The sequence below is a fragment of the Ranitomeya imitator genome, chromosome 2 (genome assembly GCF_032444005.1).
Source record: "Ranitomeya imitator isolate aRanImi1 chromosome 2, aRanImi1.pri, whole genome shotgun sequence".
Taxonomy (NCBI): Eukaryota; Metazoa; Chordata; class Amphibia; order Anura; family Dendrobatidae; genus Ranitomeya; species Ranitomeya imitator.
Window position 1 is genome coordinate 479091786 of NC_091283.1, and position 144179 is coordinate 479235964.

The 144179-nt window shown below is 45.6% G+C and overlaps 1 protein-coding gene across 1 annotated transcript; it reads left to right on the top strand.

Annotated features, from left to right (window-relative positions):
* The first annotated feature begins 13237 nt into the window (after nucleotides 1–13237).
* NSF (N-ethylmaleimide sensitive factor, vesicle fusing ATPase) lies at nucleotides 13238–109348 on the top strand. The gene is made up of 21 exons (XM_069751330.1): nucleotides 13238–13375; nucleotides 44002–44087; nucleotides 46478–46577; nucleotides 47812–47851; nucleotides 68015–68181; nucleotides 68689–68796; nucleotides 69737–69812; nucleotides 72589–72744; nucleotides 87752–87951; nucleotides 88307–88472; nucleotides 88559–88633; nucleotides 88719–88906; nucleotides 93062–93157; nucleotides 93467–93623; nucleotides 93730–93863; nucleotides 103348–103414; nucleotides 103487–103566; nucleotides 103726–103860; nucleotides 103952–104065; nucleotides 107914–107969; nucleotides 108369–109348. The coding sequence occupies exons 1-21, from the start codon at nucleotides 13364–13366 to the stop codon at nucleotides 108394–108396; spliced, it is 2241 nt and encodes a 746-aa protein (XP_069607431.1). The 5' UTR covers nucleotides 13238–13363; the 3' UTR covers nucleotides 108397–109348.
* The last annotated feature ends 34831 nt before the right edge of the window (nucleotides 109349–144179 follow it).

The window sequence follows — 144179 nt, forward strand, 5'->3', positions numbered from 1 at the left end:
AAAATCCCACCAGTATTAAGGGAACACAGCTATAGTAGGAATTAAAATATAACCTTTATTAGGTACAAGATAAAAGTACTCAAAAACAACAACAAATAGTGTCACCCCAAAAACAAATTAAACTATAATGGTATTAAATGATGTAACCTGTCAGGTAACACATCACTTATGGGTGATACCAATATAGACTAATGGTGAGGACAGTCATAAACAAGGGTGAAATATACTGCCCCACATACTCAAGATACCTCTGGTAAATGACATAAGCACATAAGTGCAGAAAATGTTAGGCCAGGTAACCTTGCGTGTATAAGTATTGACAGGTATCAGAACAGGCAGGGAGACAATACACAAAGTGGTGGTTTTTTAGATCAAGTTTACCCCCTACGAAACCGACAAGTTCGGGGGGGGAAACAATGAACATGCCCCGCTTTAATGTTGAGATGTACTTGCTACTTGATGTCTGTGCATCATTTATGAAGATTATTATCAATGATGCTGTCAAATTGTTTTTTAAGGCTGGTAACTCTAATGAGCTTATTTTCTGCAGCGTAAGTAATTCAAGGCCTTACTTTTTGGAGATGGTCTACATGAGAGAAAATTTCATAGCAATTGATGGTTTTCCTGAGAACCATACCTTGAAGGTCAGTCAATCCAGAAAAATGCTAGAACCTTGATGTCATAAAGTAATGATGGACTGTAATTTCTCTTTACTAAGCTGAGTGCTTTGTGTCATATCACACTACACCTGCAAAATATACCTGATGGTCGCAAAAACGATCTCAAAACTCGTTATTCCACAAATGAAGCTCTTGAAGAGGTAGGTATACCTACCTGTTAGTGAGGGTATTCCAGGTGATGACCTGATGAATCTTCTTGAGAGAATACCAAAGCTGTCATCAAAGCAAAAGGGCGGTACTTTGAAGAATCTAAGTTTTAACACAAATTCTGGTTTGCTTCAAGGGTTTCTTTTCTCATGGTTGCTATATGTTTTCATTCATGATTTGGCTGACTTCGGTTTGAATGTACAATGCTCACATTTATATAAGAACAAGAAAAACCATTGCATGAACAGGGTTGTCCAAGCTTGACGAATACTGTATGTCTTTTTTTTTTTCTTTTTTCTTGGTTTTAGCCTGAGAAGTTTCAAAATATAGTGGAAAATCTGCTATATAATTTGTATTCTTGATTTATGAAATAAAAATTAAAACGACAGTTACTCTTTAAAAGACAGCAGGATACACAGACACAAGACACATATACACAGACACAAGAGGGAAAAGACCAAACTACAAAGTACTGTGCATACGCGAGTATAAGCCGAGTTTTTCAGCACATTTTTTTGTGCTGAAAACGTCCCCCCCCTTGGCTTATACTCAAGTGAGGGTCCCGGAAGATGGAGGAGGAGTGGCAGCGGGTTACAGGAGGCAGGAGCCGGCTGATGCGGCTAAAGTCTGTGCCAACTGCTAAAGAGAAATTAATATTCACTGAACTCGCAGTGAATATTCATTTCTCTGTAATAGCGGGAACACTGGTCGCAGCCGACGGCTTCCTGCAGCGGCCGGGCGATCACATGTGCCCACTATTTAAGAGAAATGAATATTCACTTTTCTCCACTCCCATAGGTGTGGAGGGCAGTGAACTTTCATTCCCTTTAGTAGCGGCAAGCGTGAAAGCCGGGCCGTTGCAGGAAGCCGACGGTTGCTGCTGACACTGTGCGCGCTTCTAAATAACACGGAATACTCACTGACCTCCTCGCACATATTTCCGGCGTAGCGAGCAGTGAGTATTCCAGCAGCTGTCCTCTGCTTGTAAGCAGTGAATGATGTCACTGCCAAGCGCTCCTTACAAGCATAAATCAGTTGCTGGCACCGGAACAAGACGCTGCGAGGGAGCACAGGGATGGTAAGTAGGATGGTTTATTTTTTATGTTTTTCTGATGGGGGCCATGCATACAAGGATAGGGAAGATGAGCTATGCATACCAAGATAGGGATGAAGAGCAATGCATACAAGGATAGGGATGAGGAGCCATGTATACCAGGATAGGGATGAGGAGCCATGCATACTAGGATAGGGATGAGGAGCCATGCAGACCAGGATGGGGATGAGGAGTCATGCAAACCAGGATAGGGATGAGGGGACAATGTATACCCGGCTTATACTCGAGTCAATAAGGATGGGGATGAAGAGCCATGCATACCAGGATAGGGAAAAGGAGCCATGCATACAAGGATAGGGATGAAGAGCCAAGCATACAAGGATAGGGAAGAGGAGCCATGCATATCATGATGGGCATGAGGTGCCGTGCATACAAGAATAGGAATGAGGAGCCATGCATACAAGAATAGGGATGAGGAGCCATGCAGACCAGGATAGGGATGAGGAGCCATGCATACCAGGATAGGGATGAGGAGCCATGCATACCAGGATAGGGATGAGGAGCCATGCAGACCAGGATAGGGATGAAGAGCCATGCATACCAGGATAGGGAAAAGGAGCCATGCATACCAGGATGGGGATGAAGAGCCATGCAGACCAGGATGGGGATGAAGAGCCATGCATACCAGGATCAGGATGAGGAGCCATGCATACAAGGATAGAGATGAAGAGCCATGCAGACCAGGATAGGGATGAGGAACCATGCATACCAGGATAGGGATGAGGTGCCACGCAGACCAGGATGGAGATGAGGGGCCATGCATACCAGGATGGGGATGAGAGGAAAATGCATACCCTGTTTATACTCGAGTCAATAAGTTTTCCCAGTTTTTTTGTGGTAAACTTAGGTGCCTCAGTTTATACTTCACACAGGCATTTCAAAGACTAGATGATTGGGGGGTGCACAGAAGGTTATAGTGGCCCACAGGTGCACCCCTGCTCTACAGCCTTTATGGTTTTATAGAATTTAGCATCACTGTCCCTACTGGGGCTCACAATCTAAATTACCCAGAGGAAATCCACACAAAACACAGGGAGAACATATAAACTCCTTGCATATTTTGTCTTAGTGGGATTTTAACCCAGGACCACAATGCTGAAAAGCTATAGTAATAAACACTGAGCCACTGTGCTGCCCATAGCATGTTGCAATGGCTGGTCCTATTGAGGATGTTGTGCAGGCAACTGGTGAGTCTTCCCGCAAGGAGTCATAAAAGGTGAATGCCAACCTCTAAGAAGTCAGATCGGGACATTCCCACCCACAAAAGCACCATTAAAGAACTACTGTAGTTACTGAGCCAATCTACAAAGATTGAGGGAGTCTGGGGATGATGACACCACTAGAAGTAATAATTCCTGGAAGCAGCAGAACATGAAAAACCTGTCTACTGTGCACCTGTCCATCCTGGAGAGCAGCAGGCAGCAAAGCATTCCGGACCATGACATCATCAAAAGCATCAATGAATCCTGCAGAGGAGGATTATGGACTTTGATGGTCGAAAGCCAAAGTGCTACCCTTATAGTACCAGGGTGCAGCTTAATAAAGAGAGCCATACAAATCCATCAATGAGGACACAGTGGACTGGCAACACAATGCAATTCAAGAATGGCAAGATCTTGGCAGTTATTAATCTTCTCCCGAATAGATGGTGATGGTTAGTCTTGACACCAAGACTATCCGGGAGCAGATTAATAACATCTATGGCAGAGTAGTCCAAGGCACCATGAAACGTGAAGTTTTTTAATGTTCATCTGCCAATAAACAACTACACTGTTATGAACGTGTACACGCTCACACACAGGTAGCACCGCATCTACACCCAACTGGTGATAGGAAAGTGTGAAGTATGATACGAACATCCAGGGTGAGATGCTAAAACAGATTCATATAGGGTAGAGAGGGAAAGCTAAGGAGAAACCATAATAAAAGGAACAAGTATAACCTACCAGAAACTCAACACTGGTAAAAGGAAAAGGTCCTGTGAGGGAAAGCAAACAGACTCACTGCAAGAATATGACTGGCGTTTACAAGCAAGGTAAACCCCTTAGCTTAAGGGCTGGGACTCCTGAACACACATTCACCAAGAGGTATAACCAGCAAGGAAGTGAAGGGTGAACATATAACACTCAAGCCAGAATGTGATATTGCAAACTAAAATGTGAAAATACCAAACAACTGATGAGGAGCAAACCAAGAAAGGAAAACAAAGACAATAGAAACCATCATTATTTGGGCAGGGAGGAAAGAACAATAACCCAGCAGAGGAATCAACCACGAAGCAACAGGTCACCAAATAGAATCCCCAAGCTAAGCCATGACAGTCCGCCCTCTTCTCCGAGGGGCCACCGGACACTCAGAAGCCCTGTCGTCACTGATGGAACTCTCTCATAAAGCGATCTGCATGAAGATCCTCCGTATTAACCCAAGAGTTATCTTCAGGACCATAACCTTTCCACTTAATGAGATACTGACATGGTGCCTAACTCACCTGGAGTCCAGAACTAGCTCTACCTAATACTCCCAATCCCCCTCAATTACAGTATATTTTAAGGACCAGGTGTCCCTCAATTTTTTTTAATGAAGAATGGAAAGAATGATTGATTTTCCAGACAATAGGAAGAGCAGTGAAGGGTAAACATATAAAACTGCACTCATAATGTTATAGGGCAGACCAAAACAGGAAAATGAGAAACACCAGGAAAGGGGCAAACCAAGAAAGGGAAATAAAGTCAATAGAAACCATCAGCATTTTGACAGGGAAGAAAGGGCAATAGCCCAGTACACAGAGGAATCCACCATGAAGCAACAGGTCACCAGATCAAAATTCCCAAACTGAGCCATGATATACAACTGTGGGGTATTCTCTATAGCACTTGCCTTTGATTCTCTGGTAGATGATGAGGAACCCACAATTGTTGACCATGACGGCATGATAAGAAATCATCTATTTTGTCTGCAAAAAAGATAATACATCAAAAATACATGTAATATCTCTGAAGGGCAAAGAGATCACCCCTATCTACTGGATATGACTCAATAAAAAAAAGACAATGATCACATACAAACCTTCTACAATGTGTGCACAAATAGTAGGCCTTTTGTATTTTTGATGATGAATTTTGTCATTGAACAACTACATCAAAATGGTTAACAAACCTAAATATTTAAAAAAGTAAAAGTGAGGTATCATCTTTCTTAGGAGCATATCCATGTGTGAATAATTATTTGGAAAACTATTAAGAGTACAGAATTAGAATGAAACTAAATGAATAACATACATTTTCCCATCTCAATTGTTTATTTTCATCTGTTAGAGTGGAATAACCAAACAATTCAAATGCAACAAACATGCATTAAAAAATGTATCAGTAACCAATATAGCCATCCTTCTTTTCAATACCAGTTACAAGCCATCCGTCCATCTATGCACTCAGTTTTTAATATGTTGATGATCAACTTTTTGGGCAGCACCAAACACATCCTCCAGACTGTGACCAAAGAGGTATATTGCTTTCCTTCACTGAAAATCTCCCATTTAAGAAGAGCCCACACATTCTCAATAGCGTTTAGGTCAGGTGAGGAAGGAGCCATGTCATTATTCCTGCATATGAATCATAGTTTTACTGACACAGACTTATTCCTCTACCACTGCTTGAAGAGAGGATCTTCTAAAAGCTTTATACAACAATATCGGCACTTGCACCTTTATATGTGCATTGGTGCTGCAATAAGCAGCAAGTTACCGGTTCTTCCCGTCCGTTTAATTATAAAAATTGCAAACTGTGCTGTAGTGCACTAGGTCTCTTTAGCATAACAATAGGAGTATGAAAATAGTAGCTTGCAAAAACTATTCTTCCTACCTATTAGGGTATATTTCCACGGTCAGGAAACTTTGCGGATTGGACGCTGCGTACAGCCGCAGCGTCCAATCCGCAGCGGCCAGATGTTACAGCATAGTGGAGGGGATTTTATGAAATCCCATCTCCACTATGCGTTCAAAGATGTTGTTGTATACTGTTTTTTGGGTGTATGCTATTCTCTGTGTCATATTTGGTTTGTACATTTCTTCCCTGTATACCTCTCTGCTTTTGTATGTTAGTGGCTTTTCTGTTATCCATGTTTGTCTTATGTATTGATACACTAGTATTTCAGTCCCGGGACTCCTGGGAGAAGTGGTGGGGCAGCTCAGGTAATAACAGAACAGTAAAGCAAGAGGCCCAAACCTCCTCTTCTTCAGAAATACCTTTGTAAACATGGATAGTTAGGGTCCCAGCCCGAGTGACAGTGTAGGGCCCATTTCCCTATCTCACGTACAGTCACAGCGTGACATTAACAAAATATAACAGATCTCAGGGGTCCAGATAAAAAAAGACTGTAGATTATCCATCAGTGCTGTTCCCTACTCTGCTTGTGTGAGTTCTGAATCATCTCTGTGGGTGAATGATAGGCTAACATCTCCCTGTAGCGTTTTCGCGGATAGTGCTGCGTCCAGTTGAAAGCCTTGTGACCTAAACTGCTCTACAAGGTGTGACCTCACCCCCTCAGGAAAGTGTGTGGCACAGAAAAGAATTGCTGATCCTCTGTGTTTAGAAACGCAGTATAATCATCTTTTTCTAAATCACTCTATTAGTGAGTTTTGCTGAAAAACCGCAGTAGGGACACCCCGAAGTCTGTGCCACACGCTGTACTAAACTAGGCAGCCTCCTTCTCCTGCTGCTAGGCTGTCATTTTAGTACTGGAGTGAGTGGCATGGGATTTTACAGAGTTCGTTGCCGCACTGAAGACAATAGCTAAAAGCTTTGAGTAATAAGACGTTGCATACTTGTTATGATCTGGTGGTTTAGGAACAACATGAGACAAGCTCTGAAGGAGGTGGTATCTGTACTGACCGCAAACCCTGAACCTAGCAGCGCAACTAAAAATAGCCGTGGGGGGTATCTGACGCTCCCTAGACCCCTCGGCACAGCCTAAGATCTAACTTCCCCTAAAGATGGAAACAGGAAACCTATCATGCCTCAGAGAAAATCCCCAAAGGAAAGATAGCCCCCCACAAATATTGACGGTGAGAGGAGGGGAAAATAACATATGCAGAAATTAAATCAGATTTTAGCATAGGAGGCCAGTCTAGCTTGATAGATAGGACAGGAAAGGATACTGTGCGGTCAGTATAAAAACTACAAAACAATCCACACAGAGTTTACAAAATCTCCACACCTGACTAAAGGTGTGGAGGGTAAATCTGCTTCCCAGAGCTTCCAGCTAACAGAAATAATCCATACTGACAAGCTGGACAAATATAGAATGCACAGAACAATAAGTCCACAACATGTGGACTGAAATGAGCAAAGCCAGAACTTATCTTTCCAGAACTGGTCAGGAAATCAGGAGAATCCAAGCAGAGATGTGAATCCAGCCAGGAAACATTGAAAAGTGGCACAGGCTGAAGAAAGAGCCAGACTTAAATAGCGGAGCAGAAGAGACGATAAGTGGAGGCAGCTGATGACAGCTAACTCCAAGGAGCAGCCATACCACTAGAAACCACAAGAGGGAGCCCAAGAGCAGAACTCACAAAAGTGCCACTTACAACCACCGGAGGGAGCCCAAGAGCGGAATTCACAACAGTAATCCCCCTTGAGGAGGGGTCACCGAACCCTCACCAGAGCCCCCAGGCCAATCAGGACGAGCCAAGTGAAAAGCACGAACCAAATCAGTAGCATGGACATCGGAGGCAACGACCCAAGAATTATCCTCCTGGCCATAACCCTTCCACTTGACAAGATACTGAAGCCTCCGCCTCGAAAAACGAGAATCCAAAATCTTCTCAACCTCATATTCCAACTCTCCCTCAACCAACACCGGGACAGGAGGGTCAACCGAGGGAACAACGGGCACCACATATCTCCGCAACAAAGATCTATGGAAAACATCATGAATGGCAAAAGAGGCAGGAAGAGCCAAATGAAAAGACACCGGATTAATAATTTCAGAAATTTTATAAGGACCAATAAACCGAGGCTTAAACTTAGGAGAAGAAACCTTCATAGGAACATGACGAGAAGACAACCAAACCAAATCCCCCACACGAAGCCGGGGACCAACACGCCGACGGCGGTTAGCAAAACGTTGAGCCCTTTCCTGAGACAACGTCAAATTGTCCACCACATGAGTCCAAATCTGCTGCAGCCTGTCCACCACAGAATCAACACCAGGACAATCAGAAGGCTCAACCTGCCCAGAAGAAAAACGAGGATGAAAACCAAAATTACAAAAGAAAGGTGAAACCAAAGTAGCCGAACTAGCCCGATTATTAAGGGCAAACTCGGCCAACGGCAAGAAAGACACCCAATCATCCTGATCAGCAGACACAAAGCATTTCAAATAGGTCTCCAAGGTCTGATTAGTTCGCTCAGTTTGGCCATTAGTCTGAGGATGAAACGCCGAAGAAAAAGATAAATCAATGCCCATCCTAGCACAAAAGGCCCGCCAAAATCTAGAGACAAACTGAGAACCTCTGTCAGACACAATATTCTCTGGAATGCCATGCAAACGAACCACATGCTGAAAAAACAATGGAACCAGATCTGAGGAGAAAGGCAACTTAGGCAAAGGTACCAGATGGACCATTTTAGAGAACCGGTCACAAACAACCCAGATAACAGACATCTTCTGGGAAACAGGAAGATCCAAAATAAAATCCATGGAAATATGCGTCCAGGGCCTCTCAGGGACCGGCAAAGGCAAAAGCAACCCACTAGCGCGGGAACAGCAAGGCTTGGCCCGGGCGCAAGTCCCACAGGACTGCACAAAAGCACGCACATCGTGAGACAAGGAAGGCCACCAAAAGGACCTGGCAACCAAATCTCTGGTACCAAAAATCCCAGGATGACCAGCCAATACTGAACAATGAACCTCAGAAATTACCTTACTTGTCCATCTATCAGGAACAAACAGCTTCCCCACTGGACAGCGGTCAGACCTATCAGCCTGAAATTCCTGAAGCACCCGCCGCAAATCAGGGGAGATAGCAGAAAGAATCACCCCCTCCTTAAGAATGCCAACCGGCTCCAGGACTCCAGGAGAATCAGGCGAAAAACTCCTAGAAAGTTAACATTCTTAGATCCCGGAAGATACGAGACCACAAAATCAAAACGGGAGAAAAACAGGGACCATCGAGCCTGTCTAGGATTCAGCCGCTTGGCCGACTCGAGGTAAATCAGATTCTTATGATCGGTCAGGACCACAACACGGTGTTTAGCTCCCTCAAGCCAATGTCGCCACTCCTCAAACGCCCACTTCATAGCCAACAACTCCCGATTGCCGACATCATAATTGCGTTCCGCAGGCGAAAACTTTCTGGAAAAAAAAGCACACGGTTTCATCAAAGAACCATCAGACTCCCTCTGAGACAAAACGGCCCTTGCCCCAATCTTAGAAGCGTCGACCTCAACCTGAAAAGGAAGAGAAACATCCGGTTGACGCAACACAGGGGCAGAAGTAAATCGGCGTTTAAGCTCCTGAAAGGCCTCAACAGCCTCAGCGGACCAATTCGTCACATCAGAGCCTTTCTTCGTCAAATCAGTAAGGGGCTTAACCACACTGGAAAAGTTGGCAATGAAACGGCGATAGAAATTAGCAAAGCCCAAAAATTTTTGAAGACCATTCACAGATGTGGGCTGGATCCAGTCATGAATAGCTTGGACCTTAACAGGATCCATTTCTATAGACGAGGGAGAAAAAATAAAACCCAAAAAAGAGACCTTCTGAACTCCGAATAGGCACTTAGACCCCTTCACAAATAAAGCATTATCACGAAGGATCTGGAACACCATCCTGACCTGCTTCACATGAGACTCCCAATCATTAGAAAAAATCAAAATATCATCCAAATATACGACCATGAATTTATCAAGATAATTGCGGAAAATATCATGCATGAAAGACTGGAACACAGATGGAGCATTAGAGAGCCCAAATGGCATCACAAGGTATTCAAAATGGCCTTCGGGCGTATTAAATGCAGTTTTCCATTCGTCACCCTGTTTAATACGAACAAGATTATATGCCCCTCGGAGGTCAATCTTAGTAAACCAACTAGCCCCCTTAATCTGAGCAAACAAATCAGTAAGCAAAGGCAAGGGGTATTGGAATTTGACCGTGATCTTATTAAGAAGACGATAATCAATACAGGGTCTCAAGGAGCCATCCTTCTTAGCAACAAAAAAGAAACCCGCTCCCAATGGTGACGAAGAGGGCCGAATATGCCCTTTCTCCAAAGATTCCTTAACATAGCTCCGCATGGCGGCATGCTCTGGCACAGACAGATTGAAAAGTCGACCCTTAGGGAACTTACAACCAGGAATCAAGTTAATAGCACAATCACAGTCCCTATGTGGAGGAAGGGAACTGGACTTGGGCTCATCAAAAACATCCTGGAAATCCGACAAAAACTCAGGGACCTCAGAATAGGGGGAAGAGGAAATTGACATCAAAGGCACGTCACTATGTACTCCTCGACAACCCCAACTAGTCACCGACATAGTTTTCCAATCCAGCACCGGATTATGTTCCTGTAACCATGGAAATCCCAGTACAACAACATCATGCAGGTTATGCAACACCAGAAAACGGCAATCTTCCTGAGGTGCAGGAGCCATGTACATAGTCATCTGTGTCCAGTACTGAGGTTTATCCTTGGCCAAGGGTGTAGCATCAATGCCCCTCAAAGGAATAGGGCTCTGCAAAGGCTGCAAGGAAAAACCACAGCGCCTGGCGAATTCTAAGTCCATTAAGTTCAGGGCAGCGCCTGAATCCACAAATGCCATGACAGAAAAGGACAACTATGAGCAAATCAGGGTCACTGATAAGAGAAATTTAGGCTGTATAGTACTAATGGTAACAGACCTAGCGACTCTCTTAATACGCTTAGGGCAATCAGAGATAACATGAGCCGAATCACCACAGTAAAAACACAGCCTATTCTGACGTCTGAATTCCTGCCGTTCTATTCTAGTCAAAATCCTATCACATTGCATAGGTTCAGGACTATGCTCAGAGGATACTGCCATATGGTGCACAGCTTTGCGCTCGCGCAGACGCCGATCAATCTGAATGGCTAGAGACATAGATTTGCTCAAACCGGCAGGCGTAGGAAAACCCACCATAACATCTTTAAGGGTTTCAGAAAGACCTTTTCTGAAAATAGCAGCCAGAGCCTCTTCATTCCATTTAGTGAGTACAGACCATTTTCTAAATTTCTGGCAGTATAACTCTGCCACTTCCTGACCTTGACACAAGGCCAACAGGGTTTTTTTCTGCATCATCCACAGAATTAGGTTCGTCATACAATAATCCGAGCGCTTGAAAAAATGCATCTACATTCAATAATGCCGGATCCCCTGTTTCAAGAGAAAAAGCCCAGTCTTGAGGGTCACCACGCAGCAAGGATATGATGATTTTTACCTGCTGAATGGGATCACCAGAAGAACGGGGTTTCAAAGTAAAAAAACAATTTGCAGTTATTTTTAAAGTTCAAAAACTTGGATCTGTCCCCAAAAAACAAATCAGAAGTAGGAATTCTGGGCTCTAAAGCCGGATTCTGGACAACATAGTCCTGGATACTCTGCACTCTTGCAGCAAGTTGATCCACACGAGAAAACAAACCCTGAACATCCATGCCAAAACATATATCCTGAACCACCCAGATATCAAGAGGAAAAAAAAAAGACAAACCAAAGCACAGAAAAAAAAATGGTTCAAAACTTTCTTTTCCTTCTTTTGAGATACATTTAATTCATTTTTGGCCACTTGTACTGTTATGATCTGGTGGTTTAGGAACAACATGAGACAAGCTCTGAAGGAGGTGGTATCTGTACTGACCGCAAACCCTGAACCTAGCAGCGCAACTAAAAATAGCCGTGGGGGGTACCTGACGCTCCCTAGACCCCTCGGCACAGCCTAAGATCTAACTTCCCCTAAAGATGGAAACAGGAAACCTATCTTGCCTCAGAGAAAATCCCCAAAGGAAAGATAGCCCCCAACAAATATTGACGGTGAGAGGAGGGGAAAATAACATACGCAGAAATGAAATCAGATTTTAGCATAGGAGGCCACTTGATAGATAGGACAAGAAAGGATACTGTGCGGTCAGTATAAAAACTGCAAAACAATCCACACAGAGTTTACAAAATCTCCACACCTGACTAAAGGTGTGGAGGGTAAATCTGCTTCCCAGAGCTTCCAGCTAACAGAAATAGTCCATACTGACAAGCTGGACAAATATAGAATGCACAGAACAATAAGTCCACAACATGTGGACTGAAATGAGCAAAGCCAGAACTTATCTTTGCAGAACTGGTCAGGAAACCAGGAGAATCCAAGCAGAGATGTGAATCCAGCCAGGAAACATTGACAAGAGGAGACGATAAGTGGAGGCAGCTGATGACAGCTAACTCCAAGGAGCAGCCATACCACTAGAAACCACAAGAGGGAGCCCAAGTGCAGAACTCACAAAAGTGCCACTTACAACCACCGGAGGGAGCCCAAGAGCGGAATTCACAACAATACTTCAGTGTAGTCAGTAGCACAGACTTCAGGATGTTCGTGTTGTGGGTCAAAGTTTCAGGCCGGCTCCTGACAAGGAGATTCTTAGGAGTCTCAGGCTGGCTCCTGAAGAGGAGATTCTTAGGAGTCTCAGGCCAGCTCCTGACAAGGAGATTCTTAGGAGTCTCAGGCCGGCTCCTGATGAGGAGATTCTTAGAAGTTTCAGGCCGGCTCCTGACACGATTTTTAAGAGTCTCAGGGTGGCTCATGACAAGATTCTTAGAAGTCTCAGGCCGTCTCCCAACGAGTCTTCTAATATTGTAGAGGGGCTTCTGGATCCCACAGGCACCAGATTCCATGTGTGATTGCTACATGTGCTCTACTTCCCAAGTTTCCACTGCTAGATGGACACGGCGCCCACGGCACTCGGATATTGTCACTTATGCCACCTCCATGGAGGAAGCCTCATAAGAACAGTGCTCTATTTCAGGGTTTCGTGTGTGGGAGATTTGCCAACTCTTCTCCTCCACCTACAGCCCTGCTCTGTGAAAGACCCCAGAACACAGCTTTTCCTTGTTTCCAGAACAAACCAGTGGAAAAACACTGTACACTTCTATAAATTAGACGAAATCCCACTCATATACAGCCATGTGTTGTGGGGACCCATCAAAACCACCATAAACATGTCCTCCCCAGGTCCTTTACGTCGCTGCCATGAGGCAATCGCCACTTCCGGGTTTGCGTCCTTACGTCCTACGGCCTTGACAGCAGTCATGTGACCTGACAAGCCCCTCCTATCTCTGAGCTCTTGTGCTGAGCTGGTTCTGCTCCCTGTGTAGCCGGCGGCACTCGGTGCGAGGGGACAGCAGCGGCACCAGCAACAATGGCGGCTCGGGTAAGTGGCACTTGTCCTGGTGACGACCTCCACACTGCGGTAACTTCCCTCCTCCGGGATGTAGATGGTTAATACACGTCCGTGTCCCTGTGCGCTCAGTCTGAATGGATGCCGGAGCCCGGTGGTGTCACTGCCCCTGGCCGCAGTGACGGGAGGATGCGCCGCTCTGTGGGGATAGTGGGAGTCACGTGTCACTGCCCGTGTCATGTACGTGTGTGCAGTGCAGCTCCAGCAGATAGATATACAGGGTGTGTACAATAAATACACGGTGTGTATATACATAGTATGCATAATATATAATAATACCGTGCTATACATAAAATATATATACGGTATATATGTGGAGTGTGTGTATATATACGTAATATGCATACTATATACATATACCTAATACAGACATATATACATGATGTACGTGTTGTGTGTATACATAGTATGCGTAATATAGACATACATAATATATAATACGTGGTATACATAAAATATATATATACTGTATATATGTGGTGTGTGTGTATATATGCATAATATGCATACTATAGACATATACCTAATACAGACATATATACATGGTGTGTGTGTATTCATAGTATGCATAATATAGACATACATAATATATACTCTGTATATACATTGTATATATAATACAGACATATATAGATGGTATACATAATATATACACGGTATATGCATGGTGTAAGTGGTGTGTGTATATATGCATAGTATTTATAATATAGACATACATAATATATGCCTGGTATATTATTATTATTATTATTATTATTTATTGTTATAGCGCCATTTATTCCATGGCGCTCTACATGTGAGGAGGGGTATACATAATAAAAACAAGTACAATAATCTTAAACAATACAAGTCATAACTGGTACAGGAGGAGAGAGGACCCTGCCCGCGAGGGATCACAATCTACAAGGGATGGGTGAGAATACAGTAGGTGAGGGTAGAGCTGGTCATGCAGCGGTTTGGTCGATCGGTGGTTACTGCAGGTTGTAGGCTTGTCTGAAGAGGTGGGTCTTCAGGTTTTATACATAATATATAATAATACTGACATACATACATGGTGTACATAATATATACGGTATATACATGGTGTGTGTGATATATATATATATATATATATATATATATATATATATCACATAGTATGCATAATATAGACATATACATATTAATCCTGACATATATGGGTGGTATACATAATATATAATCGGTGTATACGTGGTGAACATGGTGTGTGTGTGTGTGTATATATATATACACACATATTATACATACTATAGACCAGTGTTCCTCAACTCCGGTCCTCAAGAGCCACCAACAGGTCATGTTTTCAGGATTTCCTTAGTATTGCACAGGTCATTGAATGCTTGCCTGTCCAGTTGATGCAGTTATCACCTGGGCAATACAATACTAATCTTGAAAACATGACCTGTTGGTGGCTCTTGAGGACCGGAGTTGGGGAACACTGCTATAGACATACATAATATATGCTCGGTATATACATTGTATACATAATACAGGCATATATACATGGTATACATAATATATATACGGTATATACATGGTGTACGTGGTGTGTGTATGTTTGTATGTATATATATAATACATAATACATATATACATGGTATAGATAATATATATGGAATATGCATGGTATACATAATTATTATTTTTATAGCACCATTGATCCCATGGTGCTGTACATGAGAAAGGGTTACAGCAAAATACAAATATCACTTACAGTACATAATACAGAAATAATATACATAAAGTATACATGGTATACATAATGCAGGCCTATATACATGGCATATATCATATACATAATCTATACAGACACATCAGATACATAGTGTATAGCTAGCCAATATACAGACATATATAAATACTATATACAGAGTACACGGGACATAGACCCTATAAATACTATACACACGTGTACATAATATAGAGATTATATACAGTCATGGCCGAAAGTGTTGGCTCCCTTGAAATTGTTCCAAAAAAATGAAATATTTCTCCCAGAAAATTATTGCAATTACAGATGTTTTGTGATATACATGCTTATTTTCTTTGTGTGTATTGGAACAACACAAAAAAGGCAAATTGGACATAATTTCACACTAAACCCCGAAATGGACTGGTCAAAATTGTTGATGCTTTTCCAAAATAGTGGGTAAACAACTTTGTTTCAAGCATGTTACGCTCGTTCCAACTCACCTGTGGCAAGTAACAGGAGTGGGCAATGTAAAATCACACCTGAAACCTGATAAAAAGGGGAGAAGTTGACTCAATCTTTGCATTGTGTCTGTGTGTTTCACACTAAGAATGGAAAACAAAAAGAGGAGATGAGAACTGTCTGAGGACTTGGGAGCCAAAATTGTTGAATAATATTAACAATCTCAAGGTTACAAGTCCATCTCCAGAGATCTTGATGTTCCATTGTCCATGGTGCGCCGCATAATCAAGAAGTTTACAACCCATGGCACTATGGCTAATCTCCCTGGATGTGGACTGCAGAGAAAAATTGATGAAAGGTTACAACGCACGATAGTCCAGATGGTGGATAAGCCCCAATCAAGTTCCAAAGAAATTCAAGCTGTCCTGCAGGTTCAGGGTGCATCAGTGGAAGTGCAAACTATCCGTCGACATTTGAATGAAATTAAATGCTATGATAGGAGACCCAGCAGGACCCCACTCACTGCTGACACAGAGACATAAAAAGCTAAACTGCAGTTTGCCAAAATCCTACAGGAAAAGTGTGTAGTGGACAGATCAGACCAAGATAGAGCTTTTTGGTAAAGCACATCATTCTACTGCTTACTGAAAACAGAATGATACCTACAAAGAAAAGATCACAGTACCTACAGTCAAATATGGTGGCGGTTCAAAGATGTTTGGGGGTTGTCTTGCTGCCTCTGGCACTGGGTGCCTTTATTATGTGCTTGCATCCTGAAATTCTGGTAGATTACCAAAGGATTTTGGGTCACAATGTAGAGTTCAGTGTCAGAAAGCTGGGTTTGTGTCCTAGGTCATGGGTTTTCCAGCAGGACAATGACCCTAAACATATTTCAAGAAGCACCCAGAAGAGGATGGAATCTAAGTGATGGAGAGTTCTGAAGTGGCCAGCAAAGAGTCCGGATCTAAATCCCTTTGAAAACCAGTGGAGAGTTCTTGACATTGCTTATGGGAGAAGGCGCCTTCAAATACTAGAGACCTGGAGCAGTTTTCAAAAGAAGAGTGGTCCAAAATTCAAGTAGAGGTGCAAGAAGCTTCTTGATGGTTATAAGAATCGATTGATTGCAGTTAAGGTATTTATTCCAAAGGGCGTGCAACCAAATAGAAAGTTGAGGGTGCCAACAATTTTGTCTTACCCACTTTTGGGGTTTTGTTTGACATTATGTCCAATGTGCCTTTTTTTTCTGTTTTTTTTGTGTTGATCCAATATGCATGAAGGAAATAAACATGTCTATAACAAAACATGTGTATCGCAATACTTTTCTGTTCGAAATACTTCGTTTCTGGAACAGTTTCAAGGGTGCCAACACTTTTGGCCATGACTATAGATGGTATACATAGATATGTGTTTACATAGTATATACTTGTATACCGACATACATGATATATAGGCAGTGTCCATACTATATTCAATGTCCTGTTGTAACATCACCTAAATGTTGAGCTTTTGAAGGGTTTGTCCACTGAGCACCCCTCGTGAATCTTAATGTTTGTGCCTATTAAAATAAAAACATGTATTCTCTACCCCCCCCCCCCCCCCTTCCCGTGTCGGGCCACTCCAGAGGTGTCGCAGATGTTGGCACCAATGTCTCTTCTTGAGGCAAAGACTAATATAGAACCAGACCCCAATGAGAGGACAATAAAACATTCACACTCCTTATCTATTAACTGTTCCAATATTTATGGACATAACTCTTTATCACTCAAATAATGGTAATTCTGCTTAACGTCACCTGTCTTATCTATGACATTCTTCTGTGCTGTGTTGTGCATAAATATCTGATTCTTCAGAATTTCTATTAGTCTATGCCTGAAGAAGAGACCTGAGTAGTCTTGAAAGCTTGCAATTTGTTACCATCTTTTCAGTTGGCCATTAAAAGGTATCAACCACTGAGGACTCTCAATTCTAAATATTTTTCTATCCACTGGCTAACACAGGACCAAGATATATATCTTTCCTGTATTTTCGTGGGAGCATTCTGAGTGAAAAGGGTTTGTTAACTCATTCATTTGTGAACCTACCTGAAGAAGACGCCTCTGTGCTCTAAAAGCTGCAGATATATTTTTTCTGGTTAGCCAATACTCCTAGAAAACGTTTGTCTCTTTTGGGCATAAAAGTATCGACAGATTTTTCTGGCTAACACGGTACCACAATATATATATTTTTTATAGCATATCATACTGTATGCAGATTTACGTGTACATTGTATATGCTATATACATACAGGCAGGAAACATAATATATGCAGGGTTATATGATATAAAACCATGCTATGTAATCACATGTTAAGATTATGTACTGACATATTTAGCCATGATTGCTAAACTTAAAACCAAGGTTTGAAATGTAACAGTTATCGTACGTGTAGAGTATCTTGTATTTTTTTTGTACTGTTGCTTTTCATCTTTCCTAATAAATTGTGGTATTTGACCTGCTTTTGGAAGAGTGCTGGATAATTCTTCCTTTGCTCATTATTAGTGATGAGTGATCATGCATGGATAAGGTGTTATCTGAGCATGCTCGTGTGCTAATAGCGTATGTTCAGCGTGGTTGAATACTATGCTCGAGTCCCCGCTGCTGCATATCTCGCGGCTGTTCGACAGCTGCAGCATATACAGGGATTACCTGTTTTAGGCTGTCTAAGGGTACCGTCACACTATACGATTTACCTACGATCACGACCAGTGATACGACCTGGCCGTGATCGTAGGTAAATCGTAGTGTGGTCGCTGGGGAGCTGTCACACAGACAGCTCTTCAACGACCAACGATGCCGAGGTCCCCGGGTAACCAGGGTAAACATCGGGTTACTAAGTGCAGGGCCACGCTTAGTAACCCGATGTTTACCCTGGTTACCAGCGTAAAAAAAAACAAACAGTACATACTTACATTTCGGTGTCTGTCCCTTGCCGTCTGCTTCCCGCACTCACTGACTGCCGGCCGTAAAGTGAAAGCACAGCAGAGCGGTGACGTCACCGCTGTGCTCTGCTTTCACTTTACGGCCGGCAGTCAGTGAGTGCGGGAAGCAGACGGCAAGGGACCTGACTGACACCGGAATGTAAGTATGTGCTGTTTGTTTTTTTATACATTTATGCTGGTAACCAGGGTAAACATCGGGTTACTAAGCGCGGCCCTGCGCTTAGTAACCCGATGTTTACCCTGGTTACAAGCGAACGCATCGCTAGATCGGTGTCACACACACCGATCTAGCGATGCCAGCGGGAGATCCAGCGACGAAAGAAAGTTCCAAATGATCTGCTACGACGTACGATTCTCAGCAGGGTCCCTGATCGCTGCTGCGTGTCAGACACAGCGATATCGTATGGATATCGCTGGAACGTCACGAATCGTACCGTCGTAGCGATCGAAATGGCAGTGTGTGACGGTACCCTTAGGCTGCCGTCACACTATCAGTATTTGGTCAGTATTTTACATCAGTATCTGTAAGCCAAAACCAGGAGTGGGTGATAAATACAGAAGTGGTGCATATGTTTCTATTATACTTTTCCTCTATTTGTTCCACTCCTGGTTTTGGCTTACAAATACTGATGTCAAATACTGACCAAATACTGATGGTGTGACTGTAGCCTTACAGCTTGGAGACATGCATCCGCAGGGACTCGAACATATATTTTTTGAGTACGCCCAAGATACTCTGTTAGCTCATCACTACTCGTTATATATCACATCCAGTACATATGACATATAGTATATACATGTCTAATAAAGTGTTCAGATCCCCTCTGTATGGCTGTGTTCATGGATCATATACGTGTGTTGTGTGGGTGCGGCGCTATGTATATAGGTATATTCCTGTGTATGTATATATTCATTCAGACTAGGAGGATGTAATATGATGTCAACTTGCATAAATTATCTCTTGGCTCCTCTGTATCACTTTCAATATGTCGGGGGAGGGGTAGCGGCATTTCTGATTAGCAGCTCTCCTATATACTGCACAGTCACCTGCGGTGTTCCTGCCCGGCATTTCCGTCTGGTGTCTGTCTCCTGCGATGCCCGGCTTTTGCAGTGGGTGTCTGTGATTTGCAGGGCAGGTCGTCGGGGCAGAGATTTACATTCCGCTATCATTTGTTCCCATGTGTCGCTGCTTTCCCTGTGGGATTTGTAGGCGTCTCAATCAGATCCTTTATTTTTTCTTTTCCCTGACTGCAGGATGGAATCACAGGAGACTGGCAAGGTTGTGGGTTGTGTTACCATTTGCCTTGGTCACAGCAGATGTGCAGAATGCCCGCCGTGCCATAGATTCATATACTGCCGGATTATTTATTGCTGACTGTTTTGCCACTTGTATCAATGTCTATACTGCAGAACAGATTGCTGGCCATAAAGCATAACCCTTCTATGGGCATTGATGTGCAGGGAGCGAACTGCTGGGTGCGATCGATTTATAAATATTAGTATGGAGTTAATACACAGGGCTACCATTTATACCAGGGCTATGATGTGACCATGCCAGTTCCCCCTATGGACATCTGAATGAATATTTTATTCCTCACTTTTTTAATTTAATAAAGATCACTGCTTCTTGTCAGTTGTGTAAACATTTCCTTTTACATTCAGAGGCGGGACACTTTCTCTTGGGTTTGTGTTGGTGGGTTGATGCAATGTATCGGAAATCAGCTTTGTTGTGGATACTTTTTTCTTTAGTGTTGTCCAGTAGCAGCTCTTCAGCATCCTGGGAAACGAGTTTACAGCAGTAGATCGTGTACAGAATGTCTTACTAACTTACTGGTAAATAGTTATTATAGAGTGCAGCATATGCTGCTGATTAGACCGTGCAGGCTGCTCGTATTCTATTCTGTCCAGGCCGTGCAGATAAGCATTGTCCGAGTGCAGGAACGCACCACCATGTTGTAATCGGTGTAGGACACCACGTGTTTGGCATTCAGATGAGTGACTATGTAATCCATGATTATATGGTCATCTTCAAGGGAAGGTGACGTGGACAATTCTGAATACTTCCTAGTAATAAAAAAAACAAACAACCTTTCTTACCGCTACATGAAAGTCAAGTTGTGTAAAGAGATTGCCCGGACTCGACATTAAGGCGTCGGACCAGAGCTTCCAGCCTCCATCTCTGTTGACTAGGAGGTTCAGCACAGCATCAGTTTATCAGCGTGATAGCATATCGGATCTACTGTTCTGGAAAGATGCTGTCAGGCAGGAAAAGGCATTGTGTTTACTGGTTACATGAGGTGGACACTTGAACTACAACTCCCAGAATGACACGACAACCAGAGGCCGACACTCTCAAAACCCTGTGTAAACAGCTGATTTTTGCAAAGACAAATTGCAATCAGCTGGTCATTAACCCTGCAAAGGCGACAGCAGGGGAAGGAGATTTCTGCACTGACCCAAGCTGAATGGTCTCATAGGGCATATGAGGTTTTATGGCAAGAGACCCGTGTTCAGCCCGGAAATCACAGTCCGCACTCGGATCATCATATACTGAAATCTAAATGAGGCCTATGCTACCGCTTTCCCTTTAATAGGTTTCTCCTCTCTGGCCAATGCCTTTATTATAAAGGTCTCTTGACGATGCCCTAATTCCAGCTCTTTTTGCTGCAGGGATCCCTAGTGATTGTACGATTTCCCTAGAGAAACCTCCTGGCAGAAAGTGTTCAATTCCCCTATAGTGCCCCCAAGGGAGGAATGAAACATGACATAGTTCTTATTGAAATCAATGTGCCTCCAGGCTGAGAGATGCTTGGTAGCCATTCTCCTTTGTGGCTAGTAGATGGCTAGTCCTGAATAGAAAGAAAATAGACTTGTAGCAGAAAAGTAATAACGTTACTTACCTGGTCAATCCGTCAGCTCGTGCCCCATGGTCACATGGTCCCGCTCATTACAGTGAGGAATATGCACATATTCCTCACTGTAATGAGCGGTACCATGTGACCGCTCACACAGGACCTGCTGCCAGCGGCCGCTGAGAGGAGATATCGCAGGAGCTGGGTGAGTATTTCCCTGCAAGCGGGGGGGCGCACAGGGGATGGGAGGCGGGAGGGGACACACAAACTTTTTTAAGGGAAAATTAAAAAAAAAAGATTTTACATTCCTTCTCTCCAGCGAACGCCGCTGGGGAGAAGGAATGAATGCCGGCTTCAGCACCACACGCAGGGGGGACAGCGCTTACTTTAGAGCTGTCTCTCCTGCGGGCGGTACGTGCACACAGAGGAGAGTGTACACTGTTCTCCGTGTGCACGTGTGCTGTCCGTATTGTGGTCCGTGCGGTCGGTAAAAACCGGACATGTCTACGTGTTTTGCACACGGACACACGGTCCGTGTGAAAACACGCACATATGCAGAAACACAGATCCTAATGGATCTACGTGTGTCAGTGTCTCCTACGTGTGCAGTCTATGAATTTGTTCTGAGAAATAGTATCGCCTCCATCAGATCCTCCTTCATAGATGACCTCAAACCTAACCTAATTTTTTTTTTAAGGCTAGAGAACAACCTCTCTACACTATCTTGGGGTGGCGGCAAAGCATTAAACACATGGGCAACATCTTTAACAATTTCAGGGTATAAAGGAATTGCCTCGTGCACAGTCAGTTTTGATGAACGATTGAACTCTTCTACTTCTTTGAGAGCAAGTGAAAAAGTTGCTGAAATATGGTCAGTCTGTTTTCTATGGGAGTGGAATCTTTTTCCCCTGCGGCAACGCTTTGCCGGCTCCATGTTGTTCAAATACTTGTCGAAATTAAACTCCTCATCTTATGAGGATGAAGGAACGGCAGCAGCAGCACTGGCAGGACCTGAGTCCTCTTGCTCTTGACCGTCCTGTAACCCACGCATCCTAACTGCTACCTCAATCAAAGCTTTTCCTTTAGTAAGCTGTTGATCATCCAGCAATATACGATGACTCGGGTCCACATAAACAGCTGCCAGAATAATTTTATTTTCTAATAGCAGTGTCTCTCTCCATTTCATTGAAGCACCAATGCCATCTGCGATTAAACCTCTTCTTTGGGACAAGCAAAACACCAAGTTCTTCCAATCTTTTATAATAATGCCAGGAGTTAAATCCTCAGCTTGTAACATTTTAGTCACTGTAAATGGGTGATGAAGCAATTCCTTCCATTCAGCCACCTGTGTCCATTGACCTTCATGTAATGTTACCTGACGGTTGGCCATATCTACAAGGAAGGGTTTCATTACAAGCAATCGCTCAATCATTAAATAGGTGCTGCCCCACCAAGTGGCTTGATCCACAATTGCCCCTTTTCCAGCACGTCTCTTCAATATGGAATCAATTTTAGGGGTTCTGGCTGCAATAGCCAATTTCCTCACTTTGTTAGTCAGAGTTCCACCGTGTCCCTCTTGCAGACTATCTCTTATTGCCAGCTGCAGCATGTACACAACACAGCACATGTGATGAATAGGAAAGAGGTGTGAAGCAGCTTCAACAAGATCATCTAATTGCAAAGAATCATTTTGCTGTTCTTCTGTAGTAATATCTGTTTGTTCCTCCGTTATGAGAACAGGACTGTGGCATCCCAGCTCTAACATACTGAATGTGAAATGTTCTTCTAGCTGCTGTTCACCTCCATTATTCTCATTCATCAGTTTAATTGTACTTATCATGTTTGACGCATTATCAGTTACAATAGCAAGAACCTGTTCTTTTTTGAGTTCATAATCTTGCAGAACTTTTTCCACTAAGGTCTGGAGAAACTGGCCGCTGTAATGAGCTTCAGTATCTTTTACTGCAAGCGTCTTGGTAATAATTATTTCGTTGTCACAAACATCATACGTGAATAGCAAAATAGTTCACTCTGTGACGTGTGCTGGCATCCATTTTAAGAAACACAAAGCATCTCTTGAGTCTTTTTAAGATCTTTCTTTTGATTAAGGGCTTCTTCAATCACTAATTTTCTAATACTTTCTCTTTCAAGAGAAACACCCAAGTTTGTGGGCCATTTCTCCATTACAAGCTGTAAAAGCTGGTCCTGCAAATAATGATAATGGTACACAGTCCTTCACAACAAGCTCGATGAGCTGCCTTTTAAACACATCTGCTGTCATTGTTACAACTGTCACAAAATATCTTGTAACTGATGTTTGAGATGCTCTTTCCTCCTCCTTTGCCTGGCGGGAAGTGCTCGTCTCTGGTTTCTTGGTGCTGCTGTGATCTTTTTCAATCACAGCTTTGTGAACTTCTGGGTGGCTGAGTTGTAAATATCTTCTTAGATTGGAAGCTCTTGAAGGAGCATTTTTATCACTGCCCGATTTTTGTCATCACAGCATTTGTTTTCATCTGGGTCACTTATACACTGACACACTAAGGGCTCATACTCACTTGCCTGAAATACGGCTGAGTCTCGCATGGTAACACTCGGCTCTGCCGCCGGCACTTGGGAGCAGAGCGTGCAGCTCCATGTATTGCTATGCGGTCGCACGCTCCGCTCTGGAGTGCCTGCGGCAAAGCCGAGTTTTAACATGCGAGACTCGGCCGTATTTCACGCAAGTGAGTATGAGCCCTAAATGTTTTTTTTTATCTTGAGTCACTGTAAAATGCTCTAATACAGCTGACTTCATAAGATGCTTAGACATTGTGTAATTATGTAAATTCGGTCTCAAAATAATTTTGTCCTGTAAAAAATAAGGTATATTGTAATTCTTGCAAGAATAGTGAATCATGCACTTTATAATTTAGGATATACCGTAAATAAAACAATCTTTGCATAAATCAATAGGACAGATAAGTATAAAGTTTGTAAAATATGCGAGATAGCTTTATGCTGAACTTTCAATGTCAGGCTTGTCTCACGGTACAGCTCACTAAATGCTTCACATCATATTTCTTCATAGTCTTATGAAGAGGGGAGATAATGTTTGTGCTGAATCATATTGCAGAACACACGCACAAATATACCGTATTTTCCGCTTTGTAAGAGGCACTTTATTTCCCCCAAATTTGGGGGGGAAATGGGGGTGCGTCTTACAAAGCGGATATACCACTTACCATTACAGGCTGGGATGAGGGGGTGTCCGCCGCCACTGCGGCCCGCCGCCGCGCGCCACTGCTGTCACCTCGCCCGCCACCGCTGCTGCCCCGGGTGATGCTGGAGGCTCTGGTGCTGCGGGGGGCTCTGGCAACATTTTGTGAAAGACCAGAGCCCCCCGGCACTTCGTCCATGCGTTCCTGTATGACTGACTCCGGAAAAATGGCCGCCGGAATCTCGGGAGATGAGATTTCAGCGCTGAGATCTCATCTCTCGAGATTCTGGCGGCCATTTTCCCGGAGTCAGTCATACAGGAACGCATGGACGTAGTGCCGGGGGGCTCTGGTCTTTCACAAAATGTCGCCATAGCCCCCCGCAGCATCGGGGACAGCCCTGCAGCACCGGAGCCCCCCTGCAGACCCCCTCATCCCAGCCTGCAGCACAGGAGCCCCCTGCAGACTCCCTCATCCCAGCCTGCAGCACAGGAGCCTCCTGCAGCACCGGAGCCCCCCTGCAGACCCCCTCATCCCAGCTTGCAGCACAGGAGCCCCCTGCAGCACAGAAGCCCCCCTGCAGACCCCCTCATCCCTGCCTCCAGCAGCGACCCTGGGACCCTGATCCACCGCAGCCACAACCCCTGGTAAGTAATAAGACGCATGGATTATAAGACGCCCCACCAATTTATTAAAAAAAAAAGTTTTTTCCTATTTTTCTCTTCAAAATTTGGGGTGCGTCTTATAATCCGGAGCGTCTTACAAAGCGAAAAATACGGTATATGTTCTCATGGATCCTGTTACTGTATTTCTGAATTTGAGATGTTAGAAAAGTTTTTCCCCTTTTATTCTATGTAAAGTTTAAATACCGTATATACTCGAGTATAAGCCGACCCCCCTAATTTTGCCACAAAAAACTGGGAAAACTTATTGACTCGAGTATAAGCCTAGGGTGGAAATGCAGCTTTACCGGTGAATTTCAAAAATAAAAATAGATCATTATTGCCCTATAGCTGTGCCATATAGTGCTCTGCACCGTTCATATTTCCCCATAGCTCTGCCATATAGTGCTCTGCACCGTTCATATTTCCCCATAGCTCTGCCATATAGTGCTCTGCACCGTTCATATTGCCCCATATCTGCCCCATATAGTGCTCTGCACCGTTCATATTGCCCCATATCTGCCCCATATAGTGCTCTGCACTGTTCATATTGCCCCATATCTGCCCCATATAGTGCTCTGCACTGTTCATATTGCCCCATATCTGCCCCATATAGTGCTCTGCACTGTTCATATTGCCCCATATCTGCCCCATATAGTGCTCTGCACCGTTCATACTGCCCCATAGATGCTCGGTATAAATCTGTGCCGCCGCTGCTGCTGCTGCAATAAAAAAAAAAAAAGGCCATACTCACCTTTCTTGATTGCAGCTCCCAGCATCCGGTCCCGGCGTCTCCCCACTCTGACTGATCAGGCAGAGGGCGCCACGCACACTATATGCGTCATCGCGCCCTCTGACCTGAACAGTCAGAGCGCAGATAGACGCCGGGAAGATGGAGCGGCGGCTGGAACGCGGACAGGTGAATATTACATACTTACCTGGTCCCGACGTCCGGCTCCCCCTGCCGTCACATGGTCTTCTGTGCCGCAGCCTCTTCCTCTATCAGCGGTCACCGGCACCGCTGATTAGAGAAATGAATTGGCGGCTCCACCCCTATGGGAGGTGGAGCCGCTTATTCATTTCTCTAATGAGCGGTCCCACGTGACCGCTGAAGAGGGGAAGAAGCTGCAGCACAGAAGACCGTGGGAGGGCAAGGGGAGCGCCAGGATCGCTGGGACTAGGTAAGTATACCTCAGCGCCCTCTCACCCGCCGACTCCTCCGCTACCGTGACTTCAGTATAAGCCGAGAGGGGCACTTTCAGCCCAAAAATTTGGGCTGAAAATCTCGGCTTATACTCGAGTATATACGGTAAGTAATCAGAGCAGCTAATTTCTCCAAACATGAGCTAAGAGGAAAAACAAACTAAAACATCAAGCATACAGATACAACATATCCTGGACTATTCATTTATGCAGTTTATTGAAAGTTTATATATGCTTTAAGAAGCACTTGCCTTAATTCTGCTTTCCTGTTCACTCCAGAAGTTCTGAGATAAATGCAGGCATTCCTTCCCTGTGTGTTTGTTATTTTTCCCCTTACCTGTAGAGGAGGAGCTTCACTACTTATGAACATAAACTGCAGCACAGATTCATCTCCGCTAAAAGTCTACACCTTAGATCAGGAATAGGACAGACATTTAATGGACATTTCATAACTTTACCAAATTCTTATGATAAAAATATTCCCCACAAACTGCATTGAACTACTGTACCCAATTTAGTATATATTTTAGGAATCTGAGTCGGTCCATTTTATACCATCTCCAACTCCACCAAAATGCGATCAAACTCCAATTCTGACTCCACGACTCCAACTCCACAGCCCTGCTCCTGAAGAGTTTGGACCTGTGGCATGACTGATCCGCTGACCTGTGTGCTGTAATAGGGGCAGCACGGTGGCGCAGTGGTTAGCACTACAGCCTTGCAGCGCTGGGGTCCTGGGTTCTAATCCCACCCAGGACAACATCTGCAAAGAGTTTGTATGTTCTCTCCGTGTTTGCGTGGGTTTCCTCCGGGCACTCCGGTTTCCTCCCACATTCCAAAGACATACTGATAGGAATTCTAGATTGTGAGCCCCATCGGGGACAGTGATGGTAATGTGTGCAAACTGTAAAGCGCTGCGGAATATGTTAGCGCTATATAAAAATAAAAGATTATTATTATTATTATCAGAGGAGCGCAGGGGCATTGTGGCGGCCAAGTCCAGCAATCCAGACATCCAGCTTTGAGGAAGTAAAGTGCTTTCAAGCCCTCGCTTCTTACCTAGGAAACCGGTCACCTCTGATGGAGTGCAGTAGTGGTTGGTAACCTTGGCACTGAGCAGCATAAAATAAAATTAAAAATCCCTCTGTTCATGACAGCAGATAGTATCTTAATATATACTTACCTTGTAATTTCTTCACATCGTGATCCGTCCGGATCCCAGAATTCCAAGCGGCGGAACACACCGCTGCCGGGATCAGCCGAATGATTCACTGATCGCTGCCATCTTTGTACAGGAGGAGCGCATACGCAGTTTTAATGTGACTGTCGCTATCTGTCTGCACAAATATGGCGGCGGTCTGATTTACTGCGCGAATTTCGCGCAGGCGCAGGGAATCATTCGGCTGATTCCGGTGGCAGATGCACGACGTGTCTGCTGGTCAGATTAAGGCTGTGTGCACATGTTCCAGATGTTTTGCATTTTTTTCGCTATAAAACCACAAAAAAATGCATACCTTAAGCATCCTATTATTAGAATGCAATCCGCAATTTTTTTTTTCCGGAGCGGAAACGCATTCTGGAAAAAAACGCAGCATATTCATTAATTTTGTGGAATCGCGGGAATTCCGCACACATAGGAATGCATTGATCCGCTATCTTCCTACATGGAGCTATGCCCACCATGCTGGGCACCATATCTCTGTTAAAAAAATAAAATAAAATAAAAAATAAAGAATTAAAATAAAAAACAGTGATAAACTTACCTTCCGATGGCCATCGGAGTCCTCCCGCCTCTCAGCAGTGCACGCGGCAGCTTCCGTTCCCAGGGAAGCTTTGCGCAAAGGACCTGGGATGACGTCGCGGTCACGTGACCGTGATGTCACAAAGGTCCTTCGCGCAAAGCATCCCTGGGAACGGAAGCCGCCGTGTGCACCACTAAGGAGGTCGGGGGCCATCGGAAGGTGAGAATAACCATTTTTTTTATTTTTAACGTTATATCTTTTTGCTATTAATGCTGCATAGGCAGCATCAATAGTAAAAAATTTTTAGTCACCTGGCAGGTAAATCAATAGTAAAAAGTTGGTCACACTTGTTGGAAAACGCTAGCATTCTGCATGCCAATTCCGCATGTGTATTTCTCGCTGCGGGGAGTTCCGGAATTGCCGCGGAAATTTCCGCGGCAATTCCGGACGTGTGCACATAGCCTAAAGGTGTTTTCCCACGAACAAAAGTTCATATAAAAAATTGTGTCTGACTGTGTACGGAGCATACCACATCTGCTGGGCAGGGGAGGAAGAAAAAGATAATACTGACATTACAGCAGGGGATCACATTGGATTCAATTTGTCTGGTAAAATATTTCACTGACTGTTTTTAAACAATATTTTACCTCACAGAATGTATCTTCTGCGATCTCCTGCTGTAATGCCAGTATTGGATTGGGGAGAGAGAAAGCGCACGGGGGAGACATCTCAAACGGGACAGTACATGAGGGGAGAACACCGCACAGGAAGGAGAGGGACCGCAGACAAGGGGGATGGCACATGGGGAAGACAGGTCAAAGAAGAGAGCACAGGCGGGAGAAGTCAGCACATGAGGAAAGAGAGAGTGGATAGGTGGGTGATCACATGGGGGGATAGATTCTCAACACTGCAAAGCCAGCCCCCATCGCGATATTACCGCCCTCCCAATGAGATAGCATCCAGCCTCCATCTAGTTTTTGATAAATTATACATTGCAAGGTTGTTTTCTAATACATGCAGTTAGCAATTTTACTTACAGTGGGGCAAAAAAGTATTTAGTCAGTCAGCAATAGTGCAAGTTCCACCACTTAAAAAGATGAGAGGCGTCTGTAATTTACATCATAGGTAGACCTCAACTATGGGAGACAAACTGAGAAAAAAAAATCCAGAAAATCACATTGTCTGTTTTTTTTAACATTTTATTTGCATATTATGGTGGAAAATAAGTATTTGGTCAGAAACAAAATTTCATCTCAATACTTTGTAATATATCCTTTGTTGGCAATGACAGAGGTCAAACGTTTTCTGTAAGTCTTCACAAGGTTGCCACACACTGTTGTTGGTATGTTGGCCCATTCCTCCATGCAGATCTCCTCTAGAACAGTGATGTTTTTGGCTTTTCGCTTGGCAACACGGACTTTCAACTCCCTCCAAAGGTTTTCTATAGGGTTGAGATCTGGAGACTGGCTAGGCCACTCCAGGACCTTGAAATGCTCCTTACGAAGCCACTCCTTCGTTGCCCTGGCGGTGTGCTTTGGATCATTGTCATGTTGAAAGACCCAGCCACGTTTCATCTTCAATGCCCTTGCTGATGGAAGGAGGATTGCACTCAAAATCTCACGATACATGGCCCCATTCATTCTTTCATGTACCCGGATCAGTCGTCCTGGCCCCTTTGCAGAGAAACAGCCCCAAAGCATGATGTTTCCACCACCATGCTTTACAGTAGGTATGGTGTTTGATGGATGCAACTCAGTATTCTTTTTCCTCCAAACACGACAAGTTGTGTTTCTACCAAACAGTTCCAGTTTGGTTTCATCAGACCATAGGACATTCTCCCAAAACTCCTCTGGATCATCCAAATGCTCTCTAGCAAACTTCAGACGGGCCCGGACATGTACTGGCTTAAGCAGTGGGACACGTCTGGCACTGCAGGATCTGAGTCCATGGTGGTGTAGTGTGTTACTTATGGTAGGCCTTGTTACATTGGTCCCAGCTCTCTGCAGTTCATTCACTAGGTCCCCCCGCGTGGTTCTGGGATTTTTGCTCAGCGTTCTTGTGATCATTCTGACCCCACGGGGTGGGATTTTGCGTGGAGCCCCAGATCGAGGGAGATTATCAGTGGTCTTGTATGGCTTCCATTTTCTAATTATTGCTCCCACTGTTGATTTCTTCACTCCAAGCTGGTTGGCTATTGCAGATTCAGTCTTCCCAGCCTGGTGCAGGGCTACAATTTTGTTTCTGGTGTCCTTTGACAGCTCTTTGGTCTTCATCATAGTGGAGTTTGGAGTCAGACTGTTTGAGGGTGTGCACAGGTGTCTTTTTATACTGATAACAAGTTTAAACAGGTGCCATTACTACAGGTAATGAGTGGAGGAAAGAGGAGACTCTTAAAGAAGAAGATACAGGTCTGTGAGAGCCTGAAATCTTGATTGTTTGTTTCTGACCAAATACTTATTTTCCACCATAATATGCAAATAAAATGTTAAAAAAACAGACAATGTGATTTTCTGGATTTTTTTTTCTCAGTTTGTCTCCCATAGTTGAGGTCTACCTATGATGTAAATTACAGACGCCTCTCATCTTTTTAAGTGGTGGAACTTGCACTATTGCTGACTGACTAAATACTTTTTTGCCCCACTGTATTTAACAAGATGAAGCAACCCTTTTAAATAAAGATCGCTGTAGAATTGTGGATATGAACATTTTTTGTTTTAAAAACACAAGCTAACCGCTGTAAGTTGCATGGTACTTTTATGGAGCACATTTAATATTATACAATATTAATGGCTATTCCAAAAATTCAAAGTTATTTCTTGTGATAGGGACCCCCCTACAGATCCCTTAGAACGTTGTTCTGAAGTGCCCCATCGGCTTGGCGCAGTGACCACCTATGCACACCACCTCCATTCATTTACTAGAGAACTGCAGGAGAAAGCTGGGCACTACTTGGTTATAGCTGCCACTCCCATAGAGAATGAATGGTGCTGTGGTGTGTATGAGACTAGGTATTTCAGAGCCCCTTTCTCCAGATCAGTGGTGTCCAAGCTGTCGGACCACCACCATTCAGAAATACCATATTATTATACTGTGGATAGATGATAACATTATGTTTGAAATGAACCCTAATGGCTGCTCTGGTCCTAGTAGTTGTACATCTGCTATGTGTGGCACAGGTGTAGTCTTTCCTTATCCTTTCTCCTCCTCTTACACCCTTTCATTTTGAGTGTTAAGTATTGGTGTCTGCATATTTATCATGTACATGTAAAAAGACGGTGGAGAATGGGAGAAGTCCTTGCTGCAGGAACCCATATGGATGAAGCAGAGGAGCGCCGTGTGGTGCTGATGCGGGCAGGGACCTTCCCAGGAGGGTGTGAATCCGCAGTGATTCCTGCAGGCTGAGGCCAGATTTAGCATGAGGCACCGATGTGACGGAGAAGCCCTGTGTGACCTGGATTCTGTGCGGCAGGAATCGAGGAGGGAGGGAGCTCGGGATTGGCGCTGAATGATTTCTGTTAGAGGAGAAGGAACATTCTGGGTGTGGGAGCCGTGTGCATTATTTATCTCTTGCTCTGCTGGTAAAATCTCAAGATCGCAGTACTTCTTGTAATGATAAAGGGACATCCTCCACCAGTTATTGGAGATATTGGAAAATTCTACGTAAAGGGTTTTTATTTGATTTTTTTTATAAAGGAAGTTTTTACTTTTCTTGCCCACCACCAGGACCCTTTTGATCAGCTGTGCTAATGTCACTACTGTGTGTCGCTAGGTCTGGTACTGCGGCTCAGCCCCATGTTATTTGAATGGACTGTGCTGCCTCTTTGGCCTGGTGATTAATGGGAGGTCCAGATGACAGGAAGACCCCTACTGATTAATGACACGGGTCGCACGCGTGTATTTTGTCTCTGTTCGATTATGCAAATGACACTAATTAAACTCTGATTAGACTGTGCACATCCTGTGATCCGAGTCTCTCGGATGAGGAGAGAATGGAGAAAAAATGTCTCCATCTTCCCCCAATGTGTCAGTGCGTGGAAAACGGACTGCACTCAGATGTCATCCATGTGAAGTCCGATGTTTTCCTTGCATTCATTAACTTGCATGGCCCGAATATTGGATAAAACTCAGATATGCAGCAATTATTTTTTTTTTTTCCCCCTTGGAAGTCTGTCTCAAACAAAAATCGGACATGTGCACGGCCCCATAGACTAACGTTGGACCAAGTGCGAATATTTTTCAGATCGCACTCGGACCGCAAGTAAAGTCATCTGCACAAGTCCTTAGGATAGCATATCACCCTCATGTCAACACTGCAGCCACAGGTGAATTCAGGCCCTTTTATCATATCACCTCATAATGGCAGACCTGGGCCAAGCGTGGTTTGCGGGCTGGATGGGGACGGTGCTGGGGGCTCTATAGCACTATACAGAGATACAGGTCAGATGTGCTCACTGTCGTATGCTGTGCGAGCCTGGCTGTGGAGACGTTCCTCATTACTGTGTGTGTGCCTGTTCGCTGCTTTCCGCTGCAGCACCCACAGAGAATTCACCCCTGCAGCCAATCAGTGAGTGATCAGCCGCAGTGCCATTGCCAAGACGTCAGTGCTGTGGGCAATAACGGAGACCAGGAGCAGTGGCAGAGACATAGCGCCGGACCTGGGGAGGGTGTATCAAGCACAGTTTGATTTTTTTTTTTTTTTACTAACTGCAGCCAGGAGACACCAGAAAACCCCTTCAGTTGCCCACCTCTGCTCTGGTGTTGTGATGCTGGCCATACGCCATCAGTAGCTGTCTCAGTCCCAGGGGGATTGTTATAGAGGACCACTGCTTGGCAATGTTCCTCTACAAGGAGGAAGCCTAGCTGCTATCTTTCCCCTTAACATTAGGATTGAACTTCAGCTGTTTTTTTTCCTTAGTGATAAATCTGTTCACACATTAGTGCCAAATCAGCAATTCCCCTCAGAGGCCGAAAATACAGGATTATGTCTCTGCACAGAGGAAATCTGAAAACACATGCAAATTATTCTTCTCCCAGCAATTGTGTTGAGCCATAAAAACTCCCCATAGGTATTTATTCCCCCTATTTTACATATAGAGATTACTGTAGACATACATTCTAAAACACCAGGAGCAATGCGCAGCTTGAAATGGCTGATAACAGGGAGCAATAGATCACATTGAACTGCACACTTAACCCTCTCATCAACACTGCAGAAAAGCATAGTACATGCTGACTGTGTCTGAGATGGTAAATATTGGCGGGCAGATTCTCCTAGAGAGGGTGCTGTTTATATTTACACTCTTCTTGCTTATAAAGGGGGTGCCGAGCCCAGGACCCTTTTCTATAAGGTCCTAACAGGGCATATACAATGGGTTGTGTGCGTGATATGACCCCTTTAAGCTGGATCATTTCCTTCTTATACACTGAATGGGGAGAGGGGTGTGATGGCTGCTTATCTCCACTGTGCACAAAAGGATAGAACATGTTGAAATCCAGCAACCCCATGTTTCTCTCTTCCCAGAATGTACTGTTGGGGGAATATACACTTTGCATGGTTGGCCTGTTCAGCCGATATTAATGTAATGTGTATGGCCATCTTTACCATTTGGAATTCAAGAACACAACAGAGACATTTGTGGAAGACTTCATCTGCCATGATGGATGTGATAACTGATTGGACTTTGATTTTGTTATTCAGAAACTCTGGTCTCTGTATGTCCAGAACTGTTTCTAGGACAGAGCTATATTTGTGGACCTGAACATCAGACTCTCTAGTCCAAAATCTGACCTACACCCATATATACTTTTGGAAAAAAACTTTTGCACACACACACATTGGTGTTTTGTCATCAGTATTTTGTGCTTTACATGTTTTTGTTTTTTTTGACATCGAGCATGTCACTACTCTTAGCGTTTTTCACCCATTGACTTGAATGAGTGGTGAAAAAACACACCAAATTTGTAGGCATCATATTTATCAGCTTGCACAAGAGACAAATCTAGAATGCCAAAACCACCGCAAAAAACCCAAATAAAACCCAGGAAAATCTGTTTGTTTTTTTTCCTGCAGCTTCTTTTCTACCAAGAGATTCGGTTTTGGTGCAGAAAAGAACTGCCTAGTGTGAACTTACCCTTAATGTGCAGAGCTGCGTTGCGCCATGCAGTGCGTTATATAATATTACGCATTACAAGGTTGATTTCCCTTGAATCTGTGATTCTGTTAATATATCCACTCATATAAAGTAGAAATGGGTTAAAAGGATTGTCCATTCTTCTGATAAGTCTGCAGACACTCCATGTGACTGCAGACTTCTGAATTCTTGCAGTGCACGCCGTCAAGATTCTCCGATGTCGCTGCCAAAACGCAGCAATATTCTTGCTTCCTGCCACATTCCGACTAGATGTGCTCGGCCTCTGTCAATGCACTTAATCACGTTTAGTCGACTTGTGACCTCATGTATGCAAATTACATACTAGTGGTCATGTGACCGCCCAGTCTCTGCAGCCACACCGGAGAATCCTGACAGCTTGCAGTACACGGAATGCTGTAAGGAATCTGAAGTCTGCAGACTTTTATCAGAAGACCAGACAACCCCTTTAATGTTTGTTTGTCATCTGTTATTTGCACCAAATGGAACAAGCTTTCCTGAATTTTCACTTATCAGGTCTCTTCCCATCTGTTAAGCTGTGAACTCAGTTGAAAGTGGCTCTGTCAGCAGAGAATGACTGTTCAAACCAAGCACATGCACTTTGTGCACAAAGGCAAGGCCATAAGTGTATTTCCCACCTGCTTGTTTACAGTCTATCGCCACCATTCTTTGGCTCTATAAAGCCAAAGCTGTCAAAGTGCAGGTGTGGTGGAGATGAAAGGAAAACAAGTAGATGGTAAGGCGCACTCAAATGTTTGGCCGCGCCAAGGAGGCACTGAGCGCCTGTACTTGGTTTGAACATTAAAGGGGTTGTTCACTACTAGGACAACCCCTTCTTAAACTAGATATTTGGCCCTGATAAAATAATAAAGCCTATACTCACCTCCTGTGCCGACTCCTTTCCAGCGCTGTCGGTATTTGCGGTCCTGGGGCTCTGATGAGGTTTTGTGCCCAGCACCCAATCAGGGCGGGCATTACTGTCTCCACCTTCAGACAAACTGAGCATGAAGAGGAAACCAGGGCTGCAGCTCATCCCGGACTTCCTCTTCATGTTTAATTTGTCTGAAGGCAGAGACAGTGACTCCAGCGCTGATTGGGCATCGGGCACCACATGTCACAAAACCTCATCAGAGCCCCAGGACCGCGAGTGCCGACAGCGCTGGAACCAAGGCGGCACAGGAGGCGAGTACAGGCTTTATTATTTTATCGGAGCCAAACATTTAGTTTTTAAGAAGGGGTTGTCCTAGCAGCGGATAACCCATTTAATTCTGACAATTTCTTATTTAAATCTTATTTATGGAGTGGTCATCAGAAGATAACTTATTGTTTAAGGGTATGTGCACACGTTCAGGAATTTTCGCATTTTTTGCGCGTTTTTTCCCGATTAAAAACGCATACACATGCATCCTATCATTTAGAATGCATTCCGCATTTTTTGTGCACATGCGTTTTTTTCCGCAAAAAAATGCATTCCAGAAAAAAAAGCATCATGTTCATTATTTTTGAAGATTTTTTGTGGATTTCCCATTATTTTAGAGTGTTCGGAAAAAAACGCACAAAATACGCGAAAAAAAACACATGCAGAATTCCTGTGGAAAACCTCAGGTTTATCTCAGGAAAATTTTGCATGCATTCCGGACGTGTGCACATACCTGAAGTCAGGTTTTTTGTTACATGTATTTTTTTTTTACTTTTTTTCATGTCATGAACATTATCAAAGAAACAAAATAAAAATGGAAATCTTGTAATTTTCACTCTGGCCTCTAGGACTTTAGACTCGTAGTTCCTGTCCTTTATGGGAGAGTTTTCAGCAGGCTTTTTATTATCACAGACAAAATTGTAAAGGTAGCACGTCCCCACTACTGATAACACAGGACCCACCAATTGCCATAGGCATGTCACTGCTCCTCTTCCTTTCACAATGACCTTTGCACACGCTCCTTAGATGCTATGATGCAAATAGATAGGGTCGGAGTCTGACCATTGTGGCTAATGTACAGGTGCTTGTCACAAAATTAGAATATCATCAAAAAGTTAATTTATTTCAGTTCTTCAATACAAAAAGTGAAACTCCTATATTATATAGAGTCATTACAAACAGAGTGATCTATTTCAAGTGTTTATTTCTGTTAATGTTGATGATTATGGCTTACAGCCAATGAAAACCCAAAAATCATTATCTCAGTAAATTAGAATAATTAACAAAAACACCTGCAAAAGCTTCCTAAGTGTTTGAAAAGGTCCCGTAGTCTGTTTCAGTAGGCTCCACAATCATGGGAAAGACTGCTGACTTGTCACAGATGTCCAGAAAGCAGTCATTGACACAGTCAACAAGGAGGGTAAGCCACAAAAGGTCATTGCTAAAGAACCAAAATAAATTAACGTTTTAATGATATTCTAATTTCGTGAGAAGTACCTGTATATGTTTTGTTTCCTGAAACAGAAAGTCTAAGCCCCAGTGACCTGTGTGAAATAGCAAGATTTTTGTTTTAATGCAGATTGTAATATGCAAAAAATAGTGATGAGCGAGTATGCTCATTACTCGAGTTTTCCGAGCATGCTTGGGTGGTCTCTAAGTATTTGTTAGTGCGCGGAGATTTAGTTATAGTTGACACAGCTGCATGATTTGCGGCTGCTTGACATATTGAATACATGTGGGTATTGCCTGTTTGAAACAGCAAATCTGTCAGTGAGCTTGTTCTGACAGTAGGGACTGTAAGTTACCCTTACTTCTCTTCACGAGAACGTCTTCTAAGCTTATTTTTAACTAGTTGAAAGCTGACCATTAATTACCGTATATACTCGAGTATAAGCCGAGATTTTCAGCCCATTTTTTTGGGCTGAAAGTCCCCCTCTCGGCTTATACTCGAGTCATATACCCGGGTGTCAGCAGGGGAGGGAGAGCGGGGGCCGTGTAGTCATACTTACCTGCTCCCAGCGCGGTCCCTGCAGTCCCTGGCTTCTCCGGCGCTGCAGATTCTTCCTGCACTGAGCAGTCACATGGCACCGCTCATTACAGAAATGAATAGGCAGCTCCACCTCCCATAGGGGAGGAGCCGCATATTCATTGCTGTAAATGATCGGTGCCATGTGACCGCTCAATTACAGGAAGAAGCTGCAGCGCCAGGGACTGCAGGGACCGCGCCGCAGCAGGTAAGGGGAGCGCAGCGCTATAATTACCTGCTCCTCGCTCCGGTGCGGCTCCGTCTGCAGCGTCCTCTAGCAGTGACGCTCAGGTTAGAGGGCGCTGTGACGTAGTCAGTGCGCGCCCTCTGCTGAGCGTCAGTGCTGGAGACGGAGCCGCAGAGGAGCAGGTAATTATTGAAAGCGACGGCGTCCTGAGAAGAGAGGTGAGTATGTGATTTTTTTTTTTTTTATGGCAGCACCAGCAGCATTCTAAGGAGCACCTATGGGGCCATAAAGGTGCAGAGCATATATGGGGCACAGCATTATAAGGAGCACCTATGGGGCCATAAAGGTGCAGAGCATATATGGGGCACAGCATTATAAGGAGCACCTATGGGGCCATAAAGGTGCAGAGCATATATGGGGCACAGCATTATAAGGAGCATCTATGGGGCCATAAAGGTGCAGAGCATATATGGGGCACAGCATTATAAGGAGCACCTATGGGGCCATAAAGGTGCAGAGCATATATGGGGCACAGCATTATAAGGAGCACCTATGGGGCCATAAAGGTGCAGAGCATATAAGGGGCACAGCATTATAAGGAGCACCTATGGGGCCATAAAGGTGCAGAGCATATATGGGGCACAGCATTATAAGGAGCACCTATGGGGCCATAAAGGTGCAGAGCATAAATGGGGCACAGCATTATAAGGAGCACCTATGGGGCCATAAAGGTGCAGAGCATATATGGGGCACAGCATTATAAGGAGCACCTATGGGGCCATAAAGGTGCAGAGCATATAAGGGGCACAGCATTATAAGGAGCACCTATGGGGCCATAAAGGTGCAGAGCATATATGGGGCACAGCATTATAAGGAGCACCTATGGGGCCATAAAGGTGCAGAGCATATAAGGGGCACAGCATTATAAGGAGCACCTATGGGGCCATAAAGGTGCAGAGCATATATGGGGCACAGCATTATAAGGAGCACCTATGGGGCCATAAAGGTGCAGAGCATAAATGGGGCACAGCATTATAAGGAGCACCTATGGGGCCATAAAGGTGCAGAGCATATATGGGGCACAGCATTATAAGGAGCACCTATGGGGCCATAAAGGTGCAGAGCATAAATGGGGCACAGCATTATAAGGAGCACCTATGGGGCCATAAAGGTGCAGAGCATATATGGGGCACAGCATTATAAGGAGCACCTATGGGGCCATAAAGGTGCAGAGCATAAATGGGGCACAGCATTATAAGGAGCACCTATGGGGCCATAAAGGTGCAGAGCATATATGGGGCACAGCATTATAAGGAGCACCTATGGGGCCATAAAGGTGCAGAGCATATATGGCACAGCATTATAAGGAGCATTTATGGGGCCATAATCAAAGGTGCAGAGCATATATGGGGCACAGCATTATAAGGAGCATCTATGGGGCCATAATCAAAGGTGCTGAGCATATATGGCACAGCATTCTAAGGAGCATCTATGAGGCCATAATCAAAGGTGCAGAGCATATATGGCACAGCATTATAAGGAGCATCTATGGGGCCATAATCAACGGTGCAGAGCATTCTATATAGCACAGTTGTATATGGAGCATCTATGGGGCAATAATGAACGGTATGGAGCATCTATTTTTATTTTTGAAATTCACCGGTAAATGCTGCATTTTCTACCCTAGGCTTATACTCGAGTCAATAAGTTTTCCCAGTTTTTTGTGGCAAAATTAGGGGGGTCGGCTTATACTCGGGTCGGCTTATACTCGAGTATATACGGTAAGTTATAAATGAATTTAGACAGAAGAGCGGTAAAGATTATATACTTGAGCCGTCAGAATGAGCTCCCTTATGGATACACCGTAAATTACGGTAATTCGGCAGTCTGCTATGTCACTCAAAACAATGAGTTTTCCAAAGGAAAATTGATTCTGGTAATACTCCTTTTTGGGGGAAATTTTTGGAGCAGTTTTATTTTTCTGAAGAGGTTTTGAGAGGTTGGAAGAGTTTTTTTTCCCTGACACTTTTTTTTGCAGCTTTTTAACTTGACACTACCTAGTCTACAGCAGTCTCCAATAGGATTTGCTTCAAAGAAGTGACATACGCCTTCTTTTTGCCTAGTACGTGAGGGAAGGAAGAATAAAGTGCTCTGAGGACCCCTCAAATGTTGATTTCTTAGTGAAATGAATAGGGAGAAGTCATTGTTAAAGCCATTTTTGAGGAGGACATTGGACTTCAAAAAAATCTCTGTGTAAACATAAATACTAATTTAATCGCGATTAGGTTTCCTGAAGGATGGCAGTCAATTTCCTTAGAACCCTAAATGGCAACATTGGTAGGCCTTTCATTAAGGGAGCAGTGAAGACTGGGTTGTAGCCCCTGAGGTAGCCTCAATGGCATCTACCGTATATTGGCTGTCACCTAGCTTTCGTGGAAGTGAAGCAATCCAAATTTGGGGGACGCGCAAATAAAAAGATGAGATGGGATGTTCAGCTTTTCTTCCGGTAGTGCGTGGCTGATCGCGTCCTGATCTCCTGTGGATGAGTTTCTTCTGAATTCTTCATCCATGGCACATATTCTCGACCGTCTTTCATATCTTCAATAGAGCAATGAACTTGTTGGTGAATAATCAGAGAAAAATATTGCCATGATTGGTCCTGGCAGAGCGGTGATGACAGCCGAGCACCATTTTTCATATGTCAATGGGATCTACATGATTTATGTTCTGCTAGCTGATCTAAAGACTGTTTGGTACCTGCAAAGCATCGGATTATGCTTTCAGCTCAGGAGTGGACAGTCAGAGTAGGGCCCATGTACAAAAACAATAAATGGGCCATCTTCAGGCTAGTAGCTGCACCCTATGTGTCTGTGACAGAAGTTGCTTTAAAATTGTAAGTTACTTACCTCTTGAAGGTCCTTGTGCGGCTGCTCACATTGCACTAATAATATGTCTGCCCCTGTTTGTGCCATTTGGGGTTTTTAATTGTGCCTCACTATGATACCCTATTAGCAGAGTCAAAGTAATATTATACATACATAGGTATACAGCCCCCCCAAAGAAGCCCGCAACGCGAAACGCGCGTCTGGGCTGCGACTTGTGCACGTTAGGTGCACATCATCCTCCCATATGGGTAAGCAATAATCAAGCTCGCCACTACTGCTTTGCACTATCGCACTTTTGCACTAGCACTTTTTGATGGCACTAGAGGGACCTTTTTCATGCAGGAGTGCGCAGCTGTCTACAGATATCCGGGGTTTATACCCTGTCTGTGACTTTTTTTGAAGTCTGTAGACGGGTTTGTTTGGCAGGTCTTGAGCTAATTTATAACTGAGGTAGCAATCTCATGACCTACCTTCAGGGGTGATGTCCCAGTACTTACCGTGCACTTTGTCTTATTGTTTCCTTCCCCCAATATGTTCATGCGTCCAATAATTTATTCTGAATCCAATTTTGTGTATTATATATGTGTGTGAGGCAAATAAAAGTTGTATTTTGATCTTACTTAAAAAAGGTGGTCTCACTTTGAATTATTCTATGAGTATAGAGCTCCTTTCTTCATGTAGGACATATACATAGGTTTGGGACTAATACAAGTTGGGTGCCAAGACCCACTCCCCCCCCCCCCCCCCACTGATTCACGAAATGAAGTGGCTCCAAATATAATTATTTTATTGAAGCTTTTAGTTCTCACCCACTCCTCAAATATGGCACCGTTATAAAGACATGATCCTCCAAAGTGCCATTTGTGCTGCCACATCAATAATGAAAGCACGTCAGGGATGTTAGGAGCATGCTCTGGAAATGAAGTCTACTGGCAGTCTCTGTACATTCATCGTTTCTGAACATTTGAGATTTAGTTAGTAGGATTGGGAGGGTGGTACGATGTTGTTGGTTCCCATTTTTAAGTTCGCCTATCCTAGAACTTGAGATTGAAAAGGTTGGTTTACAATATCAAATTGTACAAACTTTCCCACCCCAGATAAAGCTGTTGCGAAAGGTGCATCGAGTGTTCTGTGGGTGAGCCATTTCTATACTCTCTTATCATAGCATGTGCAGAATCAGTAAGGCTGTGTTCACATGACTAGTAATCATCAGCTAAAACGAATCCAGCAGCTATCTGTTGACAAAGTTCTGCAGACACAACTTTTGTTCAGCTAAAAAAAAAGATCTCTGCTGGATCCTTTTTTTTTTCATTGGAGTTTATGGAAAACTGATCAGTTAATTAGTCATCCATTTTGTTCCATTTGAAACTGATCCAGTAAGCAAAAAAAACCAAATCCTTTTCAAATAAGAAAAATGGATAGCTAATTAGTAGATCCGTTTTCCATATACTTCAGTGTAAAAAAACAAACAAAAGATTTCAAGTGGATCCATTTTTTTTTTGTTTTAAGTTTTAAACTAACAAACTTTTTTTGTCAACCGTTTGGTGCTGGATCCGTTTTTAGGCTGGAGTCACTAGCGATTTTAAAATTGGTCCGATTTTGATGCAGGAGAGTCGGACGAGTGTAATGCAGTTGTCATTCGTAAAATCACAATAGGAGCCAACAGGATAGAAGAGATGATTACATACAGTAAATACACATAGAATAGGTAGTTATATAGATGTCAGGGACACATACAAATAGATGTCAGGGACATACACAAATCACATACAATACAGTGTGTACAGCTTACTATGTATACATACAATATAGTGTGTACTTACTGTGTGTGCAGCTTACTGTACATGTATTTAATTAATTAATTAAAGATAATTTTTCTGAAAAAAATGGTGTGAGCTCCCACGTAATTTTCATAATCAGCAGAGGGAAAGCCGATGGCTGGGGCAGATGTTTATATCCTGGGAAGGGGGTAATACCCATGGAACTTCCCAGGCTATTACAATCCGCTCACAACTGTATACTTAGCCTTTACTGGCTATTAAAATGGGGGGCCTCAAAAAAATGACAGGTCCCACTATAATTAATAACCAGCAAAGGCTATGCAGACAGCTGTGGGCTGATATTAATAGCCTAGGAAGGGGCCATGGATTCTTACCCCCCGGCTTAAAAACATCAGCTCTCAGTGATTGGGATAAGGTGCTGTGGTCAGATGAGACAAAAATTGAGATCTTTTCGCATTAAATCAACTCACTGTGTTTGGAGAAAGAGAAATGCTGCCTATGACCCAAAAACCATTGTCCCCACTGTCAAGCATGGATATGGAAACATTATGTTTTGGGGGTGTTTCTCTGCTAAGGTCACAGGACTACTTCACCGCATCAATGTGAGAATGGATGGAGCCATGTACCATAAAAACCTGAGTGACAACCTCCTTCCCTCTGCCCGGACATTAAAAATTGGTCGTGGCTGGGTCTTCCAGCAAGGCAATGACCCAAAACATACAGCCAAGGCAACAAAGGAGTGGCTCCAAAAGAAGCACATTAAGGTCATGGAGTGGCCTAGCCAGTCTCCAGACCTTAAACCCATAGAAAACTTATGGAGGGAGTTGAAGATCCGAGTTGCCAAGTGACAGCCTCAAAATCTTAATGATTTAGAGATGATCTGCAAAGAGGAGTGGACCAAAATTCCTCCTGACATGTGCGCAAAGCTCATCATCAACTACAAAAAACGTCTGGCTGCTGTGCTTGCCAACAAGGGTTTTGCCACCAAGTATTATGTCCTGTTTGCCAGAGGGATCAAATACTTATTTATCACTGAAAAATGCAAATACATTTATATAATTTATACAATGTGATTTTCTGGATTTTATTTTTGATATTCTATCTCTCAATGTTAAAATTAACCTACCCTTACAATTATAGACTGTTCATGTCTTTCTCAGTGGGCAAACTTACAAAATCAGCAAGGAATCAGATACTTATTTCCCCCACTGTATATATGTCCATGTCTTTCTCAGTGGGCAAACTTACAAAATCAGCAAGGGATCAGATACTTATTTCCCCCACTGTATATACAACCTCTGGCAAAAATGATGGAATCACCGGCCTTGGAGGATGTTCATTCAGTTGTTTAATTTTGTAGAAAAAAAAAGCAGATCACAGACATAGCACAAAACTAAAGTCAGTTCAAATGGCAACTTTCTGGCTTTAATAAGAAACACTGAAAGAAATCAAGAACAAGAAATATGGTAGTCAGTAATGGTTACTTTTTTTAACCAAGCATAGGGGAAAAATAATGGAATCACTCAATTCTGAGGAAAAAATTATGGAATCATGAAAAACAAACAAACAAAAAAACATTCCAAAACATCACTAGTATTTAGTCGCACCACCTCTCCTCTGGCTTTTATAACAGCTTGCAGAAGCAGAGGACCTATAGTGCTATATCAGAGCTTTATGCACAAAACTAAAGGTGATTTGCAATGCTGGCATATATATGGTTGAGTTGACCCATCAACAATATTCCTTGTATTTACAGCCTTAGGTTTTCTGCCCCTTGGCGCTCTTGTATAATTATTATCATCATCTTGTTGCTGGATTATAATTAGGTTTTTGTTTTTTTTCCTGCAGACTATGCAAGCAGCGCGATGTCCCACAGATGAGCTTTCCCTCACAAACTGCGCTGTGGTGAGTGAGAAGGATTTCCAGTCTGGACAGTAAGTATAGATATGTTGGATTTTATGGTTTTCCATGTGGCAAATGACACGAAAGACTTGCAATGAAGTAACACGGCTCCGGCGCAGGCGTACTTTGCTCTGCCCTGTTGAGGGCAGAGGATAGTACTGCAGTGCGCAGGCGCCGGAAAGGTCAGAGGCCCGGCGCCTGCGCACTGCAGTACTTTGTTCTGCCCTCAACAGGGCAGAGCAAAGTACGCCTGCGCCGGAGCCGTGGCTGAAGATCAGAAGAGGACGTCTTGTAATGAAGATGGGAGGCGCCGCAGCGGGCCAGAGACGCCCGTTTGACCTGACCAGCAGCGGGACCGCCCCTAGGTGAGTATAATATAACGTCTTTTTCTCCTCTTTCAGGTAAGGGTACCGTCACACTATACCATTTCGATCGCTACGACGGTACGATTCGTGACGTTCCAGCGATATCGTTACGATATCGCTGTGTCTGACACGCAGCAGCGATCAGGGATCCTGCTGAGAATCGTACGTCGTAGCAGATCGTATGGAACTTTCTTTCATCGCTGGATCTCCCGCTGTCATCGCTAGATCGGTGTGTGTGACACCGATCTAGAGATCTAGCGATGCGATCCAGCGATGCGTTCGCTTGTAACCAGGGTAAACATCGGGTAACTAAGCGCAGGGCCGCCGATGAAAGCAGAGCACAGCGGTGACGTGCTTTCACTTTCACTTTACGGCCGGCAGTCACAGTGCGGGAAGCAGACGGCAAGGGACCTGACGGACACCAGATGTAAGTATGTGCTGTTTGTTTTTTTTTTAGTTTTACGCTTGTAACCAGGGTAAACATCGGGTTACTAAGCGCGGTCCTGCGCTTAGTTACCCGATGTTTACCCTGGTTACCCGGGTACCTCGGCATCGTTGGTCGCTGGAGAGCTGTCTGTGTGACAGCTCCCCAGCGACCACACTACGATTTACCTACGATCACGGCCAGGTCATATCGCTGGTCGTGATCGTAGGTAAATCGTATAGTGTGACGGTACCCTAACATCGGGGGCTTATCTACAGCATTACAGAATGCTGTAGATAAGCCCCTGATGCCGGTGGGCTTACCTCACCCGCGAATTTCGGGGTGACAGGTTCCCTTTAAGGGTATGTGCACACGTCAGGTTTTTTTCCTGACAAAATCAAAATTCTGCCAGAAATTCGCGTTTTTTTTCGCGCGGATTTCTCGCGGAATTTGCGCGGTTTTTTTTGCGGATTTTTTGCGTTTTTTTTTTCTTTCCTGAATGTCATTTTTGCTATGGAATCCGCAAAAAGAATGAGCATGTCCGTTCTTTTTGCGGAATGCGTTTTTTTTGCGGAAAAAAACGCTAACATATGCACAAAAAATGCGGAATGCATTCTAAAAGATAGGATGCATAATGTTAGCGTTTTTTTACCGGATTTATAGCGTTTTTATAGCGAAATTCCGCAAAAAAAACGCTAAAAATCCAGACGTGTGCACATACCCTAAAGGAGTTTTCTGATTTCAGAAAACCTCTCTCTTTCAGTTCCAGTTTATTTAAACAGCAAACTGTGCATAAATCACCCTCCCTGGGTCCAGCTCTGAGTTTTAGTACACTGCTCCTGGTGTCTATTATTGTCTGCAGCGTTGATGTCACGTCGACAGCACTGCAGTCAATAACAGACACCAGGAGCGGAGTATCAGGGTTGGACCAGGGGAGGGCGGGTAAACTTCAATTTGTTTAAAAAAAAAAAAAACTGCAGTCGAGGGATAGATATTTTTTTTTAAAAAAGGAAGACTCCTTTAAAGGTGTTTTCTCATTCACATCAATAGCGTATGACTTGACACTTCATTCAGTTGTGAACAGTGTTATTAATCATTTATGATAATTGTGGAGAATTCCTGATCATAGAAAGCCCTCCCCCATTCATTAGTTGCTTAGCATCAATTAAAACTTCTCATATTGAGGAGAACACGTGCAAAAAACTTTACACTTCATCCTAAAATTAGAAAACTGTTAAAATCTTCAAGAACAGAATTTCCCATTCTTTAGTTTATTATTTTTTTTTATTTTGTCATATTCTGGTTTTTAATGTGTCCATTCTAGAAGCTCTGCTGCAGAAACTTCCGGGGCTCTTATGGGTTTCAGTAGATCGCGTTGGTGCAGACACCTCCACCCTAGTGCTACCTCTTTGTGGAAATATGTCCTTCACCCAATGTTGGCCATGAGCAGGTGACAGGTTGTGTTCTGATGGAACCAAGGAATGTATCTGACTCCTGGTTCACCCCATGTACTGTACCAGCTCTTCTATTTATTTGCCTTATTACAAGATTGGCTGATTATCTAGTTAAACAAGCACATGGCCTACAAATGCGGTGATCTTGATGCTCATACACGCTCATCATCTTTTTCTAGACATGTTGTTGTAAGGACGTCACCAAACCATCGGTATATCTTCACCGTGAAGACCCACCACACTGTCCTGCCAGGCAATATCGCTTTCAGTCTCCCTCAGGTAAGACACTGGGGCATCTTGATCACTACACTTCTTCTCAGGTGGTACAGACTTAGACTAGACTGTCTTAAAAAGCGCAAGAAAAACAAACAATGCACTTCAAATGTCAGAGCATTCTTAGTCTTAACCAGGTACCAGCGGCTGTGCATCTGTCTTACTATACTGATTTTTGTCCTATTACACCAGCAGTCAGAATAATACTTGATGATCTTAATAGGTTGTTGTGATGTTACATATTCAGGAGTACACCGCTCCCCTGCTCCTCAGCTTCCTGTTTGCCTGGGGCAGGGTGCTCCTGAAGTTTCACATTTCAGACCAGCAGTGTTGTAGCGCCACTAGTCTAGACTGTGCAAGCTCCGGTGCTGCAAGCAGCATTATGGAAGGGCAAAAACTTTACAGTTGGACCATCCAGCCAGCTTTAGATCAGTGCTTAGACTCTATTGAAACAAGCACGTGAGTAGTGTGCATGCTCAGCTGGACTGCAGCGGTGGCTGGTAACCTAGTCGGCGAGCATTAAACAATAAACTTAAAAAGTCCCTCTATTCTTGAGAACCTAGAGGATTTTTAATACAATTAAAATTGCAAGATTTTGCAAGCACTTTGGTTAAAATTGCATTCTTAATGTTGAGACAACCCCTTAAAGTAACACCCTCTTCACTAAAATTGTCCGCAGCATATTGTATCATCTAACAAAATATGAAAGTTGTGGTCAGACTGACGAGCTTTTTTTATCCATGATTGGCTGCTATTGTTGAGGATTCTGCTGATGCCATATTATATGGCAGCTAATACAGCGTCCGAAAAATGATCATCCAGATTATTACAAAAATAATTCTTTGACTTAAAACGGTATGGAAAGATAACAACTTTTTTTTTTTTTTAAACATTGCTGTGTTCTTCGTAAGGTTTTTAACAACCCTCTCACCGTACTCTGTTTGGTCAAGCATGTATGTATTCTCTATGAGGAGAGAAAGACACCCCTAGTGACATGTTAACTCCACATCCATGGGTCGACATATTTAAGTTCCTGAACCTTCTCTCTTCTGATGTCATCTGCTGAGGTAGAGGTGGTAGGCTCTTGTACAGAATGGGTTAGGTTAAGTTTTCTTAGGTGTATCACCAATTTAGGACATTCTTTAAAGTTGTAAAATACTAGCATTCACCATCATTTATGTTGTTACTGTAGCAGTTACTGTATTTTATGGCTATTAACTTATTGGTTTTGCTTTTATAGAGAAAATGGGCTGGTCTCTCCATTGGACAGGATGTGGAAGGTAAGAAAGTTCTCCAATGTCTCCTCACAATACATGAGGGCTGTGAATCTTGGGTTGTAATGTGTGGATAATTATGGTCCTCAATAATGTGGCAAATGGAGTTGGGGCGAATCAATTTGCAGGACTGGGTCCACCGTCCGTAATCTGTTGCTGACGATCGTAGGTTGTGAGAACCCTCTCCTATCGAACTGCGTCTGCGGCTTTTCTTTTGAGTAGCAGGCCTGGATGTGACCTCACATTTGCATCATACCGCAATGATCACGTCACATCAGGCTGGCTAATCAATAGGAGCCGCAAATGCTGTTGGGTAGGAGGAGGTTTTCATGGCTCCTATTAGGCAGCCACAGACTACTGAAGTGTCCGAGGGGGTAATCTCACCATTTCTAATGAGGATGTACAGGAAGCCGGTCAGTTTATTGCAAGGATCACACTTGTATTTGACTGATGTATCGGCACATTGGTGGCATACAATGTCGAAAGAGTGTCAATCAGCTATATGAATGTTACTTATCAGTCTGCAGCTGTGATATGAAGGAAGAATTCAGAAATGGATTTTGAGTATGTTAAGTTCTTCATGTGCTCTGAATCTTAACCGTGGCGGTCTCTTACTTAGACCCCTCTAAACAAGGAGGAGGAGGTAATTTCAGTCTCTTTCACTGATGCTTTCCGTTGAAATGAATGGCAACTATAGAATCTGAAGAATTTTCTTAACTGTTTCCTTTGCTCATTCACAGCAAAAGTGTGATTGGACACCAGCATACTCCTCTTAAAGGGATTGTGGGTTGCTTCTCGTTTCCGCCTTAGGCATGTTGTGACGCTGCTGCAGGTTGAGCTTGACAGCTGCTAATGCAACTTTTGGACCCTCAGCATGTAATGTGCACGCGTCTTATTAGATTAGAATAGGAGACACTCACAATACTTGGTACCGTGACCAAGAGTAGTCTGGCCAACTATCCAGTGGCATATAGCAGCATCTCTTAGTGACTTGTATGGAAATAAGAAATACTGAACAAACTCTTAAAGAATGGAGAGTGAAACTTTAGAGAGATCCCGTCAATACATTTTTATTTAGAAAAATATAATCGTTTATGTGCTTGGCCACCAGTAGAATTTATACTTTATTTTTGTTTTTGAGATATGGTGTACCAGTCATGAGAAGTCTTATAGAATCCATATGTAAATCAGGATTTGGTGTTCCTGTACCATACCAAAAGTATTGTACCACCTGATGAAGATGCTGTTATGCTATCAAAACGCGTTGTGGAGATCAAAGGGTTAATAAAGGTTTGTTAACCAGATTGCTGTCCCTACTATTATCCCTTATCTCAGCGCTCCACAGACCGCTACAACCTTTTTCTTCCATCTATACCATACCACAAGTCATAGACAGCACATCCAACAATCATATGCTGATCTAATGTCTCCAAGCAAAATTGTTGTGAAACCTAAAATAGCAATGTTCACACATTGCGTTTTTGTGGTGGTTTTTTAATGCAAATTTTAAGCGGTGTTTTTTACAGTACCGGCAAAAACTGAGATTTCAGAGATCTCAGGCACGTATTGTTTTTCCTCCCTGAATTGTAGGAATTGCAGGTTGCAGGTGCTGGGTCTCTGACCTTTTCCGGCACCTGCGCACTGTAGTACTTTGCTCTGCCGTCAACAGGGCAGAGAATTACACCTGCGCAGGAGCGCGATGCCGGGGGGCCTGTGTGGATGACGCAGGGACGCGTCATACACATGAAGCAAGCAGGAGGACGGCATCACAAGAAGATGGGAGGTGCCGGACCAAGAAGAGTGACATCCCTCAGACAGGACTGCCCCCGCAGGTGAGTATAATAAAACTTTTATTTTTCTTCTCTTACAGGTTGGGATGGGGGCTTATCTACAGCATTATAGAATGTCGTATATCAGCCCTGAAAGGCGGTGGCCATAACTCGTATCGGACAACCCTAGAGACAGGTTCCCTTTAACAAAGCTGTGTCTACACTCATGATGGAATCTATTAATATTTTTTAATCCAATACATTTTTGGAAGCTGGATTATTTCCTCTCTTCATTTCTACAAGGGGTTCTTTGCAGATCCGTGCCTCCTGGGGCGCCTAGCCCGGGGTGAGCTGGTTAATCCTTTTCTATTTGCAATGAACTTTATCAGCATTCACATGAAGCAAAAAAAAAAACTACAGGCAGCAAAACCTGTCTTTTGTGAGCTGCTTCTTTACTGCCAAGAGAGCAGTTTTTGGCTGTAGAAAAAACACGCAGCAAAAACGCAACGTGTGAGCATAGCCTGTGAGGTTCTTATCATCAGACTGTATGAAGCCCATTGTCACGTATTGGTAAACCTTCGGTGTTTCCCTAACTTTTCATAGCCTTACAGGTGCGACACCGTGCGCTACCACCACCGCTATGACAGTGCACCAGCAGGGTGGGTGATTTTGTGCCACAGCACCCATGCTGCAAAGGCTGAGCAACCATTACTCCATGCTACGTCATCCCACAGGAACATGGTGTCACGGCGAACCCCTCAGTGGGTTGCCCGCCCTGCTGGTGCACCATCGCTGTGGCCGTGGTTGGAGCACGGCGCTGCACCATTAAGGCTAGGAAAAATTGTGGTTCCACTAAGAGGTTCACTGTGACGTGGCAGTGAGCTTCATAAATCTCATCAGAATGTTAAACTAAGAGCCTCTTGTTTGGTTTTGTCCATTTTTGCCTAACAGCATTAGATTAGTGTATGGTTTTTGGATGTGCAGTCCGTGTCTTTCTCTACAGCTATGGTGCAATTTAGTGGTCCTACCTCCGTAACTCCCGCCTATTGGATAAAAGTGGGTCCCCTTCTATACGAGTTAGTTACGGCTTCCTGGTGGCGGATAGGCATGTTTTGGTATGCTTCCTTACCATTGAATGGGAATAATGGGGACATGTGGCACTTAGACATGGTCAGGGGTCCTGATCACTTTGGTTTCCAGAGATCTGAAATGCAGATGGCAATCCCCCATGGATCCACAGAACCAAAACTTTGGCCTTTGCTAGAGTCGGATTGTGGTAAGATTTGTATGCTCATTTCTGGTTAATGGTGTTGGTGTATACCCAGGCGGGGAATGGCGTACATCTATTTACATGTCACACATATGCTTCCTATGGCTTTAATAGCGCAGAGAATTATGTCAGTCATTTGATAGCTCCCTTGCATTAAGCCTGCGTTCTTTGCCTTACTGAACCAGAAGGCAGTTTCCGGCCGTGCACTGAATAATTGAGGCGCTGGGGAATTAACTATGTCTGTGCGTACTATAAATAATCCCTCTCTGATGCCCGGCTCCCATGGCCTTATGCTGATATTTTATTAGCCTGCTAGCCAGTGGTTGGGGGGAGTGTGATCTTTATTTATGAATTAAATAGATCCTCTCCGGAGTATTGTATAGTAGCTGTATTCTCAGCTGTGTTGCGCACCATATGGTGGCACAATAAAACCCGTTCCTGAAGACTACCATTAACGTTGTGTCCGTGGAGCAGTTTTCTGGTTAGCATAAATAATGAGCGATTTAATCGCACCAGCAAAATTTATCACTGTGTCTCCATTAAAATGGAGCCTTGGTGCACATGTGTAAACTTCTCCAATAGATAAAGGGATTTTCCACCAACAAAGACATATATTTTAATCAATAGATACTTGTTATGGCTGGCAATCAGGCAACACAGCGTGCAGTAATCAGCGCACATACAGAGATCTGGCAAAAACCCAAAACAATAGGACGAGCTCTGAGACGTGGAATCTCTGTAGACTGCAGTACCTGAACTGTCCTCACACAACTGGAAGCAGCAGTGGATTGCGCCTATCACTACCTATGCAACTCGGCACTGCCTGAGGAGCTGACTAGCCTGAAGATAGAAATACAAGCCTGACTTACCTCAGAGAAATACCCCAAAGGAATAGGCAGCCCCCACATATAATGACTGTTAGCAAGATGAAAAGACAAACGTAGGAATGAAATAGATTCAGCAAAGTGAGGCCCGATATTCTAGACAGAGCGAGGATAGCAAAGAGAACTATGCAGTCTACAAAAAACCCTAAAACGAAAACCACGCAAAGGGGCAAAAAAGACCCACCGTGCCGAACTAACAGCACGGCGGTGCACCCCTTTGCTTCTCAGAGCTTCCAGCAAAAGATAATAACAAGCTGGACAGAAAAAACAGAAAACAAACTAGAAGCACTTATCTAGCAGAGCAGCAGGCCCAAGGAAAGATGCAGTAGCTCAGATCCAACACTGGAACATTGACAAGGAGCAAGGAAGACAGACTCAGGTGGAGCTAAATAGCAAGGCAGCCAACGAGCTCACCAAAACACCTGAGGGAGGACGCCCAGAGACTGCAATACCACTTGTGACCACAGAATTCACAACAGTACCCCCCCCTTGAGGAGGGGTCACCGAACCCTCACCAGAACCCCCAGGCCGACCAGGATGAGCCACATGAAAGGCACGAACAAGATCTGGGGCATGGACATCAGAGGCAAAAACCCAGGAATTATCTTCCTGAGCATAACCCTTCCATTTGACCAGATACTGGAGTTTCCGTCTAGAGACACGAGAATCCAAAATCTTCTCCACAATATACTCCAATTCCCCCTCCACCAAAACAGGGGCAGGAGGCTCCACAGATGGAACCATAGGTGCCACGTATCTCCTCAACAACGACCTATGGAATACATTATGTATGGAAAAGGAGTCTGGGAGGGTCAGACGAAAAGACACCGGATTGAGAATCTCAGAAATCCTATACGGACCAATAAAACGAGGTTTAAATTTAGGAGAGGAAACCTTCATAGGTATATGACGAGAAGATAACCAAACCAGATCCCCAACACGAAGTCGGGGTCCCACACGGCGTCTGCGATTAGCGAAAAGCTGAGCCTTCTCCTGGGACAAGGTCAAATTGTCCACTACCTGAGTCCAGATCTGCTGCAACCTGTCCACCACATAATCCACACCAGGACAGTCCGAAGACTCAACCTGTCCTGAAGAGAAACGAGGATGGAACCCAGAATTGCAGAAAAATGGAGAGACCAAGGTAGCCGAGCTGGCCCGATTATTAAGGGCGAACTCAGCCAACGGCAAAAATGACACCCAATCATCCTGGTCAGCGGAAACAAAACATCTCAGATATGTTTCCAAGGTCTGATTGGTTCGTTCGGTCTGGCCATTAGTCTGAGGATGGAAGGCCGAGGAAAAAGATAGGTCAATGCCCATCCTACCACAAAAGGCTCGCCAGAACCTTGAGACAAACTGGGAACCTCTGTCAGAAACAATATTCTCAGGAATGCCATGCAAACGAACCACATGCTGGAAGAACAAAGGCACCAAATCAGAGGAGGAAGGCAATTTAACCAAGGGCACCAGATGGACCATTTTAGAAAAGCGATCACAGACCACCCAAATGACAGACATCTTTTGAGAAACGGGAAGGTCAGAAATGACTTTACTAGTCCACCTATCAGGGACGAACAGTTTCTCGGCCGGACAACGATCAGGTTTATTAGCCTGAAATTTCTGCAACACTCTCCGCAAATCAGGGGAGATGGCAGACACAATGACTCCTTCCTTGAGGATACTCGCCGGCTCAGATAACCCCGGAGAGTCGGGCACAAAACTCCTAGACAGAGCATCCGCCTTCACATTTTTAGAGCCCGGAAGGTATGAAATCACAAAATCAAAACGAGCAAAAAATAACGACCAACGGGCCTGTCTAGGATTCAAGCGCTTGGCAGACTCAAGATAAGTAAGGTTCTTATGATCAGTCAAAACCACCACGCGATGCTTAGCACCCTCAAGCCAATGACGCCACTCCTCGAATGCCCACTTCATGGCCAGCAACTCTCGGTTGCCCACATCATAATTACGCTCAGCAGCAGAAAATTTCCTGTAAAAGAAAGCACATGGTTTGAACACTGAGCAACCAGAACCTCTCTGTGACAAAACCGCCCCTGCACCAATCTCAGAAGCATCAACCTCGACCTGGAACGGAAGAGAAACATCAGGTTGACACAACACAGGGGCACAGCAAAAACGACGCTTCAACTCCTGAAAAGCTTCCACGGCAGCAGAAGACCAATTAACCAAATCAGCACCCTTCTTGGTCAAATCGGTCAATGGTCTGGCAATGCTAGAAAAATTACAGATGAAGCGACGATAAAAATTAGCAAAGCCCAGGAATTTCTGCAAACTTTTTAGAGATGTCGGCTGAGTCCAATCCTGGATGGCCTGAACCTTAACCGGATCCATCTCGATAGTAGAAGGGGAAAAGATGAACCCCAAAAATGAAACTTTCTGCACACCGAAGAGACACTTTGATCCCTTCACAAACAAGGAATTAGCACGCAGTACCTGGAAAACCATTCTGACTTGCTTTACATGAGACTCCCAATCATCTGAGAAGATCAAAATGTCATCCAAGTAAACAATCAAGAATTTATCCAGATACTCACGAAAAATGTCATGCATAAAAGACTGAAAAACAGATGGAGCATTGGCAAGTCCGAACGGCATCACCAGATACTCAAAATGACCCTCGGGCGTATTAAATGCCGTTTTCCATTCATCTCCCTGCCTGATTCTCACCAGATTATACGCACCACGAAGATCAATCTTAGTAAACCAACTAGCCCCCTTAATCCGAGCAAACAAGTCAGAAATCAATGGCAAGGGATACTGAAACTTAACAGTGATCTTATTAAGAAGGCGGTAATCAATACACGGTCTTAGCGAACCATCCTTCTTGGCTACAAAAAAGAACCCTGCTCCCAATGGTGACGACGATGGGCGAATATGTCCCTTCTCCAGGGACTCCTTCACATAACTGCGCATAGCGGTGTGTTCAGGTACGGACAAATTAAATAAACGACCCTTAGGGAATTTACTACCAGGAATCAAATCGATAGCACAATCACAATTCCTATGCGGAGGAAGGGCATCAGACTTGGACTCTTCAAATACATCCTGAAAGTCCGACAAGAACTCTGGGATGTCAGAAGGAATGGATGACGAAATAGACAAAAATGGAACATCACCATGTACTCCCTGACAACCCCAGCTGGTTACCGACATAGAGTTCCAATCCAATACTGGATTATGGGTTTGTAGCCATGGCAACCCCAACACGACCACATCATGCAAATTATGCAGTACCAAAAAGCGAATAACTTCCTGATGTGCAGGAGCCATGCACATGGTCAGCTGGGCCCAGTACTGAGGCTTATTCTTGGCCAGAGGTGTAGCATCAATTCCTCTCAACGGAATAGGACACCGCAAAGGCTCCAAGAAAAATCCACAACGTTTAGCATAATCCAAATCCATCAGATTCAGGGCAGCGCCTGAATCCACAAACGCCATGACAGAATATGATGACAAAGAGCACATTAAGGTAATGGACAAAAGGAATTTGGACTGTACAGTACCAATAACGGCAGAGCTATCGAACCGCCTAGTGCGTTTAGGACAATTAGAAATAGCATGAGTAGAATCACCACAATAGAAACACAGTCTGTTCAGACGTCTGTGTTCGTGCCGTTCTACTTTAGTCATAGTCCTGTTGCACTGCATAGGCTCAGGCTTACTCTCAGACAATACCGCCAGATGGTGCACAGATTTACGCTCGCGCAAGCGACGACCGATCTGAATGGCCAAGGACATAGACTCATTCAAACCAGCAGGCATAGGAAATCCCACCATTACATCCTTAAGAGCTTCAGAGAGACCCTTTCTGAACAAAGCCGCTAGTGCAGATTCATTCCACAGAGTGAGTACTGACCATTTTCTAAATTTCTGACAATATAGTTCTACATCATCCTGACCCTGGCATAAAGCCAGCAGATTTTTCTCAGCTTGATCCACTGAATTAGGCTCATCGTAAAGCAATCCCAGCGCCTGGAAAAATGCATCAATATTACTCAATGCAGAATCTCCTGGTGCAAGAGAAAACGCCCAGTCCTGTGGGTCGCCGCGCAAAAAAGAAATAATAATCAAAACCTGTTGAATAGGATTACCAGAAGAATGAGGTTTCAAGGCCAAAAATAGCTTACAATTATTTCTGAAGCTCAGGAACTTAGTTCTGTCACCAAAAAACAAATCAGGAATCGGAATTCTTGGTTCTAGCATCGATTTCTGATCAATAGTATCTTGAATCTTTTGTACATTTACAACGAGATTATCCATTGAGGAGCACAGAGCCTGAATATCCATGTCCACAGCTGTGTCCTGAAGCACTCTAATGTCTAGGGGAAAAAAAAGACTGAAGACAGAGCTAAGAAAAAAAAATGATGTCAGGATTTCTTTTTTCCCTCTATTGGAAATCATTGAATTGGCTCCTTGTACTGTTATGGCTGGCAATCAGGCAACACAGCGTGCAGTAATCAGCGCACATACAGAGATCTGGCAAAAACCCAAAACAATAGGACGAGCTCTGAGACGTGGAATCTCTGTAGACTGCAGTACCTGATCTATCCTCACACAACTATAAGCAGCAGTGGATTGCGCCTATAACTACCTATGCAACTCGGCACTGCCTGAGGAGCTGACTAGCCTGAAGATAGAAATACAAGCCTGACTTACCTCAGAGAAATACCCCAAAGGAATAGGCAGCCCCCACATATAATGACTGTTAGCAAGATGAAAAGACAAACGTAGGAATGAAATAGATTCAGCAAAGTGAGGCCCGATATTCTAGACAGAGCGAGGATAGCAAAGAGAACTATGCAGTCTACAAAAAACCCTAAAACGAAAACCACGCAAAGGGGCAAAAAAGACCCACCGTGCCGAACTAACAGCACGGCGGTGCACCCCTTTGCTTCTCAGAGCTTCCAGCAAAAGATAATAACAAGCTGGACAGAAAAAACAGAAAACAAACTAGAAGCACTTATCTAGCAGAGCAGCAGGCCCAAGGAAAGATGCAGTAGCTCAGATCCAACACTGGAACATTGACAAGGAGCAAGGAAGACAGACTCAGGTGGAGCTAAATAGCAAGGCAGCCAACGAGCTCACCAAAACACCTGAGGGAGGAAGCCCAGAGACTGCAATACCACTTGTGACCACAGAATTCACAACAGATACTGTAATAATAAATTCAACAACTGAATGTTGAAAAAAATAAATAAATTCTTGTGCTGAAATAATCTTATACATATGCCCTGCTGTGTACTGTGTAATGGCTGTGTCCAGTGTCGGTCTGGAGCACCTTGGGCCCACTAGAGAAAATCATTCTTGGGGCCCACTATGTAGCTACAAAAAAATAAAGACAAGACCACCAGTTGTGTGGTAAAACACGCTAATATCAGGTTATAATATAATGTAGTACAGATCTTAATGATATAGCAGGGTTTGTTGTAGCCCCCTCACAGAATATAGTGTAGCCCCGTAATAATAATATAATGCAGCCCCCTCATAGAGCATAATGCAGCCCTCTCATAGGGTATAATGCATCCCACCATAGAATATAATGTAGCCCCCTCATAGGGTATAATGCAGCCCCCCACTTAGAATATAATTTAGCCCCCTCATAGGGTATAATGCAGCCCCCTTAGAATATAATTTAGCCCCCTCATAGGGTATAATGCATCCCCCCATAGAATATAATGTAGCCCCCTCATAGGGTATAATGCATCCCCCCATAGAATATAATGTAGCCCCCTCATAGGGTATAATGCAGACCACTCATAGGGAATAATGCAGACCCCTTAGAATATAATGTAGCCCCTTATAGGGTATTATACAGCCCTCCTCATATAGTATAATGCAGCCCCCTCAATAGGGTATAATGTAGCCCCCTTATAGGGTATAATGCAGCCTCCCCATTGAATATAGTGTAGCCCCCTCATAGGGTATAATGCAGCCCCCCACTTAGAATATAATGCAGCCCCCTCATAGGGTATAATGCAGCCCCCCACTTAGAATATAATGTAGCCCCTCATAGTCTGTAATGCAGTTCACTCAGGGAATAATGCAGCCCCCTTAGAATATAATGTAGCCCCTTTATAGGGTATAATGCGCCTCCCCATTGAATAAAGTGTAGCCCCCTCATAGGATATAATGCTAATAGGGTATAATGCAGCCCCCCCTCATATAATATAATGCAGCCTCTCCATAGAATATAGTGTAGCCCCCTCATAGGGTATAATGCAACCCCCCTCCATAGAATATAGTCTAGCCCCAAATTCCTACAATATTATGGCCATCAGTATTCACTCACTGATAGATATTAAAAAAAATAAAAAACCCTACAATACTCACTTCTCCTCCTCATTCCCCTGCTGATCCCGGCACTGCTCTGGTCTCAGCAGCTGCACTGTTATCTGCCCAGCGCACACAGCATGGTGTTTGATGAAGTGACGTCATTGCGCATTGGCTGTGTCAGAGGCAGAAGGGAATGATGGGGGAGGGAGCGTCATCTGACGCCCTCTCCTCTAGTATTGCTTTCAACTGTATTGGCATTAATGATGCTGATACAGTTGAATGTGGCGCGCTGTGGGGTAGCAGCGGTGAAGCAGTGGGTGACAGGAGGTGACTGCTGCAGCTAAAGCCTGTGCCCCCTGCTAAAGAGAAATTAAAATTCATTGCTCCCCACACCCATGGGCATGGAGAGCAGTGAATATTAATTTCTCTTTAGCAGTGGGCACAGGCTTTAGCCACAGCAGCCGGCTCCTGCCTCCTGTCACCCGCTGCTGCTCCGCTGGTGCCGAGCGAGCCCCCTGACTCATGGGCCCCATAACAGCTACGTAGTGTGCCCCTGTTTTTTGACATGCCACTGGCTGGGGGTCCCTGGGGCAGCGGGGGCCCTAGGTAGCTGCTAGCCCTGTATGCCAGCAGATGTCAGGGCCAGTGGTAGGCGAGTCCGACCCTGGCTGTGTCTGACCATACAGGAACATGGTCTGATCATACCACAGCTCCTGGGCAGCAGAGAAAGAAAAAGAAAGTATACAGACAGGACAGCAGGGGATCACAGCTCTTCTCTCTTCTTTCTGGATAGAAGTGTATCAGTAGCAGCCGCCATCTCCTATCTCCGTAATGGGGAAAGTCTGTCTTCACTGAATACAAATTTTTAACCTCAGAATTGAGAATTTTGATAATGACTGATCAAGTTTGGGCAGAGAAAGAAGCAAATTTGTCTGATAAAATATAATACAAAGTCTCTTATTTTCATGTGTACCATTGATTTGATATAAAAATGAAAATGCCAGTAGCTCTTTAAGTCTAGTCTCAGACGTGGTAACAACAACCTGGTGACAGATTCCGTTTAGGCCTAAAAAGCTAGACCATCTCTAGCTGTTTGGAAGCAGAACTGTAAAATAAAGATTAACCATTTATTCAACATGTATTTTGGGAATATTCACTACGAGACCTATGCAATGTTTCCCTTTCACATCGGTTTTCACGAGAGCTGCAGTACTCTGAGAGATTAGAACCTGTAATCCGAAGAGCTCCTCTCCGATGAGGTGACAGTGGGTGTAACACTGCGGCAAATCTCACGTGTTGCCCACTAATGCCTTCAGTCACCGACATATGGCAGTGCCCATGTGGAACTTGTGTTGAGCGGTTTGCGGGCAGCAGATGGCTCTGCAAAACTGTCAAATTCAGGAGAGGCCTGACAAGGTGATCTCATCTCCAGTTCTTGTTCCTGGATCTGTAGATTAGCTCATAAATCTGGTTTTGACATTTTCTTTGTTTTTGCTGCCCTCCATCTGCATTTATTCATGTGATCTGAACTGTCGGTGTTATTTGGAGATATTTCGCCTTTTTTAACTAAAGAGGAGGTATCATCTGTCATGACATGTCTGCTTATAAATCCTTGTGTTCCCCATAAAAACTATCCTACAATGTGGCGTTCCTCTGTTATTCTTCCATATATTTAAATAAAATGATTAAAGCACGTTTTCCTTCCCTTTTTTCTAAGGAGTGCGGTCCTTCATGTAGCTAATCCACAGGCACAACCCATGCATAAACCCTATCATCTATGCTTACATGTCACTACACATGTACCAAATAGAAAGACCAGGAGAAACCAATAGCAATGCATACTAATGGGTGTCATGTCAAATACAATTTTATTAAAGGGGTTATCCAAGACAATTTTTATTCAATAGGAAAAAAAATAATAATCAGGCGGGTAGCGGCCTCAGGTAGCGGCCTGAACTACTTGCCTGTTCTGGCTGGCACCGGCCTAGCGGTGTTACGGCTTCACATCAACAAAGCAGCTGTTCATCTTCCATTTTGCTGTGTTGACGAGGTGTGACTGCTGACGTCATGCTGATTGAGCAGATAGGCAACAGGGAGATGGCCATCAATCAGCATGACATCAGCAGTCATTCCCCATCAGCAGAGCTACAAAGAGACAGCTGATCGGTCGGCATGATGTCACCGGAAGCCACATAATCACCGGCTGGAGCAGTCCATGACCGCTCTGAGCCAGCAGAGATAGGTATCGGGCACAATAGGATTGAATAGTTCGGTATAATCCCTTTTAAAGATTTACTGCAAAAAACAAGGAAAGAGCAAATTGTTAAAAAAACATGTAATACCTTAGTGACCAAGCCCAATTTTTCAATCTGACCTGTCACTTTATGTGGTAATACTTATCCCAGTAATTCTAAAATTATTTTGTGACACTTTTTGTATTTTATGTTAGTGGTAGGTGTAGTTCAAAATGTTTTGCGTTTGTTTATCAAAATACCGGAAATCTGACAAATTTCTAGATGCCACTTGCGCTATTGACATCAGCAATTAGTGGGTGAAATGCCCACGATCGGTATACTGCCGACACCCTCTGCATTTTTACTATTCTCTGATTCCTTTCATCAGTAAAAGGTGTATTTGTGATTATTAAGGTGTTAAAAAAGCACCACTGTGCTACACACAAGTCAAAATAGACTCGCAATAAATGGCCAAAAATACACCTATCGTCTGTAAATAAAGGTCCCTGGCAATGCAAGAAAATATAGAAGGACCAACGACATAAAGTGCAATTATGTAGTGTAACACCGCATATGTTAAAGGCAATCTGCCACTAAATCTGAGCGCAGCATACTGTAGTGATAGAGACCCCAACTCTAGTGTCTCTTACTGGGCTGCTTGCTGTAGTCTTGATAAAATCACTGTTTCATCATCAGATTATGCATGTTCACCTCTGCGCCATTCAGTATGGGACTCTGCAGAGCGTCGTTCTTCTAGAACCTGATCTTGGCCTATGACCCCCAGCATTCGTCAGGTTATCCCCTATATACTTATTATTTTGGGAATATCCTTAACACAAGTGTTCCATTCCAATACAGTTTTGTTGGCCCGTATGAATGGAGTCCTAAATCAGCTCTGATCAGCTTGTGTAGAGTCAATCAGCTCTCATTTACGGGCAGGGTTTGGCCAGTATAAATGGACCTTCAGACTGTGCACTCGCCTACCGTAGCCTCTGTGTTATTCACCTGTTATTCCTTCTGGCCATGTATGAACACCACGGCATTAAGCTCTAAGAAGAGTTGTTCCATTTAATAAGAAAGGTCAGGAGAGGCGATGGGTCCTCTTTAAGAGAACTGATGTTGTAAGTCCTCCATTGACTTCTTGTCCTTCCATGGATATCTCTGAGCCATTACCTCCACCGACCTTCAATGTCTCTAATCAACGCTCAGGTTGATTTTGGTGTTTGCTCACTAGGATGGTGTATCTGTGAGAGTGACAAGTCGGACCTATCCTGAAAGTACTTGAGTCTATCCCAATGTCACAGCCGGCCATTTCTAGGAGAACGCCTAGGACAGCAGGAATTGAGCCGCAATGACTGCTGAGCTGTCCGTGGTCCTGAAGCTTCAGATGAGGCCTGTGCTGCTCCTCACGTGGTCCCTCTGGTCAAGCACAATGCATGCCCCTTATATCAGCCGTAGTGCAGAACTGCTGGCCAGCTATACAGATTGAGGGATAGTTATTACATAGGCAGCGATGGCTTATTGTCATCCAGCTAGTGTCTGTGCCTTCTCAGCGAACAATAGATGATATCCAACAAAACTGCAAAAGAAGATGTGGTAATGTGAGACTTCTGTGCCTTCACATCTGATAAATCTGGAGACCGTGACTGCTTGGCGTTTAACCCCTGCATCTCTGGAATCTTTAACATGAAGAACAGATAATTGTCAGGTGACAGTATAATGATATATGAGGGTAATAAGACATTAATGGCCGCTTTCTGCTGGGGTTTCCTCCCGGCTGCTGATGAACTGTGGAATAAGTGTTGTCTTCATTGTGAGAGGGAGACACAGGGAGGCACTTGCATGGCGTGGCCATATGCCGCTACATCCTGGCGCCAGGGACATTTCTTAACCCTTGTGATTCATTCACCTTACCTCCCTGCTTATCAATAGTCTTTGGCCCTTGCCTGAATCTTCAGTATCAATCTTGGATGCACTAACTATTATCCCTCCAAGGAGTCTTCTGTCTTGTCTTAATTTTAACCCCGTGCGTCCTTCTCAGCCTTCGTCAGTCTTACTACCAGCCTCTTGCCCACATTGCATTTTATCTTTTGTTGTTATTCAATCCTCTTTCATCTCGGATCTTGTCTTATTCCATCCGGATATGATATGTGTGTCCGTGTGCAATCTGAGCTATATCCTCCTACATCATCACTATCTTTCTTCAGTGACCACGGAAATGATCTGTTTGGTCAATGGTGGATAGCTGTGAATCATCGTATCTGTCGTCTATCTCTCTTCCTATCATCTCTATCTATCATCTCTTTATCATCTCTCTATCTATCCATCTATCTATAGATATATCTATCCCATATAATCTATCCTCTATCTGTTATCTATCTATCCATATTTATTTTGCTCCTACATTTCTTGTAACGCTCTCTCATTACTCTCTCATCATTTTCTTATATCGCTCTCTCATTGCTCTGTCTCATCACTCTTATATTGCTCTCTCCCTATCTCAAATCTTTCTCTCCACCTCTCATATTCCTTTTGTCTCTCTTATATCTGTGTTATCTTTCTTCAGTGACAATATAAGTCATCTATTGTGGTCAGTGACAGACATCCCTCCCTTCCGCTCTCCCTCTAGTATATCTCGCCTCCAGCCTGTTCTCTCTTTCTCGCTCTCGTATCTGATATATTATATATTTTATAATTTTTTCTTTTCTCATCCCTGGCTATGTTGGCATCTGTCTTTCTCATCTACCTTTGCCCCTTCTTTCTCACATGATTAGTCTTCCCAGTTATAGGAGCTAGCTTGGGTTTCTGTAGCCTTCACTAGTTTTTCATTTTTTTCCTCTGCGTCTGAAATAACCCAGGGAAGTTTCTGCTTTGCAGCCATCATCTCATTGTACAGAGATGAGAACATTCCAGTTACTATGGTGATAAAATAACTATAGACGCATCATCCAGTGAACAGCGCGGCGCTAGATTGACAGCATCGGCCTACACAGCACGGGTTCTGTATCTGGCATGTACCTGCTGCGTCTGATCTCTGACTCCTCGTTCTATAAAAATCCCATTTGCCTCCTTGTATTTCATGTACGATTGTTGTAAATCAGGATTAGTAATTATTCTTGGATGTCAGACGTCCTGTACCCATAGAGAACTGCGTAAAATAGGAATCAGGGCGGATTTAAAATGTATTACTGGACTTCAGTCTTCAGCTTCTGGTCTTGTAAGACTCAAGATTATATCTGCGTTCTCTTCTAATAAGTGAAACTGTAAGCGTGTGCAGGATGTCAGACTATAATGAAATTGCAGCCCAGTGTATTCATTAAGTGTATTTAGGAAAGCCACATTTGTAGGAAGAATCAGAGATGTATCACTTTCCATTCACTGACAGCAAGCGTTCTAACCTCGGTTAACAATTGCAAGAATTTTCATTATGCAGAGCTACATCCATTATTTGCACACTGCCCCTTGAATATTTGCTTGCGGATGCAATAGTATTAGGGGCCAAATATTGTAAAGGGTATCGGTCACCAGGATTTTGCTGCCTCATTTGAGAGCAGCATAATGTAAAGGCAGAGACCCTGATTCCAGCGATGTTTCTCTTACTGGGCTTTCTGTAGCTTTGAGAAGATGACAGTTTTATCTGCTGCAGATCCAGCAGTTCTCTGAATGCTGAGCTCTGTATAACCACACCACTGATTGGCAGCTTTTCACCTATACAAAATGTACACAAATCTAATCGGGGGGGGGGAGGTTATACAGAGCTCATGAATAAAGAGGACTACATGGCAGCAGGTTTACTGGACCTCTAGTGATAATCCCCAGCTAATAAAACAGTGGTTTTTTTTCACATCTACAGTAAGCAGCCCAGTAAGTAAGGGTATGTGTCCACGTTCAGGATTGCATCAGGATTTGGTCAGGATTTTCCATCAGTTTTTGTAAGCCAAAACCAGGAGTGGGTGATAAATGCAGAAGTGGTAGATATGTTTCTATTACACTTTTCCGCTAATTGTTTCACTCCTGGTTTTGGCTTACACATACTGATGTAAAATACTGACCAAATCCTGATGCAATCCTGAACGTGGACACATACCCCAATACATCACTGGAATTAGGGACTCTGTTGCTACATTATGCTACTTTCTGAAGAAGTGCTAAAAACCTGGTGACAAATTCTGTTTAAAGGGGTTTTCTCCAGGTTGTAAATTGTGAAAAGTTCCTGGAAATAAAATCCTCACTGCTCTCAAGAACAGATTTGACTTCTTTTTTTTTTTTTTTTTTTTTTTTAAATCTGTAGTTTACTTCTTGTTGCCTACATTACCGGCCACCTCTGCTGCAGTGGCTGATCTCTTAAACAAGGAGCACAGCGCTTACAAGCTCTGTCCAATAGAGCCAATAGAGATTGTAATCACTGCTCAGAAAATAACCGGATTGTTGGATCTGACCAGCATCGGAGGATAAGCTGCCTCTGCTTGCAGTAATGGAGATTGTCCAAACTGTGCAATCGGGGCACTCATGCTGCCGCCCTAAACTGTCAAACAATTAGGATAGCTTACCTACCATTGTTCCCTAGGTTTGCATGAAGCTTTCAGACTTGGGGCAGAATGCTCCTGAAAAACAAAGTGGTAGTGTAAAATGGCCTTTAGATGCTATTTCACTGTGTATTCTACATAGAGAGGAAGTGCTGGTTCTCCTTTAAAGACCAGCTGACTGGAGCCTTACAGGCAATGCTCTATGGGAGAAAAGTGTGCCAATTATCCTTCTCCAAGAAAGAGAAACTTGCAACCACCTCCTGCGAGAAGAAGCTACCGCATGTGTCAGTGTCCGACTAAATGCAGTGCCTGAAGCTCCTCTACACACAGCTAGTTTGGGGGTCTTTGCACCTCTTCATTGTAAAGCGAAAGTCTGGCTGGTTGAGTGCAACACCCTTGAGGCAAAATGGCGCTTGACGTTTACCGCCAAGGCTCATAAGAACTGACAGACATTGACTTATTGGGTGGCCACCTCTCTTAGATGGTACTTTTAAAGAGAAGTTTCTTTCATTCTACGAGAGCTAATTTTCAGAATGTTCTACATACAGGAAATCTAGGCATTCTTTAAATACATTACTCATATTTTGCTGGTCCTGGGTTACATCATGTATTCTGCTCCAGAGCTGTATTTGTAATTCTGCTAGAGGCAGCCAACTCTCACAATGTAGTGATCCAGTTAGGCTGGCCATACACATTAGAATTAGATGGCTCATTCGCCAAGTGCTGTTCTTCCCAACCCCCCATCTACTTGGAAATGGGTGTAAGCTACTAACACCTTTGCAATGTGCATCCCTTGAGTACGAAAGGATAGGACATGTTGAAACCCTAGTGCCTAATTCTTCTTGGCAGTGGGAGCTGTCCCCAAAATGCAAATGGCCACAGCAAGATCTGTGCAGGCACTGGCGAAGCAGTGAATGCTTGGACATCATCTTAGCTGAATTCTGAATGAAGCTCTGGAGTAGTATATATGCTGCAACTTTAGGATCAGGACAAGATACGTAATTCAAAGGTTCTCAACATTATGGAAACTGTGAAAGATTGTCACCTTCATTAATGCCTCATTCAACCTCTCCTACTGTGAAGAACCTGTTGTCGGGTCTTCATTCAGGCTAGAGCATTACAGGGTTCTCCTCACTGCAGCGTGAACACCACAAAATGACCACAAGTGGTCCCATTATTCCCATCAAGGGTTATTCTCAACATAGTATATTATCCCTGTCCACAGGATAGGAATTGAGCGGTGCCACAAATACTCATCACTGCTCCATACGTTCTCCATGGGACTGCTGGAGATGACCTCTCACAGTCCTGTAAATGATAACTGGGGGGTGGTGACCATGAGCAACTTCCAAAGGGACGGTTCACATGCCACTTCTTGGGATCAGTGGTTGTGCCCACAGTTAGACTCCTACCGGTCCGGTCAGACACTTTCAATGGTCTGAATGCCCTTTAAATATGACAGTTCCCATAGAGGGTCCCACTTTTGTTGTTCCCCCCAGATTTTCTGTTTAATTTGTCATTGAATTAAAGTTGCATCACAAATGTATTCATCGCCGGGCACGGAGCAGAAGTGTGATGTTCACGTACTGTGTGTGAGGCTCCGTGAGAAACCATCGCACTGTTAAACCATTTTGCTAATTGACTCAGTGATTCTTCGGTTTTATGGAGCATCAATAAAGAGTCCTCAGCGAGAGCGCTCGTGATGCCACAGACCGGATGAGTCCTGCATAATAAGTTATACTTTATGGAGTCATCAATTGAGAAGCATACCTTACTTGGGGCCCGATTCATTACTCTGTCTGCACTTTTTTTGGTGTAAAAATCTGTTTTTTATTTTTGTGCCAAATTTATGATGTTTTTTTTTTATGCTAGCCATTTGTCGTCTTCATTTTTTGGGTTTGCTTGACAATGTGATTTCTATTATCCAAATATTTTCAGGAGTATGAAATCTGTCTACCATAATTCTTTTTGTGCACTTGAAGAAGCAGTTTTATATCTTAATGAAAGTAATGTGCCACATTTTAGTCTAAAGAGGTGCAAGAATACCCCAATTTGCACCAAATTCATCCGTTGTTATGTGTCATTATGGTTAATTTGGCATGAAGTCCACTAGAGAAAAAAAAGACATAAAACTTTCTTTTAAGAAAGGCAATAGATAAATAATGGTCAAAAAGTGTTCCTCACATTGGTGGACCCACTGTTTTCATAAATCCATTTGCAGGCTATTAATTTCATTGTAAACGGTCAGCCGGATTTCACCCCCAAACTACGGTATATGCGCATGTAGCTGTTTCAAAGACAAGTCCAGCAATACCTCTACATGGCCAGTCTGCTCCTCCTTTTCTGAGAAATCAGCATTTTAATTGATATGCAAATAATGCTTAAAGGACTATGGTAGATCTGAACCATTTGTCACTCCAGCTCTATTTCCAGCCCAACACCGCCTCCTCCTGTTTGACGTTTCCTGAAGTCGCCTGCATAGACGCTGCCAGTCAAATAAAAGGATGTGGCACTGGGTGGGGAATAGAGCTGGAGTGACAGGGGCTTCAAATCTACAAATAGCTCTTCAGCGTCATTTGCATTTCAATTCAAACACTGATTTCTCAGTAATGGAGGAACGGACTGGCCATGTAAAGATATTTCTGGACGTGTCTTTGAAAGAGCTATATGCACATAAAAATAGTTTAGGGGTGAAATCCAGTCCCCCTACCCAACCGTTTGCGTCTCCCAAAGCGAAGCATATTTAAGCACTGTGACTCTCTCATTTCTTACACAGGCATTGCAGCTTATCCTTATGTGTAGCTCTGCTTTGTACTGCACATCCGCCCCATTCACTTGGGCTCTGAAGGCCCCCTAATCTTTTATTCTGAAGATCTGCAGGGGTCCTGGGGGGTTGGTCACCTACTGATCGAAAGCTGATGACCTATGCTTAGAATAGCACATCAATAGTTTTCTAATAGTTAACTCCTTACCATTTCAGTCCATATTTTAAATGTTAAAGTGCAAATAGATAATATGCCACAAGGTGGCACTGTCTTCTTGGTTTCCATGAACTATATCCCGGTAGTTGTTTCTATAACGGGCAGAAGACAGGTAATTGCTGTAAGTCTTGTCCCTTTTAGGCCCCTGCTTAATTATGTGTATGGAAGGAACCCACATATGCAGAACAAGTATTTTGTTTTTTCTTAGTTGTGGTGTACAACTTCGACAAGACCAAGCAGTGCATTGGAGTCATGACCATCGAGATCGACTTCCTGCAGAAGAAAAGTGTGGACTCCAACCCTTATGACACTGACAGGATGGCTGGGGAGTACATCCAGCAGTTTAATAACCAGGCTTTCTCTGTGGGACAGCAGGTAAGTGCTAACCCTTTAGGAACCTCCCCAAATTTTTAACGTGAATCTTCATCTTTCTAAAGAAGTGATGGCAGAAGGGATCAGGTGGTCCTATTGCCCACCATAAGTCTGAGCCTTATTAAGGCCTCGTATTTCCTCTCCAGCAGAACATGGCTGGCTAAATGTATTATATGCTGGCCACTAAGTTGCATGGATTGATGGCAGCCCTCCTATGGCTAATGGGAGGGATCCTGAATAGATTTTCTTTTCTTCCCCTTTCCTTTTCCCTTTTCCTTTGCCCTTTTCTCTTTTTCTTTTCCCTTTTCCTTTTCATTTCCTAAAACATGCTGCTTTTTTTTCTCCCAGAAACATCGCCACACTTGTCTATAGTATGTATCTGGTATTGCAGCTTGGCTCCGCTGAAATGACTATGACTGCGCAGCAATACCTCTCGGGGTGGCAGAAAGTAACCCTGTTTCTTTAATCCCTAACAACTCTTTTATTCCTCCTTTTTATTCTTTCCTGCAGCTGGTGTTCACCTTCAATGAGAAGCTTTTTGGACTGGTTGTGAAAGACATTGAGGCAATGGACCCCAGCATCTTGAAGGGGGAGCAGTCCAGTGCGAAGAGGCAGAAGGTATGGCTAATGTGTCTCTGATATCCCCTGTATCCTATATATGTACGGTATATAATCATCAAATCCCCGCTATGAGCTCCGTCATAAGGCACTGCCCTTTTATAATAATGCGTGCTCTTGGCACTACAGTTTTGCGCTGAGCTCGCTAATAATATAACTGGATAGAGCATTAGTTTTAGTCCTGATGCCCAGTGGTGCCCGCGTCAACCACTAGAGCAGGGGTGTCAAACTGCATTCCTCGAGGTCCGCAAACCATGCGTGTTTTCAAGATTTCCTTAGCTTTGCACAAGGTGCTCGAATCATTATGTGTGTAGGTGATTAAATTATCACCTGTGCAGTACAAGGAAATCCTGAAAACATGACCTGTTTGCAGCCCTTGAGGAATGCAGTTTGACACCCCTGCACTAGAGGGAGCGAACTGTCAAACCCTTGAGATCACTGGTAGAGAATCCCAATGTCCTGCTGCAAAAATCACAAATAATAGTGTGAATGGGGTCTCTAAGCAGCCCCCATTCACAATCATTACTTATGATGTGACTGCATGACATTGCAATATTGTGCACCCACAATTTGCTGTGAAACTGAAGCTGTAATCGGTGCAGTGAGCCCCCCCTAATAACAGTAGTCACAGTGAGAAGGGAAGCCGTGCAGTGCAATGCTGTGTCCTATGTTGGGTTTGCCACCAATCACTGTTACCATTCTAAATTTGCATTTAGCATGTGGTTCCTCTTGAATTTTGAGATTTTAAGAACCTTGTTTCCCCCCCCACAATAAGCAATGCTGGTGCTTTCTGGTTGCCGCTTTTCTCTATTTCATTTTTTGATACAATTTCTGTTTCCGAAGTCCGATCTCATGCTAAGATATACAGTAATTTGTCTATGGCCATCTTTTGACTTATGGACAACCCTTCATAGCTCATTCCACATGTTCCTTTCTGCAGATCGAGGCCGGTCTGGTGGTGGGGAACAGTCAGGTGGTGTTTGAGAAGGCCGACAACTCCTCGCTAAACCTCACTGGTGAGTGATACTTGTACTAACTGTGTTCCTAAAAGCTTACAAGCAGACTGCGGGGAAGATGGAGACTGATCGCCATGTCAGGATGATGGCTGAATATTATCAGGGGATCATATTGTGGCTTAGCAGGTGCAACCTTATATGTATATATATCTATATCGTATATACTCGAGTATAAGCCGACCCCTCCCCCCCTATTTTTGCCACAAAAAACTGGGAAAACTTAATGACTGGAGTATAAGCCTAGGGTGGGAAATGCAGCAGCTACCGGTAAATGTCAAATGTAAAAATAGATACCAATAAAAGTAAAATTAATTGAGACATCAGTAGGTTGTGTTTTTGAATATCCATATTGAATCAGGAGCCCCATATAATGCTCCGTAAAGTTTGTGATGGGCCCCATAAGATGCTCCATATTAAAATATGCCCCATATAATCCTGCATAAAGGTTAATAATGGCCCCATAAGATGCTCCATAGACAAATTTGCACAATGTAATGCAAAAATGCTGATTATGGCCCCATAAGATGCTCCATAAAAATATCTGCCGCATATAGTGCTGCACAAACGTTATGGCCCCATAAGATACTCCATACAGACATTTGCCCCCATATAATGCTGCAAACGTTAATTATGGCCCCATAAGATGCTCCATAAAGATATTTGCCCCATACAGTGCTGCACAAACCTTGATTATGGCCCCATAAGATGCTCCATACAGACACTTGCCCCATATAGTGCTGCACAAACGTTATGGCCCCATAGATGCTCCATACAAACACTTGCCCCATTTGCTGTTGCTGCGATAAAAAAAAAAAAATCACATACCTCTCCTTCGCTCAGGCCCCCGGCACTTTCAATATTCACCTGCTCCTCGTTCCGGCGCCTGCGTCTTCTGCACTGACGTTCAGGCAGAGGGCGTGCACTAACCACGTCACCGCGCCCTCTGCAGAAGATGCAGAAGACTGAGCGGCGCCGGAACGGGTAGCAGGTGAATATCACGCAGCGCTGCGCTCCCCTCCCCGTTATACTCACCTGCTCCCGGCGCAGTGCAGTCCCTGCTTCCCTGACCCTGCAGCTTCATCCTGTACTGAGCGGTTACCACTCATTACAGTATTGAATATGCGGCTCCACCTCCCATAGGGGTGGAGCTGCATATTCATTACTGAAATGAGCGGTACCATGTGACCACTCACTACAGGAAGAAGCTGTGGCGCCAGGGAGCCGGGGACCTGCAGGGACCGCGCCAGGAGCAGGTGAGTATAATTAGACCTCTCCCTCCCCTACGGACATGTCTGGATTTAACCAACCCAACTTACCTTGTTGTTTCCTCTTCTGGAGTCTAAAAAGACAGAAAAATAAGAAGGCTCATTGTTATAAAACGTGCGTAGCCAATATTAGCCAGGGAGACAAATTAATTGGTAACCAAGTTTGAACAGACTGACATCAGTCCTTGATCCCCTCCGTACAGCATATTGGGATTGACTACAGTCATCGGGTTGGAAGTCAGCTTGACTTTTTCTATTTTACTTCTGTTGACCAGTAGGCGGCAGTATGAACACATACAGCTCTGGCAAAAATTGAAACCACTGCAAAATGTTCAGTTTGTCTGATTTTTCTCTTTATATCATATCTTTGATCATTATGGCCAAAGAGTTCTATTTTAAGCTAATTCATCCAGAACACTTATTTCCAAAATGCATCAGGCTTGGTTAGATGTTCTTTTGAATACTTCTGACGCAGAATTTTATTCTGTGGACGCAGAGGAGGTTTTCTTCTGATGACTCTTCCATGCAGGCCATATTTGTGCAGGTGTCTATGAACAGTAGAACAATGTACCACAACTCCAAAGTCTGCTAAATCTTTCTGAATGTCTTTTGCAGTCAAGCTGGGGTTCTGATTTGCCTCTCTAGCAAACCTATGAGCAGCTCTCACTGAAATTTTGCTTGGTCTTCCAGACCTTATCTTGACATCCACTGTTCCTGTTAACTGCCATTTCTCAATTACATTTCGAACTGAGGAAAGGACAGCTGGAAAATACTTTGCTATCTTCCTATAGCCTTCTCCTGCTTTGTGGGCCTCTACCATTTTCGGAGTGCTACAAGAACTCATGGCTGCTGTGTTTTGGCACAAGGCTAGAGGAGGCTGGTTTTTATAAAGCTGGAAAATTTGCATCACCTGGCCTTTTCTAATGATGATTGTGAACAACTCATAACCCTAACAGGCTAATTAAGGTTTGAAACCATGGTCAAAGTTATCTGAGCACACAAATCTCCAAGGGTGCCCAATCTTTTGCATTGGCCCATTTTCCTTTTTGACATTTTTAAAATGTAAAAGATGAAAATATATATTTTTTATTTTTTTGCCTAAAATACAAAGGAAATGTGCCCACACCTTTACATGCCACTGTATCTATTACATGTTTCTAGATTAGTAGATATTTTGGATTATTGGGTTCTAGTTTGTCCTCAATATCTATAGGAACAGCTGAATTTTTTCCTCATTATTAATATGACTTTTCACTCTAATTGCATTTTGTGATCTTCAATGATTAATTGAACCTACAGACTCTAGTGCTGCGAGCAATTAGTCCAACCATTTAGTTTGTCTCGATTTTCTGTATATTCTAAGTTAAGGACCTCAACCGTGCCGGAATCATATGTAACAATGAGGATTTCTAGCAAGTCCTGGTCTTATAGGCTAACCACATAACTATTCTTCTACAGATCTCTGTATGAATGATTTTTCCTGATTTATGTCCTCAATTTTCCACATATAGGCAAAGCAAAGACCAAGCAAGACCGTCAATCCATCATCAACCCTGACTGGAACTTTGAGAAGATGGGGATCGGTGGTCTGGACAAGGAGTTCTCTGACATCTTCAGAAGAGCCTTCGCCTCAAGGGTCTTCCCACCAGAGATTGTGGAACAGATGGGTGAGTTTTTTGTAGTATGGTGACGGAATCCGCAGACACATTTTCTATAGCCACGCTGAAGTGTTTGTCACAGAGAGATGCGCTAGATACATTATTACCAGTAAGTCTGTACCTCTAAAGGAGTTTTTTCTCTTTCAGCTGCCTGTGAGCCGCAGTGAGAAAATGTACAGCAGTCACAGACTGGAATATGTTTTTGCTATAATTTACACCACTTGTGATGTAATTATAGAGAATCTGTCAGGCTGTGATGAGCCTTATGAGCTATGACCACATATTTGGAAAAGTTGTCAGAGCAGGCATAAAAGACCAACTATTTAATGCACAATGGAGATGCCTAGTTGTCGATTTATCCCATTGGTGACCACCAATACGACTTAAAATCGACCTGAGATATAAGTGAATTTCATTCCTTGACACATGGAAATCCTGCAGCTGTCGGCTGTACGCTATAGCTGGCACCCTGCTGCATCAGCCACGATCAGTGTTGGCACCGTCCATGGCCATTTAAGCAGCCCAGAGAAGCTGCTGTTACCCCTTCACGACATGCGCCGTACTAGTACTGCGCATGCCGTGTCACCCCCTTTGATGTGGGCTCCGGCGGTGAGCCCACATCAAAGTCGCGACATGTCAGCTGTTTTGTACAGCTGACATGTGCGCGCAATAGCGGCGGGTGAAATCGCTATTTCTGTTGAGGGCAGAGCTGAGTACTGCAGTGCGCAGGTGCCAGGCCTCTCTGGCCTTTCCCGGCACCTGCACACTGCAGTATTTTGCTCTGCCCTCAACAGGGCAGACAAGGTACTCCTGCACCGGATCCGCGGCAGGAAGCAAGGAAGAGGACGTCATCGTATGAAGAAGGGAAGCCCCGGACCGCGATGTCCATCGGACTGGACCGCACTTGGTCAGTAGGTCTGATCAAGAGGAACATTGAAAAGCGTTGATCTTTCCTACCAGTCTTTTATGTGTGCTAGTGCTTCACAAAGAATGAATATATAATTTAAATAACTTTAAATAGAAGATATATGTATATAGCAACTTTAACCTCTTCACTGGATCAAACCTTTTTTTCCCTTGCTTCCTGAAAAGATAAGTTATGTAAATGTCCTTGAAAAAAATGAAAAATTGCTGCTACATTTTTTAGCCTTTAACATCCTAGCAAGGTAAAGGAACATGTTACAAATGGTGCTGATGTAAAGCAGACAGGAGGGGAAATGTTATTTCTCTATCGCCTTTCATTGGGGGACACAGGAACCATGGGTGTATGCTGCTGCCACTAGGAGGTTGACACTATGCAAATAAAAAAGTTAGCTCCTCCTCTGCAGTATACACCCTACCGACAGGAAGTAGGATATTCAGTTTAGCTTAAGGTACTGTCACACTAGACGATATCGCTAGCGATCCGTGACGTTGCAGCGTCCTCGCTAGCGATATCGTCCAGTGTGACAGGCAGCAGCGATCAGGCCCCTGCTGGGAGATCGCTGGTCGGGGAAGAAAGTCCAGAACTTTATTTCGTCGCTGGACTCCCCGTAGACATCGCTGAATCGGCGTGTGTGACACCGATTCAGCGATGTCTTCGCTGGTAACCAGGGTAAACATCGGGTAACTAAGCGCAGGGCCGCGCTTAGTAACCCGATGTTTACCCTGGTTACCATCCTAAAAAGTAAAAAAACAAACAGTACATACTTACCTACAGCCGTCTGTCCTCCAGCGCTGTGCTCTGCTCTCCTCCTGCTCTGGCTGTGAGCGTCGGTCAGCCGGAAAGCAGAGCGGTGACGTCACCGCTCTGCTTTCTGGCTGCCCGGCGCTCACAGCCAGACCAGAGAAGCAGAGCGCCGAGGACAGACAGCGATAGGTAAGTATGTAGCGTTTGTTTTTTTACTTTTTAGGATGGTAACCAGGGTAAACATCGGGTTACTAAGCGCGGCCCTGCGCTTAGTTACCCGATGTTTACCCTGGTTACCGGGGACCTCGGGATCGTTGGTCGCTGGAGAGCTGTCTGTGTGACAGCTCTCCAGCGACCAAACAGCGACGCTGCAGCGATCCGGATCGTTGTCGGTATCGCTGCAGCGTCGCTATGTGTGACGGTACCTTAAGTGTCAGTAGGAGGTGGACACGGGTCTTTCATTAGACCCTTATCTACCTCAATGTGCGTCGTTTTCTTTCAGGTTTTTTCTGGAGGGATACAGGGTGAACAGTCACACCTGTAGTCCCACAATACGGACTATGAGTACGGCGTGTACTGCCACCCGTATCCTCATAGATCCCTCTCCAGGACCAAGATCCTAGCACACAAGCGTGCTCAGAAGTCCGGTCCTGGCTCCGTCCCCCACCCACTCCCCCACCAGAGCCTGTCGGTTGCGGAGACGAGGACGTCCATCAGCTCCTGGACGTCTCATTCCTCTTCAGGTTAGTACAGGCGTGGGAGGTTTGAGGTGAGTATTTTCCCCATCCCATCCCAGATCATTCAAGGGTAAGTATACAGATGAAGAAAGGTGAGTATTTTCTCCCCTGTAATCTAAGAGTGGGGCTCAGGGGTTGTTTTATGGGGAAGTCACTGTGTCCCACAGTTTGGGTCCAGGGCTCTTATCTCACCCTGGATCTCTCTTCAGCTTCCCTTGTGCGGCATATGGGTCCACCAGAGAAGGGGTTCATTGCGGCGGTAGCGCCGGCGCCTTGTAAGCTTTCCACGGCGTCTCTCCCCCACAGCGGTCACCAGGCTCTAATCCAGGCCCCGGCTTCGGTCGGGGCCTGGACCTTTTCCGCCGGCCACCGGGGGCTAATTTAGGCCCCGGCTTCTGTCGGGGCCTAGTGCGGCGTTACGGCCCCGCCCCCATCCTCTTTCCGGCGGGTCTTTCTCCCACGTATTCCCCCTTCTCTCTGGCGCTTTGCCCCGGCCACTCCTCCTGGCCTAGGCACAGACCGCGGCGCAGTGCCTCTAGCCCCCGCTCTCTCCGTCAGGTGGGCTAGCCTTGCGGGGCCTCCACGCCGCGGCTTCCATTCCCGCCGGCCACCGGGAGCTAATTTAGGCCCCGACTTCTGTCGGGGCCTAGTGCAGCGTTATGGCTCGGCCCCCATCCTCTTTCCGGCGGGCTTTTCTCCCGCGTCTTCCCCTCTCTTCTCTCCGGCGCTTAGCCCCGCCCACTTCTCTTGGCCTCAGCACAGACTGCGGCCGGCGCCATCTTTGTACTCTCAATCGTGCAGCTTCAGCGCCGGCTGCTTTCGGCGCTTCTTGGTTCGTGCTGCGGACTTCAGAGTGCGGGGCCTTACACCACTCCCGGCGTGTGGACCCAGCGGTGATTTCTTACAGGACCTGCCTTCCCTGCCGACCTCCTCTACAGCTGAAGCTATCCACAGGACATCTTCTGTGAGTAGCTCTGCACTGCAGACCGATACCCTTCCTCTGCTTTAGTTAGACACCTTTTCTGGTCTCCTGTAAGGGCAGGTTCCCGTTAGGTCAGTCCTCTCCCACCTGTCAGGACTGCAGCGATCCCACATCGTTCTGGGCTTCCCCCTCTGCCCCGAGAGAGTGAGGACCCTATCCCAGGGTGGGCTTCCTCTCTGTCTCAATCTGTGGCGGAACTCACCAGGGTATCCCAGACCCTGGTGTCCGTTCTGGATAGGTTGTCCTTGCAGACCTCCGCAGTAGCCAGCGGGTCACAAGTAGCCCCGTCTGAGCTTACCAGGATAGGCCTTAAAGAGGTCCAGAAGGGAGAGCCATTGCGACTCCTCTTCCCGTTCCATCTCGCCTCACGGCCCATTTCAGCGGTCAGTTTCTTCCCGGTCCTCTCCCCCGAGTCAGGCGAGGCGTTCTCGGACGCACCTTCAGAGGGACGTTTTGGAGCTGCATTCTGACCAAATCGCTAACATGAGGGATATGGTTCAGACCCTCATTGGAGCAATCAACCAGACCCGTGGCATCAAAGATTCCTCTACGGAACACGCGGATCAGGCGGTTTCGTTTAGACGGTCGAAGCCACCTTCCAAGGTCTTCGCTTCTCACCCTGAATTCGAGGAGGTCCTGACGAGAGAAAAAGAGAATCCGACCAGCCGCTTTCAGAGAGGAAAGCGCCTTGGCGTTTTTTTATATCCCTTTTCTCTGGAGCTCACCGTTAATTGGACTCTGTCCTCCAACATGGTCCTCCCGCTATCTGGCGGACCATCTCTGAAAGATTCTAACTATAGAGTCATAGAATCCTTTGCGAGCTCAGCTTTCGAATCGGCTGCGTCTATTTTTGCCCGGCCATTGCTTACACTTGGGTTTCAATATCCATATCCAAAGGTCACACAACTCCGTCAGAGCATTCTGGACGGGGCCCTCCTGGACAGCTGGCGGAGCTTGCCAACCAGTTTTCTCATGCGGGTGAATACTTGTCTCCGCTTCCCTGGATGCCGTGTCTTTTGCGGCTCAGGTGTCCAGCAATGCCGTTGCCATCCGTCGGTCCGTTTGGCTCAAGGCCTGACAGGCGGATTTGTCTTCAAAAAGTCCCTTACCAGCCTGCCTTTTTCAGTGTTCACGTCGCTTTGGTTCTAAGTTGGGCCAAATCATTAAGGACGCTATCGGGCGCACAAGTCTACACCTCGTCGCCCTCCTCCTAGACGGCAATTTCGGTCCTTTCGGCCTTTACGTCGCTTCGTGGCGTCAAACTCCTTTTCCCCCGCAGCAACAGAGGCCACAGGCACGTCAAGAGTAGAAGACGGTTTCCTTTAGACCCACGCCTTCCTGGCGCTCTCGCTACTCCCAGGGTAGATCTTCCAGGTTTGGGACTGGAGGATCCACCTCGGCATGACTCACAGCAAGACCCCAGCCCACTTCCCAGGATGGGTGGCTTTCTCTTCTTCAGGGATGTCTGGATCCCCTCAGCAGAGGACGCATGGGTCAGGGAAGTTGTATCCTCGGGATACAAAATAGAGTTCGTTTCACAACCCAGGGATCGCTTCTTCGGATCCCGACCCCAAGAGTCCCCGTTCTAGTTCCGGGTTTCTTCGCAGCCACCGCTTCTCTCCTCAAAGCCGGAGTAATAGTTCCCGTCCCAGAAAAAGAACGGTTCACTGGCTGCTATTCCAGTCTTTTGTAATACCAAAAGAAGAAGAAAAGAAAAAAAAAAGGCAGGTTTCGTCCCATTCTGGATCTCAAATTGCTGAACTGGAGAGTTCGTCTGAGACTCTTACGGATGGAATCCCATCGTTCAGTAATTGCTTCCATGGAGGCTCGAGAACTTTTGTGTTCCATAGAAATTCAGGACTCCTACCTTCATGTCCCGATTTTCCCGGGACATCACAGATTCCTGTGCTTTGCGGTGCTCCAGGACCATTTTCAGTTCTTCACCCTGCCGTTCGTTCTCGCAACCGCTTCCAGGGTTTGCACGAAGACCATGGCGGCGCTGATAGCCATCTTGATGGTCAGGGGCTTATTATTATTTCCGTACCTCGGCGACATCCTCTTCTAGGCTCCGTCCCCCTTTTTCTCAGGCTCACCAGAGCCTGTCCATCGTCCTCTACACCCTAGTCCGCTTTGGGTGGCTTGTCAACAAGAAGAAATCCTGTCTTGTTGCTTCCCAGCGCCTCGTTTTTCGGGGCATGCTCTTCGACACTCGTCAGACCAAAGTCTTCCTTCCCGAGGACAAGAGATCCATCCTTCGTCGGGATGTACCCTTGCTTTAGGGTCCTCGGCTTCCCTTCTTCTGATCGGCCATGAAGTTTCTGGGGAGGATGGTAGTGACGTTCGAAGCAATCCCCTTTGCCCAATTTCGCTCTCGACCTCTTTAGCAGGCCATTCTGTCACAGTGGGACAGGGCTGTCTTGTCCCTGGATCGTCCTGTCCGACTCTCTTCCTGAGTCAAGGGTCCCTCAACTGGTGGCTGACGTCACCTCTCATCTCCCAGGGCATGTCCTTCCTTCCAGTTCTTTGGCAGGTGGTGACGACGGACGCCAGCCTGTTTGGCTGGGGCGCTGTGTTTCGCCACCTGACTGTTTGAGGTCGTTGGTCGGCGCAGGAGTCTCCTCCACTGATCAACGTCCTCGAGCTTTGGGCCATCTTTCTCTTCCCTCGTCTCTAGGGAAGGATTCTCAGGGGTCTACAATGCCATGGCGGTGGCATATGTCAACCATAAAGGGGGGACTCGGAGCTCCTTGGCCGAGGTATCCAAGATCCTCCTCTGGGCAGAGGCAACGTTTCTGGTGATATCCATGGTGCATATCCCCGGCATGGACAATTGGGCCGCCGACTTCCGCAGCCGCGAGGGTCTCGCGGCAGGGTAATGGTCCTTGCATCAGGAGGTCTTCCATCAGATTTGTCTTCGATGGGGGACTCCGGATGTGGACCTCTCTGCGTCCCGAAGGAACAGGAAGGTTCCTTTGGTTCGTCTCCAGATCTCGCGACCCTCCCGCGTGGGCGTCTACGCTTTGGCCTCCAGGGTCCGATCTGCCACCCGAATTATCGGTCGCTCAGTTTAACGGCGTGGCTGTGGACTCCACAGTTCTAAGAGCGTCCAGCCTTTCGGTCCGGATGAGTCACACTATAATCCAGGCTAGGAAGCCTTCGTCGTCTTCCAGGTTCTACTATCGTACCTGGAAGACTTTCGTTCATGCGAGCCCAACCGCTTTTCACCTATGTCCTTTTCCCTGCCTTCCATTTGGTTTTTCTTCAGGCAGGACTGGATTCGGGCTTCGCTCTCTGTTCCCTAAAGGGCCAGGTTCCTGCGGTCTTCTTCCCTTTAAGAAGACGTTATCTTCTCAGCCACAGGTTAAGACCTTCCTTCAAGGAGTAGCCCACGCTGTCCCTCCGTACAGGACCTGTTGTGAATTCTGTGGCTGAATTCACTTCTGTGGTCACAAGTGGTATTGCTGTCTCTGGGCTTCCTCCCTCAGGTGTTTTGGTGAGCTCGTTGGCTGCCTTGCTATTTAGCTCCACCTGAGTCTGTCTTCCTTGCTCCTTGTCAATGTTCCAGTGTTGGATCTGAGCTACTGCATCTTTCCTTGGGCCTGCTGCTCTGCTAGATAAGTGCTTCTAGTTTGTTTTCTGTTTTTTCTGTCCAGCTTGCTATTAACTTTTGCTGGAAGCTCTGAGAAGCAAAGGGGTGCACCGCCGTGCTGTTAGTTCGGCACGGTGGGTCTTTTTGCCCCTTTGCGTGGTTTTCGTTTTAGGGTTTTTGGTAGACTGCATAGTTCTCTTTGCTATCCTCGCTCTGTCTAGAATATCGGGCCTCACTTTGCTGAATCTATTTCATTCCTACGTTTGTCTTTTCATCTTGCTAACAGTCATTATATGTGGGGGGCTGCCTATTCCTTTGGGGTATTTCTCTGAGGTAAGTCAGGCTTGTATTTCTATCTTCAGGCTAGTCAGCTCCTCAGGCAGTGTCGAGTTGCATAGGTAGTGATAGGCGCAATCCACTGCTGCTTATAGTTGTGTGAGGATAGATCAGGTACTGCAGTCTACAGAGATTCCACGTCTCAGAGCTCGTCCTATTGTTTTTGGTTATTGCTAGATCTCTGTATGTGCGCTGATTACTGCACGCTGTGTTGCCTGATTGCCAGCCATAACAGTACAAGGAGCCAAACCAATGATTCCCAATAGAGGGAAAAAAGAAATCCTGACAGCATTTTTTTTTCTTAGCTCTGTCTTCAGTCTTTTTTTTCCCCTAGACATTAGAGTGCTTCAGGACACAGCTGTGGACATGGATATTCAGGCTCTGTGCTCCTCAATGGATAATCTCGTTGTAAATGTACAAAAGATTCAAGATACTATTGATCAGAAATCGATGCTAGAACCAAGAATTCCGATTCCTGATTTGTTTTTTGGTGACAGAACTAAGTTCCTGAGCTTCAGAAATAATTGTAAGCTATTTTTGGCCTTGAAACCTCATTCTTCTGGTAATCCTATTCAACAGGTTTTGATTATTATTTCTTTTTTGCGCGGCGACCCACAGGACTGGGCGTTTTCTCTTGCACCAGGAGATTCTGCATTGAGTAATGTTGATGCATTTTTCCAGGCGCTGGGATTGCTTTACGATGAGCCTAATTCAGTGGATCAGGCTGAGAAAAATCTGCTGGCTTTATGCCAGGGTCAGGATGATGTAGAAGTATATTGTCAGAAATTTAGGAAGTGGTCAGTACTCACTCTGTGGAATGAATCTGCACTAGCGGCTTTGTTCAGAAAGGGTCTCTCTGAAGCTCTTAAGGATGTAATGGTGGGATTTCCTATGCCTCCTGGTTTGAATGAGTCTATGTCCTTGGCCATTCAGATCGGTCGTCGCTTGCGCGAGCGTAAATCTGTGCACCATCTGGCGGTATTGTCTGAGAGTAAACCTGAGCCTATGCAGTGCGACAGGACTATGACTAAAGTAGAACGGCAAGAACACAGACGTCTGAACAGACTGTGTTTCTATTGTGGTGATTCTACTCATGCTATTTCTAATTGTCCTAAACGCACTAGGCGGTTCGATAGCTCTGCCGTTATTGGTACTGTACAGTCCAAATTCCTTTTGTCCATTACCTTAATGTGCTCTTTGTCATCGTATTCTGTCATGGCGTTTGTGGATTCAGGCGCTGCCCTGAATCTGATGGATTTGGATTATGCTAAACGTTGTGGATTTTTCTTGGAGCCTTTGCGGTGTCCTATTCCGTTGAGAGGAATTGATGCTACACCTTTGGCCAAGAATAAGCCTCAGTACTGGGCCCAGCTGACCATGTGCATTGCTCCTGCACATCAGGAAGTTATTCGCTTTCTGGTACTGCATAATTTGCATGATGTGGTCGTGTTGGGGTTGCCATGGCTACAAACCCATAATCCAGTATTGGATTGGAACTCTATGTCGGTGACCAGCTGGGGTTGTCAGGGAGTACATGGTGATGTTCCATTTTTGTCTATTTCGTCATCCATTCCTTCTGACATCCCAGAGTTCTTGTCGGATTTTCAGGATGTATTTGAAGAGTCCAAGTCTGATGCCCTACCTCCGCATAGGAATTGTGATTGTGCTATCGATTTGATTCCTGGTAGTAAATTCCCTAAGGGTCGTTTATTTAATTTGTCCGTACCTGAACACACCGCTATGCGCAGTTATGTGAAGGAGTCCCTGGAGAAGGGACATATTCGCCCATCGTCGTCACCATTGGGAGCAGGGTTCTTTTTTGTAGCCAAGAAGGATGGTTCGCTAAGACCGTGTATTGATTATCGCCTTCTTAATAAGATCACTGTTAAGTTTCAGTATCCCTTGCCATTGATTTCTGACTTGTTTGCTCGGATTAAGGGGGCTAGTTGGTTTACTAAGATTGATCTTCGTGGTGCGTATAATCTGGTGAGAATCAGGCAGGGAGATGAATGGAAAACGGCATTTAATACGCCCGAGGGTCATTTTGAGTATCTGGTGATGCCGTTCGGACTTGCCAATGCTCCATCTGTTTTTCAGTCTTTTATGCATGACATTTTCCGTGAGTATCTGGATAAATTCTTGATTGTTTACTTGGATGACATTTTGATCTTCTCAGATGATTGGGAGTCTCATGTGAAGCAAGTCAGAATGGTTTTCCAGGTACTGCGTGCTAATTCCTTGTTCGTGAAGGGATCAAAGTGTCTCTTCGGTGTGCAGAAAGTTTCATTTTTGGGGTTCATCTTTTCCCCTTCTACTATCGAGATGGATCCGGTTAAGGTTCAGGCCATCCAGGATTGGACTCAGCCGACATCTCTAAAAAGTCTGCAGAAATTCCTGGGCTTTGCTAATTTTTATCGTCGCTTCATCTGTAATTTTTCTAGCATTGCCAGACCATTGACCGATTTGACCAAGAAGGGTGCTGATTTGGTTAATTGGTCTTCTGCTGCCGTGGAAGCTTTTCAGGAGTTGAAGCGTCGTTTTTGCTGTGCCCCTGTGTTGTGTCAACCTGATGTTTCTCTTCCGTTCCAGGTCGAGGTTGATGCTTCTGAGATTGGTGCAGGGGCGGTTTTGTCACAGAGAGGTTCTGGTTGCTCAGTGTTCAAACCATGTGCTTTCTTTTCCAGGAAATTTTCTGCTGCTGAGCGTAATTATGATGTGGGCAACCGAGAGTTGCTGGCCATGAAGTGGGCATTCGAGGAGTGGCGTCATTGGCTTGAGGGTGCTAAGCATCACGTGGTGGTTTTGACTGATCATAAGAACCTTACTTATCTTGAGTCTGCCAAGCGCTTGAATCCTAGACAGGCCCGTTGGTCGTTATTTTTTGCTCGTTTTGATTTTGTGATTTCATACCTTCCGGGCTCTAAAAATGTGAAGGCGGATGCTCTGTCTAGGAGTTTTGTGCCCGACTCTCCGGGGTTATCTGAGCCGGCGAGTATCCTCAAGGAAGGAGTCACTGTGTCTGCCATCTCCCCTGATTTGCGGAGAGTGTTGCAGAAATTTCAGGCTAATAAACCTGATCGTTGTCCGGCCGAGAAACTGTTCGTCCCTGATAGGTGGACTAGTAAAGTTATCTCTGAACTTCATTGTTCGGTGCTGGCCGGTCATCCAGGAATCTTTGGTACCAGGGAGTTGGTTGCTAGATCCTTCTGGTGGCCATCTCTGTCGCGGGATGTGCGTGCTTTTGTGCAGTCCTGTGGAATTTGTGCTAGGGCTAAGCCCTGCTGTTCCCGTGCCAGTGGGTTGCTTTTGCCCTTGCCGGTCCCGAAGAGGCCTTGGACACATATTTCGATGGATTTCATTTCTGACCTTCCCGTTTCTCAAAAAATGTCGGTCATTTGGGTGGTCTGTGATCGCTTTTCTAAAATGGTCCATCTGGTGCCCTTGGTTAAATTGCCTTCCTCCTCTGATTTGGTGCCTTTGTTCTTCCAGCATGTGGTTCGTTTACATGGTATTCCTGAGAATATTGTTTCTGACAGAGGTTCCCAGTTTGTCTCGAGGTTCTGGCGAGCCTTTTGTGGTAGGATGGGCATTGACCTATCTTTCTCCTCGGCCTTCCATCCTCAGACTAATGGCCAGACCGAACGAACCAATCAGACCTTGGAAACATATCTGAGATGTTTTGTTTCCGCTGACCAGGATGATTGGGTGTCATTTTTGCCGTTGGCTGAGTTCGCCCTTAATAATCGGGCCAGCTCGGCTACCTTGGTCTCTCCATTTTTCTGCAATTCTGGGTTCCATCCTCGTTTCTCTTCAGGACAGGTTGAGTCTTCGGACTGTCCTGGTGTGGATTCTGTGGTGGACAGGTTGCAGCAGATCTGGACTCAGGTAGTGGACAATTTGACCTTGTCCCAGGAGAAGGCTCAGCTTTTCGCTAATCGCAGACGCCGTGTGGGACCCCGACTTCGTGTTGGGGATCTGGTTTGGTTATCTTCTCGTCATATTCCTATGAAGGTTTCCTCTCCTAAATTTAAACCTCGTTTTATTGGTCCGTATAGGATTTCTGAGATTCTCAATCCGGTGTCTTTTCGTCTGATCCTCCCAGACTCCTTTTCCATACATAATGTATTCCATAGGTCGTTGTTGAGGAGATACGTGGCACCTATGGTTCCATCTGTGGAGCCTCCTGCCCCTGTTTTGGTGGAGGGGGAATTGGAGTATATTGTGGAGAAGATTTTGGATTCTCGTGTCTCTAGACGGAAACTCCAGTATCTGGTCAAATGGAAGGGTTATGCTCAGGAAGATAATTCCTGGGTTTTTGCCTCTGATGTCCATGCCCCAGATCTTGTTCGTGCCTTTCATGTGGCTCATCCTGGTCGGCCTGGGGGTTCTGGTGAGGGTTCGGTGACCCCTCCTCAAGGGGGGGGTACTGTTGTGAATTCTGTGGCTGAATTCACTTCTGTGGTCACAAGTGGTATTGCTGTCTCTGGGCTTCCTCCCTCAGGTGTTTTGGTGAGCTCGTTGGCTGCCTTGCTATTTAGCTCCACCTGAGTCTGTCTTCCTTGCTCCTTGTCAATGTTCCAGTGTTGGATCTGAGCTACTGCATCTTTCCTTGGGCCTGCTGCTCTGCTAGATAAGTGCTTCTAGTTTGTTTTCTGTTTTTTCTGTCCAGCTTGCTATTAACTTTTGCTGGAAGCTCTGAGAAGCAAAGGGGTGCACCGCCGTGCTGTTAGTTCGGCACGGTGGGTCTTTTTGCCCCTTTGCGTGGTTTTCGTTTTAGGGTTTTTGGTAGACTGCATAGTTCTCTTTGCTATCCTCGCTCTGTCTAGAATATCGGGCCTCACTTTGCTGAATCTATTTCATTCCTACGTTTGTCTTTTCATCTTGCTAACAGTCATTATATGTGGGGGGCTGCCTATTCCTTTGGGGTATTTCTCTGAGGTAAGTCAGGCTTGTATTTCTATCTTCAGGCTAGTCAGCTCCTCAGGCAGTGTCGAGTTGCATAGGTAGTGATAGGCGCAATCCACTGCTGCTTATAGTTGTGTGAGGATAGATCAGGTACTGCAGTCTACAGAGATTCCACGTCTCAGAGCTCGTCCTATTGTTTTTGGTTATTGCTAGATCTCTGTATGTGCGCTGATTACTGCACGCTGTGTTGCCTGATTGCCAGCCATAACAAGGACCTCTGTGGATTCATGGGATTTAAAGGTTGTGTTGGTTGTTCTTAGGGGTTCTCCCCTTTGAGCCTCTCGGGGAGTTTTCCCTGCCAGTTCTATCTCGGAAGGTGGCTTTTCTCAGGTCCATCTCTTCGATCCGCCGCGTTTTTGAGTTGCCGACCTCCTTTCTTGATTTCCACCAGGACAAGGTGGTCCCAAGCCTCTGCCTTCATTTCTTTCTCGAGGTGGTTTTCATATTTCCACCGCAACGAGGACTTCATTCTACCTTCCTCTTGTCCAGCTCCGACTCATCCTCTGGAGCGATCGTTGAACAGGCTGGACCTCGTCAGGGCAGTGAGGATCTCCCTGGCTAGCACGGCCGCTTTCCGAAAGATGGATTCTCTTTTCGCCATCCCTGATGGCGTGCGTAGAGGCCTGCCGGCTTCCAAGGCGACTATTGCTCGCTCGATCAGAACGGCAATTTTGGAAGCTTACCGGGTCAAGAACAGAGTGCCCCCTCCTGAGATAAAGGCTCACTCTACCTGGGCAGTCGGCGCTTCCAGTGCGGTACGTCACAGGGCTTTCGCCGACGGCTTTGCAAAGCGGCAACCTGGTCTTCCATCCACACGTTTCGCCGAACTACGGCAGACTCCAGCCTGGGCAGAAGGATCCTGCAGGCGGCAGTGGTGAGTCCTCGGACCTGATGGAAGTATGTTTTTCCCTCCCCAGGGACTGCTTTGGGATGTCCCATGGTTCCTGTGTCCCCCAATGAAAGGCGATAGAGAAAACAGGATTTTTGGTTGCTTACCGTAAAATCTGTTTCTCGGAGCCTTCATTGGGGGACACAGCACCCTCCCAAGTTGAACAGCTCTTTTTACTGTATACGTTTGAGTTATTTGAACACTCTTTGAGTGTTTGAAACTGTTAATCTATGGAGCGCCGTGGAATTTGTTGGCGCTATGTAGATAAAGTTTATTATATTATTATTATTATTCTTTCTCTTTTACACGTTGCTTCTCCTACTGCTTTCTCACTAACTGAATATCCTACTTCCTGTCGGTAGGGTGTATACTGCAGAGGAGGAGCTAACTTTTTTATTTGCATAGTGTCAACCTCCTAGTGGCAGCAGCATACACCCATGGTTCCTGTGTCCCCCAATGAAGGCTCCGAGAAACAGATTTTACGGTAAGCAACTAAAAATCCTGTTTTATTAACTGTTTTTTGTGGAGTGACTGTCTGGATTAAAGGCATCATTGAAAGTGTGAAAATGGATAATTTTTAGAAAAGTTCGTCAGATTTCTAATATTTTCATAAATAAATGCAAATCTTTTCAACCTAAAGTTACCATTATCATATAAATATAATGTGTCATGAAAAAACAGTCTCAAAATCAGAGATATGTTGAAACATTCCAAAATTATTGCCATATAAAGTGACACATCAGATTTGAAAAATTTGCCCGGTCAGTAAGGGGTTGTTCGTATTATCCAGGAGAAATGATCGAAAAATGCATAATGGTAGGTAAGGTATGTAGTGAAATGGCCATGTCAGGAGAGTGCAGTGATCATCTTTGCCAGGACAATATAAGCTTTTGAACTGATTAGAATACCTGGCAATGAGGGGCAGTATTCATTGCCATGCCATCCTCCTGGCAGTCAGGTGCTGTGCCCAGCAGCCCACACTTGGTTAATTATGTCTATTTTGCAAGTGACCTGGGCTCCGCTGCACCTGTTCTTTCTAATGCTGAACTCTGAGAAGTTTATGAAGTTGTAAATGTCAGAACTTTTCCAGTAAAAGCAGCTCCTTCCATCTCCCCGCTCTTCTGTCACCTCCGCGCGCCTTGTCTTGTAGACCTTATCTCCCTATAACTGTGTGTTTCTTGTACATTCTCACCTGCATCCCAGGAAAAGGTCATATTGTAATGGGATTAGGCCGGGATGACAGGTGCCCTCTTCTGCCCAAACATGGCTGTCATCACTGGCAGGTAATAGACTGGGAGGCAGCGGCTGGAATCTGCTGACACTGCGGACATCAGGGTTGATCAGTGGTTCATCCCTCCAAATTTACACATCAGATATTACTTTTAGGCCAAGGAGTAAAGATATATTATTATTACCATCTCCTGTACCTCCATATGCAGGAGCTTAACGGGCATATTAAGCAAATGACGACCAAGAATCAAGCAGCTGTTTAGCTGTCGTTTAGTGCCCCCCGATCGGCCATTGTAAACAGGCCTCAACCCTAAGCTCAATGCTTACAAATGGAAATGAAAGAAAGTCATTGGTGACCTACATTAATTGTAATCACCAGAGGGAGATGTGGAATCTAATCCGATTGATCATTCCAAAGGAAATGATACAGTTATATATACTTGCTTTGTTTTAGAATTCCTCATCTGCAGAGCTCACATCAACCCTTGCTGATTCACTGTCTGCTCACGGCTTGTTTTGCATACCAGGAAATGTTGGCAATGCATTTTTTACATTAAATGACTGTGTGCATTATGCTGAAGGACTGTACCGTAATCTAACCTCTCGTTTCAACTTGTAGGGTGCAAGCATGTGAAAGGCATTCTTCTTTTTGGTCCTCCTGGATGTGGTAAGACCCTTATGGCAAGGCAAATCGGTAAGATGCTGAATGCCCGAGAACCCAAAGTGGTCAATGGACCTGAAATCCTGAACAAGTATGTTGGAGAGTCTGAGGCCAACATCCGAAAGCTGTTTGCCGATGCAGAAGAGGAACAAAGGAGAGTGAGTCAATGAGTCTACCTCGGTACATCTCTAATAATAAAAATCATAAATGATCTTCTAATCCTGCAGTCCTATTCTCTTCCTTTATGCTAACGTGCATTGGTAGATTAACACAGAACAATATGAATGCAGGATCAGACTACACAGGGTTTGTTTGTAGTCTGTTACCATGGAGACACATGGAGCTGCATAGAAATTGCAGACAGAAAATGGGAACATCTTTTATTCTTTCTTTATAGATATATAGCATAAATTGCTAAAATGGTTGAATTTGGTGACTTTCTTTTTAAGTGGGATGTCATTCCCTGTTCAATCTATACTCATGACCACTCCGGCCATCTTTTTGTATCTCCAGCTTGGAGCCAACAGTGGGCTTCACATCATCATCTTTGATGAAATAGACGCCATTTGTAAGCAGAGAGGAAGCATGGCAGGGAGCACAGGCGTCCATGACACTGTGGTGAACCAACTGCTTTCCAAGATAGATGGTGTGGAGCAGCTCAATAACATCCTGGTCATAGGTGAGGTGGACTGGGAAACTGAGTCATTCACACTCATGATGTGAGTATGGGTTGATCTTAACCATTTTTTAACTTATTCTGTCTAGGTATGACGAACAGGCCAGATCTGATTGATGAGGCTCTTTTGAGACCTGGGAGGCTGGAAGTGAAGATGGAGATAGGTGAGTGTGAGATACACAACACATGCATATAATTTACTTGTTTTACTTCCTTTCAAGCATCATACTCATCTGCTAAATAATGTAGGTTTGCCCGATGAAAAAGGTCGTGTCCAAATTCTCCATATCCACACTGCCCGCATGAGGGAGCACAGTCTGCTGGCTGTGGATGTAGAAATACCAGAATTGGCTCAGGAGACCAAAAACTTCAGTGGAGCCGAGCTTGAGGGGCTCGTGAGGGCAGCGCAGTCCACCGCCATGAACCGACACATCAAGGTAAGTGGTAACACAGTGGGGTCAAAATGTGACCTGATCTTATACATCATTACAAAGCTCCAAAAGACTTCTGAAATACTCTCACTGAGGTCATTTATAAGTATCGTTCCTTATAGTACACCTCTGCTGCTGCACAATCTTCTTCTTTTTTTCTTCTTTTTTTTGTGTGTGTCAGCGGCAGATTTTTTTTATACCATTGATCTTGCATGCCGATATCAAGAAGATATCTACAAATGTGTATTATGAAGCTCTGCAGCAGCTGAGGTGTTCTGTAATGTTCTGCAGCAGCCAAGCCCCAGTGCTGAATAATACACATTGCAGCCAATAATGACAGCCTGCTTCTGGAGGAAGAGATGAGTTACACCTATCTCGGAATAATCATCAGGTTCTGACAGCGGATTTTATATTTCTGTGGAGATTATGTGCAGACTTATCAATGGGGAAGTTTCATTCATGAGCGATATGTAGTTTTATTGGATGGGGAGGTGTTAGATGTAATTGGGTAACGAGGGGGAAGGCGAGCTGCATCTATCAAGTTAAGTAAAGAGACTAATTTCCTATAATACCGTCCAATTTGGTGAATTTGATTCTTATGATAAATTCACATGTAAAGGATTTTGCACTATGGGAAATCTGATAAGTAGTTTTGGAAAATTCTACCACCCCAGGACACTGAATTCTTAAGAACCCTATACACAGTAGATAAACTATGGCCAAACCCGCCGGCTTCGGCCTACCATCTAATGTGTTCAGTGGTCTATTGACTGTCCCTTGACAGAATATTTCAGGGACTATAAGGATCAGGCAGGTACCCTTAAATTTTCCAATCCTTCAGCAGGAAAATAAGGCATTAATAATAATAATAATAATAATAATAATAATAATAATATTATTATATCACCTGACCTAACATAAGAACAATTACACCCCCAACGTGAGTGGAGAGGTGGCTAGAAAAGGGAAAAAAAGGACACTGTTAAAATGTCCAAACCTTTTTTCTCCTAAATCCATATGAAAGATCCAGGACTGCCTCTTTCCAGTTTTCGAATTAAACCTAGAATGATCTTTCTTGCAGCATCAAAAATGGGCAAGTGGTCTGCATCTGATTTTCGTCCATTTTTTGGCCCATGTGTGAGAGAGAGATGTGTGCAGGCACATTAGATTCTAAAGCTCTGTTCACATGACTGCAAAAAAACACAATAAAAACTATTTTATGTATCTATCCCTCGAGTTTTTTTCTTTATCTAAATCCACCATTTGATTCTTTGTTAAAGAGCATAGCAATTAGCACTAAATATAAAGACCTAGGTATCTAAAGCCGTATGGCAGATTAAAAAGCAGAAGAAAAAAAACAGAATACTCAGTAGAGCAGAAAAAAAAAGAAAGAGCAAAAACTTGCCACACTTGACTCGCTGACCGGCCCTCTTTAAGGGATGAAGAGAACTAGACTGCTATACCATATAGTGGATAGACTACGAATGTCAGGATGTTCGGACTATTCCTCCCATGCTCTGTAATAGTGTCTTAATCCCTTGTCTTTCAGCACCATACAATATGTAAGCCGCATCATAGTCTTGTCACTGCTCCCGCTCACTTTATTACCTGGAGCTGGGAAGTGACAGGTCCCCTACGCTTACATTACTTCTGGTTTTCTCAGCCTGGTGCATCTCGATCCGTACTGTAACATTCCTTGGATCCATCTGGAATAAGATCCCTTATCTAGAGCTTCGCCCTGGTGAAGATGATTACCTTGTTTAACGTGTGCTGTAAACTCTCCAATATGGAATCCACAATGTATATTTATATTCTGGAATATAGTGTATGTGATTTAATAGGTTGCCAGCACAAATAGAACCAAGGCCTCAATTCATCAGGTGAAATTTTGGGTGCAAAATTCTTCAAAATGGCTCACATGATTCAGGAATCTGTCACAAAAAGGTCTGGTTTTGTATTTTTTTGTTTGCAAATTGTATTTTACCAAAAGTCACACAGTGTGGAAAAATTGCACCAAAAAACTGCCTTATTACAAAAAAAAAAAAATTGTCAGGGGGACTGGAGTGGAGTTATGGAATGTTATGCAAATTCCCCTTGGTATAAAGGGAGTTGTACACCAGTTTTATGATGTCTAATATGATGGACACAGTCGCTGGCTCTAATGTTTGATCAATTAATGGGATGCATTAAAAGAGGCATAGATGCTCATGAGGAGAACATAATTTTACCTCTATACAAGTCACTTGTTCGACCACACTTAGAAAACTGTGCACAGTTCTGGTCTCCGGTATATAAGAAAGACATAGCTGAACTAGAGCGGGTGCAGAGAAGAGCGACCAAGGTTATTAGAGGACTGGGGGGTCTGCAATTCCAAGATAGGTTATTACACTTGGGGCTATTTAGTTAGGAAAAATGAAGACTAAGGGGTGATCTTATGTTAATGTATAAATATATGAGGGGACAGTACAAAGACCTTTCTGATGATCTTTTTTATCATAGACCTGAAACAGGGACAAGGGGGCATCCTCTACATTTGGAGGAAAGAAGGTTTAAGCATAATAACAGACGCGGATTCTTTACTGTAAGGGTATGTTTCCACGTGCAGGAAACGCTGCGCGTCTGACACTGCATAGAGCCGCAGCGTCAGACACGCAGCGTCCAGATGTTACAGCATAGTGGAGGGGATTTAATGAAATCCCGTCTCCACTATGCGTGGTAACACGCACGCGGCGGCCCTGCGACTCCGGACATGCTGCGCGTCTTTTAAGATCGCAGCATGTCCGTATATCTTGCGGCGACGCTGCGTCGCCGCAAGATATAGCACAGGGCCCTATGCGATGGGTGCGATGATGCCGGATGTGTGCTGTGAACACATCCGGCATCATCGCGTCCCAGAAGGGGGCGGGGCTTACCGCAGAGCGGCAAAGCCGCTCCGACTATACCGCCGGCCATCCTGAAAGTGGACACATACCCTAAGAGCAGTGAGACTATGGAACTCTCTGCCGTATGATGTTGTAATGAGTGATTCATTACTTAAATTTAAGAGGGGACTGGATACCTTTCTGGAAAAGTATAATGTTACAGGGTATATACACTAGATTCCTTGATAGGGCGTTGATCCAGGGAACTAGTCTGACTGCCGTATGTGGAGTCGGGAAGGAATTTTTTTCCCCAAGGTGCAGCTTACTCTTTGCCACATGGGTTTTTTTGCCTTCCTCTGGATCAACATGTTTGGCAAGTTAGGTTAGGCTATGGGTTGAACTAGATGGACTTAAAGTCTTCCTTCAACCTTAATAACTATGTAACTATGTAATTACTCGGGTTTCCCTGGTAATTTTGATAAAAACTCATTTTTATCTGCTGCAGCTCTGCTAGTCCTCTCACTGATGATTTTGCACTGTGTAGTCTTCGGTATTCATGAGCTCCTGATCTATAGCAAAAAGCTGATAATTATCATCAAGGGTGAGGCATGGCAGGACACAGCTTCAGTTGTCAGCTGGTCAGAAGTGACATGGTCACGATTTTACCACTCAGTGTTTTTTTTGACACAGTGAGTGATGGCTCTCTTGTCCTGTCTAGTGCAGGGGTGTACTGAGCTGTTGGTATTTTGATAGACAGCTCAGCCGTCCAATCTGAGACTGCGAGGTGCTGAGCTTCCTTCAGGTGCTCCCTGTTCTAAGTGATTACCCAGCTACTTAAGTAAGCTGTCAGTCCCAGATTTCTGCTAATGTATGCAAATGAGCTGGGGGTCAAAAGGAGCTCAGGGCAGTACATGAGAAAATATTGCTGCCTTTCCTACTTTTTGTTTTTTTCCTAGAGTCTGGATGGCCGAGAGCCTAGTGTGCTGGACTTGAGGGTTCAGATCCCACCTCGGTCATATCTGCACAATGTTATGAGAATCTCCTTTTCGCATGTGCTGCTTTTTTTCCCATCCTTCTAAATGTAAACTGATAACATAGAAAAAACTTTTACTTTGAACATGAAATTTCCAGACACATGACATAGGACCATCAGGTGCAGAAATCACATAGTCAAAGAGCCCAAACCCTGCTGTTATTTTGGTCAGCCAAAATCTAGTTCTCTGGTTGAAGTTCTGTGACAATGGGAATACATGAAGACTTTTGTTCATAATCATGACTGATATTTGCTCTTTCTTATTAGGCCACCACCAAAGTAGAGGTTGATATGGAGAAAGCTGAACGGCTCCAGGTGACAAGAGGAGACTTTCTCACTTCTCTGGAAAATGACATAAAGCCTGTAAGTTGTTGTCCTGCTGTCTACATAGCCACTTCTTGTAGTGCAAGTTCTTATTTAAGCACTTTAGTAGGTATGAAGCTTCATGCCCAGTGCAGAGTCATGTACAAAAGCTGCACTGAAGCACATGGAGTCCTTGATGTTCCTCTATTTGGATGTATAGGCAATCTTCCATCATATGTCTGTAGGCAGCATTTGCAAGAAGCAGACTATTGGACTTGGCCATACTCCATAGATCAGTGACAGGATCTTTTACTCATGGCTTTTATTAGGAAAGTCCCAGCTGAGGGTCTTGATGTGTTTTGTTTTTAGGCCTTTGGAACTAATCAAGAGGACTATGCAAGTTATATTATGAACGGTATCATCAAATGGGGCGACCCTGTTACTCGTGTCCTGGATGATGGGGAACTACTTGTTCAACAAACAAAGAACAGTGATCGCACACCCCTGGTCAGCGTCTTACTGGAAGGTGAGTTCTATCTGTAGTCTAATAAGGGAATGGATTAAGGAGGGAGGCCTTTTTTTTTTTTTTTTTTTTTTTTTTTTTAGAATCATGATATATGATTTTCTGTTAGGTCCACCACATAGTGGCAAAACAGCCCTAGCTGCCAAGATCTCTGAGGAATCCAATTTCCCCTTTATCAAGATCTGCTCACCAGAGAAAATGATAGGTTTCTCTGAGACTGCCAAATGCCAGGCCATTAAAAAGGTATGTCTTATTTTTTTTCCCCACTTGTTTTTGGGCTTCAGTATGTGGGTGGAGGGTGTAGATCCATCATGTGAGATATTGGCTCAAATATTAGAGGTATAACTTCCATGCAAAAAAAAACTTGGAAACCAACCAAAATACATTTCTTTATCGCCTCTCATTGGGGGACACAGGAACCATGGGTGTATGCTGCTGCCACTAGGAGGCTGACACTATGCAAATAAAAAAATTAGCTCCTCCTCTGCAGTGTACACCCCACCGACTGGCATTAAACTCTTCAGTTTAGCTTAGTGTCAGTAGGAGGTGGACACGGGTCTTTCATTAGACCCTTATCTACCTCAATGTGCGTCGTTTCTTTTCAGGTTTTCTTCCAGAGGGATACAGGGTGAGCAGTCACGCCTGTAGTCCCACAATACGGACTATGAGTACGGCGTGTACTGCCACCCCGTATCCTCATAGATCCCTCTCCAGGACCAAGATCCTAGCACAGAAGCGTGCTCAGAAGTCCGGTCCTGGCTCCGTCCCCCACCCACTCGCCTACCAGAGCCTGTCGGTCGGAGGAGACGAGGACGTCCATCACAGCTCCGTGGACGTCTCATTCCCCTCAGGTTAGTAACGGCGTGGGATGTTTAGGTGAGTATTTCCCCCTGGCGGGCTCTCCATTCCCCCGGGATCTTTTCTCCAGATGTCCCCCGGTCCTCCCTCATGGCGTTTGTTTTGGGGGGATCCCAGGGACAGCCACGGGGGCTGTGGCTCATTTTCCTCCGGGGCTCTCCTTCATTGGCGGCCGCACAGCCACGGTGTCTCCCTTGTGGAGTCTCGGCCTGGCGGGCTGCCGCGCCGCTCCCCCTTGCGGTCTCGCTTCTCGGCGGCCGCGGTGTGTCCTGTGTCTGCACGGCGTCCTTGGCAGGGTGCCGTGCCGCTTGCTTTCTGCGGCGCTCCGACGCCGCCACTCTCCAGCGGCGCTCCGGCGCCGCTATTCTCAGGCGGCGCTCCGGCGCCGCGATCCTCTGGCGACGCTCCGGCGCCGCGATTCTCCGGCGCCGCGATTTTCCGGCGGCGCCGGCCTCTAGTTTGGGTCCCGGCTTCTGCCGGGGCCTGCCTCTGGCGCCGCGGCCCCGCCGGTTCCGTTCGGGCAGCCTTGGCGGACTGCCGCTCTTCTCGGACTCTGCGGCGCGCTGCTCCGGCGCCGCGGTTCCCTTCTCCGGCGGCGCCGGTCTCTAATTTAGGTCCCGGCTTACGCCGGGGCCTACTTCCGGTTTCTCGGCTCCTCACTTCCGGTTCTGCGGGCGGGCTTCTTTCCCACCCGACATACTGCGCCCTGCCCACCGGCGCCTCTGCGTCTGGCTCCACCCCCTTCCTCGTGGGTCCCTCGGCCGGTGTGCACCGCTTCTCACAGCAGCAGCACTCGCATCTTCTGTGGCTCAGCATCGCAGAATCAGCACCTCAGGGAAGTTCTCCGCCGAGGACAAGTGGGACATCTTCCAGGACCGGGTCCGTGAGTAGCTGCACTGCAGACTGACACCCCCCTCTGCCCACTGTCCCCTAACCCACTGGCATCTTCAGGGTCCCTAAAAATGTCTACCTCTAAAGGGGGCCGCTCTCGTCCCCCTACCTCTTCATCTTCTGCCTTAGTCACGTACTTTGCATGTTCGTCCTGTAACAGCAAACTTCCCTCAGGTCAGTCCTCCCCGCTGTGTCAGTCCTGCAGCAACCCGATTGTTCCCACCGCCCAGGATCCCCCGGCTGTTCCGCCCGAGAGTGATCCCCCCATCCCAGGCTGGGCCGCTTCTCTGTCACAATCGGTGGCCGATTTAACACGGGTGTCTCAAACCCTGGTGTCCGCGCTGGATCGGTTACCCCTGCAGACCCCTGCAGTGGCCAGCGGGTCGCAGGAACCGCCGCCCGAGCCCTCCTTGATTAGCCACAAAAGGTCCAGACAGCAACGTCGGTCTGAGTCCTCTTCGCGTTCCATCTCGCCGCACGGCCCTCCCCCGCGGTTGGTGTCGCACCGTTCCTCCTCCCCTGAGTCAGGCGAGGCTTTATCTGATGCGCCCTCAGAGGAGATGTCGGAGTTGGATCCTAGCCAAATCGCCACCATGAGTGAGTCGGTCCAGAACCTCATTCGGGCTATAAACCAAACCTGCGGCATTAAGGATCCCTCTACGGAACCCGCAGATCAGGCGGTTTCGTTTAGACGGGCCAAACCACCTTCAAGATTTTTTGCCCCTCATCCTGAATTCGAGGAAATCCTGACCAGAGAGAGAGAGAATCCGACCAGACGTTTTCAGAGGGGAAAACGCCTGGGGGTGTTATATCCTTTTTCACCAGATCTTACCGCCAATTGGACGGTCTCTCCCTCGGTGGATCCACCTGTGTCCAGGCTGTCCACCAACACGGTGCTCCCACTGTCCGGCGGAGCGTCTCTGAAGGACTCTAACGACAGAGTTATAGAATCCTTCGCAAAATCTGCCTTCGAAGCGGCTTCAGCAGCGCTATGCCCGGCCTTTGCTTCCACTTGGGCCTCAAAATCCATCTCAAAATGGGCCAAGGATCTGCGGCGAGGTATCCTGGACGGGGCTCCTCCCGCGCAATTAGCGGGACTTGCCAACCAGATTTCCCACGCTGGTGAATACCTGGTTTCCGCCTCCCTGGATGTCGCGTCTTGTGCGGCTCAGGCTTCCAGCAATGCCGTTGCCATCCGCCGGACCGTTTGGCTCAAGGCCTGGCAGGCGGACTTGTCCTCCAAAAAGTCCCTCACTAGTCTGCCCTTCCAGGGCTCTCGTCTCTTTGGTTCCCAGCTGGACCAGATCATTAAGGACGCCACTGGGGGCACAAGTTCCCTTCTCCCCCAGGCTAAACCTCGTCGCCCTCCTCCTAGACGGCAGTTTCGCTCGTTCCGGCCTTTTCGTCGCTTCGCTGCGTCAAACTCCTTTTCCCAGCAGCAACAGAGGCCACAGGCACGTCAAGAGAAGAAGGCGGTGTCCTTCAGGCCCACTCCGTCCTGGCGTCCTCGCTATTCCCAGGGTAGATCGTCCAGGCCCAGGACTGGAAGATCCACTTCCGCATGACTCTCGGCAAGACTCCAGCCCAACTCCCAGGTTGGGGGGCCGTCTTCTCCGTTTCAGGGACGTCTGGATTTCCGCAGTAGAGGATGCATGGGTCAGGGAAGTTGTGTCTTCGGGATACAAAATAGAGTTCGCCTCCCGACCCAGAGATCGTTTCTTCCAATCTCGTCCTCCAAAAGATCCCGCTTTGGTTCCGGGCTTCTTCGCAGCCATCGCTTCTCTGCTCAAATCCGGGGTAATCGTTCCCGTCCCAGAAAAGGAACGGTACACGGGTTTCTACTCGAACCTCTTTGTGGTACCGAAAAAAGACGGCAAGGTTCGTCCCATTCTGGACCTCAAATTGTTGAACAGGAGGGTTCGCCTGAGACACTTCAGGATGGAATCCCTTCGTTCAGTAATTGCTTCCATGGAGGCTCAGGAATTTCTATGCTCTATAGATATCCAGGACGCCTACCTACATGTTCCAATATTTCCCGGACATCACCGTTTCCTGCGCTTCGCAGTGCAACAAGATCATTTTCAGTTCGTCGCCCTGCCGTTCGGTCTCGCAACCGCGCCAAGGGTGTTCACGAAAATCATGGCGGCGCTGATGGCCATTTTGAGAGTCAGAGGCTTGGTTCTGTTTCCATACCTCGACGACATCCTCATCAAGGCTCCGTCCTTTGCTCAGGCCCACGAAAGCTTGTCCATTGTTCTCGACACCTTATCCCGTTTCGGATGGCTGGTCAACCGGAAGAAGTCCTGCCTTATTCCTTCTCAGCGCATCATCTTTCTGGGCATGCTCTTCGACACTCGTCAGTCCAGAGTCTTCCTTCCCAAGGACAAGAGATCCACCCTTTGTCGGGACATTCTCTTGCTCCAGGGTCCTCGGCCTCCCTCCCTCCGATCGGCCATGAAGGTTCTGGGGAGGATGGTAGCTACCTTGGAAGCGATTCCCTTCGCCCAATTCCATTCTCGACCCCTTCAGCAAGCCATTCTGTCTCAGTGGGACAGGTCGGTCTTCTCCCTGGATCGGCCGATCAGACTCTCCTTTCGGGTCAAGCGGTCTCTCAACTGGTGGCTGACGTCTCCTCTCATCTCCCAGGGCAGGTCCTTCCTTCCGGTTCACTGGCAGGTGGTGACAACGGATGCCAGCCTGATCGGCTGGGGTGCGGTTTTTCGCCACCTGACGGTTCAGGGCCGTTGGTCGCTACAGGAGTCCGCGCTGCCGATCAACGTCCTCGAAATTCGGGCCATCTTTCTGTCCCTCCGCCATTGGGAAAGGATTCTCAGGGGCCTTCCAGTCCGGATCCAGACGGACAATGCCACGGCTGTGGCATATGTCAACCATCAGGGGGGGACTCTGAGCTCCTTGGCCCTTGCCGAGGTGTCCAAGATCCTCCTTTGGGCAGAGGCAACGGTTCCGGTGATATCCGCGGTGCATATCCCCGGCGTAGAAAACTGGGCCGCCGACTTCCTCAGCCGCGAGGGTCTCGCGGCGGGGGATTGGTCCCTGCATCCGGAGGTCTTCCATCAGATTTGTCTTCGATGGGGAACTCCGGATGTGGATCTCACGGCGTCTCGGATCAACAGGAAGGTTCCACAATTCGTCTCCAGGTCACGCGATCCTCTCGCAGTGGGCGTCGATGCTCTGGCCATTCCTTGGTCACAGTTCGAGATGCCCTATCTGTTCCCACCCCTTCCATTACTTCCCAAACTGTTGAAGAAGATCAAAGCGGAAGGGGTGCCGGTCATCCTGATCGCCCCGGATTGGCCCAGGAGAGCTTGGTTCGCGGAGCTCGTCAACCTTCTCGCGGACGCTCCCTGGCGCCTTCCAGACAGGCCCGATCTGCTGTCCCAGGGTCCTATCTGCCACCCGAATTCTCGGTCGCTCAGTTTAACGGCGTGGCTGTTGAGACCGCGGTTCTAAGAGCGTCCGGCCTTTCGGACCGGGTCATTCACACCATGATTCAGGCTCGGAAGCCTTCGTCTTCCAGGATCTACTACCGCACCTGGAAGGCCTACTTCCGTTGGTGCGAGTCCAACCGCGTGCCGCCTATGGTTTTTTCCCTGCCTTCTCTTTTGGCCTTCCTTCAGGCAGGACTGGATTCGGGCCTGGCTCTTAGTTCCCTGAAGGGTCAGGTCTCTGCGCTTTCCATCCTCTTTCAGAAGACCTTGGCCTCTCGGCCACAGGTTAAGACCTTCTTTCAGGGGGTAGCCCACGCCGTCCCGCCGTACAGGGCCCCTGTGGAGGCATGGGACCTAAACCTGGTACTGGACGTTCTGAAGGTTTCTCCCTTTGAACCTCTTAGGGAGATTCCTCTATCAGTTTTATCTTGGAAGGTGGCCTTTCTTGTGGCCATCACGTCCATTCGCCGCGTTTCCGAGCTGGCGGCACTGTCTTGCCGCCCTCCGTTTTTGGTCATTCACCAGGACAAGGTGGTCTTCCGACCTCCACCTTCTTTTCTTCCTAAGGTGGTTTCCACCTTCCACCTCAACGAGGACATCGTTCTACCTTCCTTTTGTCCAGCTCCGACTCATCCTCTGGAGCGATCGTTGAACAAGCTGGACCTAGTCAGGGCAGTGAGGATTTATCTGGATAGAACATCCTCTTTCCGGAAGACGGATTCATTTTTCGTCATTCCTGATGGCACGCGCAGAGGCCAGCCGGCTTCTAAAGCGACTATTGCTCGCTGGATCAGAACGGCAATTTTGGAGGCTTACCGGGTCAAGAACAGAGTGCCCCCTCCTGGGATTAAGGCTCACTCTACCCGGGCAGTCGGCGCCTCCTGGGCGGTGCACCACAGGGCTTCCGCCCTACAGCTTTGCAAAGCGGCAACTTGGTCTTCCATCCACACGTTCGCCAAATTTTACAAGGTCCATACCTACGCATCGCCGGACGCCAGCCTAGGCAGAAGGATCCTGCAGGCGGCAGTGGTGAGTCCTCTGACCTGATGGAAGTCTGTTTTTCCCGCCCTTGGGACTGCTTTGGGACGTCCCATGGTTCCTGTGTCCCCCAATGAGAGGCGATAAAGAAAACAGGATTTTTGGTTGCTTACCGTAAAATCTGTTTCTTGGAGCCTCCATTGGGGGACACAGCACCCTCCCAATGTTTTTGTTATATGTTCTCTGACTGTTCTCACGTTTACAGTTCTCAAGTTTGTGGTTATGGTTTTTCAACCTTGTTCTTTCTCCTACTGCTTTCTCACTAACTAAAGAGTTTAATGCCAGTCGGTGGGGTGTACACTGCAGAGGAGGAGCTAATTTTTTTATTTGCATAGTGTCAGCCTCCTAGTGGCAGCAGCATACACCCATGGTTCCTGTGTCCCCCAATGGAGGCTCCAAGAAACAGATTTTACGGTAAGCAACCAAAAATCCTGTTTTTTCATCTTTTAACCCCTTCATGACCTTGGGATTTTCTGTTTTTCCTTGTTTGTTTTTCTCTCCCCTCCTTCTCAGAGCCATAACTTTTTTAATTTTCCGTCAATATGGCCATGTGAGGGCTTATTTTTTGCGTGAAGAGTTTTACTTTTGAACGACTCCATTGGTTTTAGCATGTTGTGTACTAGAAAATGGGGGAAAAAATTCCAAGTGCGGTGAAATTGCAAAAAAGTGCAATCCCACACTTGTTTTTTGTTTGGATTTTTTGCTAGTTTCACTAAATGCTAAAACTGACCTGATATTATGATTCTCCAGGTCATTATGAGTTCATAGACACCAAACATGTCTAGGTTCTTTTTTATCTAAGTGGTGGAAAAAAATTCCACACTTTGCTAAAAATAAGAAAAAAATTGCGCCATTTTCCGATACCCGTAGCGTCTCCATTTGTCATGATCTGGGGTCGGGTGAGGGCTTATTTTTTGCGTGCCTAGCTCACGTTTTTAATGATGCCATTTTGGTGGAGATACGTTCTTTTGATTGCCCGTTATTGCATTTTACTGCAATGTTGCGGCGACCAAAAAAACTTTAGTTCGGGCGTTTCAAATTTTTTTCTCGCGACGCCATTTAGCGATTAGGTAAATCCTTTTTTTATTGATAGATCGGGCGATTCTGATCGCGGCGATACCAAATATGTGTATATTTGATTTTTTTTTATTGTTTCATTTTGAATGGGGCGAAAGGGGGGTGATTTAAACTTTTATATCCTTTTTTTTTTTTCATATTTTTTTAAACATTTTTTTTTTTACTTTTGCCATGCTTCAATAGCCTCCATCAGAACGCTCCTATGTAGCTGAAATACATGCTTGCTATGAGCGCTGACCACAGGGTAGCGCTCACAGCAAGCCGGCATCAACAACCATAGAGGTCTCAAGGAGACACATCGCTGACCCCCGATCATGTGACTTGGGTCGGCGATGCGCTCATTTCCAGCCCGTCGCTATTGCTGGCACATGTCAGCTGTTCAGAACAGCTGACATGTCTCGGCTTTGATGAGGGATCACCGCTGGAGCCCGCATCAAAGCGGGGGATCTGACCTCGGACGTACTATCCCGTCAGAGGTCAGAAAGAGGTTAATTTCAGAAGTTTAAAATGAATGCCCACCTGCAAGCACATATATTTTTTACTTGTTTTTAAATCGAATAAAAGTCATTTCTTATTATATCTTTGTGTGACCTGACTTTCTGACACAGAGCTTCAAATTCCCTGCATAAACAAAGCTATGTAACACAATTCTTGCTGCTCACAGCCACCACTAGAGGGAGCTGTTTATAAATTGAGCTTTATAATAGCACGGTATACAATAAGCTTTGGAGCTCCCCCTACAGGAGGTTGCAGGTTACCAGAATTGTATTATTTAAATCTATAGTTTAGCTGGGGTTGGAACCCTGTATTAGTATCATAGTTTCAAGCCTTCCTAAGAAATACCAAAAAGCTAATCCTCTTTTATAAGTTCATCCTAAAATTATATGGTGTTAAAAGGAGAAGATTCATATTAACTGCTTAAAGAGCTTGTCCACCCTTGCCAATCAACTTATCTTTCGGCGGCCGCTGGCCGGAAGTACTTACTTGTGGAGCTGGCTGTCTACTTGTAGTGGCTGGGGCTTGCTACTGCACATCCGCCTCCTATTCAAATCAATAGGAGGTGGATGTGCAGTACCCTGCGGCGGCCACTAGAAGTAGACAGCCAGCTCCACAAGTAAGTACTTCCGGCCAACACCGATAACAGATGATCAGGTGATTAACCCCAGCTGATCAGACATTTTTTTTTTTTTGCCATTCACTTATACAACTTTTTTGTTACAGTAAATGTTTTATTTTTTATTAGTCTCACTATACATCGACTTAACACTGCAACCTATTGATCACGTACATATTCCGTATTGCTACTGCTGTATTGAAGTATACTTGTCAAAGTTACACATGCTGTCAACTTATAGTCCTGTCTCTGGTATGTGGCATAGCTTGGGGGGCTTTGTTAAATCCCCCGCTGCTTTGCAACCCACAGGTATATTGTGGGGGCACAGATTTGTGCCGAGAGGAAGCTCCATCCCTCATAGTTGTCTCACATTCCGGCCATTGAAGCTGGGTGTCTACTCTGTACCAGCTTACGTTTACTGACAGTCGAATGGATATAGCTCCTGCGCCTGCACTACACCTTTATTTTATCTCTATCCTACTGTCAGGGATTATTATTGTAACTCTTGTCTTAGCAATAAATTAAAATTCATAGTTATAATGAAAGAAGTACTGGAGTCAAAATATAGGAAGCAATAAAAATCACTTTTATTGATGCATTTTTTATTTAAAAAAAAAATACCATACACTACCAGACACACACAATAGTAGGCCAAAAACATCACATGGTCCAATATTACTAATCACGATACAATTGGTAAATTCAGTACATCCAATTCTAAATATAGTGTATAATATTTCTATGATATGGAAGGAACCTTCGTCCTTAAAGGGAATCTGTCCTCCACCAATAAGAATATATTGTTCTCACTTCCTCTCACCCCTATTTAAAGGGGTTGTCTGGTGAAAATAAGTTGTCAACTGCCACGCCATTCATTCCCCCTTCAGTAAACCAGCACGGAGTTCTGCTTTTCCTGGCAGCCCCATAGAACATAGAGAATGAATGGAGTGATGGCTGAGGATCTGTTCCTCCATTTTCTAATGGGGGGGGGGGGTCAACATTCTCCATTGTACTAATTGGTGCGAATACGTAACAACGTTTTTTACTGTACAACCCCTTGAAGGACGCAGGTGTTTTCTATTGCTTAGACAGCTGGTCACTTTATATAGAATCAAAATTGAATCTACCTATTGTATGATTAGTGATATTGGATCGGGGAATCTAAGTGCACTAGTACAGTCTGCATTATAGACTAGTGGTTACTTTAGGCAAATTCAGTGCATAAGATTGTAAAGTCTGGATCTTCCAAATGACTCTTCCTTTTCTTCTCTGAATCATTCATTGTTCTGACTTTTGGCAGATCTTTGATGATGCCTACAAGTCACAGCTGAGTTGTGTTGTGGTGGATGATATCGAAAGACTTCTAGGTGAGACCACAGATCCATGCAAATCTGTGCATAAATAAATCCCATGAGATTTTAGTCTATGTTTTTTTGCAGATTATGTTCCCATTGGTCCTCGCTTCTCGAATCTGGTGCTCCAGGCTTTACTTGTTCTTTTCAAGAAAGCTCCACCACAGGTAAGAGACTAGTTTAGTGGGTTGTCCACCTATGGGCTACAACTTTCAGGAAGACGCTGCTTCCTGGAAGAAAACTTAACTGATCATATATTGTGAAGAATTGAACAAGTTGTGGTTTATTGTGCTGAACATGTCTCCGATTTTACTATTTCTCTCCAGGGTCGTAAACTGCTGATCATTGGCACCACCAGTCGTAAGGACGTCCTCCAAGAGATGGAGATGCTGGATGCCTTCAGCACTACAATACAGGTTCCGAACATCTGCACAGGCGAGCAGCTGATGGAGGCGCTGGAGGTGAGGTCATCACATGGACAAGTTGTATTGTGTGTTGTTTCCCTTGGATTTTATTTCCCGTTATACGTGTTTTATTTCTTCTGTTCTGCAGCTTTTGGGTAGTTTCAAGGACAATGAACGTGGTGTTATTGCTCAGCATGTGAAGGGCAAGAAGGTTTACATAGGCATCAAGAAGCTGCTGATGTTAATCGAGATGTCCATGCAGGTGAGGACCCACACAAAAGGGTAAATCGCCAATAGGGCAAGCGGCGTACCCTTAGGAATTATTGTAATTTGTATAGGGTGCTAGTTCCTTGGAGCCAACCACTGAGCTCCTGCAAAACTGTAGAAGATGAAAAGAAGAAACTCAGACCAAAAGACATGTTGAGATGCTTTTAATAGGATGTATGAGTATCTCATATACACTGATAACACCGCAGTAGGTACAGAAATAAGTAGCACAACATTTCGGATATAACAGTCTTCACCAGGTGTGTCAGCAAGGGTCTCTGTAGATAAGTTAGGGAGATCCAGGGTACAGGATAGGCTTTCCCAAAATGCAAACTAGGATATAATTTTATATCCCATTTGCAGTTCCTCCCTCCTATCTGCTACACACAGAAGGATGGGATTTTCTTGTTTTACTGAAGAAATGTATGCCATCCGAATTAGGGTTGTCTGTCAAGGTTCCTTCTGGATTGGTGATCCTTTCTCGTGCGTTCACCATCTATTCTAATGAATGTGCTACACAAAAATAGCTGAGTGACAACACTTGTCTATTTCCGTATCTGCTAAAGGAGCGTGATCACACTAGTGCAGTGACCTCTTTGCCAGGTATTATGGTATCAGGCACCAACATTATTCAGGAGGATTTTTCAGACTGCAGATAAGGAGCCAGCCCATCTTGCTGGTGTAGCTCTATAAACCAATTCACAAAAGGCAGATATGTGCGTACCATCACAACATAATTATATCCTATAAAAAAGAGCGGCACCACACTTGTTCAAGATTAAAATATACCTTTTATTAAATGCATATAAAATCATTAATTCATCATTGAACAGAAAATTATACACCAGCGAAATAAATAAACACATGAGCGTACATTAGATAGTGATGTATATGGGGAATGTAATTTACAGGATCAAAAATGTTTTTACATACATGATTAGGCATGGGAAAGGATTGGTAATTATTAAAAATTAAATGGATGCAGATACTGATATTAAAGTGCATGTTCTTGAAGCCGCATCTAAACCAAGTCTATAAATAAATACTAAGTATATCTATAAGTAGATACATAATCATGTGACCATAGTCATCAACATTATAAATAAGTTACCCCAAAGATTCATATGAAATGTCCATGCCCCTATTGGCGTTTCACTCTGCTTTCTCAAGGGAACTGTGTAGATCTATGTGTATCTTATGTTCTTTGTTGTTTAGTCAACAACTTTGCACAGCAGTTTCACAGTCTAGTATACATATTAAAATGCTCACTTTTCTGACTGCTCTGATTTGGTTGAAGAACTTTTGAAGTTCAAAAATGTCCTGATTCCCTCCAACTAGGCACAATGAATTGGTCTTTCTGGTCCCAGTGCCAATTACTGATAATATATCATTCTCATTGACCCCAAAAAGCTTTCTTCTGCAAATACAGTAGCTTGCAAAAATATTCACCCCTTTGTCATTTTTCGTTCAAAATAACTGTAAGGTCAGTGTGCATTAGTATTCACTCCCCTAAAGTCAGTACTTAGAGGAGCTTCCTTTTGCAGGAATTACAGCTGCAAGTCGTTTCCGACAGCTCTCTATATGAGCTTTCCCCATCTTGCCATTGCGATTTTTGCTCATTCCTCATGTAAAACTGCTCCAGCTTCTTCAAGTTAGATGGTTTCCTCTGGTGAACAGCAATCTTCAAGTCTGATCACAGATTCTCAATTGGATTAAGTTCTGGACTTTGACTAGGCCACTCCAAAACATTTTAGGTACCGTCACACTAGACGATATCGCTAGCGATCCGTGACGTTGCAGTGTCCTCGCTAGCGATATCGTCCAGTGTGACAGGCAGCAGCGATCAGGCCCCTGCTGTGCTGTCGCTGGTCGGGGAAGAAAGTCCAGAACTTTATTTTGTCGCTGGACTCCCCGCAGACATCGCTGAATCGGCGTGTGTGACACCGATTCAGCGATGTCTTCGCTGGTAACCAGGGTAAACATCGGGTAACTAAGCGCAGGGCCGCGCTTAGTAACCCGATGTTTACCCTGGTTACCATCCTAAAAGTGAAAAAAACAAACACTACATACTTACCTACCGCTGTCTGTCCTCCAGCGCTGTGCTCTGCACTCCTCCTGTACTGGCTGTGAGCGTCGGTCAGCCGGAAAGCAGAGCGGTGACGTCACCGCTCTGCTTTCCGGCCGCTGTGCTCACACAGACAGTACAGGAGGAGAGCAGAGCACAGCGCTGGAGGACAGACGGCTGTAGGTAAGTATGTAGTGTTTGTTTTTTTTTACTTTTAGGATGGTAACCAGGATAAACATCGGGTTACTAAGCGCGGCCCTGCGCTTAGTTACCCGATGTTTACCCTGGTTACCGGCATCGTTGGTCGCTGGAGAGCTGTCTGTGTGACAGCTCTCCAGCGACCAAACAGCGACGCTGCAGCGATCCGGATCGTTGTCGGTATCGCTGCAGCGTCGCTAAGTGTGACGGTACCTTTACACCTTTCCTCTTAAACCACTCGACTGTTGCTTTAGCAGTATGCCTTGGGTCATTGTCTTGTTGGAAGGCGAACCTCCGTCCCAGTCTCAAATCACTGACGGACTGAAACAGGTTTTGCTGAAGAATATCCCTGTATTTCGCACCATCCATTTTACCCTCGACTCGGACCATTTTATCTGTCTCTGCGTCTGAAAATCATTCTCACAGCATGATGCTGCCATCACTGTGTTGATGGTGTTCTTGGGATGATGAGCTGTGTTGGTTTGGCACTAGACATAGCGTTTACCTTAGTGGCCAAAATGTCTCTCACATATCTTGTGGCTCAACTCCATACAAGCCTTACAATTTTTGTGTGTAAGTAAAGGTTTTTTAGCCCACTCTTCCATAAAGACGAAACTATGTTCGAGTCCCCGCGGCTGCATGTCTCGAGGCTGCTAAACAGCCGCAATACATGCAGGGATTACCTGTTTGTTAGACAGCTGCAACTCATGCAGGGATTGCCTAACAATCGCGGAGACTCGAATATATGTTTCGAGCATGTCGAAGACAGTCGTTTAGCACACGAGCATGCTCTGATTACGCCTTATCTGAGCACAATCGCTTATCTTTACTTTTTTTTTTTTTCATCAAAACCATTTTTATTGTGACAAACACGATTTCCCAACAATACATATTGCATTCTTGTTTTACAAATCACTGCAAATCCATCTGTTTTCATGACCTCGTTATAAGCATACCTATATTGTATCATGGTATAATCTTATAATTTTGTTATAAACTAATTAACAAAACTTTCCCTCCCCCCCCAATAAGTTCTTCCTCCAAAACATCCCCCCCCCCTTCCCCTTGTTTGGTATGTCTTATTTTCCTGTGTTTGTTTCTTCAATATTCACTGCCGCATTCATTCTTCAAATTATAAAATTCCTATGCCCTTCTATATCTAGGGCAGCACGGTGGCGCAGTGGTTAGCACAGCAGCCTTGCAGGGCTGGAGTCCTGGGTTCAAATCCCACCAAGGACGACATCTGCAAGGAGTTTGTATGTTCTCCCTGTGTTTGCGTGGGTTTCCTCCGGGTTCTCCGGTTTCCTCCCACTTTCCAAAGACATACTGATAGGGAATCTAGATTGTGAGATCCATCGGGGACAGCGATGATAATGTGTGCAAAACTGTAAAGCGCTGCGGAATATGTTAGCGCTATATAAAAATAAAGATTATTATTATTACATCCTACTCTAACATAAATGTATTACCTATCAGATCTCCTGCAAGAGCCATGGGGGTGAATACTTTCGAAAGCCACTTTATATTAGGTTATGATTTATGCTTAATTTCCAATGATTGTTTCTAATTTTATATTTAAGATGGATCCAGAGTATCGTGTCAGGAAGTTCTTGGCTTTGCTGAAAGAAGAAGCTTCGTAAGTTTATAGCTTGTGAGTTGTTTGAGATGTGGGGCAGCAGAAGTACTATCCTATAAAACAAATTTTTAACAATATGCTTAGTCCAAGACCTGAGAGGTAAGGCACATGGAGTGTCGCACAAGGATGACTGTTCCGCTCCACTCCCTCAAGCGGAGCACTAGACATAACATATTGGAAATATTTACTAATGCTGTTTAATAGGCAGTGTAGCCCAGGCAGTCTGAAGATGCTCCAAGATGGACTTATCGCGTCCTACCTTGTACTATGATCAGGATATGGAGAAGACCCTTAGAACAAGAGGCCTTCTCCTCCCTCTCTGAATTCCAGGCATTGCCAATTGTTAAGATATTTTTTCCCTAGCATTCTCCAACTAAAGTCTCTCTTTTTCTCTTGTAGAGATCCAGTGCATCGTGCCTACGATTAACTGGCAGGGCAGGGGCCCTGGGGGAAGGTGTCATCATCATCATCCGAACGAGTAACATTCCACCCACCACTGGCTGTTTCTGGGAAGGTTGGATTCTAGAAGCCCACCACGGACTCCCTTATTTCTGTATCACTAGGGATGTGCATGTAATTCTATACTATGCGTTGTCTAAGCCATTCAGATCTCTTCTCCGTTCACCCTGCTTCTGATTAGTGTGAATGCACAGGATGCGGTGCCATGCTTCATTCATGATGTACCCACAATGTGACAACACTGTAATCTCCTCATTAATGCATGTTTTATTGCCACCATTCAATTTCTGGTGGAACGACTGCACAATACAGACAGGCGGTAACCGTACATCACTGAGCTGTCACATCTACCCTACATCGATGCAAATCAGAGCTGTGGTGCTTTAGCCATATTCCAGTAGCCATGTTGATTTATCTTCCCATTGGGTTGATGTCAAAAGTGTACAGCTTGTAGAGTACGGACCTATTTGATTGTCTTTCCCATGTAGTCTACTGATTTACTAGTTCTTTGTTGGGCATTTGTTGACATCACAAGTTGACTTCCCTCGCGGTAGGTAAGTAATGTTCGGGGTTCTGTTTAGTTATGACTAGTGCTATTTGTCGGGAAGACAGGTTGTGAATAAACCCATTTCTCATATCCCTATGGCTTGAATATGCTCACAGTGGATGTGAACACTCTGTGGGTTTCTTTTTCCCCCACTCTCTCGGCCTCGCCCGCCATTCAGTGTCTTTCCCGTAGTGACATGTGCTGTGGTTCTGTGGCTGCTTTACCTCTACTTATACCCCCAATCTTCAGACACATGTCATTTCCTCCGTCCCACAGTATGTGTATATTTTTATTGTGGATTTTATGTTGTAATAAATGATCTGTTGGTTATTGCAGCTAGACAACTATTGCAATAAAGAAATTATTTATCGGATATGATTTTTCCTTCTTTTTTTTTTTTAAGGAAAGTAATTGCTTCTGAGTTGAGAACTAACTGCTGATCAGATTGTGCTGGGATTTTGTGCTGTGAGTGAGGCAGAAGCAGCTGATTTATTCAGTGTCTGTCCACAGAGCTGCTGTAGAGAATTTATGGGAAACGGGAGATTTATGAAAACTAGTGCAAGGGAAATGTGGTTTGTTGTACATTATAGTAACTATTCTGGTATTTTGGGAGAGCTTTTATTTCTCATTATCTGCAGGAAGCTTTTTTCAACTGACAACTGATTTGACTCTTCTGCACTAGTTTTGATAAATATGCCACTATGAGTTAACACAGGGGGTACCCAACCTGTAGCTCGAGAGCCACATGTTGCTCACAGGCCCATGGTAACTTTTGTGTGTAGCCCTGCACAGCCACGGCAGATCTGAATGGGGGTAAGATGGGAAACCCTGGAGCTTGGCATACTACCTTGGTGTGATTTCAGTGGAAAAGCTTTGGCTGTCATTATATCGGTACTAGGGGGCTCTGGGTGTCACTACTGTGAGTGAGACAGGAGCTGGATATGGCTCTCAAGGTCAGAAATGTTGGTGACCTCGGAGTTACCATAAGCTAGATCGAGGGTGGCCATGGCTTGACAGCTGATGGATTCGGATGCACTACCAAGAGCACTTCCCACCGCTACCGCTGCAACCTCACCCCGATAGGAAGAACGTTTACAGAGAGCTCTTCAGACCGATGTCTAAACAGCCCAGACAGAACAAACGTCCGAGCATAGCTCCTCTTCTAGCACAGTCTCCTGCACCTCAACACCCTCAACAAAATCGTAATAATTCCATCCATATCAATTGTGTTACTGAATGGTCTCCCCAATATCATAGCCTGAACATCGGTTAGAGAGGCTTCATTAAAGCACCACCCCAGTGTTTTTTATTGCAGTGCTGGAATGGTACTACTAATATAAGGTTCCTGTCCCTAGTATCATACCTACCAGCCACCGTCTTCATCTTTTATCAACACCGCATCGGTTGTCTTCTGCAGATTGTGACCTGCTGGATTTCTCCAGTATTTGCTGGAGCAGCCTGGAAGTCACGACTTAATGCACGTCTATAAGAGCCAGAACGAACAAGGGTCTTATAGGCTTACACTGAGAGCTTGTGACCGTTACCTTTGACTTCGGGTCAGTCAGAAGTTGCAGTCACAAGGTGGTGTCGTGGGACCGGTGTAGCATCGGGAAGAGACAAAAACGGCGGCTGGTGCTGCAGTGAAAATAAAAAACACTGGATTAGTGCTTTAACCCTATCCTAAACATTACCTTATACCTCTATTGCCAATTTCTTATCCTACATTACATTAGTAAAGTTACACTAACCTAATGGAGCTCTATAACAGGCTTTTATTCCTTAGATTTTCTGTTATCAAATTCAGGACTAGGTGACATTACCTTACCTACAGTACAGACCAAAAGTTTCGACACACCTTCTCATTTAAAAATGTTTCTGTATTTTCATGACTATGAAAATTGTAAATTCACACTGAAGGCATCAAAACTATGAATTAACACATGTGGAATTATATACTTAAAGTGTGAAACAACTGAAATTATGTCTTATATTCTAGGTTCTTCAAAGTAGCCACCTTTTGCTTTGATGACTGCTTTGCACTCTCTTGGCATTCTCTTGATGAGCTTCAAGAGGTAGTCACCAGAAATGGTTTTCACTTCACAGGTGTGCCCTGTCAGGTTTAATAAGTGGGATTTCTTGCCTTATAAATGGGGTTGGGACCATCAGTTGTGTTGAGCAGAAGTCTGGTGGATACACAGCTGATAGTCCTACTGAATAGACTGCTAGAATTTGTATTATGGCAAGAAAAAAGCAGCTAAGTAAAGAAAAGCGAGTGGCCATCATTACTTTAAGAAATGAAGGTCAGTCAGTCTGAAAAAATGGGAAAACTTTGAAAGTGTCCCCAAGTGCAGTTGCCAAACCATCAAGCTCTACAAAGAAACTAACTCACATGAGGACCGCCCCAGGAAAGGAAGACCAAGAGTCACCTCTGCTTCTGAGGATAAGTTTATCCGAGTCACCAGCCTCAGAAACCACAGGTTAACAGCAGCTTAGATTAGAGATCAGGTCAATGCCACACAGAGTTCTAGCAGCAGACACATCTCTACCACAACTGTTAAAGGGAACCTGTCACCCCCAAAATCGAAGGTGAGCTAAGCCCACCGGCATCAGGGGCTTATCTAGAGCATTCTGTAGTGCTGTAGATAAGCCCCTGATGTATCCTGAAAGATGACAAAAAGAAGTTAGATTATACACACCCGGGGGCGGTCCCGCTGCGTTCCGGTCCGATGGGCGTCGCGGTCCGGTCCAGCGCCTCCCATCTTCTTACGATGATATCCTCTTCTTGTCTTCATGCTCTGTTGCAGACGTACTTTGTCTGCCCTGTTGAGGGCAGAGCAAAGAACTGCAGTGCGCCGGCGTGAAGACAAGAAGAGGACGTCATCCTATGAAGATGGGAGGCCCCGGACCGTATCGCGACGCCCATCGGATTGGACCGCCCGCCCAGGTGAGTATAATCTAACCTCTTTTTCTCATCTTTCAGGATACATCGGGGGCTTATCTACAGCATTACAGAATGCTGTAGATAAGCCCCTGATGCCGGTGGGCTTAGCTCACCTTCGATTTTGGGGGTGACAGGTTCATTTTAAGAGGAGACAGGCAACAAGCAGAAGAGACTTGTTTAAGCTAAAGAACACAAGGAATGGACATTAGACCAGTGGAAATCTGTGCTTTGGTCTGATGAGTCCAAATTTGAGATCTTTGGTTCCAACCACCGTGTCTTTGTGCGACGCAGAAAAGGTGAACGGATGGACTCTACATGCCTGGTTCCCACCGTGAAGCATGGAGGAGTAGGTGGGATGGTGTGGGGGTGCTTTGCTGGTGACACTGTTGGGGATTTATTCAAAATTGAAGGCATACCAAACCAGCATGGCTACCACAGCATCTTGCAGTGGCATGCTATTCCATCCGATTTGCGTTTAGTTGGACCATCATTTATTTTTCAACAGGACAATGACCCCAAACACACCTCCAGGCTGTGTAAGGGCTATTTGACCAAGAGGGAGAGTGATTGGGTGCTACACCAGATGACCTGGCCTCCACAGTCACCAGACCTGAACCCAATCGAGATGGTTTGGGGTGAGCTGGACCGCAGAGTGAAGGCAAAAGGGCCAACATGTGCTAAGCATCTCTGGGAACTCCTTCAAGATTGTTGGAAGACTATTTCCGGTGACTATCTCTTGAAGCTCATCAAGAGAATGCCAAGAGTGTGCAAAGCATTCATCAAAGCAAAAGGTGGCTACTTTGAAGAACCTAGAATATAAGACATATTTTCAGTTGTTTCACACTTTTTTGTTAAGTACCGTATATACTCGAGTATAAGCCGAGATTTTCAGCCCAAATTTTTGGGCTGAAAGTGCCCCTCTCGGCTTATACTCGAGTCAAGGTGGGTGGCAGGGTCGGCGGGTGAGGGCGTTGAGGCATACTTACCTGCTTCCAGCGATCCTGGCGCTCCCCGCCTGTCCAACGGTCTTCGGTGCTGCAGCTCTTCCACTGTTCAGCGGTCACTAGGGACCGCTCATTAGAGAAATGAATAAGCGGCTCCACCTCCCATAAGGGTGGAGCCGCCTATTCATTTCTCTAATCAGCGGTGCCGGTGACCGCTGATGGAGGAAGAAGCTGCGGCACCGAAGACAGCTGTCCGGGAGAAGGAGCCGGACGCCGGGAGCAGGTAAGTATCACATATTCACCTGTCCCTGTTCCACACGCCGGGTGCCGCTGCATCTTCCCAGCGTCTATCCGCTCTGACTGTCAGAGGTCGCGATGACGCATATAGTGTGCGCGGCGCCCTCTGCCTGATCAGTCAGAGCGGAGAGACGCCAGGACCGGACGCTGGGAGCTGCAAGCAAGAAAGGTGAGTATGGCGTTTTTGTTTTCTTTATCGCCTCTCATTGGGGGACACAGGAACCATGGGTGTATGCTGCTGCCACTAGGAGGCTGACACTATGCAAATAAAAAAGTTAGCTCCTCCTCTGCAGTATACACCCCACCGACTGGCATCATGCTCTTCAGTTTAGCTTAGTGTCAGTAGGAGGTGGACACGGGTCTTTCATTAGACCCTTATCTACCTCAATGTGCGTCGTTTCTTTTCAGGTTTTCTGGAGGGATACAGGGTGAGCAGTCACACCTGTAGTCCCACAAAACGGACTATGAGTACGGCGTGTACTGCCACCCCGTATCCTCATAGATCCCTCTCCAGGACCAAGAGCCTAGCACACAAGCGTGCTTAGAAGTCCGGTCCTGGCTCCGTCCCCCACCCACTCGCCCACCAGAGCCTGTCGGTTGCGGAGACGAGGACGTCCATCAGCTCCCTGGACGTCTCACTTTTTTCCAGGTTAGTACCGGCGTGGGATGTCTAAGGTGAGTATTTATTTTATTTATTTTTTTTTTTTTCTGCAGCTTCCCTGGATCCTCAAAAAAGGGGGTGCCTGTTAATGGGTTCATAATGCGGGTCACGTTTCTTCCCAGCCGCCGCACCTACTCCGGCTGCGGCTGCCCTCTCTTGTCTGGCGCGGCCGCCTTCTCGGACTACCGCGCCGCTTCTTTTCTGTCACCGCGCTATGCTCCCAGTAAGCGCGGCCTTGCCACACGCTTCGGGCCCCTGCGACTTCCCTGCTCCGGCGCTGTAAGCGCCCGTCTCTTTCCTCTCAGCGCGGCGGCTTTGCCAGCCGTCGCATCGCTTCGGCCCCCTGCGTTTTCCCTGCTCCGGCCGCTGTAAGCGGCCGGTCCTTTTCTCAGCGCCGCCGCCGCATCTTTCCACTGTAGCGGCCATTCCTTCTCCCTCAGCGTGGCGGCCTGCCAGGTCGCCACACCGCTTGGGCATGCAGCCGCTGTTTGCGGTCGCTTACCTACCGCGTCGCTTCCTCATGCGGCGCTCTGTGCCTACGCCGCGGCCCTTCTCCGCCGGTCTCCTATTCCTAATTTAGGCCCCGGCTTCTGCCCGGGCCTACTTCCGGTGGCAGACTCCGCCCCCTTCCCTCTTTCATCGGGCGGGCTTTTCTCCCGCCCGACAATTGCACTGAGGCACCGCCTCTTTTCCCTGCCCACCGGCGCCATCTTGGGTCTCCTGAGCCATGAGCCCTCTCCTCCACACAGGATACATGACAGCCGCAGATCCAAATTGCGCCAGGAGGCCATTCCACCCTCCTGCCTAAGGGACCACTCCTCGCCAGAGGTCCATGCATCAAGCTGGACAGCTTCACTCCGCAATCCGTCTGCCGTGAGTAGCTCTGCAATTGCAGACTGACACTCCCCTCTGCCCTCTGTCCCCTAACCCTCTTTTTCTTCACGGACCTCTCTAAAATGTCTAACTCTAAAGGGGGCCGCTCTCGTCCTCCTACTTCATCCTCTTCTGACCCGATTGTTCCTACCGCCCAGGATCCTCCGGCCGGTCCGCCCGAGAGTGATACGCCCATCCCAGGCTGGGTTTTCTCTCTGTCTCATTCGGTGGCCGATCTAACGCGGGTGTCTCAAAATTTCTGGTATCCGTGCTGGACCGATTACCTCCGCAGCCCCCCACAGTGGCCAGCGGGTCGCAGGAGCCTCCGCCCGAGCCGTCCTTGATAAGCCGCAAAAGGTCCAGACAGGAACGTCGGTCTGAGTCCTCTTCTCGCTCCATCTCGCCACACGGTCCCCCTCTGCGGTCGGCGTCCTCCCGATCCTTCTCCCCTGAATCAGGCGAGGCGTTATCTGATGCGCCCTCGGAGGACATCTCGGAGCTGGATTCTAACCAAATCGCCACCATGAGGGATATGGTCCAGAATCTCATTGGAGCTATAAACCAAACCTGTGGCATTATGGATCCCTCTACGGAACCCGCAGATCAGGCGGTTTCGTTTAGACGGGCTAAACCACCTTCTAAGTTTTTCTCCAGAACTTACTGCCAATTGGACGGTCTCTCCCTCGGTGGATCCCCGTTTCCAGGCTCTCCACCAACACGGTGCTTCCACTGTCCGGCGGAGCATCTCTGAAGGACTCTAACGATAGTTATAGAATCCTTTGCGAAGTTAGCCTTTGAGGCAGCTGCAGCCGCTTCAAATGCCCAGTTTTCGCTTCCACCTGGGTTTCGAAATCCCTTCCAAATGGGCCAAAGAACTCCGTCGAGATATCCTGGACAGAGCGCCTCCTGTGCAACTGGCGGAGCTTGCCATCCAGATTTCCCACGCGGGTGAATACCTGGTCTCCGTCTTTCTGGATGTCGCGTCTTGTGCGGCTCAGGCATCCAGCAATGCCGTTACCATCCGCCGGACCGTTTGGCTCAAGGCCTGGCAGGCAGACTTATGTTCCAAAAAGTCCCGCACCTGTCTCCCCTTTCAGGGCTCACGTCTCTTTGGTTCCATGCTGGACCAAATCATTAAGGACGCCACCGGGGGTACAAGTCTCCTCTCCCCCAGGCTAATCCTCGTCGCCCTCCTCCTAGGGCCTCGCGGCAAGACGGCAGTTTCGGTCCTTTCGGCCTTTTTTTCATCACCTCACGGCACCAACCTCCCTTCTCAGCAGCACCAGAGTCCTCAGGCACGTCAAGAGAAGAAAGCGGTGCCCTTTTGGCCCACTCTGTCCTGGCGTCCTCGCTACTCTCCGGGTAGATCCTCCAGGCCAGGACTGGAAGATCCACCTCAGCATGACTGACAAGACCCCAACCCACCTCCCAGGTTGGGTGGCCGTCTTCTCTTTTTCAGGGACGTCTGCACCTCCGCAGTAGAGGATGCATGGGTCAGGGAAGTTGCATCCTCGGGATACAAGATAGAGTTCGTTTTCACGACCCCGGGATCGTTTCTTCGAATCCCGACCTCCCAGAGATCCCGCTCTAGTTCCGGGTTTCTTCGCAGCCATCGCTTCTCTTCTCAAAGCCGGGGAAATCGTTCCCGTCCCAGAAAAAGAACGGTTCACAGGTTTCTACTCGAACCTTTTTGGGGTACCGAAAAAAAAAAAAAAAAAAAAAAAGACGGCAAGGTTCGCCCCATTCTGGACCTCAGATTACTGAACAGGAGAGTTCGTCTGAGGCACTTCGGGATGGGATCCCTTCGTTCAGTAATTGCTCCCATGGAGGCTCAAGAATTTCTGTGTTCCATAGATATTCAGGACGCCTACCTCCATGTCCCGATATTTCCCGGACGTCACCGATTCCTGCGCTTTGCGGTGCTCCCGGTACATTTTCAATCCGTCGCCCTGCCGTTCGGTCTCACTACCGCTCCAAGGGTATTCACGAAGATCATGGCGGCGCTGTTGGCCATCTTGAGAGTCAGAGGCCTGGTCCTATTTCCATACCTCGACGACATCCTCATTAAGGCTCCGTCCTTTTCTCAGGCTCACGAAAGTCTGTCCGTCGTTCTCGACACCCTAGCCGTTTCGGGTGGCTGGTCAACCGGAAGAAGTCCTGCCTTATTCCTTCTCAGCGCATCATCTTTCTGGGCATGCTCTTCGACACTTGTCAGACCAAAGTCTTCCTTCCCAAAGACAAGAGATCCTCTCTTTTTCGGGACATACGCTTGCTCCAGGGTCCTCGGCTTCCCTCCCTCCGACCGGCCATGAACGTTCTGGGGAGGATGGTATCAACATTGGAAGCGATTCCCTTTGCCCAATTTCATTCGCGACCCCTTCAGCAAGCCATTCTGTCTCAGTGTGACAGGTCTGTCTTCTCCCTGGTTCGTCCGATCCGATTCTTTTCTCGGGTCAAACGGTCTCTCAACTGGTGGCTGATGTCACCTCTCATCTCCCAGGGCAGGTCCTTCTTTCCAGTTCTCTGGTAAGTGGTGACGACGGACGCCAGCCTCCTCGGCTGGGGTGCGGTTTTTCGCCACCTCACGGTTCAGGGCCGTTGGTCGGCGCAGGAGTCGGCTCCGCCGATCAATGTCCTCGAGATTCGGGCCACCTTTACTGTCCCTCCGCCACTGGGAAAGGATTCTCAGGGGTCTGCCAATCCGGATCCAGACTGAAAACGCCACGGCTGTGGCATATGTCAATCTTCAAGTGGGGGACTCTGAGCTACTTGGCCCTTGCTGAGGTATCCAAGATCCTACTTTGGGCGGAGACAACGGCCCCGGTGATATCCACGGGGTATATCCCCGGCGTGGACAATTGGGCCGCCGACTTCCTCAGCCGCGAGGGCCTCGCGGCAGGGGAATGGTCCTTGCATCCGGAGGTCTTCCATCAAGATTTTTCTTCGATGGGGGACTCCGGACGTGGATCTCTCGGCGTCTTGAATGAACAGGAAGATTCTGCAGTTCATCTTCAGGTCTTGCAATCCTCTTGCAGTGGGCGTCAATGCTCTGGCCATTCCTTGGTCACAGTTCGTGCTGCCCTACCTGTTCCCACCCCTTCCATTACTTCCCAAACTGTTGAAAAAGAGCAAAGCGGAAAAGGTGCCGGTCATTCTGATCGCCCCGGATTGGCCCAGGAGAGCTTGGTTTGCGGAGCTCGTCAATCTTCTTGCGGACGCTCCCTGGCGCCTTCCAGACAGGCCCGATCTGCTGTCTCAGGGTCTGATCTGCCACCCGAATTCTCGGTCGCTCAGTTTAACGGCGTGGCTGTTGAGACCGCAGTCCTCAGAGCGTCCGGCCTTTCGGACCGGGTGATTCACACCGTGATTCAGGCTCGGAAGCCTTCATCTTCCAGGATCTACTATCGTACCTGGAAGGCTTACTTTCGTTGGTGCTAGTCCAACTGCGTTTCACCTATGTCCTTTTCCCTGCCTTCCATTTTGGCCTTCAGGCAGGACTGGATTCGGGCCTGGCTCTTAGTTCCCTGAAGGGCCAGGTCTCTGCGCTTTCCATCCTCTTTCAGAAGACTTTAGCTTCTCGGCCACAGATTAAGACCTTCCTTCAAGGAGTAGCCCACGCTGTCCCTCCGTACAGGGCCCCCGTGGATTCATGGGATTTAAACCTGGTTCTGGACGTTCTGAGGGTTTCCCCCTTTGAGCCTCTCAAGGAGATTCCCCTGTCAGTTCTATCTTTGAGGGTGGTCTTTCTTGTGGCCATCACCTTTATCTGCCGTTTTTCCGAGTTGGCGGCCCTGTCCTGCCGACCTCCGTACTTGGACATTCACCAGGACAAGGCGGTCCTCAGGCCTCTGCCTTCCTGCCTTCCTAAGGTGGTTTTCCACCTCAACGAGGTCATCGTTCTACCTTCCTTTTGTCCAGCTCCGGCTCATCCCCCTGGAATGATCGTTGAACAGGCTGGACCTCGTCAGGGCAGTGAGGATCTACCGGGATAGAACGTCCACTTTCCGGAAGACGGATTCCTTTTTCGTCATTCCTGATGGCACGCGCAGAGGCCAGCCGACTTCTAAAGCAACTATTGCTCGCTGGATCAGAATGGCAATTTTGGAGGCTTACCGGGTCAAGAACAGAGTGCCCCCTCCTGGGATTAAGGTTCACTCTACCCGGGCAGTTGGCGCCTCCTGGGCGGTGCACCACAGGGCTTCCGCCCTACAGCTTTGCAAAGCGGCAACTTGGTCTTCCATCCACACGTTCGCCAAATTTTACAAGATCCATTACTACGCTTCGGCGGACGCCAGCCTAGGTAGAAGGATCTTGCAGGTGGCAGTGGTGAGTCCTCTGACCTGATGGAAGTCTGTTTTTCCCGCCCTAGGGACTGCTTTGGGACGTCCCATGGTTCCTGTGTCCCCCAATGAGAGGCGATAAAGAAAACAGGATTTTTGGTTGCTTACCGTAAAATCTGTTTCTTGAAGCCTCCATTGAGGGACACAGCTCCCTCCCAATGTTTGTTATCTGTTCTATGACTGTTCTCACGTTTACAGTTCTCAAGTTTGTGGTTATGGTTTTTCAACCTTGCTACTTATCTCCTACTGCTTTCTCACTAACTGAAGAGCATGATGCCAGTCGGTGGGGTGTATACTGCAGAGGAGGAGCTAACTTTTTTATTTGCATAGTGTCAGCCTCCTAGTGGCAGCAGCATACACCCATGGTTCCTGTGTCCCCCAATGGAGGCTTCAAGAAACAGATTTTACGGTAAGCAACCAAAAATCCTGTTTTTTTTTATTGCAGCAGCAATGGCAGAGATTTATGTGGAGCATCTATGGGGAAATATGAACGGTGCAGAGCACTATATGGGGCACAGCAATGGGGAAATATGAACAGTGCAGAGCCCTATATATGGCAGAGCTATGGGGCAATATGAACGGTGCAGAGCACTATGGCAGAGCTATGGGGCAATATGAACGGTGCAGAGCACTATTTGGCAGACCTATGGGGCAATATGAATGGTGCGGGGCAATATGAATGGTGCACAGCACTATTTGGCAGAGCTATGGGGCAATATGAACGGTGCAGAGCACTATTTGGCAGAGCTATGGGGCAATATGAACGGTGCAGAGCACTATTTGGCAGAGCTATGGGGCAATATGAAGGGTGCAGAGCACTATATGGCAGAGCTATGGGGCAATATGAATGGTGCAGAGCACTATTTGGCACAGCTATGGGGCAATATGAACGGTGCAGAGCACTATTTGGCAGAGCTATTGGGCAATATGAACGGTGCAGAGCACTATTTGGCAGAGCTATGGGGCAATATGAACGGTGCAGAGCACTATATGGGGCACAGCTATGGGGAAATATGAACGGTGCAGAGCACTATATGGCAGAGCTATGGGGCAATAATGAACGGTGCAGAGCACTATATGGCACAGCTATGGGGAAATATGAACGGTGCAGAGCACTATATGGCAGAGCTATGGGGAAATATGAACGGTGCAGAGCACTATATGGCACAGCTATGGGGAAATATGAACGGTGCAGAGCACTATATGGCAGAGCTATGGGGCAATATGAACGGTGCAGAGCACTATATGGCAGAGCTATGGGGAAATATGAACAGTGCAGAGCACTATATGGCACAGCTATGGGGCAATATGAACGGTGCAGAGCACTATATGGCACAGCTATAGTGTATACTGCCAATAGGAGGCTGACACTAAGTGATACAAAAAAGTTAGCTCCTCCCCTGCAGTATACACCTTCCTGCTGGCTCTCAGCTAACCAGTTCATGCTTAGTGTCCATAGGAGGCACATCTCTGGGTTTTCCCCAGATTTTTTTTTTTTTTACCATGAAGATGAGACAGGGGCAACGGACCCTTTTGAAGGGGTCTGATCTCCCTAAACCATCAACGGGCAAGCACGTGGAGTGTCGCCTCCACGTATCCTCTCCCGCAACGTGGGATACTATGCCGGACTCAGCCCTGACCACCCTTAGGTAGTGAAACCCTAGGCTGTACAGGTGCGTATGGGAGTCTGTGCGGCCCCCACTGCATCACCAATACTGAGACTGTTCAAGGAAGGAGGCGGACGGTCCCTCTCCTCATCTCCTGAAGGGATGGTGGAGTTAGGGTGCTTGCACCGTCCTGTTTTATAGCCCTCTTGCTAACCTTGGATGATGGGGCTGGAAGGGCTCCTGCCGCAGCGCTTCACCTGCTCCAGGCTTCTGGATCTGCGGCTCTCTAGCGGTATCTCCGGCCCCGCTCCAGTGAGTTCGGGCGGGCTCCGGAAGGTTAGGCTCGCCACATCCGCTCTCCCTATTCGTGGATGGACGCTGGTAAATTTAGCCCCCGGATTCTGGGGTGCTAGACCTCAGGTGAAAGCCCCGCCCTCCACACCGTGTCATCTTCCGGCGGTTCCACCCCTTTCTACTATTGGGTGGATGCCGGGGGAGCAGGGTTTAGGGTCTGATTTTGCTGATTCGTTCCGTGTTGCAGCCTCGGGTTTAGTGCTCTCCTTAACCACCCCTTGGGTTGCTAGAGTAATGGTCTCCTGGTCGAAGACCTTTACTACTTTTTTTTTTTTTTTTAAATTCGTTTATTGATTTCAGGAAAGATCATACACATTTTGCTCGTATTCATCATTTTCCATTAATTACAGGAAATTACCATACATAGCCATGTATAAGATATTATAAAAATAATAAATTGTGCATGTTGATCATTAATGCCTTATTTTAAACTTTAACTGTAACTACATTAACTTCTAATAAAGTCTTTAATACAAACGTAGTGCCGCTTACAAAGAATATTTCTAAATACATCCCGCTCTGTTGGTAAATAATGTCTAGAGAGTCATACACCCTTTTCTTATGCGTATACTGAGTCCTTTTAACTTATACAGTGTGATAGGATGAATTCCATCTTCCCCATATCTTCTCAAATTTAGTTGGACAACCCCTATTTTGATAAAGCGTCCGCTCATACGGAATAATTGAATTTATTAAGTCAACCCATGCTCTAAGAGATGGACCAGAGCCTCCCATCCAACGCAGCGCCAACACCTTTCGTGCCATGAACAGTGACTCCCTCAGGAATATTCCTGTGTGGTGATCCCAAGCCTCCGCCTCCCATACTCCAAACAAACATACCAGTGGCTCAAGTGGAACAGGGATCGACACCAAAGATGTCAATAGTGCTGTCACTTCTCTCCAATATTGAAAAATAACAGGACACTTCCATATCATATGGATAAAATCTGCGTCACTAGAGTGACATCTCAAGCAGTCTGATGAATGAAGACGGCCCATTTTAAAAAGACGAGTCGGGGTCAAATAAGATTGATAGATTATATATAATTGGATCATCTTATTATTGATTGATGGGGAGACCTTAGTTGGAGATTCCAAGATTTCATCCCATTCTTCTCCTAGTGTATCCGGAAGAAGTCTCCCCCACTTTCCCTTAATTGAATCTGTAACAGATACTTCGCCTATGGATATTAGGTAGGTGTATAAAGAGGAAATGAGTCCCTGAGGGCCCTGTGAATTAAGAATTCCTATTAACGGCAGAGTTGAAATAGCTCGACCCGCACCCGTATTTCGTACATGTGATTGGAAGGCAGATCTTAGTTGCAGGTAGCGGAAAAATTGAGACTTCGGTATATTATGAGTATTTTGTAATTGTTCAAAAGAAACAAAAACCCCCTGGCTATGTATATCGCTCACCGTAAGGACACCACACGATATCCAAAATTCAGTAGATGGGTGGCCCAATAATCCCGGAAAGTAACCATTATTCCATAACGGCATTTCGGCTGCTATATCTACATATTGTGTCACTTTTTTAATTTGTCTCCATACTGATCGTGCCAGGCGAAGCAAAGGAAGCAAACGAGGGACAGCAATTTTCTCCATCTCTAGAAAACCCAGCGGGCAATCAACTTTAGCTGAATGTAATATATGACTTTCAGAGTTGGGGAGAGACCTCCCGGGCATCCACTCACTTATCATTTTGGCCTGTCCAGCAAGGTAATACAGATAGAAGTCCGGCAAAGCCGCCCCGCCCCCCCGCTTAGGTCTCTGCAGGGTGGATAATTTAAGTTTAGGCCTAGCCTTCCCCCATATGAAGGATGTAGTAAGGGAGTTTAGGGTTGCAAAGAAAGATTTAGGTATTGAAACGGCACTATGTTGAAAACAATAGCTCAATTTTGGGAGTAAAATCATTTTGATCAGATTAATACGACCAGCCACCGATAGCGGGAGCTTATCCCAGGTAGCATATTTAAATTTAACCACGTCAATTAGTGGATATATATTGAGATGTAGATCAAGGTGACTGCGCTGAGTCATATGCATCCCGAGATACTTAAAATTGGAGACAATGGGCAATAGCGAGAGGGTTTCAAGGTTTGGCATTGGGGTATGGGAGAGAGGCATCAAAGCAGACTTATCCCAGTTTATATATAGGCCAGAGAACTTGCTAAATTTATCAATCATCGTTATTACTTTTGGTAATGTATCCTCCGTCTGGTCCATAAACACCACCATATCATCAGCATATAGACCTATAGTGTCCACCCGATCAGCAATATGTATCCCTTTAATATCTACAGAAGACCTCATCCGTATTGCCAAGGCTTCTATTGCCAAGGCAAATAAGGCTGGGGAGAGAGGGCATCCCTGGCGAGTTCCCCTATGCAAAGAAAATGGCGCAGACACAGAGCCGTTTACCACCATTCGCGCCCCCGGTTTCGCATATAGTGTACCTATCCCTCTCAGAAATTTATTCCCAAACCCATATTTCCGTAGACATGCAATTAAAAAAGACCACTCAAGGGAATCAAAAGCCTTGGCTGCGTCCAGCGAAGCCAATGCCCACTTATTGTCTGGTTCTAGTGTACTATATTGAATAACCGATTGCACCCGTCTGATATTAATAGAGGTGTTTTTCCCAGGCATAAAACCAGTTTGATCTGGGTGTATGAGATCCAATATGATCGTATTCAGTCTGGTAGCTAGAATTTTCGTAAAAATCTTATAGTCAACATTCACCAAAGAAATTGGTCTATATGATCCACAATCTAGAGGATCCTTCCCTTCCTTCCTGAGCACGACAACATTAGCATCATAAAATGTTTCAGGTACAGATTCACCCTCCCATATTCCCCTAAGTACCTTTAGCAATATAGGTGCCAATTTATCACGGTATTTCCTGTAAAATTCAATGGGGAACCCATCAGGTCCCGGGGCCTTCCCAGTAGCCATATCCGCCATTGCATGTTCTACCTCTTCCAGGGTGAATTCAGCCTCCATAAGGGCTCGTTGAGATGGGCTTAGTAAGGGGAATGTTATATCTGATAGATAATCCAAACATTCATCAATATCAAAACCACTTTTAGATTTGTATAATGAAATGTAATAATCGTAAAAGCTCTGAAGTATTTTATCAGTAGAGGATACCAACGAGCCATCAGACGCTCGGATCTGCAATATTGTGTTGGAGGTGTTATGTTGGCGCACCAAAAAGGCCAGGAGTGTACTGGCTTGATTGCCTAGCTCAAAATAGGACTGCCGAGTGAAAAATAGTTTGCGTTTTGACTTAGCGTCTGCATGTTGGGTATATAGTCTCTGGGAAGTAAGCCATTCAATTCTATTGCTGCTGGACTGATTAGCTATATAAGTGGCCTCTGAGTCTTTTAATCTTTGCTCTATCTCCTCATCCTCCCTCGCCGTTACCCTCTTGATGTAGGAAATAGTTGAGGACAAGCACCCTCTCAGGTATGCCTTCAGGGTATCCCAAAATAGACCAGAGTTTTGGAGTTCCGAATGTGTTAGAGTAAAATCATTCAACTGATCAACCGTCCTATCACTAGAGTCTATCAATTTCAACCAGAAGGGATTCAGTTTCCAGAACCCACCACTATTATCGGATTTCTCATATTTAAGTTTAAGAATAATTGGACTATGGTCTGAGATCCCCCGATTACCATGTTCAATGCTATCCACCCGTAATGCCAACTCACCCGACCCAAATATATAGTCTATTCTAGATAGAGATTGTCTAGTTGACGAGTGGCAGGTGTACCCTCTAACTTCCGGATGATTTATTCTCCATAAATCTAACCACCCGCTCCCGTTCATAAACAATGCTAATTGAGAGGGTTGTTGAGGTAAAGCGTCCCCTGATGTTACGTCATCCAGTCTCAATCTATCCATGGATTGATTCATAACTAAGTTAAAGTCCCCCATACAAATAACTTTGGCTTCCGGATATTTTAAGGAAAAGCCTAGAGCCATACGGAGGATTGACACATTGGCAGGAGGAGGATTATAGATGCACAATAACACATACTCTCGTGAATTAATAAATGCATGCACAAAAACGAAGCGGCCCTCTGGATCACGTCTCGCCTCCCTGGCCTCCCACCTGACCTCCTTGTGTATCAGTAGAGAAACCCCTCTAGAGTAGCTAGTGTGGAATGTGTGCAAGGACCATTGTACCCACGGTTTCTGCATACATCGAACTGTGTCCCTTGTTAAATGTGTCTCTATTAGTGCCACAACATGAGGGTGATATTTTTTTATCTGCGAGAATACCTTAATTTTCTTTCGTGGGGTCTTTATACCTCGTATGTTCCAGGTCATACATATAATTTCAGCCCCCATGTTCACTCTTAAAGGGAAAGTGAATGCATATCATTACTATTCGGGTGTAGTTCAGCGGCATCGCACAGAGCAAAGAGTCAGCATTAGCGGCAACCATACCTAGTAAACAATCTAATCTAATACATAAAACCAAACTGAACAAAACTTGAACAATAGGGGAGTATATTTCCATACTCCCACAGTCAAATTGAAAAAGGGATACCCTCACTGGATTCAGTGTCCGGTATTGTTGACATTCCCTGCACCCAAACAAAGAGCTCTATCTATACTGCCATTAGTCAGGGAGTCCAGGTTAGGAGTTTTCCGCATTTGACCCCACACGGGACCGCAGCCACTCGATCGCCTCCGCTGGGTCTGTGAAAAATAAGGAGGAGCCCTTATAAACAATACGGAGCCGGGCCGGATAAAGCATAGAGTAGACGATGTTCCTCTCTCTAAGTTGCTTCTTGACATCCATAAATCGTGCCCGCTGCTTTTGAAGCTCCATGGAAAAATCTGGAAAGATCGAAATGGTAGCATTATCGAATTTAATGAGGCCCTTCTGTCGCGCCAAGCGGAGGATGGCGTCTCTGTCTCTACAATTAAGGAGACGCGCCAGAAAGGGTCGCGGAGGGGCTCCAGGAGGGAGAGGTCTCGTCGGGACCCTGTGGGCCCTCTCCACCGAAAATGTCGAGGAGAATCCATCTCCCAATGTAGACTTAAGCCATTCCTCCAGAAATTGCTCAGGCTGTTGGCCCTCTGACCGCTCCGGGAGACCTATGATACGGATATTATTGCGGCGCAGTCTATTTTCTAAGTCGTCTGCCTTTTGCTTCCAGGCATTCACGGATCCAGCAGCTTTATTCAGTTTAGCTTCCATAGGGGTGATAGTGTCCTCTATATGAGACACCCTCGTTTCAACCTCTGAGATGCGCCCTCTCATAGCCTGCATGTCATGTCTCAGGCGCCCCACCTCGGTATGTACATCCTCTATTTTCTCCGTGAGAGATGATCTAGTGAGAGATATAGCTTGCATCAACTGCTCTGATGCCTGTTTAAGAGTCAGTTCATCCTCTCCTCTCTCCTCATTACCATCAGAGGGGCGACCTTTACGCTGAGATGGTGCGGGGTTATTTCTAAGACTGCGCACATTATCAGGGGGATCATCCTTGGCATATTTTTTTAATTTTTCAGCAGCTGCAGCTCCTCTAGGGTGCTGCATGGTGAGTGTTTACAAGAAGATTATGCAAAGCGACCTCAGGTGCAATTATGGGGAAGCTCAAAGTCACTTGTAGCACGCAGGCCGTGTAATTTCACAGTTACCCCCGGGGAAGCAGCTAAAAAGGGGTTAATCCCTGTAGTATTATGTCACTGGTAGGGAAAATGTCCACCCGACAGGGGGGCACAGGTCCCGCTTTTTCAGGGCACACACTGTACCACCCCTACTTCTTCAGGCGCCCATTCACCGCCCAGCGCCGCTGATGTGGTTAAAAGCGCAACTCCCTATCTGCCAGGGTGTGCGCTATATTAATGGCCGCTGCCCCAGGCACTTTCCAGCACCTATCAGTCCTCACCGCTCCTGCCTGCAAGCTTCCCGCCTCTCTCTCCAGCACCATCCACCGCCGTTACTTCTGAGGTGAGAGGAACCCAACAGAGAGCAGCGCTGTGATTCATGCGCCCTCCCTGCTCACACATGTAGGTGTCCCGCCGCTCTCACCAGCGCGGTCAGCCGCCGCCGCCTCCGGGATAACAGGGGGGTTCAGCTCCAGTAGTTGGCAGCACCGCGTCCTGTGCTCCCTGGCGCGTGCTCAGAAAATGGCCGCCGTCACCTGCGGGGATCTCCTGCCCGCTCCGGTTCCCGCGGCTCCCGACTCCACGGAGCTCTGCAGCGGTCTCCCAGAAGATCCAGGGGACTCTCTGGTATGTAGGGCTCAGGTTTGGGTTGGTACCGCTAGGTCCCGCTCAGTATTTATGGCAGATATGCCTCAGGATGTACGGAGCTCTCCTAAGATGCTTCCGTCTTCTTCGGCTACATAGCCACGCCCCCCCGACCTTTACTACTTTGATTCACAACAGTAACCTTTTCCCGAAGACAGTACAGCTGGACAATTGAATTTATTGAGCAGAAGACTAGCCGGTTCATGCCTCTCGGATGCGGCTAGTTGCGCGGCGCTGTCAGCAGCAAATACCATTACATCCAGAAGGGCATTATAGCTCATAGAATGGAAGCGTACTCTGCATTCAAAAAACCTCTCACATCACTCCCTGGGATCACATGTTTCTTATAGACCCAACCAGCAGTGCAAGAGTTGTCCAGGACGGTCTCGATCTAAGGGATCTTGGTTCCAAAAAGAGGGACTGAAAAGTAAGACTAATCCTGGACCTCAAACTTCTACCAAGCTTGACAAGGTCCTCCTTTTTGAGGATGATCCTGGACACTTCAAGGGGATTGGTAATTCTCCCTTGAGAAAAGGTTGTGGCTCTCCAACTCAGAACTCTCTTAAGGTAAGGGTTTAGAGAAAGTGGCAGAGATGGAAGGATTGCTTGTGAGGATTGCGAACGTGGTAACTGATGTGATTTTTGTGACCAATCGGCTGGATATTATAGTTCGGGAGAAGGAGGAAGCAGCAAGACGGAGGATTCTTCTGCAGTGACTTCGCCGACTATGGATTCATCCCATAATTGAACTGCGGATGACCCGGGGCGTCTATTCTACTCTCTACATGGAGTTGCAGCAGAACCCAGACACATTTTTTAATTATGTCCGGATGAGGCAGGAGCATTTTGATTTGTTGGTGGAACACGTTGGGGATGTCATCAGAAGGCAGGACACACGCATGAGGTTTTCCATCGCACCGGCGGAGCGGTTGATGGTGACACTGTGGTAAGCCTTATTTTTTTTTTTATATCATTGCTCATACTTAATGTCATGTGCACATGTTTTAACCTATAGAAAACAACATCAGCAGTGAACATGCTGCAGAAAATACTGCGCTGAAACATTGCGTTGCATTTTCTGCAGCATGTTAATTTTTTTATTGTTTGTGGCCATTCCAGTGTTTTACACCTGCTCCATATAAGAATGCACAGATGTTAAAATGCTGGTTTTCATGTGCATCACAACAGAACTAAAATGTCCTCTGTGCCATTTTTTGAATGTAAAAAAAAAAATGTAATATTTGTGGAAATTGCTTAAAAATGTTATGTTGGTCTTTGCAATTTTTACTAACATTTTTCTTTGTTTTTCACAGCTTCCTTGCTATGGGTGAATCCCTAACTTCACTACATTACCAGTTCCGCCTTGGAATTTCTACAATTTCCGGATTTGTGAAAGAGACCCGTTTGGCTATCTGGGATACCTTGCACCAGGAGTACATTCCCCAACCAACAAAGGACATCTGGCTGACAAGTGCAGAACTTTTTGAGAAACTGTGCCATTTCCCGAATTGCTTGGGTGCTGTAGATGGGAAACACATCCGTATTGCAAAACCGGCAGGATCTGGCTCAGAGTACTACAACTATAAGAAGTACTTTTCAATAGTACTGATGGCCATAGCAGGTGCCAACTGCAAATTCCTGGCTGTGGACATTGTAGCCTATGGCCGGTCCAACGACTCAAGTATTCAAAACGTCTCCGATGGGCCGTTGTTTGTATGGAGACAGCTACGATTTTTCACCAGCCAGACCACTCCCGGGAACAACTGGACCAGCTATGCGATATGTATGTGTTGGTGATGAGGCTTTCCAGTTATCACCACACCTACTAAAACCGTATGCAAGCAGAGACTTGACCAGAACACAAAGAGTTTTTAATTACCGCTTAACTCGAGCCAGACGAGTGGTGGAGTGTGCATTTGGCATTCTAACTGCAAAGTGGCGCGTGCTGCTAACGACCATAAGATTGCACACACAAACAGTGGTAAGGTTGTTAAGGCCTGTGTGGTGCTACATAAGGCCAGTCTCACACGTCCAGATAATTCCGGTACCGGAAAAATCGGTACCGGAATTGTCTGTGTGCTTACCGTGAACATCAGTGTGGCACACGGGCGGCAGCCGTGTGCCAACTGGGTAACACACGGACCGTGCAGGAGACAGTGCTACAAGTAAGCGCTGTCCCCTGCATCTGGTGCTGAAGCCGCCATTCATATCTTCTCTCCAGCAGCGTTCGCTAGAGAGAAGATATAAAAAATCCTTTATTTTTTTTATATTTAGTGTTTAAAATAAATATCCCTGTCCCCTCCCACCCCCTGTGCGCCCGCCCGCTGTTACTAAAATACTCACCCGGCTCCCTCGAAGCGTCCTCTCTGCGCCGCACCTTCTCCTGTATGAGCGGTCACGTGGTGCCGCCCATTACAGTCATGAATATGCGGCTCCACCCCTATGGGAGGTGGAGCCGCATATTCATGACTGTAATCGGCGGCACCACGTGACCGCTCATACAGGAGAAGCTGGCGCTGAGAGGACGCTGCGAGGGAGCCGGGTGAGTATTTTATTAACAGCGGGCGGGTGCACAGGGGGTGGGAGGGGGGAGCTGACAGGGATCTTTATTTTAAATACGAAAAATACAAAAAAAGATTTTTCATATCTTCTCTCCAGCGAACGCTGCTGGAAAGAAGATATGAATGGCGGCTTCAGCACCACGCTGGGGGGGACAGCACTTGCTGTAGCGCTGTCTCCTGCACGGCACACGGACTGCGGTACGTGTTTTACACGGACCCATTGACATTAATGGGTCCGTGTAATCCGTGCGCTCCCACGGACACTGACATGTCTCCGTGTTTTGCACACGGACACACGGTCCATGAAAACACGCTGACATGTGCAGAGACACATTGATTTCAATGTGTCTACGTGAGTCAGTGTCTCCGGTACGTGAGGAAACTGTCACCTCACGTACCGGAGCCACTGACGTGTGAAGCCAGCCTAACTATGTACTTTCCAAGGAGCCTGTTTCCATCGATGATGAGGACTCTGAGACCACCTTGTGGGATTACCACAGCAGCTCTGTTCGATCCACAGGTTCTGTTACCAGAATAAGGGACCACTTTGAGTATTTTGTGTCACCTGTAGGCAGAGTGCCATGGCAAGACAACATAGTGTGAGATGTTTATTTCTTGTCTCGGTGATTTCTGTTTCTGTACAAACCAAGTTTTATTAATTTGTTTCCAAAAGTGTGTTGTATTCTTGGTAATAAACCAAATATGTTATACCTTTTAACGTGTGGTGTGTAAAATTTTTTTCACCTTTTGTTTGTTACCATACCAGCTTATACCTAAATGAAGGCACTGAAACAAATAGTAGAGTTTAAACCAAAATAAACTTTATTTACATGTTTTCGAAATGTTTTTCAAAACCTTGTCATACTTTTTTTTAGTAAAACTTTTTGTGTTAAAACTTATTTTGTATATATTTTTTTAAGAAAAAGATTAACATAAAAATATATATATTTTTTTACCATACAAAAAACTTTCAGAGGTCAGTAAAGTGTGGGGTGGAGATACTAGCGGAGGGGCTGGAAGGTTGGACCACGTCGATAGGTGGGGAAAGCTTACTGGGTTGGGGTGTAGTGGAAGGGGTTGAAAAAACAGGAGTCTGAGCAGGGGAGAGTGGTGTTGGGGTAGGTGGAATAGTAAACGGGGAAGGAAAGCTTGACAAGGAAGAAAACATTGGGGAAGACGTTGTGATTTGGGGCCGGGATGGGAATTGGGACTGGGTTCTGTTTTAGGACTGGGGTTGGAATTGGGACTGGGTTTTGTTTTGGGACTGGGGTTGGAATTGGGACTGGGGTTGGAAAGTTGTAGTGGCTGTGTTGGATTTTGTGTTTCGGACATTACCTGCACTAGAGCACCATGGCAGCCATGCATTACCTGCATCTGCTGGTCAAGAGTCAGCTTTTCCATGCTCCTGAGCATGGATTGAAAAAAAAGGTTTGGTGGTGCATGACTTGCATCTGCATGCAGCCTATCCAAGCGACTGCTGTGTTCACTGATGCGTGTTTGCACCATGTTGAACCCAGCAGCCACTTGCTCTCCCAAAATTTTGAAAGAGCTTTGGAAGGATGCATTCAGATGCAAGAATTCAGGAGCATAGCTCCTTTCCTGACCCCTCTGTCGCTGCCGCCACGAACCTAATGGTGGTCTAGAGGTGGCAGGATCAGAGGGGTGGGGTAAAGGGAACGCTAACGCGTCACCAGCAGCTTCAAGTAACGAAGGCTGCAATGATGCTCCAGTGCTGGCAGCAGCGGAAGTGGATGGGGCAGAGGTACCGGAAGGGTCAGACGAGGGGTCAGAGGGGTGGGGTCTACCGACGTGGCTCTCAGTGGCGGACTCCTGAGAGATCGCTCCAGAGGGATCCAAGGTCGATGCAGGCGCCCGATGGCTGCAGACGGTGCTGTGAAATAGGAAAAAAATAATTAATATATTGATATGAAAAAGTCCTGACTGAAACCAAAAGAGTTAGACAGGTAAGCATGGTTATTTATTCAATGGGATGTTGAATACTTACGTTCTACTCGGCATTGTTTTCCCTGAGGAAGGACAGGGCAGGGCCATATTTGTAACGGGTCCTTCTCCTTCCTGCTGAGCCACTCGGGGCCTGCATTTCCTGGTTAAACTCCCTCCTGAAGCGATCCCTGAGTGACCGCCACCGATTGCAAACCCTTTCACCTGTAAATACAAGAATAAAAAAAAAAAAAGGTTAAGTACAACACATTCCGACCTGTTCCAGAAATTACTGAAATTTGACTACTTACGTTCTAGAGTCTGCTGCCTTGAATCTAGGACCTCCCAGTTGCTGATTACATTATGGCAGACTTCCAACCAGAGCCGACGTGTGATAAACTTGTCTGAATGCCTGCGGTCAGTCATATTCCAGAGTGGCTCCCGCTCGCGGACCTACTCGATGAGAAGGTCCACATCGAGTCCTTGTTCTTGTTCGTCATCTGAGTCGGGAGTACGCTGTGAAACAAGAAAAAAAAAATCAGTACACTGAAACTAAAAGTACCAAGCCCCCCCCCCCCCCCCCCCAAAAAAAAAAAAAAAACACCTCACTGCTGGCTGACCGCGGCGGCGATAACGACGCCGACTCTCGGAGCTGCTGGGAGGAACTTCATGTGCAGCAGACTAAAAAAAATTAAAGAGAATTATTTTTTATGTAGGCATATGTTGTATGTGTACTGTGATGTATGATGAACTGTTTTGTATGTGTTGGGTGCACTGTTATGTGTGAAGCGACTGTTTTGGCACAACTTAAACTCTGTGAGCCCGCTCCTTGGATTTCTCCACCCATCCCTTCTCCTTCTGAGAGGCCCTCGGCTGCTTCAGCTTCCTGTGAAAACATAATGCATATAGTGGTTTACAGAAATTTAAACTAGATCACCAAAAACCCCCAAAAATTAAATGTACCTCAATATGCTGACGCTGTGGAGGAGGGCTCCCAGAAGAAGACATATTTAATTTTAGTGCTGGCTCGATGGTCCCTGGTGTATCAGAAAAAAACAAAGACACTTGTAAGCTATTATACAAATGATATTCCAAGTTCTGTGGTCTGTTATACTTACATCTGGAAACTGGCTGGATGGGCTCACACTGCGTTCCCTGGTGTCTCAGGGTCTTTATCTTGGTGGCACCTGGTGTCTCGGGGTCTTGGTGGTCCCTGGTGCATCTGCAAAAATGAAGACACTTGTAAGCTACAATACATCAGGAAACTGTCTGGATGGCTCAGTGGTCCCTGGTGTCCTGGTGGTCCCTGCTGCCTGAGTGTTCCCTGATGGATCTGTAGTATAAAAAAATTTATACTTAGACCCACAAACCCCTCAAAGTAGCTAAAGTTACAGATTAAAAAGCCACCCTGCTGATCAGAGCAATTTTAAAGCAGGCCAACAAACGTTTTGAGTAACAACCCCCCAAAAAATATACCCAAGGAAGATCTGACTGAGCTGGTTGACCTAGTTTAATAATGTGGCAGCTGTCAAACCATTTACCCCCACCCCAAAAAAAAAAAATACCTTCTTGTAAAATTGAAATGCCTTCACACCAGTTGTAAATTAATTGAACACATATGTGATTTGAAGAGATCACTAAAAATAACTTAAAACAAAATATACACCCTTAAAAATTGGCTATAACCTTTTACATTAAAAAATAAACCCTCAACCAACTCAGTATTGCATGTGTGGCCATTTGTGTACATACACCAGTTTTAAATTTACCTTTGTGAAATTATACTACGGACATTTTTATAAAACATTTTATTAATTCTTTTTTAATTTCCTTTTTTTCACCATCACAATTAGGAGCTAAAATGCTCTTTATTTTAAATACAAGTATATCAACTGGACATGGTTTCAACATTAAAAAAAAAAAAAAAAATTTTGAAAGAAAAAAACCAAACACACACGCAAGATACACGCTCATACACTGAAACCACATGCTGTACAGACCACAATACTTGTTAAATACATCACATAAAAAAAAAAAATGCACGTGCACTCACCCAGTTGCACAGACGCATGCACCCGCAATCACCCAGACGCACGCACACACGAAAGCGCACAGGTGCATGCACAACGAATGCACACACACAAGCACACAGGCGCAGGCATAACACACACACACAAAAGCACACAGCCGTACGCAAACACACAGATGCAAATGCACAAAGCACACAGGCAGACACAAACACACGCACGCACACACAGACGCACGCAACAATGGTAGGACGCACACTGCCTGGAAGGCTGTAGCTTGACGCTGGCTTCTGGCACTACAGTCAAGCCTCTGGCTGCATAGGTTTTATAGCAGGCCTCTGGATGCTGGCTGGACAGTGGCAGGCCTCAGGCTGGAGCTGGACTCTGGCAGGTCGCTGGCTGGTTCAGGACGATGGCAGGCCTCTGGCTGTCTTCAGGTTTAGCTCTGGCTGTATTCAGTACGTCATACAGACACATGGCGCACACACACACACAGACATGCACACACATGCCATATAGACGCACACAAAAATGGAAGTACTCACACAGGCTGGCAGGCCTCTAGTTGGTTGCTGGTTTTGCTGGCAGGCCTCAGAATCGATGCTGGCTGTATTCAGGCTGGCTTGGCTATCTGTCTTCAGTAGGGTTGAGCGAAACAGATCAGCACTTTTCAAAAGTCGCCGACTTTTAGCTAAGTCGGGTTTCGTGAAACCCGACCCAATCCCACTCTGGGATCGGGTCGGCGATCTATAGTCCAAAGTCGGGTTTTATATATATATATATATATATATATATATATATATATATATATATATATATATATATATATATATATCCCGACTTTGGACTATATATATATATATATATATATATATTTTTTTTTTTTTTTTTTTTTCCTTCAGGGCGATATAGCAGAAAAGCCGGTAATTCAATTACCGGCTTTTCATTTCTCCTGCCAAAACCCGACATGATATGAGACATGGTTTACATACGGTAAACCATGTCATATCCCCCTTTTTTTTTGCATATTCCACACTACTAATGTTAGTAGTGTGTATATGCAAAATTTCGGCGCTCTAGCTCTTAAATTTAAGGGTTAAATAGCGGAAAAATTGGCGTGGGCTCCCGCGCAATTTTCTTCGCCAGAGTAGTAAAGCCAGTGACTGAGGGCAGATATTAATAGCCTGGAGAGGGTATTTCATTAAAATCCGTCGCGATCCGTCGCCAATACAAGTCTATGGGAAAAAACGCATCCTGCGAGAAATTTTGCAGGATGCGTTTTTTTTCACAAAAGGACGCTTTTTGACGTCCGACGAACAACGCTAGTGTGAAAGTAGCCTTAGGCTCGGTGTTCATTTGGTTCATTTAACCTAGCACTCCTGTATCAGCATCTTTATTATGTAAAAAAACACAGACAAGTTGGACACACCCTCCAACAGTGTCAGCCAATCAGAGAGCTCACTCATTAATATATGCAAATGAGCTTGTTCCAAAAGGAACACAAGCAACCACTGGTAAGCAAAGTTTTCCTAAATCTTCATACTAGTTGGGACTTCCTACAGGAGGGGGACTTTCAGAAGGTGCGGCTCAGTTTTTAAAGCATGTCTCTATCCATTCTCTTGTGAAATGTACAATTTGTGACTCTCCATACGGTGAAAGATTCTGTGATTACCGGGATCTAAACAGAGCTGAGGTTTATCAGTAGAATTGTTCAGGAAGGTGAGATCATGTATTTGTCATAAGTGTGCCAAGTGTAACATCGCAAGAACATCATGTGCTGTGTGCACCATATGTGTTGTGTGAGCCATTGGCGTTATGTATGCCATGTGTCACATGTGTGTATGGTCCCTAGGCACTTCTTAAGGCAAATGCATAGGAGGATATCGCTGCCTTCCCGCCTTTTTTTTTCCTCTACAGGCTGGGTTAGTGTGCCAGGTTTGTAGGTTCACTGTATATGCCATTTATCTTCTCAGTATAAATTCACACTAGACCCACTACAATTTATGCTAAATGTTCCTCAGAAATTTTAGCAAAATTACTTCCAGGTAATGTTTGTCCATTTATTCGTTTTAATGCAAACTCTACCTCCCTTTTCTCTTCAATGACTATTGGAATATCAAAGACTAATTAAAAACCTCTAGCAGCAGAGGACTTTCTCCCCATTCTATTTTCTCTCTTATCGCTTCATGGTTTACATGTCTCTCTTTAAATTTTAAAGTTTAAAACATCTTTGCATTTTTACCCTTCTTTTTTTGTGTTAGAATTTAAAGGTTCATCAGCCAGGACTCCTAGGCCGAGATTATGGACTCTTTAGCGTCAATTTTTTCGAATGAAGGAAACTGTTTCTCTGGTTCTCTGAATAAAAAGGACAACGGCACATATTTCTCAGTTCTGAAAAAAATAGTTTTTGACGCTGCATTCTTAAACTAGACAGACTTAGTGTACTGTGGTTGTGGGTTCAAATGCCACTCTGAAGAATGGTACCTAAACATCCTCCTAAAGCAACTTGTCCCAATGATCCAGAACCAATTTGGTGAACAATGCTTTTTACAGCCTGATGGAGACCATGGCATAAAAGTGATATCTAAGTTGCTCATTAAACAAAACACTGACATCTTTGGTCAATGACCAGGAAATACCCCAGATTACTCAGAGTCCTCAAAAACTGTGTGGAAAACCAAAAGCACAGAAATCGTAAACAATGCGCTAATTAGGCAAGACTAGGTTTGCATCAGTTAGGATTTGGCTTGGAACTTGTATCCAGCTGCCAGTGCTAACTGCAGAAGTATGGAGGACTATATGATGCCCATAATACTGTATAGAGAACTATGTAGTGCTCATAATACTGTATGGAGGACTGTATGGTACACAATACTGTATGGAGAACTATGTGGTGCCCATAATACTGTATGAAGGACTATATTTTTGCCATAATGCTGTATGGAGGACAATGTGGTGCTCATAATACTATATGTAGGACTTTGGTGTCCGTAATACTGTATGGAGGATGATGTGGTGCCCATAATACTGTATGGAGGACTATGTAGTGCCTGTAGTACTGTATGTAGGACTATGTGGTGCTGATAATACTGTATGGAAGACCATGTGGAGCCCAAAATACAGTGTGGAGGACTATGTTTTTGCCCATAATACTGTATGGAGGGCTATTTTTGTCCATAAAACTGTATGGATGAATATGTAGTGTCCATAATACTGTATTTTTGGACTATGTGGTGCCCATAATACTGTATGGAGGACTTTGTGGAGCCCACAATACTGTATTTCGGATTATGTGGTGCCCATAATACTGTATGGAGGATTATGTGGTGGCCATAATACTGTATGGAGGACTATATTTTTGCCATAATGCTGTATGGAGGACAATGTGGTGCCCATAATACTATATGTAGGACTTTGGTGAACGTAATACTGTATGGAGGATGATGTGGTGCCCATAATACTGTATGGAGGACTATGTAGTGCCTGTAGTACTGTATGTAGGACTATGTGGTGCTGATAATACTGTATGGAAGACCATGTGGAGCCCAAAATACAGTGTGGAGGACTATGTTTTTGCCCATAATACTGTATGGAGGGCTATTTTTGTCCATAAAACTGTATGGATGAATATGTAGTGCCCATAATACTGTATTTTTGGACTATGTGGTGCCCATGATACTGTATGGAGGACTTTGTGGAGCCTGTATTTCGGATCATGTGGTGCCCATAATACTGTATGGAGGATTATGTGGTGGCCATAATACTGTATAGAGGACTATGTTTTTGCCCATAATACTGTATGTAGGACTATGTAGTGCCCATAATACTGTATGGAGAACTGTGTGGTGCCCAAAATACTGTATGTAGGACTATGTAGTGCTCATAGTGAAGTTTGGAGGACTATGTAGTGCTCATAATAGTGTATGGAGGAGTATATAATGTCCATAATACTGTATGATGGAAAACTATGTCGTGCTCACTCATAATACTGTATGGAGGACTAAGGGCAGCACAGTGGCTTAGTGGTTAGCACAGCAGCCTTGCAGCGTTGGAGTCCTGGGTTCAATTCCCACCAAGGACAACATCTGCAAGAGTGTGTATGTTCTCTCAGTGTTTACGTGGGTTTCCTCCGGACACTCCGGTTTCCTCCCACATTTCAAAGACATACTGATAGGGAATTTAGATTGTGAGCCCCATTGGGGCACTGTAAAGTGCTGCGGAATAGGTTAGCGCTATATAAAAATAAAGATTATTATTATTATATGTGGTGCTCATAATACTGTTTGGAGGAATACGTGATGCCCATAATACTGAATGGAGGAATACGTATGTTTTTGCCCATAATACGGTATGGAGGACTATGTCTTGCCCATAATTCTGTATAGAGGACTATGTGGTGCACATAATGCTGTTTGGAGGTCTGTGTGGTGCACACAATACTGTATGAAGGATTATGTCATGCCGATAATACTGTATGTAGTACTATGTGATGCCTTTAATACTGTATGGAGGACTATGTAGTGCTTGTAACACTGTATGGAGGGCTATATTGTCCAGTCTAAAATTAAATCTTTTTAATAATCAAATGGCACTCACTGTGCGCTGCAAGTATTTGTCATTTTTGGGGCTATTGTAGGATGAGAAACACGGGGGCAGGATGGGAGACACATGGTGCATAATGGAGACAAGGGGGCAGGATGGGCGACACGGGGGCAGGATGGGCGACACGGGGGCAGGATGGGAGACACAGGGGCAGGATGGGAGACACTTGGGCAGGATGGGAGACACGGGAGCAGGATATGAGACACATGGTGCAGAATGGAGACACAGGGACAGGATGGAGACACAGGGCAGGATGGTGACATGGGGCAGGATGGAGAAAAATGGGGCAGGATCATGGTGCAGGATGGAGACACATGGTGCAGGATCATGGGGCAGGATCATGAGACAGATGGGGTAGGATGAGGAGATCATATGGGGGCAGAATGGATCCTCATGAGGGCAGGATGGGAGAACATATGGCTGGAGCCAGGAATGAGATACACAGGACCAGGGTGGGGGATATTATTACCATAGGGGGTATAGGTACAATAAGGGGGTAAGGGATATTATTACTGCAGTGATGTATTTATTTTATTTTTTGACAATACTGTTTTAAATGGGGGGTGGTCCTGTTACTGTGCAGAGCGACACTGTCGCTTTTTTTATCTGGTGTAGTGTAGAAGTTGGGAAAAAATTGAGTAATGTGTTCTGCAAGCGGAGCTCTAGGTAACTGTGTAATTTCCTGCAGAGATGAGCCCTGGCTGGAAGAAGTGATGTCGGTCTGTGCTGGATGAAGATGGAAAGCGTAGATGAAGTACTTCACCTAGAGACGTCACTGGTGAGTCAGTATGTTACCTGTACACTGACACTATACACTGTATACTATATACAGAGGTTCTGTGTACAATGTCACCAGTGATCACTGTATTACCTTTACACTGAGACTATATACCAAGCTTCTGTGTATATTGTCATTGGTGATCACTGTATTACCTGTACACTGACACTATATATAGAGCTCCCGTGTATAATGTCACCGGTGATCACTGTATTACCTGTACACACACACTGCATACTAAGTACAGATCTCCTGTGTATAATGGCACTTATGGTGATAGTATTGTGTTTTTTTATTAATGGTCAGTATTGTAGTATTCAGTCACTATGATGGTAATATGTTGTTCAGCCATGGTGTGGCGGAATTTGTTCCTTGTATGTGCTATTATTTGGTCACTATGTGGGGGTAATATATGGTCTGGTCATGGTGTGCTGGTACAGTATTTGTCCCTTGTATGTGCTATTTTTCAGTCACTATGTGTTGGTAATATGTGGTCTGGTCATGTAGTGTTGGTATTTGTTCCTTGTATGTGAAATTATTGGTCATCATGTGGTGGTAATATGTGGTCTGGACATGGTGCGGTGGTATTTGTCCCTTGTATGTGATATTATTCAGTCACTGTGGTGGTAATATGTGGTCTGGACATGGTGTGGTGGTATTTGTTCCTTGTATGTGGTATTATAGGTCACTATGTGGTGGTAATATGGTGTCTGGTCATGGTGCGGTGGTATTTGTGCCTTGAATGTTATATTATTGGTCATTTTAAAAATTAAAAAATATAAATATATATTAAAATATACCTAAATTGTATTGCATATTTAAAAAAAATGTTTAATAGGTTACAGTAGAGTAGGGCCCGGCCAAAAGAGTCTACCTTGTCATGGTGGCAGATTAACAAAATCTTTTGGCCAAAACAAGAGCTGCTGGCTATGTATGTGATCTGATGATGGGAACTGTTAATGTGTGACTGATGAGAAGTGGAGTTTTTCCAAGAGAGAGCGGTGGGACTGTGGACAGTTTGAAGGGTGGAGGCGGAGCTGGGGTGATGCCTTGGTGGAGTCTCAAGAGAGCCCCTAAAATGTTGCCAATATGGGGCCCTGAAATTCCTTGTGGCAGCCCTGAGCGTTATTAATCTGAATGGCGCCTGCACTTGGCCGAACACTGCAGGGAGAAAATTAACTTTATTCTCAGCAGCAGCTTTCCAGTGGACTCGCATAACCAACTTAACAATGGAATATCATTGGAGAAACGCTTCCATACAGTCACTGATGTGGGTGATATATTTTCTGCAGTGGACAAGCCTCCCTTTCCTATAACTATAAACTATTCAGAAAGGTGTTGAATTCTCATCTTCTGTTTAACTTCTTGCCAAAAAGGGAACCATCACCACCTACAGGTACAGAGGCAGTTTTATACTGATCACATAACATGTATCTCCATCATGGAGCACTAATTAACCAGGGCTCAAACTGAATTATAGTGCAAAGGTGTTAACCAGCAAAAGACTAATTCATTTCATATTATATCTGTATAGTGGTTAAGATCTGTTTTTCTACTACAGATATTTCTAGTTCTATACATTTCTTGCTTCTTGCAGCTACCACTATAGGGAGCCTACTGTTTATTGGACACAATAATAGCACAGTATGCAGTAATTTTCTGAGCTCCCCCTAGTGGTGGCTGCAGGTAGATATAATTGTACTAGATGGTGGCCCGATTCTAATGCATCAGGAGTTCTAGAATGCACAGCCACATAGTATATAGCATAGCCACGTAGTATATTGCACAGCCCAAGCAGTATATAGCACAGGCACATAGTATATTGCACAGCCATGTAGTATATAGCACTGCCACGTAGTATTTATCACAGCCACATAGTATGTAACACAGTCCACATAGTATATAGCACAGCCACGTACTATATTGACAGGCACGTAGTATATAGCACAGTCCACGCAGTATATAACAGCCACATACTATATTGCACAGGCACGTAGTATATAGCACAGCCCACGTAGTAGATTGCACAGCCCGCATAGTATATAGCACAGCCCACCACGTAGTATATAGCCCAGCCACGTAGTATACAATACAGCCCACGTAGTATATAGCCACAGCCCACGCAGTATATAACACAGCCATGTACTATATTGCATAGGCACGTAGTATATAGCACAGACCACGTAGTAGATTGCACAGCCCACGTAGTATATAGCACAGCCCACGCAGTATATAGCACAGCCACGTACTATATTGCACAGGCACATAGTATATAGCACAGCCCACATAGTATATAACATAGGTCACACAGTATATAACACAGGCCACGTAGTATATAGCACAGCCCACATAGTATATAGCAATGTGGGCACCATATCCCTGTTAAAAAAAAATAAAAAATAGTTATATACTCACCTTCCGTCAGTCCCCGGATCCAGCCGAGGCCTTTACCGGTGCTCCTCGCGACGCTCCGTTCCCTGTTATGCCTTTCTTCAATAACCCGTGATTATGTAGCGGTCTCGGGACCGCTACGTGATCTCGAGTCATTGCCGTAATGCATTCTTGGGACCGGAGCACGAGGAGCGGGAAAGGCTGCGGCGGACTTCGGAAGGTAAGAATATAATGGGTTTTTTTTGTTTTTTTTTAACATTCTATGTTTTTACTATTGATGATGCATAGGCAGCATCAATAGTAAAAGTGAAGCGGTGCTTAACTCCCGCCCCAATCTCGCTGATTGGTCGTGGCCGGCCGGCCGTGACCAATCAGTGACCCAGGATTTCCGTTACGGAAGTTAAAGACAGACAGACGGAAGTACCCCTTAGGCAATTACCGTATATATATACTAGATGGTTGCCCGATTCTAACGCATCGGGTATTCTAGAATATGTATGTCCACGTAGTATATTGCCCAACGACGTAGTATATTGCCCAGTTACGTAGTATATTGCTCAGCCACGTAGTATATTGCCCAGCCATGTAGTATATTGCACAGTCACGTAGTATATTGCCTAGTCACGTATATTGCCTAGTCACGTAGTATATTGCTCAGCCACATAGTAGATTGCTCAGCCACGTAGTATATTGCCCAGTCACGTAGTATATTGAACAGTCACGTAGTATATTGCCCAGTGACGTAGTATATTGCCCAGTGACGTAGTATACAGTACAGAGCCACATAGTATATTGCCCAGTGACGTAGTATATTGCCCAGTGACGTAGTATACAGCACAGAGCCACGTAGCATATTGTACGGCCCATGTAGTATATTGCCCAGCTATGTAGTATATTGCCCAGCCACGTATGACACAGGTTCAAAAAATAAAAAATAAACATATATTCACCTTCCGCAGGCGCATTGTAGCACTGTCGCCTGTGTAGGGTGCAGGCGGCATCTTCCGGTCCCAGGGTGTGCTGATGTCGCGGTCACGTGACCGTGTCGCGGTCACATGACCGTGACGTTAAGGCAGGTCCTTGTCGTGCAGGACCTATCATGACGTCGCAGTCACATGACCGTGTAGCGGTCACATGACCGTGACGTCACTGCAGGTCCTTTCCTCGAAGGCGCACAGGACTTGTGATGACGTCGCAGTCACATGACCGTGACGTCATGGCAGGTCCTTCTGCCAGACCATCCGTGCAACCGGAACGTGCCCGTTGCATCGCGAGGAGCGGGAAAGGCGGCGTAGGTGAGTATATAATCATTTTTTTTTATTATTATTTTTAACATTCGATGTTTTTACTATTGGCGCTGCATAGGCTGCGTCAATAGTAAAAAACTTGGTCACACAGGGTTAATAGCAGCGGTAACAGACTGCATTACACCGCGGCATAACGCGGTCCGTTACCGCTGCCATTAACCCTGTGTGAGGGCAGACTGGAGGGGTGTATGCGGGCGCCGGGCAGTGAGTGCGGGGAGTAAGGAGCGGCCATTTTCTTCCGGACTGTGCACGTCGCTGATTGGTCGCGGCAGCCATGACAGGCAGCTGCCGAGACCAATCAGCGAACGAATAACCGTTACAGAAGGACAGACAGGCGGAAGTACCCCTTAGACAATTATATAGTGTATAATATATATATATATATATAAATTGAAATCTATGCAGGGGGTTTGGAGCTCTAGATCAGTTAAATAGAGCATCAATCCTTATGAAAATATACACTCCTCAAAAAAATAAAGGGAACACTAAAATCCCACATCCTAGATATCACTGAATGAAATATTCCAGTTGTAAATCTTTATTCATTACATAGTGGAATGTGTTGAGAACAATAAAACCTAAAAATTATCAACGTAAATCACAACTAATATCCCACGGAGGTCTGGAGTTGGAATGATGCTCAAACTCAAAGTGGGAAATTAAATTACAGGCTGATCCAACTTCAGTGGAAATGCCTCAAGACAAGGAAATGATGCTCAGTAGTGTGTGTGTGGCCTCCACGTGCCTGTATGACCTCCCTACAACGCCTGGGCATGCTCCTTATGAGGCAGCGGATGGTCTCCTAAGGGATCTCCTCCCAGACCTGGACTAAAGAATCCGCCAACTCCTGGGCAGTCTGTGGTGCAACGTGATGTTGGTGGATGGTGTGAGACATGATGTCCCAGATGTGTTCAATCGGTTTCAGGTCTGGGGAACGGGCGGGCCAGTCCATAGCTTCAATGCCTTCATCTTGCAGGAACTGCTGACACACTCCAGCCACATGAGGTCTGGCATTGTCCTGCATTAGGAGGAACCCAGGGCCACCGCACCAGCATATGGTCTCACAAGGGGTCTGAGGATCTCATCTCGGTACCTAATGGCAGTCAGGCTACCTCTGGCGAGCACATGAAGGGCAGCACGGCCCTCCAAAGAAATGCCACCCCACACCATTACTGACCCACTGCCAAACCGGTCATGCCGAAGGATGTTGCAGGCAGCACATCGCTCTCCACGGCATCTCCAGACTGTCACGTCTGTCACATGTTCTCAGTGTGAACCTGCTTTCATCTGTGTTCTGTGGCAAATGC

Bases quoted from the DNA above. Each gene is read 5' to 3' on its own strand.
- NSF (XM_069751330.1), top strand. The intron at 72,745-87,751 runs GTGAGTTTTTTG...TTCAACTTGTAG, and splicing joins AGAGATTGTGGAACAGATGG to GGTGCAAGCATGTGAAAGGC. The intron at 88,473-88,558 runs GTGAGGTGGACT...TATTCTGTCTAG, and splicing joins CAATAACATCCTGGTCATAG to GTATGACGAACAGGCCAGAT.